Genomic DNA, 143,694 nt, shown 5'->3' with positions numbered 1-143,694 from the left:
CTAGCTGAGACTGAACCACCCCCAGACCAGCCCACCTTCAATTCCAACTCTGTTTACCAGTGGAAACAACAGCCCAGCAAAGGAGTCCCTGAAATTGCCCTACCAGCCCTGCTCCCAGCCTCAGGTCTTGCTTGTGCCAGCAGGTTCTGCAGCCCAGTTTGAGATGCCCACCCCCAGTCTTGCCATTTGTCAGCTAGAGCCCAGCTTAGCCTTGCCTGTCTCCAGTCCCAGCTCTCAACGAGTGGCTGAAGCCTGGCCCACCCTAGCCTTCATGTGAATTGGTGGGTGATACAGTCCAACCTGGTCTGGCCTGAACCCTGTCCTGACTCTAACTCACGTCAGTGTGTGCTTGACCTGATCTTGCCAAGCCTGCCTCCAGACTCAGCTCACACATATGCCAATGGGTGCTATAGCCCAGACTGGTCTAGCCTGCTCCCACCCCTGGTTCTTGTGCTCACTAGTGGGGAGTTCCCCAAGTTCCCCTACTAGGTCCACCCCAGTCCAGGAACTTGTGTGTGCTATTGGGTGCTGCTCCCCAGACTAACATGTTTGGCCCTCAATCCTGGCTCTCACTAGTAGCCTGATTGGCCCACAGTCATTCTAGCTCTCACTGAAAGGTGCTATAGCCTAGCCCAGCCTGGTCCACTCCCAGACATGGCTCTCATGTGACTCAGTGGATGCCATGGCCGACCCCAGCCTGTCCCATACCCATTCTGGCACTCACAAGCACCAGTAAGTTCTGGAGCCTAACCCAGTTTGGCCTGCCCCCAGGCCCAGCCCACACATGCTGATGGGTGCTGCGGCTTTACCCAGCCTGGTCTGCCCATTAGCTCTGGCTCTTGCACTCACCAGTGGGAGCTCAGCCCAGCAGGGGAATCCCTAGAGTTCCCTTACTAAACCTGTTCTCAGCCCAGGATCTTGCACTTGCTGGTGGGCATTGCAGCCTAATTCAGCTGGGTGTGGCCCACACTCCTTTCTGGCTCTCTTGCGTGTTAGCAGGAGCTAAAGCCTGGCCCAATCTGGCTTATCCTCAGACCCAGACCACACAAATGCTGAAGAATGCTGCAGCCTTGCCTGTCCTGGCTCACCCCAGTTCTGGCTCCTGTGCCCCGCAGGAGCCCTGGAGTTTCCCAACTTCTTCTACCAGGCCTGTTCCCAGTTCCGTATCTCATGCTTGCTAGCGGGGGCAGTGTCCCTGCTTGGCATAGTCTACTCTCAGTCCTGACCCCTGAATGTGCTGGTGGGTGCTGCAGTCTACCCCACCAGGCCTTCTCCCCAGCTCCACCTCCCATGAGTGTCAGGTGAGTTCCGCAGTCCAGCCTGGCTGGGCTGGTCACTATCCCCAGCTCTCCATATAAACTGGGGTTGCTGCAGTCCCACAGAGTGGAACCCATAATTCCCTTACAGAATCTGTCCCAGATGGCAGCAGGTACCTGTAGCCCAGCCTAACGTGGCCCACCATCTGCTCCAACACTCATGGGAAGGTACTGCAGCCTTGTCCAGCCAGGCATGCCCCCACACGCAGTTTTCACATGTGCCAGTGGGCACAGGCAATGCTACTTAGCCCAGTCCAGGTATCCTACATGGGCGGGTGCCTTGGCCTGAGATACGCCCTCACTTCCCCCCTCCAAATCACTATGCCTCAGTTCTCTCACCCATCTGTAAGTATAGTGGCCCAGTCTGTGGAAGACCCTAACAAGGCATCATTCACTGTCAAACATGCCCTCAGTTGCTCCCGTTCCAATATGTCCCTAGACCCCTTCCCAGGGCAGTCAGCAGTGCTATCCTCCAAATCCAGGGCCAGGGTGGCATATCCTGGGCTGGTGAACTCTTATTATTAAAATACTAGGATTTGGCACCATGGTGCTACTGCTTAGGCCACTCATCCCATATGGGTGCTGGTTCAAGTTCTAGCTGCTCCAATTCCTATTCAGCTTTCTACTGAAGCGCCCAGAAAAGCAACAGAGCATATCCCTGGAACCCAAGTGGGAGAACCGGTGGACTCTCAGGTTCCTGGCTGTGGCCTGGTCCAGTTCTGGCCATTGTAGCCATTTAGGGAGTGAATATGATGGAAGATATCTTTGCCACTTTGAAACAAATCTTTTTAATGAAAGGAGGAAAGGCAAGTATATTTGGTAGTTAAGATGCCAGTAATGACATCCATGTCCCACATCAGACTAGCTTAGCTTAATATCCATCTTTGGCTCCTGACTACAGATTTCTGGTGAAACAAACTCTGAAAGGCAGTAATGAGAGCTCAAGCGATTGGGTTTGCATTTCATGTAGTAGACAGATTGTTCCTGGTCCTGGCTTTGGCAACCTGATCCTGGCCATTGCAGAAATTTGAGGAGTGAACCAGTGGATGGGAGCTCTTGGATTTACAAATAATAATGAAAACTAAGAACATCTCAGCAGCCTGAAAGGTTTGTGAATGATCTCAGCCACAGCAGAGTATAATCTCATAACGCATACTTCCAAAGAGCTAGCAGGTTCAGAAAGCTGATCTTAAATGAGTTAAGATCATCTTAAATGATCTTAAGAGAATTACGTTAGCTACGTAATTAATGCCATCTTAATTGTCAAAACGGGTAATATTACTCAACAGACCCAATAGGAGACAATGCACATAAAACAGCTGTTCTTGTAATGTGAATTCACCTCAAAGCTTTGATGACTAAATGTGCAACTACCCTGAAATCCTCTTTTCAGAAATATTTTGCAGAGCAATGGATGCTCACAAATTGAGATATTGAGAGGACGGAAGCCAACATAATTCAGAGGGGAAACAGCTCTAAGGCCTGAATTCAAACCTAAGTGTGCTAATAGAATAAGAAAATTAGAACCAATTTAGTAAATAGTCACGTGTCTGAAAACAAAGTCTAGAATGAAAACGTAGTTAAAAGGTAAAGCTGAATGCAATAGTTCAAGATGCTGCTTGGGGGTCTGGTGCAGTAGCTAGCAGCCAAAGTCCTCGCCTTGTATGCACCAGGATCCCACATGGGTGCCAATTCTAATCCTGGCAGCTCCACTTCCCATCCAGCTCCCTGCTTGTGGCCTGGGAAAGCAGTCGAGGATGGCCCAAAGCCTCGGAACCCTGCACCCGTGTGGCAGACCTGAAAGAGGCGCCTGGCTCTTGACTTCGGATAGGCCCAGCACTGGCCCTTGTGGTCACTTGGGGAGTCAATCATTGTATGGACAGATCTTCCGCTGTCTCTCCTCCTCTCTGTATATCTAACTTTTCAACAAAAATAAATCTTAAAAAAAAAATGCTGCTTGTGATGAATTCAGCATGTTGGTTTTTGGGATACTCGACACCACTGTCTTCAAAATTTCTTACAGAGGACCAGGCAACTTGTCTTCCAATAGCTAAGCCCATGATGTTTGTGAAGATCCTCAAATGCCCACCAACCAGGCTGGGCTTGAAGCTAGACGTTAACTCCTCCACACCTCACACATGGAAATTGGTTCTATGTACTCAGAGCATCTGTTTTTCTAGTTATGTCAGCAGGAAGCTGGATTGGAAATGGGCAAGGACTCAAGCCAGCAACATCACAAGCAGTAACTGAACTCACTGTGCCACAAGGCAGGCTTCACAAGCTGTTTCCACTTGAATCACTTGGGATGTTGAAATGTCACTCATGTGCCTGCCTTTGACTAATTCTACTGACCTAAAGAAAGCAATTCAGCTTCAGAACAGCCAGAACCAGAAAAAACCCAAATGTGATATACTCGCTCATACGTGCAGTCCTCATGAGGACCTTCTTGAAGTAACTTTCTACACACATTGTGACAGTATTTCAAGGCTCACTTATTGCATGAATACCTGTAAGGCCCATTGCTTAACTTTAAGTGTATCTCCATTACTGCAGTGAGCTGAAAAGGTACTTCTTTCAAGACTTGAAATCATTTTTTTCTGTGTAATATTAGATTAAGTAAGCCTCAATTCTAATATTTCCAATGGACTATACTCATGGTCTTATTTCCTAATAGACTATGCACCCATTATGAAATGTGTTTTACGCCAATTCTTATGATGGGAGACTTTTCACTCTGAGCAATAATTTCCTTCCTCCATTCAAGGAGCCCCTGGGTCCCATAATTTACCCATAAGATCAAATATTTTCATGCTCTGCAGGTGGCCAACATCACCATCATGAACTAGTCTAGCCATTGCTTGAGCCTACACAGTGACGTCACTTGACAATTTCACCAACTGCCAATCAGAAATTAAATTCCCAGAGGACAACTCTTGGAGTAGGAAATTGTCTTCTAGATAAAAATAACATCTGTTGCCATTGAGGTGCTCTAAAGAACTTAGGCTTCTGGCCTACATCCTGCTCACCCCTAAAGACTGTGTATTTGAACTCAGCCTTTAGGAACCCTAGGGAGCACCAAAGTCCTTGGCCAGCTTAGGAGCCCCTTTGAAATGGTACACATATTATACGTTTTTATTTTTTCTAGACAAAATTTGTAGTTTTCAACCAACTCCTGAAAAGGGAGCCAGAACTCAAAGGTTTAAACTGTCTTAGGGGAACTAAGGCACAGACTACCAAAAATCAAGTAGCATTCAAATGGACATTTTATATTAACATCTTAAAAAAACGGACACACTAGCCCATCTGTAGAACTCAATTGCAAATTAAACATTAAAAAACAAGTGCAAAGGTTATCAATACATGGAAAGGTGAAATCATTTGAGTACAAAAACCACATGGAGGTTGCTGGTTACATTTTTATGAAAAGTTCTTCAAATGTTTCACATTGGAAAAACTAACCCTGAGTTATCTTTCACTGCCACTTTCTTTCCAGTCTTTTCAGGAAACCATTCTCCAAATAAAAACCATCCAGGTATTTGGCACTAATAAGCATTATTCTCATACCAACTGTAAGCAAACAAAATTAAAAATGTCTTCAACTCTATCTGAAATAATTTGTCTAAACATATCACTGTACTAACATTTCTAGTGGAATTATATCCAAAGGAATAACACCCCAATTTCAGTATGCTTTAGCACAAAGAAACAGGTTTTTCCTATTCCTAGGTATCTATAGACAATTTATTTGATGCTCTATTAAAGAAGGAAATCTACTCTTAAGAAAAACGTGTAGCATTTCTACAGATGAATTTCTGCATTTAATGGCATTTTTCTGAAGCGGGGTTAGGTACAAATAAACGCTAGGCCCATGTCTGAGACTCCTGACAGTGGTCTGATTTGATCTGCCTGGGCGTCTGCCATGTGGGTGCCCAGTACCATCCTCAGCTGGCATGTCTGTACACCAGGAAATCAATGCATCCATACAACCTGCCATGCTGTTCCTACCTTCTGTTTCAAGGAAAAAATGGATCAACCATTTTCTTTGGAGTCCAAAGTTTGTTAAGTATCAGTGTACACTCCAAGTGAAATTGTAAGCACCTTTGATGTGGAACAAATAAAGCACGCACTCACTACAGTGACACAACATTCACAAAAAACTATCAATAGGATCCTATTAAGAATCAGTTATCACACATTTCTTTAAAATTCATCTGTTGTCTAGCGTGCCAAGTTATCCCTCTACATAAAGTGCAGCTCTATTGACACTTTATCCTCATCTACAATAAAAATACATGTTAAAAATGTGAACAAATGGGGGAAAAGTCAACACCCAGGATAAAGGATTTAATCCAGTATTTATTCCACACTCATGATGGTTCTCAATAATCAGAATACAAGCCATAAGAACAATCTATCAAATAATCTGCTGATAGTCTTAAATAATGCACTGCAGCATTACTTTTAATACTCCTCTGTTCTAGATTAAATTTAAAAACGCAAACAGCAATCTTCATAATTAATAAAAAGTTTCAAATTTTAAAAAAGGACACTATATATCAAGCTGTTTCATAATTTAAGTATTTTCCATTTAAAAAATGCTCTGGAAGCTTGAGGCTTGGGTCTGTTTCTCTGTTCATGTGCCCCACTTTCTCCCAATCACATATTAGTAATGGGAAGCTGCAAGAATGCTAGGCTTTAGACATTAATTTTTTTCCTTTAATATAGTATCTTAAAAATCTGAGGAAGAATTCAAGGGGGAAAAAGAGCACATGTCATGTATTTCTTAAAATAAAAAAGGAAAATTAAGTGAATAACTTTAGGCATACTAACAGTGTCCCTTTGAGGTAGAATGCTAAAAGGACTTCTGATCAAATCACAGCCTAATTTAAACCTCTGCATCAGAAACTAACTACTCATAAATTCTCTCCAGGGTAACTGTGGAGAATATTAAGTATAACATATTAACAAGAGCCTTTCAAGATAATATACATTGGACAAGAATGTTAATCCTACAGCTGCTGCTTTCATGTACATTGAAAGCACTGAATTCTCCTATAATAGACAACCAAAATTTCCATTTTCAAAGTCTTTAGCATTCTATTATGAAAAGCACAGCCATGCTAAACTTCAGTACACAAACCATAATCCCACACCTAGAAAACAAAAATAGAGTTAGTGGCAGTTTATTGCCTTATACAAATTTAACCAACGTGGCAACCATGCCAATGGAATTAAAACATTTTCAGGACATATGTACAGACTGTACATTTTTAAAAACAAACAAAAATGGAAGAACAATCTGTGCATTATGTATCAAACTGAACAACTGGGTGGAGACATCAATGCAATAAATGGGATTACAAAGGCACTTCCCTACACAAAAGAGGAAATGAAAACGCAGCCTACAGGGAGCTTGAAAGAGTGCGTAACTACTGCACGATCTCAACATTCGGGAGGAAAAAAAGATTTAACCAAACATTTAAAGGATTCAATGTGATCCACTTCAAAAAGTTTTCACACAGTCTCATCTTTGTTCTTCTGTTGCTTTTCTTGGCTCTCCCGTTCTATACTTTGGCTCCTTCCACGATCCTGTTTGTCTGACTGGTCCTTACTATCACCGTAATCTCGTTTGTGGGAACGTTCTTTGCTTCTGCTACGCTTTCTAGATTTTTCTTTGCTGGGGCTATGTTCCCGTTTCTTTGATTTTTCAACACTGTCAGTTCTTCCTTGACTGCCGCTTCTACTTCGTTTATTCGATTTTTCTTTACTTTCATTTTTATGTTTACTTGATTTTTCCTTGCTCCTGCTTCTACTTCGTTTCCCTGCATTTCTACTTCTACTCCTGCTTCTGTGTTTCCTTTCCCTACTTCTACTTCTACTGTGCTTTTTCTCTTTCTTCGAATCTTTTTTGTCATCTCTGTGCCGCCTCTCATCTTTGTCTTCTTTATGTTTCTTCTCTTCTACCTCACCCCTGCTTCTCTGCTCCTTGGACCGTTCTCTCGACCGTTCCCTTTCCTTTTCTCGGTCGGCTCCTCTTTCCTTGTCATAGTCTCGATCTCGTCTTCTACCTCTCTCATTTTCTTTCTCTCTTTCCCGATCCCTGTCCCTTCTATCTCCTTTCCTATCACGACTTCGACTGCGGCTTCTATGTCTGTCTCTACTCCTGCTCCGTCTGCGGTCTAACCCCCGATCAATACTTCGGGATCTTCGCCTTTCTTTTTCCCTTTCTTTGGCTTCACGCTCTAGACGCTGCCGTTCTTTTTCTCTTTCTAATTCTCTATCAAAGCTAGAAGACCCATGGGCCTCTCGATGATGACTCCTACTTCTTGATCTTCTTGGAGACCTCCGTGGAGTCAGTGATCTCCTTGGAGACCTGTAACAGTAGAAGAGAAAAGGAACTTCAACGAATAAAGTCCAAGGTAAAAATCTCACGGTAAAAATTGATCAGTATTACTCAGGTCCCCAGCTTACGTACATGATTTTTCATTTACAGACGTATAATTTTGTCGAAAACACCATGAAAGAAAATGATCTTTTCAGGGTAAAGTTGGCAAACTAACAAAATCAACAGTATAAACAATATTTCCCAAGAACTTGCCATTAACTTCCAGTAACCACAAACTCTGTAAGAAAGCATATTAAAAAATAACATGAGCTACCTTGAACGTCTGCGTTCAACATGTCTGTCTATTTCCTCAGTCCCTTCCTTCCCATCTTTCTTGATTTTTCTAGGTCGAGTTTTAATCTGTTGATCAATATTTTTCTGAACTGGAACTGGAATTCTTGGAAACAAGGTAGAAAACCACTCCAGTTTTGTAAGAAAAGACCGCAGCATTTCTCCAATGGTCATTACACAGCCTCCACCAGCCTTCACATCTAGGTCCTACGAAACACAAATGATATCCTAGCCGTCAAAAAAAAAGTATTTTGGCATCTATATGAATATTATAAAAACATTACCATCTTTGGAATCTCAAGTACAAAAGAATTCTAACAGAATTCAAAATTCTGTATCCTAATCTGGTAATGAATGATACAGAGAAATATCTGGGCTTAGTGTGTGCATGCAGGTGTAGCCTTTTGGCCGTAAGGGAACTGATCCCACTCACTTAAGATATGAAAAGCCCCTTACATGACTAACTGTGTGGAATAACTGACTTTATTTACAATCCACATCATTAAGCATGTGTTCGTGAACATATCTGCACACATCATACCTAACACTATGACCTAGCTGCACATGAATGACTATAGATAATCTCCTGTCTAAAGGTTATCTGTTAACATCTAATATAAAATGAAGCCCTATTAAAATTGGAAGCAATAGCAAACCAACTGCCATGAAGCAGTGAGGTTTCTAATTTAGAGTTATGCAGAAAATAAATAAATGAACAAATAATTGGAAACGCATAATCCATGATGACCATTGTCTCTGAAAAGGGTCATTACCGCATGAAGGCCTTCTTGCTATGCCCTCTCACAGCTCAGGACATGTTAGTCAGCTATTGTCAGTCCCAAACCTATAGTGCAAGCACACAAGGAAAGTGAGATTTGTTATCTAAACAGGAAAACAACAGCTAAAGGTAAAACTGCTTGCACTCACACACATTTAAGTGTTCAGATAAACAGTATTTCCAAATATAATCGCTGCAGATATCTAAGGAAGAAAACAATAAGTTAGCTTATAAAGGATCTCAAGTTTGCAAACACAATTAAAAACATTAAATAGAATCATTCAGAAACAAACCTAATACAACACCAATTATGAAGAGGAACACTGCTTTTTAAGATGGGAGAAGGGATTTGGTACTAAAAATAAAACAAGTCTCTTCTGAAGAGAAAAAACTCTTTATAAAGTTTGTGATTATCTTCTCTAATACCCCTTGTTTCTCACATGTTACAACACCACTCACTAAACAGAATAAAATCAAAATTGTCCACTGCTAAGAGTTCCCAGATGTGTGTGCAGTAACACACCAGTTTCTATTAAAAACGTCCTTTAATTCAACAAATCTTTTAAACTGTTAGACTATCAAAATACAGTACTCAAAGTTGGCTTTATTAGTCTTAAAATATAAAGTGATGGTGAGACTTGACATATGAACTATACAGCTTGCTATCAAGCACATTTTGAAATCCCAGTCTTCCCTAAGCAAATTAGTACAAATAGGATGTAAAACTGACCCAGGCAAGTTTCCTGAAGCAATTCTTCTTTCTTAAACATACTTAACTAGAACAGGATGGCAAAATACACTTAGAATTTTTTAAAACATTTCAAAAATACGTATAGGGAACGGAGGGTCATAGAAATAGAACTAAAAAAAAGTACTTAATTTTGTCACTTAAAATAGATCACCTGGACTGGCTACTCAAGTCACACCAATGTTCAGTTCCACACTTCTGTTCACGTAGGAGTACATGTATCCACAGGTCAGTGTGAAGAACTGAAGAGATGCAGAAGGGAAAAAAAAGCTACAGCTAGTGTTCTATTTGTCTCTACCTCAACCTAAACAATGCCTCACCCCCAAAAGTCACCGTATATAAGTGGGGGCCTGCGTGATAGCTCAACTGGCTAAGCCTCTGCCTTGAAATATCAGCATCCCATATGGGCACCAGTTTGTGTCTCAGCTGCTCTACTTCCCACCCAGCTCCCTGCTTATGGCCTAGGAAAGCAGTGGGGGATGGCCCAAAGCTTTAGGACCCTGTACCCTCATGCAAGACTCAGAGGGGGCTCCTGGCTCCGGACTGGCTCAGCTTTGGCAGTTGTGGCCATCTGGGGAGTGAACCAGCAGATGGAAGATCCTTGTTTCTCCTCTATGTAACTCTTCAAAAAAAAATAATAAATCAGCCTTTAAAAAGTTACTATCAGCAGTATTAAGTCAGGATTAATACAACACTCAGAACATAATTAGGAAAACTTTCAACAGCTACTAGAATACATTTAAGCAGTTAAATGCGTGAGAAAATTTAACCTAACATCTATAAAATCCGCCACATCTTAGTAACAATAGCATTTCTAAAAGTATCTAACTGAAACTAACTCAACCACAGAAAAGTATGGAAGACACTGAATCTCTAATAAAGGTTATTAAAAATAAGAAGTAATCACAAGAAATGTATCATTACCCTTGCTGACATACCTCTTCATCATCAAGGAAGGATTCAAACCAGTCCCACAGATCTGTAGGTGGCTGTGTATACCTAGGATTACATAAGATTTGTTAAGTGTATATCAATTAAAATGAAATATTTATTAGACACAGATAAATGTATGCTTACCTTATATACATAAAGCCAAGGGCTCTAATATATGGTGAATCTGTGTGTGTTATTAGACCCATCACTTGCTTGCGAGTCAACTTCAATGTAAACAACTTGTATAAGAGACAAAATGCTGTAGAAACTATTCCTCCTGTTCCAACACCTCGAACCTTCAGGGGAACAGAATTAAGAACAAGCAGCAAAACAATGAATATATATTTAATACCAAGTAATCGGTTAATCCTGCTAGCTATCAATAACCAGCCATAATCCAGTACTAACTATGGAACATAATAAACCTTTTTTCCCAATCCTTCTCACTTTTCAAGTTTAAAATTTGCTAATAAATCATCTAAATGTCTAACCAATCATTTTCTAAATATAAACTTGTTTAAGAATCACAGAAAAACTGAAAAAAAATGCACGTACTTCTACTTACCCCTCCGCACATCCCAGTCTGGCCAGCTGTTTTCCTGCTTCCTTTCTCCCATGGTTCAACATGTGTGACCTGAAAATAGAAAAGAGGAGCACAACAAACATTCATGCTTCAGATTTTTTAAGGCTCTGATTAAAGTAAACCCAAGTCCACAACAGAGCAGCTCTTCCAATCTATGTTATGTTTACTCACATTGAATAAGTAAGTCATTTTTGGAAAAACTGCTTAGACATCTAAACAGTACCAAGAGAGACACTAGGGTTTAACAATCTGTAACAGATTAGCAGAGCGGAAATCTGATCACACCAGCTTACAAAGAGCTCACAGTTACCCAAGTCAGTCAGGCAATTTCTAGTCTCACACATCAATATGCAACAATATTTCAACTCTGCATCTTATAAGTTGCTTTAAAAATACAAATCCTCATTCTAAAATAATTTAATCTCCACCCGAACCTTAAAAGTACTGAGATAAGATTTTAGTTAGAAAGTTTTAAAAACAATCAAGTTTTCATCTAATTTTATGTCCCAAAATTTGCATTATAAAGGCAAATGACCCAGAAGGAAGTTTGCTAGAAAAAGTTATTTGATATAAAATTATGTGTCCTTTCACTTCAGCATCCTTTTCCCACAAGGATCAGGCTAATTTCTGATTAAAGGTGAAATTACAAAGGCCACACTACAAAGATCTTTCTTGCTGTAATTTATTTTCAACCTAATTATTTGAACTTACCTAGTTTTTACTCAGAATATCAATGTCAAAATAGTGTAAATAGTCATTAATATATACCAAGTCTAATCAGTGAAAAAAATCATCGTACTACGAGGAGCTCCTTATAAGAACAATTCCTTAACTAAAAATAGTATTTTGACTAACACAGAGCCCCAGTAGGGTCTTTTGTATTCACCTTTCATCAACTTGAAAATGACCGGTTCTTCCATTCATTTCACTCTACTACAGCTAAAACCGTATTTCCACCAACACATGGCAACACTTCGCAGTCCATTCAGTGGCTTTAGGCCAAAAAACACGCACTTAAATTTGAGTACTACAGTATTTGGCTCCAGGACTCTGGTAGTACTCTAATGTTTCCATTCTCTAGCTTTCCACATAAAATTCGCTTCAATTCCTTAGGGCTAGTCCAAGGAAGGAGTGGGTGCAAAACAAACTACAAAACCTGAAGCCTACAGATTTTAATGATTAACTGATCCAAACACAATAGTAATAACACCTGGGTTTTTAGTCTTACATCTGAATTTAACATAATTCCTGGCAGGATCAGACTGTTTCTAAACATTTGAAACTTGAAAACAAACCTTTCCCCTACTACATTAACATCTAACATTGTCATAAAACAGCTCGCTAAGAAGAGCAGGAAGCCCATTTTCAGGTGTTGCAAGTCTACTGCGGAAAGCTAAGGGTTAAATACTATCCACCAAACTGAACCATGCTAGAAGTCTTACCTTTTAAAAGCTTAAAAAGTAAAAACCACCCTGGCTCTTGGACTACAATTAGATTTCCTACAGATTCTGTAAGAGAATACCACACACATGTGCATGTATATGTATTTGTGTACTTCATATAATCCCAAAGTTAAGTTGTCTCCAAGATATTTTCTACAAGAACCTCGCCCCCAGAAAAGATAATCTCATCACTTAACTGGGGGTGAAGAGAACAGCCAAGAACTGTGCTTTTGTTCATATTTCTACGTATACAAAGAGATGACAGAAAATACCGGGAGGCAGTCTATCTCAAGTTTTTCCGTGTCAGTATAGACAAAACGGACTGTATCCTGGAATGCCCTAGCTGAAACAGTTGAAGAGGCTTAAAACTATTACTAATAATCTTCAAAACGTAAATTAACCTTCAGAGGCCTGGAAGATATCTTCAAAACAACAAAATTTGGTAGAAAACCTATCTAGTTGGTGAATAAAAGACCGAAACCAATGGCCAAAAACCGGGGGGAAAAACCCAAAAACAAAAACAAAAACCCCAAAAATCTCATTAGCCGTTCATTGTAACCAGGGAAATGCATTTATGGCGATTGAGCATGATTAATAGTGCATACCTCTACCTGCGACCCTGGGCTGCTCCGAGCCTCGCTGCAAGACTGAGTCAATCCTGCTAACGAAACAAGAACTGAGACAAGAGTGCAGTGAGGAGGCGCCAGGGGAGCTCCCCAGCACCGACCCTGCCGCAGAAGCCCAGGGCCCAGAGACGTCTAAGTCAGCCCAACGCACTGGTGGCTGAGACCTCTTCCTCCTAACTTCCTGCTGGGGACATTTCCAGGCCTTCTCTGCACCTCCTTGCACTGGCTCCTCTCCGCCCTCGGCCCTCCCCACCCAACCCCGACACGCACACGGCACTGACCATTTCCCAGTCTGCACATGAGGCCAACTCTCATGAGCACGCCCTGGCCCGGGGGGAGCGCGAGAATCAAGTACCAAGGCTGGCGCTCGGCAGATGCACGTCAAAAGGAATCATTCTCAAAAAAAAAAAAAGTTGTAAACTGCAGAGGCTTCGGTTACCCTCGTCTTCTCTCCCTCCCACCCCTCCCTACCCAACTCCCGGGAGGGGGGTGGGGGGTGGCGGGCTAGAGTTTGGAGAAGGATGAAGAGCAAACAGCAGTGGCCTCTCTGTGCCCTCCAAAAAAGAAAAGAAAAAAATCTGCAGAGGAAACGCAGCGGGCGACTCCGGTCCGACCCCCTCCCCGCCCTCCCACCCACAAACCCTCCGGTCTCGGGGGGCCGCCTCTGCCCGTGGCCTCCCGACCGCCCCCCAGTCGTCTGGCGAACTCTTCACCGCCCGCCCCACAAAGCCCAAGGCCTAAAACCGCTTCGTACCTTAAAGTAGATCTCGTCCACCACCTCGTGGTAGGTCTTGAGCTCGTACAGCTGTACTTTGAAGTAAGGCGACGACAGGATGTTGGTGAGGATCATGGGGTTGAGGTTCATGGTCTTCTCGTTGCCCCAGAGCGGCAGCACGTTGCCCTGCTTGCCCGAGATGGCCGGCTTGGTGCCGCCGCCGCCCTGCTGCTGTTGCTGCTGCTGGGCCGCGGCCGCCGCCGCCTGGTGCTGCGGCTGCGAATTGCCTGTCAGCGCGGGGCTGTTGTTAGCCATGTTGCGGCGGCAGGAAGGAGGGAGGGAGGCGGGAGGGGGAGGGGACCCAGCGCGGTCTCTCTCTTCGGGACAACGGTCCGGGACCCTACTCCATGGAGCGCCGCCGGGAGGGCGGGGGAAAGGGGAACCGACTCGCTGTGCCCCCGCCGGAGGAGGGAGGGCAGCCGGGACCCCGAAGAACGGACCTCGGGCGACAGCGGACGCCCCGAAACGGGCCGCGAAAACTCCAGCACAAGCCGAGCCGGCGGCCCGGGGAGCGCGATCTCTTCCGCCAACTGCCCCTGGGAACAAGATGGCGGCCAGGGCGGATGTGACGTCGCACGCCCCGGCGTGCCGAGCGGGGCTGGCGGCCAATCTGAGGTGCCCAAGTGGGCCGGAGCGACCGCCTTTCCGTCCCGCACGTTCCCGGCCTGCGGGAGTCGCTACGGTGGCCGTTCGTGCCTTGAAATCTCAAGGCTCCCCCTTGGGGCGTGAGGGACTCGGGGAGGGCAGCGCAGGCCCGTTCTGTACGCGTCCGTGTTTGGTTTCTCGAACAAGCAGAACAGTATTTTGCGCATTCGTAGCTCTTGGACTTCATTTCCCCGTTTTTAGATTCCCCAAAAGGGATGATGGTGTGGCTCGGATCGGGTCCCACTGCCCCGGCCGCCTTGGAGTGTCTGACTGGAAGTCTAAATGTTATTTGATCCCGAATTTAGGTAACTGTAAGATTAAGATAACATCTTAAGAGCTGTTGTAGGCAATGAAAGAACTGCACCGGTGTGACACCTAACAATGTCTCAGCAGCTGGTCAGGTGCTCTTTCCCCCTCCAGTTCTTCGGATCGATCTGAGTGGTAAACATTGGGTTAGGTGCAGTGAAGAGAGAGAAGGAGGGGTGGAAAATAGGTGTTTAAAAAATGAGTCAGCATCGACCTCAGCTCTCGAAAGCTGGCAGGAACGCTGCAGAGAAGCTGCATGGTATTGGGTCATGGAGAAAGCATTGCAGAGGACGCAAAAGTTTTCCCCAGGGGAGTGAGATTGGGTGGTTACGTGGCAGAAAACAGCCTGGACAGGGATAGAAGCAGCAAACACTAGTTTTATTAGAGGGTAAATGTGGCCCTGGACCAGAACTTGTAGATCTGCAGGTGAAAGAGTGTGGGCTGGGAAATGCCTGCCATGGGAAGATAAAAACCATTAACAGGCACATCCAAGTGTTAACAATTACTTTCTCCGCCGAGAAAGTACCCATCGTAAGGTCTGCTTTGAGATGCAAATATTTTCTGTCTCTATCCATTGTCAACCAAAAACGCTAGAGTCCTCCCCCAAACCGCTCCCTATCCTACTCGGGAACCTTGGATGACTCATCCCACAACATCCTCATTGCCCATACCCAGTGACCTTTTTCATTCATCTTATTTGATTTCTCTTGTAGCACTTGTAATGTACTTTTTTTCCAGAAACTTTCAGGTAAATGTGAAGGTGGCAATCTTTCTATCTTTAAAGATTATATTTATTTTTATTGGAAAGTCAGGAATACAGAGAGGTGGAGAGACAGAGAGGGAAGATCTTTGATCCAATGATTCACTCCCCAAGTCGATCTGAAGCCAGGAGGCAGGAGCCAGGAGCTTCTTCCAAATCTCCCACGTGGTGCAGGGTCCCAAAGCTTTAGGCTGCCTTCGACTGCTTTCCCAGGCCACAAGCAGGGAGTTGGATGGAAGCGGGGGGGCCCCCTGGATTAGAACTGGCGCCCATATAGGATCCTGGCACCTTCAAGGTGAGGACTTTAGCCAGTAGGCTAACGTGCCACCAGGCCTTCTAAGGTGGCGATCTCAATAGCAGTGGAAAGAGAATAGGATAGAAACCTTGGAGGAAATCCACAGCTGAGTGCCGATGAACCAGGAGAGAGAGAAGACCAGCAAAAAATTAGGAAATAATCCAGCAGGCAGTAGTGTACAACGTAGGATGAAAATAATGTGTAGAGCTAGGCAATCCATAAGTGATTGCCATGTCTAGTTCCTTTATTTTACATGGGAAGATAATTAATCCTTTTATAAAAGTGGCTTTCATTTTCTTTTTTTAGATCTGGCTTCTTTATGCAATAGTTAATACCAGATTCCTCTCCAAAGAAAACTTATGGTCCTAATGTCTGAATTAGTGAGTTAACATCCATTGGGGGAAAAAAAAAGTTCAACCTAGTTCTCTATGTGATTGCATTTTTCTCTCTTTTTTTTAATTGAAAAGCATGTTTATTTTGATGTAAAAATTTTGAAATCCATGCATAATTGTCCCATACTATGAATTTCCCTTATACTTTAAATTTTTTTTATTATTATCATTTTATTTTTTTTAAAGATTTATTTATCTTATTACAAAGTCAGATATACAGAGAAGAGGAGAGACAGAAAGGAAGATCTTCCATCCGATGATTCACTCCCCAAGTGAGCCGCAACGGGCTGGTGTGCGCCGATCCGAAGCCAGGAACCTGGAACCTCTTCTGGGTCTCCCACGCGGGTGCAGGGTCCCATTGCATTGGGTCGTCCTCAACTGCTTTCCCAGGCCACAAGCAGGGAGCTGGATGGGAAGTGGAGCTGCCGGGATTAGAACCGGCGCCCATATGGGATCCCGGGGCTTTCAAGGTGAGGACTCTAGCCGGTAGGCCACGCCGCCAGGCCCTATTATTATCATTTTAATATACAGTTCCATAGACCCTGGGATTCTCCTCCCCCAAAACCCTCATCACAAACACACACAAACACACACACACACTGAATTCTCCCATTTCATTACAACAGTATATTTCCTCATAAACAGTCATAAGACCATCATTGTGGGCATGGGCAATGGCAGAGAGTCCATCATCCCATTGTAAAGATACATCCAACAGTTTCACTGGGAGTCCATCTTCATTCCAGAAATAGAGATGCACACTGCAGCATATCCTCAAATCTGAACATTTGAGTTTTCACTACAAAATTGTGATAAATCCCCCAACTGAAAACCCACAAAACAAAAACAGGAAAAAAAACAAAAAAAAAACCCAGAAATTTACAATGGAATTAAGTTAAACAACATTTGCCTTTGGTTTTGGCGGGTACTATTCCTTTTCTCTGTCAAGAGAACATCTTCAAGTATCATTTATAGGGCAGGTCTGGAATAGGTGTATCCCTTGAGTTTTTTGTTTTTATTTATTTAATTATTTACTGTGGAAGAATTTTATTTCATTTTCAAAGATGAAGGAAAGCTTTGCTGGGTATGTTATTCTGGGCCGAAAATTTTTTGTTTTTAGAGTCTGGAATATGTCTCTCCATTCTCTTCTGGCCTGTAGAGTTTCCTGAGAGAGGTCTGCTGTGAATTTAATTGCCATTCCTCCATATGTCAATTGACATTTTTTTTCACGTGCACATTTAAGGATCTTTTGTTTGATTGAAGAGCTTGATTATCATGTGTTGTGATGAAGATCACTTTTTGTCAGACCTGTTGGGTGTTCTGTGTCCCTTCTGGATATTGTGTCCCAATTTTTTTGTCCAGATTAGGGACATTCTCTTATTATTCTCTTATATTTATTATTTAAACCCAGTTTCTCTTTCTGCACCTTCTGGAACTCACATAACATATTTGGCCTTTTAATAGTGTCTCTTAATTTTTTTTTTTACTTTCTTTACATAGTTAATTAGGGCATCTTAATTCTTGAATACTTTATTTAGCTTGACCCAGCTCTGCTTCTGACTTTTTGTTTGTTTCCCACTAGTGACAAGAAATGTCTTCCAACTCTTGAGATTCTGTCTTCTGCCTCATTCATTCTATTATGGAGACTTTCCAGATTTTTTTTTTCACTGAATTTCTTATTTGCTCTATTGTGTCCTTCATTTCCAATAATTTGGCTTGATTTTGTTTCAGTTTTGCTATTTTACATGTGGCATATTTGTTAAATTCCCTGCATGTGCTCCTCATTGTTGATAAGAAGTTTTATAACTGAGTTCTGAATTCTGTATTCCCCAATTTTCTCGATGTATTCCTTAGTTAACTCTGAGGTTGGCAAAAGCTTTTTACTCCTTTGCAGGGGATCTTCAGTAATATTGTGCCTTTGTCTCTTCTTTTGCTCTTGGTCATTGTGCTTCTGGTTAGCATATTCTTTTCCTTAGGGCAGGTTTCTAAGCTGTGTCACCCACAGGTCTGCAATTCGATTGTACTTTTTGTGTTGGTACCTGATTCTTTGTTTGCAGCCACTTGTACCACTTCCTCCAGTGAGTTTCAGTGCTGGGCTCTTAGGTTAGACTTCTACTATGGCCTCCGTAACCCAGCTCCTGGCTCAGCACTCTACCTCCTGTGATCCCGTGATGTTGTTGCACTGGTGTCTGTGCAATGTTTCTCCCCCTTCCCGTTGAGCAGTTCCCAGGATTAGGGAGACAGCAGGTGTCCTAAATAGCTAGGTTGTTGGTGGTGCTGATCTTGCCAGAATCTGTTGGCCATTAAGTCTGAGGACCACATGGACCTATTTTGCGTTGTAAGTGTCAAAGTCGGTATTATTTTTGATGTGGGACCAGTGCAGTGCACTAAGCTCAGTGAGTTTGCTCTCAGCTAAGCGCATGTGCAGCTCATTGTTGTCCTTGCAGTTTCAAATCCTTTGCCACGCTGCACAGAATGGCATCTGATATGCCACTGCTGGAGTTCTTGATCTGCTGGCTGTTATGTCTAGGAGCTACCCAGACCTATTTTGGGTTGTACCTAGGATGCCATGACATTGCAATTCACTGAGTCCAAAATGAGTTCGCTTTGCCTCTCTACACAAGATGGTGCCCAGTTCAGCTCTGCTGGGGGGCTGGGCTGTAACATCCACCCTGTTCCCTTACTGTGTGTTTGGGATCTGCTGCTGTGTCTCTGCTTCTGGTCAAATCAAACAAACAAGCAGGACAGGTAGTTTTTTGGATTCTTCTGAGTTCCTGGTAAACTTCCCTTCCCACCTGGTTGCTGGTTGCTATGGAGTTCTGGCCATTGGTATAGTTCAGATCGCCACTGGCTGAATGCTGCTGGGATGTCTGGTCACTGCAATACCACACCGTTGCTTCCACAGAGGGGCACTCCTGGTGCCCCTCTGCCATCAATCTGTCTTCTCCTATTTCCTGTATTGTACCCTCTCAGCTTCACCCTGGCTAATGTTTCTCTGTTTAAATGTGTCCTCACCCTATTCCACCATCTTGAGTCTCCTTTTTTGTGTTTTTCTTTAACAAAAAAGTTTTTATTTCTTTATTTGAAAAGCAAAGTGACAGAAAAGGGGAGTGACAGATCTTCCATCCAGTGGTTCACTCCTCAATGGCTGCAACAGCCAGAACTGGGCCCAGCCAAAGCCCAGGAGGCATGAACTCCTTCTGGGTCTCACATGTTGGGCATAGGGACCCAAATACTTGGGCCATCTGCCTCTGCTCTCCAGCAGGGATTCCAGTTAGCACTCAGATAGGGGATGCTGGTTTAGCAAGTGACAGCCTAACCAGGTGTGCTACTTCATCAGCCCATGAATATCTATATAATAGTTTACTGAGTTTGCATAGTGATATTTTACTTGCCACATGCTATGAACTTTATTTTTTATATCTCTCAAATTATAGGGGCGGAGCTTCTATCTGTTTTCCACTCTGCAAATGGCTCCATTGAGTGGGGTTGAGCTAGGCTGAAGCCAGGAACGTTGTCAAGTGTCCCTGTGAGTGGAGGGGTCCAAGCACTTGGGCTATGTTCTGTTGTTTTTCCAGGTGTTTTAGTGCAGGGGTCTGGATTGAAAGTGGTTTGGCTGGGACTTCAACCAGCACCCATATGGGATGCTGGCATAACAGGCAATGGCTTAGTTTGCTATACTACAAGGCCAGCCCAAATACATACTCTTATTATGTAGTCTTGAACAGTCTTTACCACTTGACTGTAAGTGGAGAACTCAGTGGAGACTGCGCTTTGGTATCTAGGTCTAGGATTATGAAACTCAGGGAACTGGGTATTATTTAATGTATTCAATGAGTCTCTAAAACAGCCTCAAGATACTACTATTGTCCTCAGTTAAAAAAAAAAAACTAGACAACAAAAACCACTTTATCCAAGCATAATGAAAACACTACATTGTACATATGTGAAGCCATAAACTTCAATTTGCTCAATTGTGACATACATAATTGCAACCATTAAGCTATCACCCCAATCAATACAACAAAATTGGCTCTGTTATAAATAAAGCTGTTGAGAACATTTGTGTGCTATTCTTTGTGTAAGTTTGTCTCTCCTGATTAAGTACCTAGAGTGAATGGGTCATATGGGTGGTACATGTTTCACTTTTGTTTAAAGACGTTTATATAGTTTATGAATCTTCTTGTAAAGCTGTTCAATCACTGAAGTTGTTTCAGGTCTTCAAAAACATGATGCTAGGGCCCGGTGCAGTGGCCTAGCGGCTAAAATCCTCACCTTGAATGTGCTGGGATCCCATATGGGTGCTGGTTCTAATCCTGGCAGCTCCACTTCCCATCCAGCTCCCTGCTTGTGGCCTGGGAAAGCAGTGGAGGATGGCCCAAAGCCTTGGGATGCTGTATTCGTGTAGGAGATCTGGAGGAACTTCCTGGATCCTGGCTTTGGATTGGCACAGCACTGGCCATTGCGGCCACTTGGGGAGTGAATCATTGGACGGGAGATCTTCCTCTCTGTTTCTCCTCCTCTCTGTATATCTGGCTTTACAATAAAAATAAATAAATCTTTTTAAGAATGATGCTAAAATCATATGGAAACATAAGAGACCCCAGATAGATAAAGCAATCTTAAACAACTACAGCAAAGCTGCAGGTGTCATAATACCAGGCTTCAAGACATGCTACAGAAATTTGTAATTAGAACAGCCTGGTATTGGTGTAAAACAAACATGGAGATTAATGAAACAGAATGGAAATACTAGGAATGAACTCCTAAAGCTATAGCCAACTGTGGTTTTTTTTATTAATTATTTTGCATTATGTGACAGCTTCATAGGCTCTGGGAATCTCCCCACCCCTCCCCACACCCCTCCCCCCTGGTGGATACCTCCACCTTGATGCAGTATTACAGTTCAAATTCAATCAAGATTCTTTCCTTGCAAACGTATACCAAGCATAGAGTCCAGCTACTTATTGTCCAGATGGGTTGAACAGTTTCTTGGGGAGACCATTTCTGGTCCGAAGTTAGAGCTGGTAGAATATCATCCCAGTCAATTACGAGTCCCAATATAACATCAACAGCAATTTGCAATATTATGGAATTGACATGGTTTTGAGTAACCAGTATGTTAAAAAAAAAAAAAAAAGCACAAGTTCTTAACCACAACCTATGATTAGCTCATTGACATTTCAATTTTAGTTTATATACAGGACCGGCTGCTATATACCTTAAAATGACTATAAGGTACCATTCAGCTGTCTCGTGTCTATTTCATTTTCGTATTTAGCCATTTGTTGTGTTGAAGTATAATTTTGCTGATCTTGGCAGATTTTAGGATAATCTAGACTGGCTTGTAACTCTAACAAGACATTTGTCGACAATTAAGGTGCAGAACATTTTTTTTTGGGGGGTGTGTGCAGGGAAATCCTCAACACCAAGGTGAGGAGTGACTAATCTTTGTGTCCCACCCAACGAGGCATGAGCCAATCCACGCCAGCTCTTTCCTGTCAGATTCCAAGCTCTACTTTTTGTTGTTTGTCTATTTATTTTAGGTTTTTTTTTAGTTTGTATGATTGTTTGTTTGCTATGAGGGGTTTTCAGAATGATCCCGATGGTCATTGCGAGGGAGAGTGGGGGTCCAGAGGTGGAGCCAGACTCGGACCAGAGAAAGCTCTCCTCCCTGGTCCCGAAGGATGTTTATTGTTCTTCTGTTTCTGTGGACCGCTCAGGGCTTCTGGTTGTCTTTCCGATGACGTTGGTTTCTGCACGGTAGTGTTTGGACTTCTTCCATCCCCTGTGGAAGCTCCAGTTGGGGGTGGGTGACCTCAGAGTACTCGGCCTCCGAGGGCATCCAATTTCCTGTGGCCTCCTTGGCAGGCCAACTGTGTTTTGACAAGTTAACCAAAATCAACCCAAGGAGAAAGAGCAGCCTTTTCAACAAATGGTCCTTGAGCAATTGGGTCTATGTACATTGAACAATCTTTAGTTCTGCTTTTTAGCCAGCACTGGTGTTGGCTAACTTCCTGTAGTCTGTTCTTGGCTTTCACTGTTTTCTTGAGGTCTTGCAGGCCATGTCGTGCAAGTGTAAATTGATTTTGTTTTTCTTGGATAATCCAAGGAATCATAAATGACACAAAAGCCAGTTATCTTTCCACCACAAAAGTTGGATCTGAATCCAAATACAACAATGATATCTAGTATGGTCTTGTACATTTTGGCTAATTTCTGTTTTAGGTGCTACTGCCGTCCAGGGTAAAAGACGTTGATAATCATTTGTTTCCTCTGAAGTAGCTAGTGGTCATTAACTTCATGGTGCAGATAGTCACTGTGATGTTTGTAATGGCTGTTAATCCTCTGACAGCCAGGGATCAAAAGAATATTGATAACTTCCTTTGACATGGCCAAATTTTCCCACATGGTTGTACCATTTCACATTCTATCAGTAGTGTTTGAGAGTCTTAATTGCTTCATCTTGTCACACCATCTATAAAGAGTTTTTGTTTAGCTTTAAGCCGTTCCAAATTGGTGTGAGATGTTGCTGTGATTTTAAGAAACACAATTATATGAGATTTTTTTTGGTTACATATAGAGGGAGAGATAGACATACATGGATCTTCATCTGTTGGTTTACTCTCCAAATGCCTACAATAGCCAGGGCTGGTTAGCGCTTAAGACCCAAACACTTGAGCCATCACCTGCAATCTCCTAGGGTTCAAATGCACAGGAAGCTGCAATCAAAACCAAGACATGTTGATAAGGGGTGAGGGCATCCCAACTAGCAGTTTACAATCTGTACTTAACAGCTGCCCTTTCTTGTAATTTTAACTTATATTTTTCTGCCACTAATGATGTTGAACACCTTTTCAAGCACTTTCAAGCTCCAGCTAGATTCTAGTTTTCTGTTAAAGTAGCCTCAGAAGCAGCAATGATGGCTCCAGTTCCTGATTGAGTTCCTGACACTCGTGGGAAGCTTGGATTGAGCTTCTGGCTCCAGCTTTAGCAGCCCAATCTCAGCCATTACAAGCTTGAGATTAGCCTATTTTTCTTCCTCTCAAACCAGTCATCTTTAAAATGTAAAAGAATTGTTGTACGTTAACCAGACAATTAAATGTAATGAATTTCCAAGGACTAGACCTATCTAGTTGGAGGCATGAAAGAACAGCTATGTTTGGATCAGGTTGTCACTATTACAGCGTGTAAGTTTTTTTCAGAGGTTATATTAGGGGCCAGTGTTCTGGCACAGTAGGTTTGGCTACCATTGTGACACCAACATCCCATATCAGAGTACTCATTCTGATTTGGCCCCTCTGAATGCATCTGTGAAAGCAGTGGGCTGCTTAATCCCTTTTTCTGTCTCTTCCTTTTTCTCCTTTTCACTCTGCCTGTCTAATAAATAAATAAATCTAAAAATACCAAACCAATACAGTTCTAGAAATGCATGCTGGCAGAATAATACAGCTAACTGTCCCATTTGTTTGTCAGCCACCAGAGTGGAGTAGGTGGAGTTGCCTTTCCATCCATCATCCCTAGCAACAGGCAAGCAGTAATTAACATGTCATAGGCAATAAGTAAATATTCTTTGTTGAATTAACAAATGAATGAGTTACTGGTTCTATTTGTCTGCACAATAAGATTGATTGAAGTCTTTAGCAAGGAGGCAAGTGTTTAGCCAGAGGTGAATTTGCCTGCCACCCACATTAGAGTACCTGTGTTCAATTTCTGGCTCCAGCTACTGGCTGCAGTTTCCCACCAAGGCAGACACTGGGAGGAAAGGGCGATGACTCAAGCAATTGAGTTTCTGCCACCCACTTGGAACACCTACATGAGTTGCTGCCTCCTGGCTCAACACAGCCATTGCAGGCATTTGAAGAGTGAACCATCAGTTGAGAGCTCTCTCTCTCCTTACCTCTCAAGTAAAGAGGATAAATAACATTAAAAAATATTGGCTCCAGGGGCCAACCTTGTGATTCAGTGGATACACTATTGCTTCGGACTCTGCATCCCATATTGGAGCAGTCATTTGAATCTTGGCTCCTCAGCTTCTCATCTAGCTTCCTGCTAATGGGTCTGGGAAGGTAGCATGTGATAACTCAAGTACTTGGGCCCCTGCTGCCCATTTGGAAGACCCAGGTAGAGTTCCCAACTCCTGACTTTGGCTTAAGCCAGTCCTGTCTCTTGTTGCAGGTGTTAGGGGACTAAATCAGTAGATGGAAGATCTTTCTTTCTCTTGTTCTTTCCTGAGCACTGGTGCCAGTGCAGTTTTTTAAAAAATGAAATTCTTCAACAAATATGAGAACAGACCAAGAAGTCCACTGATGCCATGACACAGAAAATAACGACAGGCTAGTATGGTGGCATAGCAAGTTAAGCTGCTGCTTGCATTGTTGGCGTTCATGTTAGATTGCCAGTTTGAGTTCTGGCTGCTTTGCTTCAGATCCAGCTTCTTGTCAATGTGTCTGAGCTGTGGAAGATGACTCAAATGCTTGCCACCCAAATGGGAAAGCCATAGAAGTTACAGATTCCTGGATTTGGCATAGTGCCAAACTGTCCTTTGTAACCATTTGGGGAGTAAATTGGCAAGTGGAAAATTTCTGTCTCTTTCCTCCTCTCTTTCTCTCTCACTGTCATTCTACCTTTCAAATAAATAAATAAATAAACCTGAAGAATTTAAATTCAGGTCATTTTATTATGCTACAGGATTATTTTAGAAAAATCTTACAAAAAAAATCACTAGAAGTTATCTGAGATTTAAAATGGATAGCTCTTAGTTATCTGAAAAAATCCACCCCCATTCATTTTACATAGCTGTGGTGGTAGGCAAAACTAAGGACCATAGGATAACACAATTTTTAAGGACTCCAACTCTTTAAAAAAAATTTTAAACTGTTTGTCTATTTTTATCTGAACGGCAGATGGAATGGGGCTTAACCTGCTGGGTCACAGCCACTGCCCCTGGCACAGACTTTTGAGTTCGTCTGAATTTTAACTCTATCCCACCTTCTTAATTTGAACACATGACTTCAGCTTTTCTCTGCTGTAGTGCTCTCCTCTGTTATGATGGGGATGGTAGCATTACCTGTGGCATAGGATTTTCTTGAAGATCCAATTACTTGACAGACCTGCATGTGTAAGCACTTAGAATAAGGCTTTGCACAAGGTGGGACATAAATGATTGCCATTACAGTTTTCTAAATAGCATTTGGCAATTTTATCACAGACTAAATTCACCTTGAAAATGTTATAGAACCTTGTTTTCTTTCTAACAGCTTGAATTCCCACAAGGAGTCTAAATTCCGACATGATGTTTAGCCGGCAGCGTTTTTTGTATGGTGGCCAACCAAGCAGCGTGGCCAGGGCTACAGATGGGAGTGATCTGCTCGACAGATGGGTCATCTATTTGTTGATACCAGATTCATTTCAAGCTGTTGACAAGGGACAAGGACTATTTAGGGATTGTAGCTGAAACCTTTGGGAGAATCACACAAGGGGTATAACTATTCTGGTCTTTTATAAAACAGTCCTTGGTGTCTCTGGTTAGAGGCAGAGTACTGTGCTGCCTGGGTGATTCTCACTTAATGTCCAGATGAGATTAGGCAATAGATCCCAAGTTACTTTCCTTCACTTGCTGGTCGCTTCTGCCGTAAGACAAAGTCCTCACAAGTGTGGCCTTTGCTCACCCACCCCCCTTCTGTGTGAAATGGCCTCACTTGGCCCTGGCCCCAGCCATTGTGGCCATCTGAAGTTATCCAGCAAAAGGAGGGTCTCTCCCTCTCTCTCCTCTCTCTCTCTGTAACTTTGCTTTTCAAGTATTTTTTATTTCTTTTTTTATTTTTAAGGAGAAACGGCCTTGTTCCTTCACAGTGATGTTGATAGAGCTACCCTATGTGGCCTTGATGTATACTCAGTGAGCCTGGATCTCTGGCCACACACAGTGAGACTATAGATGGCTCAGATCCACATGCTAGTCAGTATGACCTGTGGCATGGCTCCCTCGGAGTAGATGGGTAGACCTTCCAAATCCTCAACAGGAGTCTGGATGGGGAAATGTAGAATGAAACAGGTAAGAGCGGGCACTCAACAGGCTCATGCCCAAAGTGAGCAGGAACTATGAGGTGGTGAAAAGATTAGGTTCTCAAGTCAATACACTATAGAAAGAGTAATCAATCTTAAAGAGGGACTTGTTTAGATCTCACTTGCAATTCCGACATTCCATATCAGAGTGTGGGTTCCACTCCTGATTGTTCTACTTCAGATCCAGCTCCCTGCTAACATGCCAAGGATGGCAGTGGAGGAAGTCCAAGTCTCTGCCACCCCTGTGGGAGACCAGGACAGAGTTCCTGATTCCACTGTCGCCTGGTACAGAGCTGGCTGTTGTGGTCATTTGGAGGAGGGAACCAGTGGCTGGAAGGTTCTTTTCTCTCTGTTTCCCCACTATATATATGGCTTTGCCTTTAAAATTATAAGAAATAATTTTTTAAAAATAATTCCCTTATAGAACTCATAAATATGATACGATCATTTTGACAGGTTCACTTGGATATGTGGAAATTCAGACCACTTTAGGGGGGTCACTTTCCATTTTCCTGATTCTCAATTCTATGTTTATGTCCAATCCACTCTGCCTCCTTGAGCCTTAGAACCAGCTTCTTCAAAGCCTGTCAGCATGAGCGCCAAGTGAAAGAAGAAGTGAATGTTCAGGCCGAAGTACAAAGGGAGAAAGACAAAGCAGAGGGGTCTAAGTAAACTGCTAACTCATGCACTCACAGAGGCCAAAGGAGCAGAAGTAAGGAATGACAGAGACCCCATGGGCTGGGGAACACTGTTGGGTGCATGCTGCTGCTAGGGTTTGCCTCTCTGTGGCTCTAGAACTTTCATCACCAAGAGCACTTCCAAGACTCACCTCGTGTCTACCCGACAGGCTCTGTAGATCCTTTACCCTCCACCTGCCACATTCCAGACTAGTTCTGCCCTCAGTTGTGGGCAAGTGTTATACATGCGTTATAAATCACCTCTTCTGTTATGTTGCAACAAAAACAAAGGAATTGAATTCAAGAAATCAGTCATTACAACACAATTCAAAAATTTAAACAAATGAACAATAATAACAAATTAAATAAATAAATTCCAATGTATGTAAAATAGATGGGGTTACACTAGTTCTGTGTCCCTGCCACCTTCTCTCCTACAGTGGATCTTTTCTCCCATTGTGCAAAAGAAAGGTAGCCAATCTTATAATGATACATTGACCTAAAGCAAAAAAATAAAACAAAACAAAACAAAAAACAAAAACAAGCTAAAAAAAACTCTCAAAGTGACAAAGTGCTATTTTTAAATAATGGTTGGCATTGGTGTTCAGAAAGGGAATTTCTCCATGTACAAGGTGAAATTTGCTTAGCAGACCAGGAGATTTTCCATGTACTGTTTTCAACATACTAGGAGAAGACCCCAATCAAACTGTTCACTGAGAGATCATTAGACATTATTTGTTTCAAAGTATTTATGTATTTGACCGGCAGAGAATGAGTCAGAGAGAGAAATCTTCTGTCTGCTGGTTCATTCCCCAAATGTATACGGCAAGCAGGGTTGAGTCAAGCTGAAGCCAGAAGTAAAAATTTCCATTGTGGTCTCTCCCATGGGTAGTAGGAGCCCAAGTGCTTGAGCCATCATCTGCCAGGTGCATTGGCAGGAAGCTCAGGCAGAAACAGAGTAGGAGACTGACACCAGCATTCCAGTATGGGCAGTGATTTAACCTGCTGTGCTAGAATCCTAAAAACATTGTTATTGCGGTTGGCACTGTGGCTTAGAGATTAAGCGGCTGCCTTTGTTAAAAACCTGCCAGCATCCTGTAGGAGTGTGGTTTGAATCTAGCTGTGCCACTTCTGATCCAGCTCCCTGCCAATGTGTCTGGAAAAGCAGTGGGTGATGGCTGGATGCCTGGGCCCTGGCACCCACGTGGGTAAGTTCAAGGCTCTTAGCTTCAGCCTGGCCTAGCCCCAGCTGCTACAGTCATTTGGGTCTTGAACCATTAACTGAAAGATTCTCTTTTTAACTCTGCCTTTCAAATAAAGTAATCTTTAAAAACAGTTTGATGTATTTTAATACCAAATAACAGAACAGCATAGAAAACAGACAATTGCTTTTCAGTCTTTTGGTTAAGATCAAGTGTAGAAGAGAGATGACATTAACAATATGTAATTGCATTTAGGACTACTCAAAAAAGTGTGGCAAATAAGAGATCTACTAGTGTCTTAACATTGATTTAAAAATGCAATAAGCACCATTTAGTTGCTGTCAGTAAGAAATTTATTTGATGGGCCCAGCAACGTGGCCTAGTGGCTAAAGTCCTCGCCTTGAACATCCCGGGATCCCATATGGGCGCCGGTTCTAATCCCGGCAGCTTCACCTCCCATCCAGCTCCCTGCTTGTGGCCTGGGAAAGCAGTCGAGGACAGCCCAAGGACTTGGGACCTTGCACCCGTGTGGGAGACCCGGAGGAGGCTCCGGGCTCATGGCTTTGTATTGGCTCGGCTCATACCATTGTGGCTGCTTGGGGAGTGAATCATCGGACAGAAGATCTTCCTCTGTATCTCCTCCTCTCTGTATATCTGACTTTCCAATATAAATAAATAAATCTGTTAAAAAAAAAGTCCAAGTGTTGGCATTGTCCAGAAAAACTTAACAGGCTTATTTGAAATGGCTGTAAAATTGAACAACTGAAAATTGTTAACTGAAACATTTTGACTTGCCTTAATGCTTTGCATCCTTATGTTTCTGTTAAAAGTTCTCACACTAAGGAAAATGGAAAAAGCAACAATCCCTGACCTCTGTCCTCTATTTCAGCTGGCAATCACACAGTTATTTTTTGATTCCATGGGAAAACTATCTAATGTTGAGAACACTAACACGAAGAAGAGAAAAAAAATTTTTTTGAGACTGAAATGTTTCCTATCATAGTGGTTTCTTTTTAAAGCTTTATTTATTTGTTTCTTTTTATTTTGCCTTAAAAAAAAAAGGAGAGAAACAGATAGTTCTTCCGTCATTGGTTCACTACCCTATGCCAACAGCAGCCAGGGCTAAGCCACAGGAGCCCAGAACTCAATCCAGGCATCCCATGTGTGTAGCAGAGGGCATTTTTTTCTACTGATTCACTCCTCATTTTCCCCACGTGCCAGGGTTGAGCGAGGCCCAGCCATCCCCTACTGCTTTCCAGGTAAGATGGTCCTTTTTTTAAAAAAAGATTTATTTACATATTTATTTGAAAGTCAGGGAGAGAGGGGGGAGTGAAGGAGGAAGAGAGACAGACTCTTCCATCTATTCCATCTGCTGTGTTCACTCTCCAGATGGTCGCAACAAGTAGGGCTGTGCCAGGTTGAAGACAGGAGTTAGGGACTCCATGTAGGGTTCTCATGTGAATTGCAGGGACTCAAGTACTGGGACTATTACCTGCTGCTCTTGTGGGCAGATTTGCAGGGAGCTGGACTGAAAGCTGAGCAGCAGGACTCGAATCCTTGCTTTGCTGATGGGCTGCTAGCATAGCAAGGGGCAGCTAAACTCACTGTGCTACAACACCCAGTGGGTAGGCCTTCCGGGGGCTTAATTTGATATGATTCATACGTGTATGAATGGACGAAAAGCCCTTACAGAAGTAGGCCTTTGTGCCAGTGGTGAAGAGTGCTTAGGATGCCTGCAGGGTATGCTGGAAAGCCTGGTTTGAGTCATGGCTCTGCTCCCCATTCTAATTTGCTGTCTGGGTAGACCTCAGGAGGCAAACATGTCACAGCTTGAGTTGTTCATCCCTACCATCTGCATGGCCGGCCTGTGTTTCTGACTTTGACCTTGCTCGGCCCTGGCTGTTGGGGAAAATGGGAAATGAATCAGCAGAAAAAAAAGATTTCTGTTTGCTTTTCTTTTTTTTTTTAAAGATTTATTCATTTTATTACAGTCAGATATACAGAGAAGAGGAGAGACAGAGAGGAAGATCTTCCGTCTGATGATTCACTCCCCAAGTGAGCCGCAACGGGCCAGTGCGCGCCGATCCAAAGCCGGGAACCAGGAACCTCCTCCAGGTCTCCCACGTGGGTGCAGGGTCCCAAGGCTTTGGGCTGTCCTTGACTGCTTTCCCAGGCCCCAAGCAGGGAGCTGGATGGGAAGTGGAGCTGCCGGGATTAGAACCGGCACCCATATGGGATCCTGGGGCGTTCAAGGCGAGGACTTTAGCCACTAGGCCACGCCACCAGGCCCTGCTTTTCAATTAAAATGAAAATAAACCAATACAATTGAGAATGAGTTCAGTGGACTTGATAATATCTAATTTACCAAGATGCCTCAGTACAAGTCTGTAACCAGAAGGGCACACTCTGGTGAGAGCTTGGTAGCTAGTTGCCTCTAGGATGCTTTACCATGACTGGCTGCTGGGGTCCATGCAGTAGGTGTGGATGACAGGAATGTGTGAAGAGAACAGCTCCCCTGTGTGGCAAGGCCCGGAGGGAGTCTCCAGCTGTTAGGCAAGGCCCAGCGGAAGTCCCTCTGACCACCTGGACGCTGTTTCACCCCCTGGCTGCATGGACACTCAAGCACCCCACTAAGAATTCTGTAATCTACTGAGGCATTGTTGTTTGCCCCTGTGAGACGGTTTTTGCATCTGATGTGAGCTTGAGAATTAATGTCACTGATAACGTCTGGTGAGTGGGCCTTTGACAATTTACACACAGGAGCACAATTAAGCCCATGCCATTTTCGGACACCTTATTGGGTACTTAACCATTGCCTCAGAATTTGGCCCAGACATGTAGCACACCTTCTGGGAAGGGGCTTGATATATATACTAAATATTAATGCAAGTGATGGGAGTGAGAGCTGAAACATATAGTCATTGTTATCTCAAAGGCTAGCCTGTCTTTGCAATTTTTTGGAGCATAGAAAATGTAATTGTTTTAGCTGTTTTTATAATTTTTAGCTAGAGACAGTAAGGATGCTTTTATTAAAGAAAAATGCTTTTGATTATTGTTTCATTGTTTATGGGGTTGTAGAGTCTATAGTTGTAGGGGGATTTAACATTTGAAACTTTTGTTTTAGATTTTACATTTTTTCCCTTGTAACCTATTTTCCCATTAAATAATGGGTAAATTGTAGAAATAGAAAGGTGGTAGGAATGTATTACTGATTAGCAGGTAATCGCATGTGCCTTGGCCTTGGGATCCTGGCTGTTGCTCCATGGCTACTGTTGAAGAATGAATAATGGCTTGCTTTGAAGAATACGAATACAGTATTTTGCAGAATTATCTTTAGGGGCATCTGCTTAGCCCTGAAGTGAAGATGGAATGACCAAATGTCTGTACACACTCCCTTAGTCTTGAAGTAAAAAATAGAACAATTAGTTGCTTGTGTAGAAGTTTGTGAGGTGTCTGAGTAAATAAAAAGGACAACTTTTTCTTGAGCTGTTGTGAGAGTGCACCAAGTGACAGTGTCTGTGTCTTTCTTTATTGCCAACTCCACGCACCCTTCCCGAGCTCCGAACTCGGCTGGAGCTGGCCATGGATGACCTGCTTTGAAGGAGCTGTGCCAAGCAAACCTTTTTGTTTGCCGACTTCTGCTTCGGCTGTAACTTGGGGAGCTAGAGGCAGCAGCACACAGATTGGCCTTATTGGAAAGAATCAGGTTCCACTATGACAAATCTTTCAGATGCATATACATTTACAAGATGCTAAACCTGTGTCCTTTTAATTTTAAAAATTACTAATATTGATAAGAAATATGAGCTGATTGCCAAAGTTTGTCATCTTATGAAGTGTATAGTTCCAATGAAGTATTACTTCTTTTCAAAGATTTGTTTATTTATTGAAAGGCAGAGTGATAGGGAAAGAGTGACAATGCATGAGAGGGAGAGAGAGCACAACGGCGAGACATTTCATTGGCTGGTTCACTCACCAAATGATTTCAGTGGCCAGAGGGGTGGGCCAGGCTGAAGCTAGGAGCCTGGAGCTCCATCTGGGACTGCCAGCATTGCAAGCAGTCATCTTACTTGCTGTGCCATGATGCTGACCCATATGGGGATCGAGGCCCCCAAATTATGTTTTAGGGGTTGAGAGCCTTCGCTGGGCTCAGACTGACCTCAAAGAGACTTAGTTCAGGTTCTTGTGTTTTCATGTGTAAGAACACAGCTAGGAGATGTAGATGGAGGTGAACAGAAAAGCAGGTGTTACTGAAAGGTGAAGGGATGCTACACACTCAGCCACGAGGGTGGGAAGCTTCGTGGGGAGAGCTGCCACCACCAGGCTGAGGTTGCCTTTTTTATATCAAGAGAAAGTATTGCTTGAGGGACACCCCGATTGCAAAGTCAAAGGACTTGAGCTTTCAGGTGGGGCTGCAGGGAACGGGTGTGATGGGGAGTGAGGCTGAGCTGCGTGGTGGGGAGGGGGCACAGAGCCTCAGCCAGGTGGAGTTTGGCATGGACAGAGCACAGTGTTCTGTGGTGGATGGCCCAACCTGCTTACAGGCTGGTGTCTTTATGGGTAGTGGTTCACCTCTTTTGCTCCCGCTGCTTTCTTCTTTTTCCGGGATGTTGGTGGGCAGATTTTTGAACTGGAATCATGGAATCCCTCCTGGGCCATTATCAGAGCAGTGTTATTGGACCTAGTCCCTCTGCCATTTCATGTGACCAACAACCCCGGTGCAGGACTTCTGTTGTGTAAGCGCTGAACTGCTTCAAAGGCATGCTTCAGTATTTCTTACGTTTCTTCCCTCAATCAGCTGCACAAGCCTCTTGTTTCCTTTTGGCTCTTCTCACACACACAGGCTAATGTCTGCCTTCCCACCTAGCAGAGCTGTCTCTCCCTCCATGGGTGTACGTGTGTCTCTGTATTTCAAGTTATTAAATAAGTCTCAAAAGGGCAGGGGGAGGGGGAACAACACAGACTTGTGCAGAAAAGAGTTAACATGGCAAGTCTAAATTGACCAAGTGTCTGGGAATGTGAATTTCAGAAAGGGTAATAAGCTGTAAGAATGCCTCACAGGGTTGTTATTGTGACATGGTATGTTAAACCTCTGCCTGAGGGACCAGCATCTCATATAAGTATTAATTCTAGTCTTGGTTTTCCTCCACTTCTGATACAGCTTATGGCCTTGGAAAGCATCAGAGGATGACTCAAGTCCCTGGACCCATGCACCCCCATGGGGGTCCCAGAAGAAGCTCCTGACTCCAACCCTTGGATGGGCCAAGCTTCTGCAGTTGTGGGCATTTGGGGAGTGAACCAATGGATGAAAGACCTCTCTCTCTGTCTTTCCTCCCCCACCTCTTTCTAACTTTGCCTTTCAAATGAATAAACCTTAAAAAACAAAAAAAAAGGGAAACAAACTGAATGGCCCACTGCACTGTAGCAGTGATGCTGATTATCCCATGTTAACATAGACTTCATAGAGTAAAGGAAAAATCCTAAACAGGATTCAGAGTCACTCAGCAGCATGCATAAGATCCAGGGCTGAGAATGGGCCTGGTAGTGGAACTTGGGGAACTTCCCTGCTAGGCTGTAGCTCCCGCTGGTGAGTCTGAGAGTTAGAGATGGGAGCGAATCAGGCTAAGCAACGTGCAGCATCCATCATTATGTGTGAGGGGTGGGCCAGGCTGGGCTACCCCAGAGTACTTGCTGCCGCTTGCGACAGCCAGAATGGGTATGGGCTGGGCTGGGCTGGGCTAGAATGCAGTGCTTGCTGATTTACATGAGAGCCAGGTCTTGAATGGTCCATACTGGGCTATGCCTGAGTATCTGCTGGTGCATGCAAGAACCAGAATGGGTATGGGACAGGCTGTACTAGGCTGTGGCACCTGCTGGTTCACATGAAAGCTGGGTCTGAGGGTAGGACAGGCTGGGCTAGGCTGTAGCACTTGCCAGCAAGGGCCAAAATGGGTGCAGGCCAGTTGGACTAGGCTCTATACCCACTAGTACATTGGAGATCTGGGGCTGGGAGTAGGCCTGGTAGGAGAATCTGGAGGACTCCCCTGCTAGGCCATGATTCTTACTGCAGAGCACAAGAGCCAGGACTGGGAGAAAGCCAGGCAGGCAGAGCTGCAGCACCCATCAGCAAACACGTGAGCTAGGTCTAGGGACAGGCCAGGATGAGCCAGTCTGCAGTGGCATCTTAACTCACTGTACCACAATGCCAGCCCCAAAGATGATATGTTTATCTCTTTGTCTGAGTTGGAAGACATTTGTTGTGAATTCAGGCCCTGCCTAGTGCTTGAAATCTGGGATGATTAAAGTGGGCTTCAGGACCTGTTGTGTGGGGAAGGGCAGTTTCCTTCTCTGAGGTCAGAAATCGTGTGGCCCACAGCCACTATGGCCCAGGGCCCTGATACTGTCAGGCAGCATTACAGCCAAAGCCCATTGCAACTATACAATGGGACAAGCACAGCTTTCTGAGGGGCCAGAAATACTCTTTGGTTTATTTTCCAATCATTCTTGGTCTAAAGAGATTTATAAGTGGGGAGAACAGAGGTAAAATGAGCAGACGCGGGGCAGGTGTTGTGACATAGCAATTTGCCATTTGGGATACCCACCTCCCAAATCGGAGTGCCTGATGTGAGTCCTGGCTAAGCCTGCTTCAGATCCAGATTCCAGCTTGAGAGCCCATTTGGAGGCAGTAGATGGTGGACGAAGTGCTTTGTCCCTGTGCCCTGCATGGGAGATCTGAACTGAGTTCCAGGCTCCTGGCTAAAGCCTGGCATAGCCCTAAGAGTTGTAGTTGGTAGTCTGAAGACTCTGGCCTTAGGAAGCCATTTTCTCAGCAAGGGAGCATCCTCCAGGGCAGGGGTGAGCAAACTCATCAGGGCACTCCATCCACCTCTGCTGTACTCAGAACCCATGACTTGGAGTATCTGTAAATATCCAATTCCGTGTGCAAAATGGAATCAGTGATGCTCAGCTGGCAGGTTCTTTGGAAGATGAAATAACTATTATCTATAAAACATTTAACATTACAGCGTTGTTGTTTGACAATAATACCAATTATTCTATAATTATGGGATTTGGTTTTGAGACTTATTTTTATTTGAAAGACAGAGGTACAGGAAGAGAAGGAGGGACAGAGAAAGGAAGAGATGAAGCTGCTTTCCGCAATCCTCCTGAAAGATCTCAAGGTAAGGCAATGGAGGCCCAGCAGAAGACCATTGGAGAAAGGAGAGGACCAGAAGTCAACCAACTGGTCTGCCTACTGAGTCTAATAGTGAAGCTTATGTATGGGTGATTAACAGGAACCCAGAGCATTAGTAACAATAACTTTAATTCCCTCCTAGCCACCAATCAACCTAAAGATTAGTTTTAGATACAATTCTTGCTGAGGAGAGCAATCTGCAAGCCTGACCTGACCACAGGGGCCCCTAATTGGTTCCCTCATGAGACTACTGCAAAGTGGGGGCCTTCTAAGCAGAGAAAAACTGGATATGTATGTTGGTTCTTGGGCCATCTGTCTGCCATCAGGTCAAAATGGGGTCTCAGTTTGCCAAGCTCCTTGCTGGTTTCCTGGAGGTGCAGTGTGCTGTGCCCTCATGACCTCTTGCAGAGGCCTGGAAGACTGGGATCCATGGGACTACTGAGAGAGAGAGAGAAATTTTCAATTCACTGATTCACTCCCCACATGGCCTCAACAGCTGGAGCTGGGCTGATATGAAGCCAAGGCTTGGGCCCCCCTCCACTGTCTCCTATTAGCAGGGAGCTGGGTCTGAAGTGGAATCAGTGGGACTTGAACCAGTGCCCATATAGGATGCTGGCACCACAGACAGGGTTTATCCTGTTATGCTCTGGTGCTGGTCTTGACTATGGAATTTTTTGAAAAAGGGATTTAGTTACTTATTTGACAGGCAGAGCAACAGAGAGAAAAAGGGAGAGATCTACCCATTGGGTCACTACTCAAAAGGCTGGGATTGGATCAAGCAGAAGCCAGGAACCAGGAACTCCAGGTTTCCTATGTCTGTGATAGGGGCCCAAGGGCACAGCTCATTAGCTGGAAGGTGGATTGGAAGCAGGCCAGCTGGGACTGACATCACTGTAATATGTGATACTGGAGTTGCAAGTGGTGGTTTAACCAACTCTGCCACAATGTCAGCCTTAATTGTGGAATTTTTGACTGTAATCTAGTTCTTTTCGACTCTTCTAGGGGTTTTTGTGGCCTGGGGCATAACAGTATACTTTTTTGAGGTATAAAAAAAATCTTATCATTTGTAGTTTTGAATGCCCTCCCTGAAATGCCTAAGTTGAGTCCAAATTTAGAGAATCCGCAGTAAATGGAAGTTCAGCTCAAAGCAAGCTTTATTGGGAGTGCTCCCGGGCAAGATTTACAAGCCCAATGACAGCAGGCCAGAAAAGTTGCATCTGGGGCGGGTTTGAGTTCCTACTTTTATACCTAGGTCAAAACAGGTAGTGGGGTGGGGCCTAGCAGGGGGAAGAACTTTTCCTTATATGGTAATATAGGTACTGATAGGTTCCCTCTGGCCTGATCAGGGCCTTACATCACTTCTTGGTCATGCAGGGGCTTCTGGGCATTGTAGTCTACTGCCCTGATTGCGCCAGCCATTTCCCCCTCCCAAATGCCTTCTTTCTTCAGGATGCCACTCATCCACCCCGGCAGGGCCTTATACTCCCTATATGCTGGTGATTTCCTGTATGAGGCTATTTGCTCCCCTACAAAAGCCCCCCACCCCATACCCTAAAATATTTTACATCTAAAGACTCTGGAGGGTGGAAATAACGTAGTGGAAATAACCAGGGTCAAAGAATTTGATTCACAAGGAAACTATGTGTGAAAGTGGTCCCACAATCGGGAATTAACCTTTTGGCAGGCACAGCTATGGCTGAGCTCCTGCCATCAATTCTGAGCCTCAGCTGGGCCAAGAATCCCTTGAGTGACTGAATCTGTTTTGTGGCTTCCTGCAAGAGTAGAATTCCTTCACTTCTCAGGGAGAGAAGGCAAGAGTTCAATATCCTTTCTGCCTAAACCAACAAGGTAAAGTTTGTTGCTTGTCACAACTTCACTGAATACGTTTTTAAGTAAACAAACTCTGGAGAATGCCTCTTTATCTCAGTGTTCCAGAAGTCAGTGGTTGTCGTGATTATTTTTCTCTGCTGGGTTTATGTCTTGTGTCCACGAAAATAGGAGCACCGATTCCCAGGGGCAGTTGGCGGAAGAGATCGCGCTCCCCGGGCCGCCAGCTCGGCTTGTGCTGGCGTTTTCGCCGCCGCTGTCGCCCCAGGTCCTCCGTTCTTCGGGGTCCTGGCTGCCATCCCTCCTCCGGCGGGGGCACAGCGAGGCGGTTCCCCTCCCCCCCGCCCTCCCGGCGATGCTCCATGGAAGAAAATAGGAGCACCAAGGGTGGGTAGGGTGGGTCATTCAAAAGAATGCAGAGAAGTCAAAACAAAAACAAATGACTCTCTTAGCATTGCAAGAGAGGTCCATGAAGAACGCAGCAATTTTGTAGGCTGATTGGAGTTTTTTAGAATGTAAAAATGGGTGGTTCTTGTGATCTGGGAAACAAATGTTTTGATTGGTCAATTGAATGATCGTTCCAATCAAGACTCAACAGAAAACATGTAAAACTTTGGCTAAGCTGCACAGAATTCTCACTACCTAGATCAGCTACCACAGCACAGAAAAACCGTGATTACAAGGACTAGCAATGACACCACTTTCCTTCACAAAACCCATTTTCTCAGGTCCTTTGCAACTGTATCCCTGTATAGTGGGATGCAAGAGCTACTAAATATGAGGGCATTTCAACAAGTTCGTGGAAAATCCGAATTATCTTTTCTATTTTTTTCTTGAAAATTTTATTTGAAAGGCAGATCTTACAGAGAGGGACAGATGGTGATCTTCCATTCACTGGTTCACTCCCCAAGTGTTTCCAGCAGGCACAGCTGAGGTGATCCCCAGCTGGGAGCCAGAAGCCTCTTCCAGCCCCGCCCCCCCGTGTGGGTGCAGGGTCCCAAGGACTTGGGCCAATCTGCCCTCCCAGGTTACAAGCAGAGACCTGGACCAGAAGTGGTGCAGCTGGGACACAAACCACTGTCCATATGGGATGCCAGTACCACATGGTAGAGGATTAGAATGCTGCCCCACTGCACTGATCCCAGCACTGTCTTTTTGTAAAAAAAATTTGAATTATTTGAATACACACACACACACACACACACACACACACACACACATCTATCATTCCCAGGTTCATCCTGCAAATGGCCCCAGTGGCCAGGGCTGGGTCATGAGGAAGCCAGGAACCTGAAACTCCAGTTGGTATCCCGTGTGGGTGGCAGTCGATCAAGCACTTGGGCCATCTTCTGCTGCTTTCCCAGGTGCATTGGCAAGAAGCTGCACTGGAAATGGAGCAGCTGGGATGCAAATAGGTACCCATATGGTATGCCAGCATCATAGGAAGTGGCTTAATCCACTGTGCCAAGATGCTGACCCAAAGACTCTGTACATTTTAATTGGTCAAAATCTTCTTTTTGGCTAAATGAGCATCAGCTGGAGCCAGTGTCTGGGACAGCATTTGATTAAATCTTGAATAATGGATACCAACATCTGTGGGATGATGGAGGCCCACAAGAAATCCCTTATCTGTGTTTCCTTGATGCATAATAGCTGTTCTATATACAGTCTGCTCTCCATGTTTATAGGCTCTGCATTTGTACATATATGTGGAAAAAACTGCATGTGTACTAAGTATATCCAGACTTTCCTTCTTGCCATGATTCCCTGAATAATGCAAGATAACTGTGTATGTTGGATGAGGTATTATGAAATGCATGACAGGCTATAGGTAAGTTACATGCAGAGATTCTGTTATCTGAGGGGCATCCTAGAACCCATCCTCCCTTGATACTGAGGGACAACTATATTAACAAACTAGGCAATGCCACTTAATTTTCATTACTCAGATGAACAAAAACAAAATAAAACCCAACAATCAGAGATGTTGGGTCAATTCTCCAAAGTTAAGGAATGATAGGAAGATCAGTTAAGGTCTATTTGACGTCAAACCCATCCTGTGTGACACTGGGACCTCAAGCTAGTGGGAGATTTGTTGAGTTGTGATAACATGAGAAGACAAAAGCTGAGGCCAAGTCTGTGGGGGAGGAGCAGTTGCATCTAGCGGCCTGATGGGTTGGAGGGCGGCTGGGAGTGTCCAAATAGTGGGAGCAGACAGAGCAAGGGAGGACTTGCAGGCTCTGAGCAGAGGAGGCCAGGAGAAGGCTGAAGTGGACACATCTGGAAAGGAGGACTTTGGGTCAATAAAGGACTCAACTGGCAGGTAAGGCAAAAGCTCCTGATCTGAGAATTCAGAATAGATCTTTTGAGAATGTTGGACAGTCCCTTGACTAATTCTAAATTACGGTTGATACTCACAACCCTTACCATTGAAGCAATTTTTTAATGTCCTAGTCCATGGCACTAAGGACACCCACCGCATGGTCATTGAAGGGGATCTTTGTCAACACCCCATACTAAAATTCTGCCCCCAGAAACAATAACTCCCTATTTCCTCCTCCTCCCAGTTTTTAAAAGCCACCATCCTGCATCTTGTTTCTATGAATTTGACTGTTTTAGATACTTCCTATAAGCAGAATCATGTAATATTCTTCCTTTTGCTGCTTGTTATGTCGCTGAACATAATGTCACACAGATCCATCGATGTTGTACAAGTGTTAGACTTTTACTCCTTTTAGAGACTGAATCTTTTAGTGCATGTGTATGCCACTTAAAAATTGTTTGGAAGGTAGAACGGGAGAGAAAGAGGGAGTGCTCTTCCGTCCGCTGCATGTGAATGCCTGGGCGGGGTTGGCTACATCCAAGAGTCAGGAACTCCATCTGGGACTCCTAGCTGGCAGCAGGAAGCTGAGCATCCTGGACCTCATGTGCTGCCTCCCAGCAGGTGAGCAGAAACCTGGATGAGAAGCAGAGCAGCCAACATTTGAGCCACGCACTCGGATACAGGCTGCATAATGGAGAACTTACTTTAAAAAAAAATTCATAAAAAATCCATCTATTGCTGGGCATTTAAAGGGTTGTCCCACGTTTTGGCTATTGTGAACACTGTAACTGTGAACTCTGATGTAAAAAAAGATTTGTTTGGGTTCCTACTCTCCATTCTCTGAGTGATGACCAGCAGTGAATTGATTATTAAGGCTCTAATTCAAATCGGTATTTAAGCAGTCAAAACTGCAACTTCCCCAGGCGAAAAGAAATCTCTTAGACTGCGACGTGACATTAAAATCGAATCTATCAAGTTTATTGAGTTACACACCTTCCCCATGAGATTCCCACAGTGCTAAAAACAAACTGTAACTTATCCTTTGCACCCCTAAAACTGTTAGCAAATGTTCTCCCCAGGCGTTGCGTGCTTGTCAAATCCAGTTTTCCACCACATCTCTTCTATTAGTAGCCTGTTAACTCAGTCATCAATACCAGCTGATGACTTTTAAAGTCATGCTAATTTTGGCACCCTCTTCAGCTGCATATATACTAAAATGGTTACCATACAGAGATGATTAGCATGGCTCTGTGCTCAAAGATGACCAGCAAGTTCATGGAGCTTCTTGCACTAGTTTGTAAAAAAAAAAACAAACAGAAAAGTAACTTAGGGGACATATTAAGACAGACCCAACTCGGACACCGGCATCCCATATTCCAGTGCCTGGGTTTGACTCTCCCCTCCCACTACCGGCTTCAGCGGGCTTCAGCCAGCAGGTGTGAGAGCTCAAGCAGTTGGGTCGCTGTCACCCACGCGAAGTCTCGAGGACTGAGTTATGTGCTCCTGGCTTATGGAGCAGATGGAAGATCTCTTTTAAATAAAAAGAAAATTTAAAAATATATTAACCGCTCCCTCCCGTCAAAGCACCTTCCATTCTACTCTAACTCTTCTTACACTCTTCATCACACAAGAAAGCACCATTTATAAAGCGTGAGCTTCAATTTCTACTGGGCTGGGATGCGGTACAGCGGGTGTTCTAATCAGACAATTTCTTCTACAGGTTGTGGGTTAAAAAAAAAAAAGTACTTGGGGAGGTGGGCTGAACTTGCAGCCCGCGGCTCTTCCAGGCCCGCTAAGGCAGAGGTGGCTGGGTGAGCTGGCGACGCGCCCGGCGGCGGGCGCTCCTCGGGCCGCCGTCCACCCCGGCCCGGACCGTTCCCAGGCGTCAGCCCACCTCAGCGCGGCGCCACCTCCGCTCAACAGTCGCCGGGCCGAGCGGGTGGCCGAGCGGGTGGCCGAGCGGGTGGCGGCAGCGCGAGCCAGCCGAGCGGCGGTTCCTTATCCGTCGCGGATCCCGGGAAGACCTAGACAATAGCTTCGGCAGCATGCGCCGCGCTGGCCGTTAAGAGGCGCAAAACCGACGGCCTGTGGCCAGGGCGCCGGGGAGCCGCGGCGGGCGCATGGCGGGGCTGCAGGGGCCCCGTCGCCACAGCCAGCCCACGAGGCGCACGTGTGGCGGGCCCCGGCGGGGCGGCGGGCGCGTAACGCCAGCTTGTGAGTCTGCGCGCGGCCGCGGCGCCAGGGGCGGGGCCTGGAGTTCAACCCGGCGGTCCCTCGGGCTCCTCAGCGGCGTCCGCGGTGCCCGGCTTCGCAGCTCGGGCGTGCGGCTTCAGCTCCGGCGTCGGCGGTGAGAAGCCACCCTGTTGCTCGAGGAGGAGGGCGGGTGGGCTCGCGGGAGCGCGATTTCGTAGTAGGAGAGTTCCTTGAAAACTGTGCGATGGACCTGTCGGTCAAATTTCAGGTTAAGTTGTAGTTGATGGAGACAAATGTGCACTCAAGGACCAAAGTTGACCCTCAGGTCCGAGAGTGGATAGGGACGTTGTTGCAGCGTCGTGACATTACCAAATCGGAAGGGAACTTCCCCTCCCACCTCCCAGTTCCATTTTAACGATAGGTAACGATGGGGAACAGCCTAGCGGAGATTGAGACTCTAACGAAGGAAATAGGCAGAATTCCTAAGACTGTTTGTGTGAAATGGAACTGGTAGAAGGGAAGGGTGGGCATCGCGGTGCCGAGCGTGACGTGGTGAGGTAGGCCTCCTCAGCCTGTGTGCTGATGTCGGCTTCCTGAGTGGCAGGATGGGAAAGGAAGGGAGAGAGTGTCCCTCCCTGCGCCCCACCCCTGGTGGCTGCTTCTCCTGGCTCTGTTTAGAAATGGCCCTCTTGTATTTACAGTGGAATCTTTGCCTGCCCAGTCTGCGCAAAGGGTCCACTTGCGTTTTGGCCTCAAGAAAACTTGGAAAGAAGATGGAACAGGCAAATGTACAGGTAATGCGGTTCTTGTTAACTGCCGGCTGCTTTTCAGGAGTTAAGGCCACCTGCCCTGGGAATCGAGGGGCACAGACCAATGCTTCACATCTCAGCCCCTAATCTTCCCCGGGCTGTCAGCCAAAATGAGGATGAAATACCTGCACGTGGTAAAGTAAAAAGTATTTCATCAGTAGTTAAAGTAGCAATATTTTTTTTTTCCCATTCTTCATTAGCATTGTTATGATACAGTTCCATAGTTCCTGGGATTTCCCTGACCCCCTCCTAAAGTCCTCTCCCTCCTCCCCACTGATTTCCCCTGTATTATTACCATAGTGTAGTTCTTCATAAACAGTTATACGTCCATCATTGTGGGCATGGAAAATGGCAGACAGTCCAGCATCCTATTGTTAAAATATAGTTACCAGTTTCATTGGGAGTCCCCTTTGATCTGGAAGTAGAGATGCATACTGCATTGTATCCTCACATCTGGATATGATAGTCTCCTTTACACAGTTACTATACATCTCCTTAAATGAAAAGCCACAAAACAAAATCAACAGCAAGAAAAATAAAAACTTACAATGCCATGAAGTTAAATAACATATGACTGAATGAAATTGAAGAAATGAAAAAGAAAATCAAGAGCCTTCTTGAAGGAAATTATGCTACTCCTGTATGATCTATAAGTCAGTGAAGAATTTAATGAGGAAAGTGTTGCTGAAGAAATGAAACTAAAAACAAAAAAACATCAAAATCCATGAAATATAGTTTCTGCTAGTCTTTGTTGGTGAGATATATCTCCTGTAGGCAACAAATAGGTGCAATTTGTGTTTTTAATCCAGTGTACTAATCTGTGACATTTGATTGAGTTTAAGCCATTGACATTCAGGGTGAATATAAACAGGTGGTAATTTGGTCCTATCATTTTTAGCAAAGGGTTATTTAGTCTTCTGTTATTTAATTGGGATGTTCTTCACATTTGCCTTGTTTTGGTAGGTGCGATTCCTTTTCTCTGTCAAGAGAACATCTTTAAGTATCATTTGTAGGGCAGGTCTGGAAGAGGTGTATCCCTTGAGCTTTTTATTTCATTTTCAAAGATGAAGGAAAGCTTTGCTGGGTATGTTATTCTGAGCTGACAGTTTTTTGTTTTTAGAATCTGGAATGTGTCTTTCCATTCTCTTCTGGCCTATAGAGTTTCCTGAGAGAGGTCTGCTGTGAATTTAATTGCCATTCCTCCATATGTCAATTGATTTTTTTTCACGTGCACATTTAAGGATCTTTTGTTTGATTGAAGAGAGCTTGATTATCATGTGTAGTGATGAAGATCACTTTTTGTCAAACCTGTTGGGTGTTGTTCTGTGTCCCTTCTGGATATTGTGTCCCAATTTTTCTCCAGATTAGGGAAATTCTTATTTATTATTTCATCAAATACATTTTTAAAAGAGATCTATTTTTTATTGGAAAGTCAAATATACAGAGAGGAGGGGAGAAAGATTTTTGTGCAGTGATTCACTCCCCAAGTGGCCGCAATGGTGGGAGCTAAGACTTTCCAAAGCCAGGACCTGCCTTGCGGCTGAACTTCTCACCTTGCTTGCGCTGGGATCCCATGTGGGTGCCGGTTCATGTCCCAACTTTCCATCCAGCTCCTTGCTTGTGGCTTGGAAAAGCAGTGAGCATGGTCCAAAGCATTAAATAAACTTTTAAACCCAATTTCTCATTCTGCATCTTCTGGAACTCACAAAACTCTTAAATTTGGCCTTTAATAATGTCTCTTAATTTTTGAATACTTTAGTTATCTTGACCCAGCTCTGCTTCCAGCTTTTTGATTGTTTCACTATTGTAACAATAAATATCTTCCAATTCTGAGATTCTTTCTTCTGCTTCATTCATTCTATTATGGAGACTTGTCACTGAATTTCTAATTTGCTCTATTGTGTCCCTCATTTACAATAATTCTGCTTGATTTTGTTTCAGTGTTGCTATTCCACATGTGGCATATTTGTTAAATTGCTTGAACTCCTGCATGTGCTGTTCATTATTTGTAGGACGCTTTATAACTGAGTTCTGAATTCTGTATTCCCCCATTTCTCAGTGTCTTCCTTAAGTTAACTGTGGTTGGTAAAGGCTTTTGTTCCTTTGTCTATGTCCACAGTAATATTGTTCCTTGTCTATGTCCACAGTAATATTCATTGTGCCTCTGTCTCTTCTTTTACCCTTGTTTGTTGTGCTTCTGGTTAGTGGATTCTTCTCTTTTAGGTCACTTTTCTAAGCTATGTCACCCACAGATGTACAGTTTGATTTTACTTATTGCAGTTGGTACATGGCTCTTTGTTTGCAGTCGCTTGTGCTACTCCCTCCATTGAGTTTCAGGTCTGGGCTCTTACGTTACACTTCTACTATGGTCTCTGTAGTCCCAGCTCCTGGCTCAGCACTCTACCTCCTGTGATCCCGTGATGTTGTTGCACCGGTGTCTGTGCAATGTTTCTCCCCCTTCCCGTTGAGCAGTTCCCAGGATTAGGGAGACAGCAGGTGTCCTAAATAGCTAGGTTGTTGGTGGTGCTGATCTTGCCAGAACCTGTTGGCCATTAATTCTGAGGGCCGCATGGACCTATTTTGCGTTGTAAGATGCCAAAGTCAGTGTTATTTTCGATGTGGGACCAGTGCAGTGCACTAAGCTCAGTGAGTTTGCTCTCAGCTCAGCACATAAGCAGCTCACTGTTGTCCCTGCAGTTTCAAATCCTTTGCCACACCGCACAAAATGTTGCCAGTCATGCCGCTCATGGAATTTTTGATCTGCTGGCCTGGTAGCCCCAGACCTATTTTGGGTAGAACCCGTATGATGCCAGGTGAGTGCAATGCACTGAGCCAGAAACGAGTTCACTCCCAGCTTAGTGCATGTGCTGTCCTGTCCCATTGCTTTTGCCTCCCTACACAAGATGGCACTGAATTCGGCTCCGCTGGGGGCCTGGGCTGTAACATCCACCCTGTTCCCTTACTGTGTGTTTGGGATCTGCTGTTGTGTCTCTGCTTCTGGTCAAATCAAACAAACAAGCAGGACAGGCAGTTCTTTGGGTTTACCTCCTGAATTCCTGGTGAACTCCGCTTCCTACCTGGTTGCTGGTTGCTAGTGAAGTTCTGGCCACTGGTACTGTTCAGATCACTGTTCGTTGAAAGGGGTATCTGGTCACTGTCACATAACACTGTTGTCTCCGCTGCTTTCCCATTTCCATCAGTCTCCAGGTGCCCCATGCCATTTGTCTGTCCTTTCCTATTTCCTGTAATGTGTTCCCTCTCTACTTCACCCTGGCTAATGTTTCTCTGCCTGTTTAAATGTGTCCTCACCCTACTCTACCATCTTGAGTACCCCAAAGTAGCAATCTTTAAGGATTTTCCCAGTGTTCACGTAGGTATGGGTGTGCATCCTCTAGAAGTTTAATGATGAAATGCCACAATTCTGACTGAGCCAGTCTGGGATGACTTACCCAAGGAGAAGGTCATAAAGTTTAAGCCTCTGTTTTACAGATAGCAGTACCATTTTGGTTTCTGTGACATTTCCAGGTAAGGCTGTGGATTGTTTGGAGCCATACATAGAGCACCTAAGGCTAGGAGGCTCCTTCTAAGCAGGTGGGCCCTTGAAATGTGGCGAGTGCAACTAGGGGAGAACCTGAACCTGCACTTCATTACCTGAGGAAATAAAAATCCACCCCCTCTATCCCATGGAGTATCTGAAGTCATTATGATGTAGATTCCTAACTTGTTTTGGGGGGTTATGTTTTTCAGTGCACTGATGTGATTGATGGTAATTCTGGAGAGGTACCCCAGGAGAAGTTCATAAAGTTTAAGCCACCGTTGTACAGACAGCGGTACCAGTTCGTTAAAGATATAGTGGATCAGCATGAACCCAAGAAGGTAGGTGTTCCCAAGCACTGAGGTTTTAAGGTCGCCTTTTCTGAGTATTTTGTCAGTTTGGTACTTTTGTAGGAAGACACTTGTAGTAGAGGGATGTTGATGTGACAGCAAAATCCACAGGTGTCTTCAAAAGTTGAGAAAAAAATGTGCTTTTTTAATTTCTAGAAAGCACACTGAGAAGTAGGAGAGTAAAGGTTGGGAGAATTTACCCTGAAGGCCAGCCTAAGAAATATGCTCAAGAACATCTTGGTCTCATGGATCAGTGACAATGGAGAGTGGGTTTAAAGGCAGAGTTACAGAAATAGAATGAGAGCTTGATTTTCCATGGTTCACTCCACTAATGTCTGCTACGAGTTCCTGGTGAACCAGAACTGGGCTAATCTGAAGCTAGGATCCTAGAACTGCTTCTGGGCCTCTCACATGGTTGGGTGCACATGCCCAAGCACTTTAACCATCTTCTACTGCTTTCCCAGGCCATAAGCAGGGAGCTGGACGGACGTGGAGCAGCCGAGACTTGAACTTGTGTCCATATGGGATGCCAGGGCTGCAGGCAGCTGTTTAACATGTTTTGCCACAGCGCTGGTCCCTACTCTAACTCTTATAGGGGAGGGATTTTCTTCCAGTGATTCTGTTCCTGGCACCGAAAGCACAGGTGACTGACTTCTTGTGGCATTTGCCAGGAGTGCAGGGCTCAGGGAGCATTCTGTGGCACCAGGTGCAAATTCATAGTTAAATGTAGGCTTCACATTTCTAGAACAGTCAGAGCATCGGGCAGATGGGCATTGTGGTTCTTTGGATGTTAGATAATGGGCCTGTTGAGCTAACTTCAGTAGGAAGTCATCATTTCACATAAGAAATGTACCTTCCTGGTCACCATACAGGTGGATGTGATGCTCTGGTGTATCCTAGGTTCTGGTAAGGTGAATTTCTGTATTTTGAATTTTTGCTTGATGCAGAGGACTGCATTTCCTTTGAGAGTTTTCATTCTGTGTGAGGGTTTTGTACTTGCACCCAAGGGTACAGTTATTTACTTATTTAAAAAAAACATCTTTAGCCATCGGGATATGTGCATTTAGGGGAAGCATCTAGTATTGCCTTTTGGGCAGCTTGAAGTTCAGTATGGAATTTTGTACAGTTTGGTGGAATGGTTCCATCCTGTAAGCAGCGCTGGTCTTCTCTGTGTGGGAAATAAACAAAATGAAAGCAGAGTGTTAAAAAGCTTTGCTGAAGTCTGAAGATGACCATCTTGAAATGTTCAGCTTGTAATTCTGAATGAGAAACCTGGACTGTGTAGCTGGCTGTTTTTCTGAAGTGCACACGCAACAATGACTCTGGAACAAGGAGCAGCTCTTTCTGTTGGCCTGTATTACCTAGAAATACTTCTCTGCCCATAGGCCTGTGAAAGTGGAAATTTGCTGTCTGTTTAGATGATTCCACAAGAAAGCTAATTCCTTCTGGTGGCTCTGTTATTGCTATGTAATCCCTCCTGCCCCCAAGACAAAGCTTTTGATCCCACCTCTGTGGTTCCCAGTGCCTTTGAAAAAAGCACTGTGTCTCATCCTGCAGGTTGCAGACCTGGGCTGTGGTGATACTTCGCTCATAAGGCTGCTGAAAGTCTACCCGTGCATCGAGGAGCTCGTTGGCGTAGACATCGACGAGGATAAATTGCGGTGGAGAGGGTAAGGAGCAGGGCGGGGGCCTTGAGAGGCCTGTCTCCAGAGGTGCACATGTGGTGGAACGGGCTCCTGTGTGGCAGTGTTGACATGCAAGAAACGTCCAGGCCCTTCCCGCGTGCCAGCGGGATGGTAGTTAGGTTATGGGGCTATGTCCTTTTGAGCAGATCAGCACTCTTCGTCTCTCCTGGTGGAAGTCTCCTGGGATTTGTGCCCACGGGAGTGGGGGTAGGTCCATGGCAACCCATGGAGGGTGCCCTTTGTGCACATGGCCAGTTTCCATCGTTGCTCCTCATCACATTGTGATACAGCTGGGGATTGGGGACTTCATTTTAAGGAGAATGATGCCTTCATTTGAAACTACAGGCACCAATTCTACTTGGACAAAGTGCCAGTTTGGTAGAGCTTGTTAGAAGATAAAAGGACTGGGGCTAATGGCTCACTTGTTAATCCTCTACCTCCAAGTGCCAGCATCCCATATGAGGTATCAGTTTGTGTCTTGGCTGTTGCATACCTGCTTATGGCCTGGGAAAGCAGTGGAGGATGGCCCCAAGCCTTGCGACCCTGCACCCATGTGGGAGATCTGGAAGAGGCTCCTGGCTTCAGATTGGCTCAGCTGTGGCTGTTGTGATGATTTGAGGGGTGAACCAGTGGATGGAAGATTTTTTTTTGTCTTTCCTTCTCTCTGTGAATCTGCCTTACCAATTGAAAGAAAAAAAAAGAAAAGAAAAGAAAGAAAGAAAGATAGGAAGAAGGAAAGAAAGAGAAAGAAAGAAAGAAAAAGAAAGAGAAAGAAAAAGAAAGACAGACAGGCGGACTCCTGGGGAGGTTCCAGCTCACTGAATGAGTCTTGGCCATGACCATAATTGGGTGTATATGTTATGCAGGGCCTGTGTTTTATGCCTCTCTACTTATTCATGTAAAGTTCCAGAAAAATCATTCCAAGGCATTGAGAGTTCAGTTTTGGGGGGGTCAAGTCTTATGAATGCTAGGGAAAATGATTTAGAGCAGAAGATTTAGAAGGTTCAGAGCACTGGACAAAGGCTCTTGGCCTCTGGCATCTCAAACCAGGTGTTTCTCCTGTCATTCGCATATGTATATGTACTTATGTGTATGTGCCTGTTATGGAGATGGATGAAAAGCTAAAAAAAACAAGCAGGAAAAGCCGAAAGTATGTTGGGACTGGTGTTGTGGTGCTGTGGGTTAAGCAAGCAATATTGACATCTAGTGTTACAGTGCCAGGTTTGGGTTGTGGATGCTATGCTCCCTATTCAGCCTCCTGTTAATGTATTGGGAAGGCATGGAAGATGACCTTGGTACTTGGCCCTGGCCACTAATGAGGATCCAGAGGCATCTGTATTCCTGATTTTGGCCTGGTCCACCTTTGACTTTTGCAAATGCTTTTTGAATCTTAAAAAATTTTTTTTCATTAGAAAGGTAGATACACAGAGAGATCTTCTACTTGCTGGTTTATCCCACCAAATCACTACAACAGCCCGAGTTGGGCCAGGCCAGAGCCAGGAGCCTGGAGGCAGGAACTCCATTCTGGGCCAAAGAACTTGGGCCATCCTCTGCTACTTTCTCAGGCTTCTTAACGTGGGGCTGGATTAGAAATGGAGCAATCCAGGGGCCCAATGTCATGGCTCAGTTTGGTAATCCTTCCTTCGAAGCAGCAGATTCCCAAGTGGCCATGGGTTCTTGTCCCAGATGCTCCACTTCATATCCAGCTCTCTGCTGGTGGGCTGAGAAAGCAGTAGAGGATGGCCCAAAGCTTTGGGACCCTATGCCCGCCTGGGAAACCTGGATGGGGCTCCTGGCTCCTGGCTTTAGACTGGCTCAGCTCCAGCCATCTCCGTCATTTGGGGAGTAAACCAGCAAATGGAAGACTTTCTGTCTTTCCTCTCTGTAAATCTGCCTTTCCAATAAAAAGCAAAAAACAAAATGAACAACAACAACAAAAATAAGTGGAGCAGCCTGGACGGGAAGAGACACTCATATGGAATACCACTGTTCAGGTGGCAGCTTAACTGGCACCCTGATATTGGCCTTGTTGTTTTAAATATCTTTGAAACAAAGAACAATATCAAGCACTGCTTGGCAAGTAATGTCCCATTGTGAGAGGACACTGCCCCATGAAAGGCTGTTTGTTTTATTCAAGATTTACTTATTTATTTGAAAGACAGTGTCTTATTTTTTCCATCTACTGGGTCACTTTCCAAACAGCAGCAATGGCTGGGACTGAGCCAGGTTGAAACCAGGAGCCTGGAACTCCACCTGGGTCTCTTACATATGTGTCAGGGGCCCAAGTACTTGGCTGTCTTTCCTTGCCTTCCCTGTCTGAGCAGCGAGCTGAATGGAAAGTGGAGCAGCTTGGACTGGACACAGTGCTTGTATGGGATGCCAGTGTCATGGGTGGCAGCTTAACCCACTGGGCTATAGTGTTGACTTCAGGTAATTCAGATCAAAGAAAACAGGCCATGTCCAGCTTGCAGGCACGTAGGGAGAAGGGAGTCATCAGAAGAGCTGGGTCGACAGCAGGCATCGGGTTCACCTGGTCTCTCTTGCAGGGATCAGCTGTCTCCCTTTCTGGGTGACTTTCTAAAGCCACGGGATCTGGATTTGACCATCACGTTGTACCATGGCTCCGCAGTGGAGAGAGACTCTCGTTTGCTTGGCTTCGATTTGATAACGTGCATTGAGCTGTAAGTTTTAAATGGGCTCATACTATGTTACCTGGTAGGAAAAAAGCCATAAGTCCAAGCACCAGACATGGCGAGTCACACAGGAGGTCTTTATTTCAGCGAGAGAGGCGGCCACAGGGAAGGGTTTATTCTAGTATAAGAGGTGACTGTGGGGAAGCGAGAGATGGCAAGGTAGAGGAAGATGGCTATGGGAAGAGAGAGAAGGCAGAGACGTCTCCTACCATAGTGACAGGAGGGACTCCGAGAGGAGCCAGTGGGAGAACCGAGAACCAGGAATGGGGAGAACTGAGGACCAAGAGGGGAGAGCCAAGGACTGAGAGCCTAGTACTGGGATTTGGAAGAACCAAAAGCCAAGAGCTGGGAGAGTGGAGAGCTGGGAGAGAAAGGAAGGAAGGGAATGTGCTTTCACAGCATAGGGGTGGGTACTGGGGATACAGGGTCCATGGGGATTGGTAGTTGCAGCACTGGGGGGGGGGGAGGGATACACGGCAGTATGTGATTAGTGGATGGGGCTGTTGGAACAAAATTGGGTATGGAACTGAAGAGCCTGACGCCAAAACTGAAACATAAGGGGACTGAAAGCCTAAGGAAAACCAGAAGGGAAACTGGAGGGAGCTGAAGCCCACGGGAAACAAGTAACTGAAGTGGCGGTGGGGCTTAGATGGTGGGGGTCTCATCAATGTCCGAGGCTGTTTATTTGAAAGATCTGAAAGAACTAGGCTCAGTAATCTTGGAATTCTAGATAGTCAGGTCTTGGTTGGTACTTCAAGAACATCCATCATCCATTGGGAATACTTTTTTTAGGAACTTGAACTGCTGCCAAGGATGCCTGTTTTCCATTCATTCTGCTTCACCTTTTTGTTGATGTTCCTCTGACTTGATCGTTTGTGTACATGCAGTCTCCCCCCTTCCAAGGTTTCCTCTAGTTTTCCCCCCTCACCAGATCGGGTCAGGGTAGGCTGAGGTCTGGGGGTGCCTAACTGAGGCTGGCATGTGCCTCTCTTCTCACTTGGTTTGTCTTCCTCTCCCTGTCGGGGTATTTGTTCCACTATAGAGTTACTCTTAGTTTTCCTCCCAGCTGGTGAGTGTCCTGGGGAGTCATGCAGAGCTCACCCAGCCAGCTCCTGCCATCCATCTGTACTTGCTTAGCTTCCTAAGTGGTTCTTGTCTCAACCAGCCATCATTACAGTAGTGACATTTTTTTAGATTGCAGTGAATTTACCAGTCAGCCCTCAGCATTTTACCATAAGCAAGATCTCTCCTTCTTTAACCCTCCACCCCCTTTTAATTGACGTTACTATGAATTTAGGATTCCCTGTATTTTGTCTTTTTTTTTCTGCATATATTTTCTTACTTGGATGTCGCCGGGTTGACCAGCAGGGGGCGCCATCAAGCTGACTTTTGGGTCAGTCTTACCAGTATCAATTTTCTGAGCTCTTTTCTGGCAATTAGAAGTTCTAGGGTTCCTCTTCTACTGCGATCAATCATTTCTTAGAGAAAGTGTTTCCTGTGAAAGGGGGCAGTGTTGGCAAAGCCAGGCTGTGATTTTCTCAGTGACCTTTGGGTAGCTGGGTGGGGAGCAGGGAGCAGCTTGCTCAGGATCTGTTTGCCATGTATGTTCAGGCTGATTTGCATATTTTAATTGTGTGTGCTGTTTCTCTAGAGGAGGGAGTTTGCATTGTGTGTCTCTGCGTCATCTGTTGCCTGGTACATCATGGGTATCTCTACTGGGCAGAACCAACGAGAACCAACGAGCTGTGTTATGATGAAGCCAGAATAGGAGTTGGTAGTAAGAATTTGAGGCAGAGAGTTCTCCCACTGGTTTGCTCCTCAAATGTCTATTATGGTTAGGTTGGGGCCAGGCTGAAGCTGGAAACTTAATTCAGGTCCCCATTGTGGGTGCCAGGAGCCCAGCCACTGCCTCTTGAGGTACATGTTAGTAAGAACCTGAGGTCGGGAGCTGAGCCTGAGCTGGTGGGACACAGGCACTCCCAGGGGTGTCTTAACTGCTGAGCCAGAGGCCCACCACTTTATGTGTGCTTTCTATTGTTCTAAAATGCATGTGATGAAATTTGCTGTCAACCATTTTAAGTGGTATTGTTGTGCTGCCATCAAAACTGTCTGTGGGCCTGGCACAATGGCTCAGTGGGTAAATCCTTACCTTGCCAGTGCCAGGAGCCCATGTGGGTGTCAGTTCATGTCCCCGCTGCTCTACTTCCCATTCAGCTCCCTACTTGTGTCCTGGGAAAGCAGTGGAGGATGGCCCAAAGTCGTGGGACCCTGCACTCACATGGAAGACTCAGAGGAAGCTTCTGGCTCCTGGCTTTATATCCGCTCAGCTCTGGCCACTGCAACCGCTTGGGGAGTGAATCAATGGACAAATCTTCCCTGGTTCTGCCCCTTCATAGCCTACACTCCTTCCGTCTTTAAGTGGTAAGGCATTTTTTTCCCTTTTCTGACTGGCTTATTTAACTTTGTATAACACCTTCAGGCTTCCTGGCATGCGGTAAGGCAGTAGTTTCCCACATAGTCACGTGTCAGACTCTGACAGCTTACTTTGATAGGTAGTTTTGGCACAGAAGCCAGATGGAATGAGGCGACTCAAGACAGCCAGAGCTGGTAGCGTAGGGACCCTGGAAGATAGTGACAGTCATCAGGCTATCTGTGGTGCTCTCTCTGTCACCATCCTGTTGACCTAGAGGCCCTCTTGTGTGGTGGTCGGGTGTGTTGTTGCAGCTGGGATGGGGGGATTAATTCCCTCATCTCTTCAAGACCGCTGGTTTGCTTGTGAAGCTGTGCCAATGTCCGGTTTCCTTAGGGTGCACTGACACAGGTAGAATGTCAGTGAAACTTGGAGCTTTCGAGTAATGTTAGATTGTTGTACAGAAGTTGCAGGAATGGAACAGAGTGAGAGCAAGAGCACTTGCATCTGCTGCTTCATTCTCCACATGGCCCCAGCTTCCTCTGGGTCTCCCATGTGGGTGCAGGGTCCCAAGGCTTTGGGCCATCTTCTGTTGCTTTCCCAGGCCACAAGCAGGGAGTTTGATGAGAAGTGAAACTTCTGGTGCATGAACCGGCATCCATCTGGGATGCTGGTCCTGCAGGTGGTAAATTAGCTTGTTGTACCACTGTCTCAACCCCATGAGTATGTATATATATATTTTTTTCTTTAATATACATATTAAAGAAAAAAGATTTACACAGCCATAATAACTACATCATGAAATTAAAAAATAAACTGGGTTGGGGGGAGAAGCAAAGAGAGGTCTTGTAACTACTGTTTTGCTCTTCAAATGCCCACACGACTAAAGGTTGGACCAGGAGGAAACCAGGAGTCTGGAACTTAACCCAGGTCTTTCACATGGGCCACAGGAACCCAACTGCTTGAGCCATCATCTGCTTTTCAGGGTGTTACCAGCAGGAAGCTGGGCATGGAGTCAGGCCTTGAATCCCAGACTCCCATGTGTGATATGTGTCCCCGCTCCGCTCCAAGCCTTCACCACTAGGCCAGACCTCTGCCTGAGGAAATGTTAATTGATACAGTTCTGTCACATGTGGGCCATACTGAAAATGCATCAATTGTTCCAGTAATCTCTTTTTATAGCTCCTGTTACATTTGCCTGCAATCTCAGCTAGGCCAGGGTTACACAGCGCCCACTGGACAGTACCGGAGTCAGGTTGGTCTGCTCCCGTGCTCTTGGGAATTGGTCTGCTCAGCCTCTGAGGTCATATTTGCCCTTGATGTTTCTGAGGAATATGTGCCAGTTACTTCATAGAGAGCCCTCAAGGCTGGGCTTGTTTTTTCTCGTGGTTAGGCTCGTGGCATACATTTCCAGCAAGAATACTGGAGAAGTGACGTTCTGTCCTTATTGGTATGTTGCATTGGGAAGGGGCACACTCAAACCTGAAGAGCCTGCAGAGCAAGGCAAGCACCCTAGTTGGTTAGGTGAGCACCCTGGACAGAACTAGGGGGCTGAGGTGAGGTGACATGAGGGTGGGTAGGGGAGGATTGTAATGTTTGCATGCTTGTTTTTAGGTCCTCTAAGCTTTATTAACTTATCCAAAGAAGGAAGAAATTACCATTAAGAGGGTGGAGGGACATTGCTTTGCTAAGTCAGTTAGGAAAATAACTATAACTGGGGTTAAATGTAATGATATCTTCTTCACTACCCCTGGCAGGATAGAACATTTGGATTCTGGTGATTTGGCCAGATTTCCTGAAGTGGTGTTTGGCTACATGTCTCCGGCCATGGTTGTCATCAGCACCCCGAATTCGGAGTTCAACCCCCTGTTTCCAACAGAGACCCTAAGAGATTCAGACCATAAGTTTGAGTGGAATAGAATGCAGTTTCAGACCTGGTAAGTTCAGACATGTTTTGTTGATTCATTTTTTTTTTTTTTTTCCAGATGGTGGGGTGGATCCTTCTGAAACTCAAACTTTATAGAAGTAAATGTCTATAGGAATGGTGAATGTACCCAAGTTGTTTTTAAATGGTTTGTTCATTTATGCGAAAGGTAAACAGGGAGAGAAAGACAGAGAGAGATCTTCCATGTGCTGGTTCACTCCCCAGATGGCCACAATGTACAGGGTGGGTCAGGTCAAAGCCAGGAACCAGTAACTTTATCATCTGGGTCTGCCTTGCAGGTGGCACAGGTCCAGGCATTTGAGCCATCTTCCACTGCTTTCCCAAAAGCACTGTCAGGGAGGTGGATGGGAGCTAGAGCAGCTGGGACAGGAGTTGGCACCAAATGGGAAGTCCCAGAGTTCCAGGGGCACCTGTTGCCCGGCAACATCAGCATCCAGCCCCGCCCTCCCCTGCCCATTGATCTCAGCATTTGCTCTAGCCTGCTGTGTGGCACATGTGGAAGGGGTGTGTGTGGGCCCAGGGCCCTTCCAGGGCAGGGTGGCAACAGCCTTGGTTGATCTGAAAATGAAGAATTGACTGACTGGAGGGTGCCTGGCATTCATGTTCCCGCTCAGAGGGAGCTCCTGGGGGTCTGCATTTTTTGACACAGTTGCAAACTCATTGCAATTACTGATCTCTTTGTGTACCCCTGCACTCTGAGCCCCTAATTCTCCTTGTATCCTGTATCTTCCACAGTGGTTCCTACAGGCTGACACGCAGCAGCTGCTGCTATGTCACATGAAGAACATGTGAACCCCGGTGTTGTGACATCCGGTGGTGGTGTAGGAATTTGCAAGGTTGCCACGCTTGGGTTCGCTTTTCATCTTTTCTACAGTATTGACTGGCTGCTCTCTCCACCTGTTCTGGGTTTGCAGGGCTTTGTATGTGGCGAGTCGCTATGATTACTCCGTGGAGTTCACTGGCGTTGGGGAACCGCCTGCTGGAGCCGAGAGTGTGGGGTACTGTACCCAGATAGGCATCTTCCGGAAAAACGAAGGCAAGGTGACCGAGGCGAGTGTTTCAGAGCAGCGCCAGGAGCGGGCTTACAAAGCTGTGAGTGTTCTCCTCTGGGCAAGTGGCCCTCCCCCGCCCCCTCCACCGCCAGGGAGAAGCACCTATACCTGAGGCTTACCCCAGGGAATTCTTTGGGATCCCACCCACCCTACACACACTTCAGGTGGGCTTGTGACTGACCTGCAGCCACTCTCGCAGCCAGCAGGTGAACCAGAGGGCGGGAGGGCAGTCACATTCAGCCTGTGTAATGGGTTAGGATTACCCACGGCAGAGACCACAGGCAGCAGCTCTGCCCCAGCGTGGCTCTGGAAACAACTGTTAGAACTGAGTTCAGGGACCCTAATGCCTTAATGACATGGGATGAAGAAGCACAATTTCCCTGTTAAGTAAACCATCTTGCACCCGTCCTTTTCCTGTAATACCAAGTAGGAATTCTGAGTTGGTCTGATTTATTGGGAAACTGGTTGGAAGATCTTGAGCATTAGTATTAGAAAACAGATCAGATAATTGCTTTTATTTGCAGATGGATACTCATTTTTTTTTAAAGCTGTATTTATTTGAAAGGCAGAGTTAGAGAGAGAGAGCTTCCATTTGCTGGTTCAATCCCCACAGGGCCACAACATCTGGGTCTGAGCCAGCTTGGAACTCCTCCTGGGTCTCCTGCATGGATGCCAGGGAACCAAGCACTTGCACATCTGCTGCTACTTTCCCAAGTGCTTTTAGCAGGGAGCTGGTTTGAAAGGGGAGCAGCTGGGACTAAAACTCACACTCATTGCAGCTGAGCTTGCCACACCACAGTGCCAGGCCCTGATACTTGCGGTAGTTAAGGCATTTTTAGCTGGTATGATTTGACCTATCCATGTTATAATTCTAAAACATACTTTTTGTATGTTTAACTACTTGAAAAGCAGAACAACAGAGAGTGAGCGAGCAAGTGAGTGAGAGAGCACTTCCATTTGCTGGTTCACTCCCCAAACACCCACAAGCTCAGGGTGAAGTTGGGGGCAGGGAATTTCATCTGATTTTTCCTGTTTGAGTGATGGGGACCCAACTTCTTGTGCAATCACCTGCTGGCTTCCCCCGACCCCCCCACCCTCCCAGTATTGTATGAGCAGGTAGCTGGAAACAGGAGCTGAGCTGGTTCTTGTGAACTGGGATGTGGAAGGCATGGGTACTGAATGCAGTCCTAAGTGCTGTGCCAGGTGTCTGTCCCATACAGTTAGTTGTTACGTGGCAGCGTTATGGGAGGGTCTTATGATTTCCCCTCCATTCTCAGAGCCTTCCTCTCTTCAGGTTTTCACAGCTTCCTATCCAAGCCTGCAGCAGGAACGGTTCCTCAGACTCGTGCTCGTGAACGAGGTGTCCCGGCAGGTGGAGAGCTTGCGGCTGAAGCATCTGCGGAAGCTAAAGGAGGAGGAGGAGAGGATGTTGGGCGTCAAGCTCCCTGAGGTGGACAGTGACTTCCCATCCTTTGGGCCAGTCTTCACAGAGGCCGAAAAAGCCAGGATAGAGAATTCCCCCAAACCCTTTGTTATGGGAACAAAGTTTTTGGTGCCGCTGCAGAGACTCATGGCTTATCCCAAATTGCGCCGCATATGCCCCAGTGAGGACATGATGCGGTCGCTCATTGATGACTGCGTGTGTCTAAGCAGCGATGCATCTGCCGTGGTGGTTGACCTACACGATTGTTATGATTATCTGTTTGATTTTTGATCCATCCTTATTTCCTGAAATTCAGGGTTTTGGTGATAGTTAGGCTTGCTTAAATTTATGCTGTGTAGTCATAATTCAAGTGACTTTTTTTTTTCGTAAAAGTTGTACCCCCAAAGTCATGTCCTAAGCCAGTGGATGGTTAGTGTGACACAGAGCCAGGCTTCCCTTCACATAAGGAGGATATTAGGGTTTAGCTAAAGATGGTGGTAGGTTTTCCTTTGAATTCACAAATTTTGTTTTCTCAGGAATGAAGAAATTGGAAGTTGCAGTATGTTTTTTTTTTAACTTACCCATATATTTTTATGTTGGAATATGTTGTATGTGCCATTAAACTTTTTAAAAGAAAGATATATTCTCTTCAAAATTCTTTCCCCAGGAGTTAGAGTTGCTCCCAAGTCTTCCTAAGCCCCTCTATCCTTTGGATCACATTCTCATCTAAAAATACTTAGCATAAGACATCATACAGAAAAGGAATGCAGGTGTTTGAAAGACAAACACCGTCTCTCCCCTGTAATCACCCTGGACACCCTGTTTTCTAGCAGCGTTCTGGGTGGCATTGGGGTCATAGTGGTGCTGGGAGGAAGATAGTTTGGCAAATGGTGGAGAAAACAATGGTTTACTTATTTGAAAGGAAGAGGTAGGGAGAGAGACCTTTCATCCTTCAACCAGTGCTCTTACGGGATGCTGGCATGGTTGCTCATCGGAGACACGTCTGTGGTGATACTGGAAAAGGTGGCAAAGAGGGCTCTTGTTGAGCTCTAGCAAATACACTGGGAGGAACTGAAGTCCTGCAAAATGTGTACATGTTAACTATGGGCTTTTTCTTTTAGACTTATTTATTAGGGAGGGAGAGATGGGGGAGAGAGAGAGACAGCGAGTGCTCCAAATGCTGGTTCACTCCTCAAATGGCCACAGCAGCCTTATCTGGGCCTGGCTGAAGCAAGAGCCAGAATCTCCATCTGGAACTTCCACTCTGGTTGTGGAGTCAAGTTCTTGGGCCATCTTCTGCTGACTTCCCAGGCACATTAGCAGGTAGCTGGATCTGATGTGGGCCAGCTGAGCCTTGAGTCTGCACTCCAGTGTGGAGTGCTACTGTCTTAAGTGGTGGCTTGACTTGCTGTGACACTACTGGTTTCCTCGTACAGGTTTTTGAAGTAATTAACATCCCAGTTATAAACATTCTATCTTGGAAATGAACACTCCCTGCCTCTGGCCTATTCATCTATCGGGTTCTTCCTGTCCCTGGCAGGTGGCCTGCACACATATTTCACCCACATTGCTGTGATGATTTATTTATGACAGTTCAGCCTGCCTGCCGTGACTCAGGCTAGCATTGGCAAATCCAGCGGTCATCATTTTCTTTCTTGGAAACACTTCTCTGGGTCTGCACCTCACCCACACCCCACTGACTCATGGCTTTCATTCCATGGTCCTAGTTTCTCCCAGTCACATCTTCATCCAGCCTGTTTTGTCAAGTTGCCCATCCTGTGCTTTCCTCTGAAGAGTCTTATGGGAACATACGAGACCACACACAAGGAAACCATTTCACCATATTTAGGCAAAATAAGTAATGTTTTAAAATATTTAAGCATTTATTTCTTTTTTTAAAAAGATTTATTTATTTTTATTACAAAGTCAGATATACAGAGAGAAGAGAGACAGAGAGGAAGATCTTCCATCCGATGATTCACTCCCCAAGTGAGCCGCAACGGCCGGTGCTGTGTCGATCCGAAGCCGGGAACCAGGAACCTCTTCTGGGTTTCCCACGCGGGCGCAGGGTCCCAAGTCCTTGGGCCATCCTCGACTGCTTTCCCAGGCCACAAGCAGGGAGCTGGATGGGAAGTGGAGCTGCCGGGATTAGAACCGGCACCCATATGGGATCCCGGGGCGTTCAAGGCCAGGACTTTAGCCGCTAGGCCACGCCACCAGGCCCTAAGCATTTATTTCTAATAAATGTTTTCTTTGGTCTTATTTCCATGGGATAGATGTGGAAGAGGTGTAGACACAGGACTGCTTAGGAATAGATTGGAACTGAATCACTCAAGTGCAATGCCATAAGGTGGCACACTTGGATTGAAACAATTGGACACACTTGGTTTAAAGATCTAGCAGTGAAGTCAGCTTTTTAAATGGCTGAGGAGTCCTCTAAATGTAAGTGAGCTGTAATTGTACAAAAACTGAGCCTAAATCCGTACAAGAAGGCCTCTGGCAGCTCCTTAGTACATCCCTTGCATGGGTTGACACTGGGTGCAGCACGCTAAGCCAGGGCTCCAACTGGTGCCTACTGCACTGCAATACTCGCTCCTACAGCTATTTTTTTTTTTTTTTAAGATTTATCTATTGAAAGGCAGAGTTAGAGAAGGAAAGGGAGAGATCTTCCATTCATTAGTTTACTCCCCAAATAGTAGCAATAGCTGGAGCTGGGCTGGTCCAAAATCAGGAGCTTATGGGGTTCCCATGAGGGTGCAAGGGCCCGAACAGTTGGACTGTTCTTCGCTGCTTTCCCAGGCACATTACAGGAAGCTGGATTATAAGTGGAGCAGCTGGGACTTGAACTGGTGCTCATACGGGATGCAGGCATCGCAGGCAGTAGTTCAACTCACTACAGTACAGTCCTAGCCCATTCGGTGTTAATTTTAAGTATTTTATAATTTTTTTTTATTTGGAAGGTAGATGACAGATGATGAATAGAAAGATGATAGGCAGAGAGAATCTTTACCCCCCAACTGTCTTAACAGCCAGGTCTGGGCCAGGCTGAAGTGAGGAATCCATCCTAGCCTCTTACTTGGGTGGCACGGACCCATGCGCTGAGTCCCAGGCACGTTGGTAGGAAGTTGTATCAGAAGTATAGCAATCTGGATTTGAACTGGCACCCTGGTATGGAATGTGCGTGTCCCAAATGGTGTCTGATCCACTGCACTGATGCTGCTGGGCCAAATAGTTTTTTTTTTTTTTAATTAAAAACATTATTTGGAAGGCAGTGACACAGGACGTAGAGACAGATATCATCTGTCTGCTGGTTCACTCCCACAATGTCCACAGTAGCTAGGGCTGGTCCAACTACTAAGTCAGGAGACAGGAACTCAGTGTCTCCCATTGTGGAAGGACACAAGTATGTGGATCAGCACCTGCTGCTGCCTGGGGTATGCACTAGCAGGAAGCTGGGATTGACAATGGAGTGACGGCATTTGATAAGAGATGCGGGCACCTCAAGTGGCATCTTAACCACTCTGCCAGTTACCCCATAGCTTTTTTTTGAGAGCACACCTTTCTATGACCTTTTTGAAGACCCCATTGTATTTATGGACTTCAAATCTTTTTCATCAAAATAAAGTTATCTTTTATTTCCTTTCTGAAGCTCTCCTATATGTGTAGATGTTACACAAAGGCATATTTTGCCTTGATGAAATACTGAGTGCCTGCTCAGTGACACTCTAGCATTAGTCTGTGTTTTCTGTCACAACTCAATGGTGGTGGTGGTATAATCTCCATCCCAGAGTAGCAGACAGGTTCGGAGGGGAGTTTGTATGCAGACTCGAACTGGTCTCATTTCAGAGCCTGTGTCCACAAGGCTGCAGGGCTGCCCAGGGGCTCACAAAGTCGGCCTGCAGCCTTGTGACTGTACTTCATGACCTGGAACTTAATGAAATGAAAGCTTCAGGGAAAGTTCTGTTGGTCTCTTCACTTCTGCTTCCCTATCTTAACACAATTTTCTGACACAGATAGTTTTTAAAATTTCTTATTTGAAGCCTGAGAGAGAGTGTGTGTGTGTGTAAGGGAGGGAGGGAGGGAGAATGGAAAGACATCCCTGGTTCATCTCCACAAATGCCTGCAAGAGAAGCCAAGAGCTCAGAATCCAGTCTTGAGTCTGTCATGTGTGTGACAGGAACCCAAGTACTTACGTCACTGCCTGCCTGCTTCCTTCCAGGGTATCTTTAGCAGGGAGCTGGATTGGAAACAAGGAGCCGGGGCTCCAACCACGTCCTCTGATGTGGGAAACAGGGGTCCCAAGTGCTGACTTAACTGTGACACCAAAAGCCTACCTGTAATCGACAGTTTAAGAACATATCAGGAATAATCTTTTAACATACGCTTTTTATTGAACATATGTTAATTTATCTTTATTACAAACACTTTACAAATTAATTTTTTGTAAAAAAAATTCCAGGATTATTGTACATTTGAAACAGAAATACATAAATATGAAGGTCATTCTCCAAGTATTAACAATACTCATGGAATCACTTCAATAAAATCTTACATAAACATTTGCATAATTAACCACACATTGTATCAACTTCCAAAGGATCAAACAGACATACAATAGGAAGGTGATCCTTACAATAAGATGTGTTTAAAAAAAAACAATTGTAAATACCCTAAATATCTTTCCTGGATGGCTTTTGGTCAGGAGAAAGCTTTGTTATATGTACATAAGGTAAACATGAGTATCTGAAAATGGGAATATGTGATGTAAACTAAAGTTTGTCAACTTGGTGTAATGGGGAGTAACTACACAGACCATCCCTGGAACCAATTAGAATACAGTGTGTACACATCATGAGAATCACATACACGAGGGAATAAGGCTGTTGCTTTCCAGAGCAGTCTTAGACTGAGTTAATAGGTATATTTGATCCTGTACACTGTAGACTTCATGTTCTTGAGCATCTCAGCTATGAACATGATGCATAGTACCTAAGCCAACACATGAGCAGTGGCATAACACGAATCCGTCTACTACTTGGTTATATTCACAGGCTGTACCATCAGAGAGAACAAGAACACTGAGCAGGCACAATTCCTGAGCTGCTCAAGGTTAAGAATGATAAGAAAACAAAATACAACTTGCCATACCTAAGAGTCCTATCACTTGGAGCAGTGTGACATGACATAGGAAGCCTGATACTTCGGAGTGCTTTAATAAGATACTTAATAATGCGGTCAGCTTGAGCTTACGCAGTGTGGTTTAGTCAGCAGGAAATCAGAAAACCTAAAATTACTTCTGCATGCTTTATTAAAACTTACTGCTCTAGAATCTGAATGTTTGGTGGGCAGAGACCTTTTCCTTCCAGGAACAAATGGGCCACAAGTGGTTCAACTCTGTGGCCCACAGCTTTGTATAAAAAGGCAGATACAGAAGGTTCTGGTTTGGATATTCTGATTTTTAAAAATATTTTTTAATATGAAAGGGAATGAGATCTTCCATCTGCTGGTTCACTCCACAAAAGCCTACAACAGCCAGGGCTGGACAGGGCTGAAACCAGCAGCCCAGAGATCTACCTGTGTCTCCCATGTGGGTAGCAGGATACCAAGGACCTGCTGCCCTCCCAGGCCCCTTCAGCAGGAAGCTGGATGGGAAGCACAGTGAAAGGACGCGAACTAGTGTTCTAATACTGCATGAAACATTCTAAGCAGTGGCCTGGTCCACTGCACTGTTATGCCTGCCCCTGATCTGACAGTTTTAGTCCAGGACCGGAATGGTGAGTTTGGGATTCTTGGTCAAGACTTTCCCAAATCATAAGCATAAATCTTCATTGGTATACAGAAAACTTAAAAAAATCTCACCAAGGGGAATCAGTCATTAAGATGTAAACTCTTGGTCTGGGACCTTCTGTGCCATGCATGTCCACTTCACATCCCACCTGGTCGCAGCTGCCAGCTGAAGTCCCAGGGAGCAGGTCTCTCAGCTGGCCTGCGCCTCCTCCCCAGCAAGACATTTAAGGCTCAGTTTTTCTCATCAGATATAAAGCTCTGCAATACGATGAGCCTTTTTCAGTAGGACAGAACTAGAAAAGATCTGCACATCTGCAAATTCTCCTAGACTAGGTGATTGCAAACCTGACTTTAAAAGGCAAATGATTAAGAATCTCCTTTTTCAATCCAATTTTGTAAACTCAAAACTAACAAAATGGGCTTGGTATCTGATAGTTTCTTCAATAGCTATGTGGTTAAAATACTAGCAGTGTAGGCTCCATGAAGAGAAAAAGCAGAGAATAAGGCAGACCTGTGGGCAGCTCTCAGCACATACGTTTAAGGTGTGCTGAAATCTGAGGATCAAATAAGCTGATGGAGATGGGACAGGGTGAATCCCGGCTGCCACTGACCACAGACCATTGATTATTTTTTCCCCTCATCTATGTTTTCATATTTACCACTACATAAATCAGTTTAGCTAGTAGCTGCTAAATTGGTAGAGTCGTGATGTTTATGCTTTTCAGAGTCTCTACACATTTGCAGAATTCTGTACCATTCTGAATAATGAGAGTCAGTCTCCCACCAGGCCAAGGTTGGCCAAGGATGAGTAGACGAGCAGACAAACATCCTGTCTGGCCACAGCACCTTTTATATTTCAGACAATCCCCACCCCGCCAGTGAGCCCCAGTTATAACTGAGTTTTATCATTTTTAAAACAATAAGGGCATTTGTAGAAGTGCCAATGAAAAGAGCCTAGAACTAAAATTTTGAAAATAGAAAAATATGCCTTTAAAAAGTCAATAATAAATATCTCCTTTAAACATTATCTGCATTTCTCTATTAAAAACTTTCTTTGACTTTCCATAATATATAATAAATGGATAATATATAATGAAATTAATTTGAAAACAGCAAGTCTTTACTATTTTTCCTTGGTTAGACTAAAATGTTCAGGTCAATGTTTTTCTTCAAAATAAATCTTAAAACTAATTAGCATAACAACCCAGACTTGCTTTTAACATTCAAAATATTTCAAAACAGGGTGTATCACCTTTTCAGAAACTTCAGAATCTACTTGTAAAAATAGTATTTGATCAATGTGGAACATTCAATCCTTGAAATAGTTTTTAAAAAAGTCCTAACAGGAAGTATTCAAAAAATTCTAAACCTCTATATATTTGAATATTAAAAATAATATAATTTTTTCTTATCTTACCAACATGAAAATACCTTGACCAAAGGAATCCTACTCTGAATTAATATTGTTCCTGGGCTTGATTTTGGAAGTGAAGATTGCGAATTACTAGTTTTACAGCCTCTACGTTTCTTTAATGGCTGCGTGATTTCTAAGGAAATGTTAGGTCTTTCCACATGGAAATTGTTGTAAGATCAGAAAAACTCCTAAGGCCTATCTGCTGTCCAATTAAACGGAATCTGGACCACATGTTGATTTTAGAAGCTCTGTTGTATTTTGTTCTTGCCTAAAAAACATACCAGTTACACTATGCAAGAAGAAACATGCAAGTGATGTCTGGCCACAGGAACTTAAGTGGTCACTTCTGCCCTGTGCCAGGAGCGCCAAGCAGCCGTGGCCTGTCTTGTCCCCACTCCTGTGTCAGAATAATTTTCATTTTTCAGAAAGGGCTGAATTTAAAGAAAGCTGCTTAGTTTTAGATCATACCACAATTTCCCTCTTGTTCAGAATTCTGATGTTTGAAGCCTGCACATCTTAATGGTCAGTGATTTAAAATAGTTCTTCTGTTTGAATGCCTTATATGGTAGCCTAACATTGACTAGTAAACTTGTTTTGACTCTCTTACAAAAGCCATGCTGGTGGGGGGCTCTGCAGCTCGCCTAACATTAACAAGAAGCAATAGCATACACTGCATAGTAACTGCTTTACACTCACTAGCTTGTCTCCGACTTAAACTGTTTGTCATTTTGATGTATGACAGCTATATTTAGAATGATTATTAAGCATTTTGCATGTTTAGACTTTAGTATAACACTTCCCCAAAATATGAACACTGACATATTTATCAATTATTGCATCAAAATGAGTTAAAATAAACTTAGTACAATACTGTAGGTAGTATAATACAGAGGATTTGCTTAACAGGAGTATACAACTATCTCGACAAGAATTCATTGGGTTCAAATTACAATTTCTATTGCCCCTCAAATGTCAAACTGAAATAAAAACATGGAGCCCACATGTGTTGAGAACCTCTGTCACAGACAAGTGCTGATTTCCTCACTGCGTTCAGCTCAAAGAAAAAAAGCTTCCCAGCAGCACGTGCGGGACCACAGGAACCAGGCGCGCCTGCGCACCTTGCCTGCAGCCTCGCATCCCATGCTCCCTTCCCGCAGGCGGGGGAGCATGGCTGGTGGGTGCCTGGGAAGGAGAAATCAGCCTTGGCTTCACAAACACAGCTTCATTTTCTCTGAAGTGCTTGAAGAAAATGCCTGGACACAGCAACTGTCCACATCCAGTGGACAAATGGGAAGCTTCTGTTGATCAGGGTGGCTTCTAGCGTTTGATCACGACTTGTTCATAAGCACCAGATCCTACCCTGAAACAGCAGGAGGGAAAGACGTCACCACTTCGAGCTGCAGAGTTGGGAATGGTTCAAAGTAGCAACACACTGTTTTTTTCATAATACATGTTTTTTTTTTTCATAACATGCATTTTTCCCATGAACTATCTGAAGATTCCTCTTATGCACAAATTTCAAAAAAAACTGTTCACCAAAATAAATGTGCTGCTTTATTTTATTTTCTAGGAATGTTTTTTCCTCTTTGTCCTGAAGTTCCCTTGTACAGGTACTGGGAGTGCATGAGGCCTTGCACCAAGTATATGATAATATTCTTTAGTTCTGTTGTTGCCTTTTAAAAGATTATTTATTATTTAAAAGGCAGAGAAAAGAGAGAGAAGAAAGAGGATCTCCTATTCTGATACACTCCCCAAACAGTAGCCAGGGCTGTACCAGGAAGCAGGAACTTGACCAGGGTTTGGAAGAACCCAAATACCTGAAGCACCACCTGGTGCCTTACTGGATGTCATTAGCAGGAAGCTGGGAGCAGGGGTGAACTCAGGATTACAACTCAGGCACTCTGAAATGGGCCAAGGGCGTCCCAAGTGGCGCCTGTGATGCCTTCACATTGCCTTCAAGTGTCCATATGTGGTCAGCACTGTAAATTATTCCTGTGTAATGCAGGTTCAGAGAGAGCGTGGCCTGAAGGAGCTTTAATTCTTCACCAGTTTGGTGAGGCTAACCATCAGTTGTCCCTCTAAATCTGTTCTCTCCTTCATGGTTGTATATGGGTATACCTGTGCTGTTTGGCTAGAGCTGTATTTCCTAATCTCCCATACTTTGAAGATAATGGAAAATGGAATTAAAAGATAAATTGGGGCCCAGTGGCATGGCCTAACGGCTAAAGTCCTCGCCTTGAACGCCCCGAGATCCCATATGGGCGCTGGTTCTAATCCCGGCAGCTCCACTTCCCATCCAGCTCTCTGCTTGTGGCCTGGGAAAGCAGTCGAGGACGGCCCAAAGCTTTGGGACCCTGCACCCACATGGGAGACCCGGAAGAGGTTCCTGGTTCCCAGCATCGGATCAGCGCGCACCGGCCCGTTGTTGCTCACTTGGGGAGTGAAACATCGGACGGAAGATCTTCCTCTCTGTCTCTCCTCCTCTCTGTATATCCGGCTTTCCAATAATAATAAAATCTTAAAAAAAAAAAAAAAAGGTAAGTTGGTTTTGACGCAAAAAAAATTTTTTTGAAATACACAGTGTTTTCAAGTTACGTGTTTTTGACAAACTTTTTTAAGAGCCTCTATAGATGTGGCCAAACCTCTACTCTTTCTCCTATGACACATGAACAGAAGAGATGTGTCAACTTCTACCCCGCTTGCTTAAAGGGAAACTGCTTGGTGTGGACTGGGAGCAAACCAGCTTTGAGGGCATGGATTATCAGGATGTAAAGTAACCAAGTGGAGGGTCCCTGGGTCAGGGACTAGGCTTTGGGGACACAGCTTTCTCATCAGCCCGGCCCTTCTATTTCTGCTAAAGCAGTTTGGCCTTTACCCTAATATGCCTGAACCAACTGACTTCTATTAATGAATTCTGGAGTCTACTAATAGAATTAAGATTGCCAAGCATTGTGAGCAAATTCTCAGTGAGTGCCCAAATGATGCCAGGTTTTCAGAACTTTCCTTGGTATGTATGTTAAACTCTATGCAGCGGGGAAAGGAGAGTGCAAGACAGTTTGGCATCAGCTATCTTGCTGAGAGGTCGCCTAACTGCTAACAACAGGTACGTGATTCAAAATGTAACACTGTTTTGCTCTTCTAAAGACTAAGAACTTTGTTCTAAATGAAATTTTTATTTTGCAAATTAATGCTCCAACTGTCTCTTTACTGATATATCTGAAGAGTACATACAAGGAAATTAACAAATTAACTTGCAAAAATATAATGCAAAATGGACAGGTGTTTGGTCTAGAGACAAGATGCCTGCACCTCACCTCAAAGTGTCTGGGTTCAATGTTCACCTGTGGCTCCTGTCTGTCAGGGCAGATCCTGGGAGGCAGTGTGATGCCTCAAGTGACTGGGTGACTGTCACTCACAGAGGAGCCCTGGATTGGGTTTCCTGGTTTCAGGCTTTGGCCCTGGCTCAGGTCTGGCCATCACAGGAATCTGAGTCATGAACTGGGAGATGGGAGCTTGCTCTTTCTGTCTCTCTTTGCTTTTCTGCTTCATTTTTATTCATTGCTTATCAAAGAAGTTGATTACAATACTTTCAGGGGCAGGCAAAGCGGCAAAACAGGCTAATCCTGTCTGCAGTGCCAGAATCCCATGTGGATGCCAGTTTGTGATCTGGCTGCTCCAATTCTGATCCAACTCTCTGATAATGGCCTGGGAAAGCAACAGAGGATGGCTCAAGTCCTTGGATCCCCTGGCCTAATGTGGAAGATCCAGAAGAAGCTCTTGGCTCCTAGCTTTGGACTGGCCTGGCTCTGGCTGTTGCAGCCATTTGGGGAGTGAACCAGTGAATGGAAAGACCTCTAGCTCTAGCTCTACCTCTATCTTCTCTTTCTGTAATATCTGCCTCCCAAATAAAAATAAATAAATAAATAAAATGTAAAAAGATATATAGCCAGAATAAGGAAAACTGAGCTACAATTCTTCTCTAGTAACTTCTAGTGTTTGTACTTTCTAGCACCTGTCTACCGAAAACATTGCAACTGTCATTCGCAGGAGCATTTTTTTGAGAGTCAGTACATCTCTCCTTAAGATGATGAATGGATCACATACCTATTTGGAAGATGATGACTGCCAAAGGTTGTTCTTCCCCCGGGACCCACAAACAACCTCAGTCCTTCTTCTGCAACACACATTCAAAATGCCTGTTCTAAGTATCATTATCAGACTTTGGTAAAATAATATTCATTGTAATAATTCATTTTTTACATTTCAAGATTAAAATGCTATACATGTTTTAGAGCAGTTATTTCAACTCCCTGAAAGTGTATTTCTAATGCAATAATAAAGACAGCTCTTCCTACAAATTTCCAAAGCAAGTAAGGTTTAATTATTTCTCCTTATAACAAGTTACATAATGAGACAAAGCCCATTGTTTACTATGTTTACTTTAGAAAGAGTAATTACACTTTTCAAATGGATGGCATATAAATGTTCAGTTTTGGGGAAGAAGCTAAAGAGGGCACGTGAGGGGTTCTGTTTGTTACCATTGTCTCAAAACTACTACCCTTGCCTTCCAAATTATACCGATGGCTTACAGTGTTCACAACAGATGCGGATAAAACAGACAGTGAGCCACTGTTAAAGACCACTCAAAACCTCTTTACAATGCATCTTTTTAAACTAAAGCTTGCTGTTTTTCCAAGTGGAATATTTATTCCCAGAAATAAACAAGCTGTAAGTTCTCTGGAGATTTTTTTCCTTTTTTGGGGGGGTGGGGGCATGGAGGAGACCTGCAATGATTTTAGAAATCAGCAGTGAGTATCATGGTGCACTGCCTCTTTTTACTGCTGACCACCTGGACTGGTCACAGCTGCATTACAGTACTGTTTACTGAACAGTGAGCTACACACCTTCTGCACTGGAGTCCAGCGTGAAGTCTTGGCTTTGCAGTATTTTCTCTACAATATCATCAGCATCCACTCTGGTGTCATCAACTCGCTTCAGCTGAGATTCCACAGAATCTTGTTTCATTGGGCATCTTTGGGGGAGAATTAAATTTTTCCTCCTTTTTTATTACGTTATGTAAACAAAGGATGTGTGTAATTTAAATTTATCCTTTAAACTAAAAGAGTACCTTGAAAATTTTTCTGCAGCCACATCTTCTTTATCAGCTGTCTCAAGATCGGGTTCAGCTACTTTTTGCTCGATCTCATCACATGGCTCTAGAATACTTTCAATTCCTGTTGATGTACTTCCCACTGAGGTATTTCTTCTGTGGCACAGCTCAGAGAAACTGGATGACCGGGAGTGACATGAACTATACCCTGTAAGAGAAAACCACTTTGGGTATAAAAATAAAATCAAATTTCTGGCAAGTTAACATCTTTCTCCTATATCATAGCAATTTCTAGTCCCTTTGAAACAACTAAGAATTAAATTTCCCTGTTAGTCTCTACCTGATACTTTTGACTGCTGGCTTGCATAGCTTGATGTTCTAGAATGTCCACAGGCACCGAGTTCATCTGGAACAGAGGTACTCTTTGCTGAAAGATCTGTAATATGCCAGACCATGATGTTACAATTATTGCCAACAAGTTAATGGTCTTTCTGTATTCTGATCTGCAGACTTTGTGAACTGCGACATTCATTTTCAAGAAGAATGAGATACAAAGTAACAGCTCTTTAGTACAAGGGAAACAACTGTACTATAAAACATGCATAGTGCTTATAAACACTTTTGCTCACTGAGGAACTATACTTTCCTTAACATTAACACTGCTTTTCCCTTACAATCACTAGTTCCTGTGTTCAGTCTTTTTCTTTTTAATACAAATGAATCAGTCTTGCATAGATTATTTTTTAATTTAGTAATAAATTCATTATAGCAGTTGGCATCCCATAGGGACACTGGTTTAAGTCCCAACTGCTGCATTTCTTTCTTTTTTTTTTTTTTTTTAAAGATTTATTTTATTTTTATTACAAAGTCAGATATACTGAGAGGAGGAGAGATAGAGAGGAAGTGGAGCTGCCGGGACCAGAACCAGCAGCCATATGGGATCAAGGCAAGGACCTTAGCCACTAGGCCACGCTGCCGAGCCCAAATGCTGCATTTCTGATCCAGCTCCCCAATAGCTTCCTGAGAAGAGGCGTGGAAGACAGCCACAGTCCTTGTGCCCCTGCCCTTATGTGGGAGACATGGATGAAGCTCCTGGCTTTGGCCTGGCCCAGCCCTGGCTTTCACAGACATTTGGGGAGTGAACCAATGGGTTTGGTTCTCTGTTTGGCTCTCCCTCTCTCTGTAACTCCGTCTTTCAAATAAATGAAACACACTCTTAAAAATAATCATTTTGGGGCCTGGCACAGTAACCTAGCGGCTAAAGTCCTCGCCTTGCACGTGCTGGGGTCCCATGTGGGTGCAGGTTCTAATCCCGGCGGCCCCGCTTCCCATCCAGCTCCTGGTTTGTGGCCTGAGAAAGCAGTTAAGGACAGCCCAAAGACTTAGGACCCGCATGGGAGACCTGGAAGAGACTCTGGGATCCTGGCTTTGGGTTGGTGCAGCTCCGACCGTTGCGGCCACCCAGGGAGTGAATCATTGGATGGAAGATCTTTCTGTCTCTCCTCCTCTCTGTATATCTGATTTCCCAATAAAAATAAATAAATCCGTAAAAAAATCCATTTTTATGAAATAAAAAATCGTCAGATTTTAGTATGGTTCTTGAGTAATTCTTGCCTTCTTAAAAATGTATCACAAACAATAAACCAAAGAGTATTTCTTTTTACTTTAATTTTTTAAAAATATTTATTTTTATTGGGCCCCGCGGCGTGGCCTAGCGGCTAAAGTCCTCTCCTTGAAAGCCCCGGGATCCCATATGGGTGCCGGTTCTAATCCCGGCGGCTCCACTTCCCATCCAGCTCCCTGCTTGTGGCCTGGGAAAGCAGTTGAGGACGGCCCAATGCATTGGGACCCTGCACCCGTGTGGGAGACCTGGAAGAGGTTCCAGGTTCCCGGCTTCTGATTGGCGCGCACTGACCGTTGCGGCTCACTTGGGGAGTGAATCATCGGATGGAAGATCTTCCTCTCTGTCTCTCCTCCTCTGTGTATATCTGGCTGTAATAAAATGAATAAATCTTTTAAAAAAATTTATTTATTTGGAAGACAGTTCACAAAGATGGAGGGAGAGACAGGTGTCTTCCACTTTCTGTTTGACTCCCCCAATGGCCTCAATAATGGTTAGACCAGGCTGAATTGGGAGCATGGAACCCCATTATTTCTCCTACATAGGGAGGCAGGGGTCCAAGCACTTGGGCCATCTCCCACTGCTTGTCCAGGAGAATGAACAGGGAGCTGGATCTGAAGTGGAGCAATCAGGACTGGAACTGGAGCTCCTATGGGATGCTGCTGTTGCAGGCAGCAGCTTAAAGCACTGTGTCACAGTGCCAGCCCTTTTTATTTAATGTTAGTATTACGAATAGCACTCTATAATTTGGGCAATATCTGTGGCCTAAATCAACCCAGCCTGGAATACAGCTCAGAGAATAAAAGTTTTTAAGAAAATGACTACTATTCCATTTCAAAGTATATGAACCAAAAATTAGTGTCAAAGGCATTTCTAGTAGTTCCCTGATCTACTGCATGGTTTAGTTGTAGTCACATGTGAATACAGAACTGTGACCAGTGAAATATCTTGAAACTAAAACCTCTGTAAACACAGAAGCAAACAGAAAGCAATTGAGTAATGCAGCTATTACAGCATCAGTTCCAGAAAAAATAATGATTGCAGCTGAACAACAAATCATGCCAAACAAGTAAGGTATTGGGGCAACTTGGTCCTTCTGCAAGGTTCCTCATTTTTGGAAAGACCCTAAGTATTCCAAGCATCTGGCCTTAAATCCAAAGGTTAGCACCCCCCAAAAAGTCAAAGAATTGGTTCATATCAAGAAATATGCAGACTTAACTCTTTACTCCTGGGTTTGGTTCAAATCTTAACTCATTCCTCTATCTTTCATTTTCAAAGTTTATTCATTCAATAAATATTTATTAAACTTTCACACCAATTGCCTAACACAGCACAAGTATAAGGGGTACAAAATAAATAAGAAAACACATATGCTTAGAGTTCATGGGTAAATAGACAGAATACAGTATAGCAAGTACTAAAATACAAGCATTGGGTGGCAGGGGCATTGTGACACATTTGGGTAAACATAGCTTGGTATGCCCACATCCCGGACTGCAGTGTTTGAGATTGAGGGCTGCCTCTTCCTCTGATCCAGCTTCCTGCCAGTGCACCTGAGAGGCAGATATCACCTGAACCATCCACTCGGATTAAGTTCCCGGCTCTGGTGTTGGCCAGGTCCAGTCTCTGCTGCTGCAGGCATTTGCAGAATGAACAAGAAAGTGAAGATTTTTTTTTCCTATCTTTTGTCTCTTTCTCTCTGTGTTGCTCTGCCTTTCAAATAATTAAATAAAAAACCTTGAGATGAGCAGATGACTGCTGACAAAGAAACTTCTGTAAGTCTAAGGAAGGAAGTGTTCAGTGGGTTCATGTAAGGGTGTGACACATCACACTTACTTTTTGGAAAGATCACTTTAGCAATAGGCTACCCAGGGGGTGAAGGAAGGTTTCTGTAAAAATCCAGCAGTGTGAGAGAGGTGTTACAGGCACAAGTGACAGCACTCAATTACTGACCAGTTTGTGGCAGGAAAACTAAGACAGAAATTGTGGTAGGCATCAACAATGCCCAACCAGTCACAATGTGTAACTTTAAATTTTCTAGTAATCACATGACAGAAAATAAAGAGGTGGAACTGTAATCATATAATTTATATTATAAATATGTTTCAATATGTGATCAACCAAAAATATTGATGGAAAAATGGGAGGAAGAGTCAGGAGGTCTTGAGCTAAAGATGTGGAATTTGACATATGAGATGTCCATCTAACATTCACTGGATTTCAGTTTGAGGAAGGTGTCTGGGCATCCTGTTTGAATTTGGATGACACAGCTAGGAAATCCACCACCCGTTGTGCCTCTGCAGATCTGAGGCTCTGCTTCACCAACTTTCACCCAGTTTTCATCCTGTTAGCCAGGCCTACAAAATGTTCCAGGCTCCTAGCTCCCACAGTTTGCTTGAGCCAATTCTTATAAAATTTATTGAAAATCCAGACCAGAATACATCCTGACATGAGAAACTGGTAGGATCATGGGGCCCTTGAGCAAGCCACAAAATACTTAAGACTTAAACAGAACAGGAAAAACTTGACAGGGTGAAGGGGGAATCTGAATGGTTTCCTCAGAGGGAATTAAACTGGCATTTCTTCTTAATTGGTAAACTCTCACACAGAGTGGATTTGGGCTTGGGACATTCTCCTACTTGGAAACATTCCTACCAATCCTAGCTCCAAGGGACAAAGGAAATCTCAGGCCTCTGACAAGGTTTAAGTGCTCCCATGTTCCTACAAGTATTCTAAAGGTTTGTTTCCACTCAACTACCCAAAGTGGCCACCTAACACCTTGAGATCAGCAAGAGGCTCTGACAAAATCTACTTTTGAAAGACATTTGGAAAAAAAAAAAGATTCTGAAAGGAGGGGGAATCTTCTACCTTCAACAAGGAGAGTTCTTCACTTACGGAGTCACACAGCCTGAACCAGGAGCTCCGGAAATCCACCAGACCTCTTAATTTATGGGTAAACACCAACCAGGACGCTAGCTGGGATGCCTGTGTCCATCCTGTATCAGAGGGCCTGGACTTGGTGCCCAGTTCCTCATGCCAGCTTCCTGCTGATGGTGCAAGTGGGTAGACTGAGCTCTTGACTCAGGGCTTCGGCCAACATGAGTCCCGGCCTTGATGCGTATTTGTGGATTAGGCCAGAGAACAGAAATTCTCTTATTTCAAACAAGCAGATAGAAATGGTACCAACTACATGTTTAGTGGCATTTTTGTGATGAATTTTCCCCCTCCACCTCAGTGCCCATACTCCTTTGGACAAACTTGGTTATCTCCTTTAAGAAACTCATACTTTGGGCTTGGCAGCGTGGCCTAGTGGCTAAGGTCCTCGCCTTGATCCCATATGGCCGCTGGTTCTAATCCCGGCAGCTCCACTTCCTCTCTGTCTCTCCTCCTCTCAGTATATCTGACTTTGTAATAAAAATAAAATAAATCTAAAAAAAAAAAAAAGAAACTCCTACTTTAAAAAAAAAAAAGTAAAAAGGAGTCAGAATTTACTGAATTTCATTATGCTGGGGGTACAAAGACAAATGAGATTTGATAATAAAGAACTTAATGTGGAGGGGAAGAAAGCAAAACAAATTTCCATGTAACATGTGGCATGGATTTTGCAAAAAGCCTTCACAGATAAGTACCTACAATTCAGTGGGGAGGAACTGAGGCAACACAAACTTGTGAATTTGCATTCACTGGCAGTTAAATCCAAGGGTGCAGATGACACTGCCCAGGAAACTGAGTAGATGGGACCAAATCCTGTGTTCCGAAGAGATGGAGCTAGAAAAGGAAAGGTTAGACAGGTGGGAGCCTAGGGAAGAAAAAGTATCCAAGTCAGATGAGGACAGGAAAATGTTCCCAGGACTGGATGATCATGAGACATCACCACGGTGGGGGTGGGGGAGGAGAGGACAGAAACCAGATGGAAAAGGCGTTTAAGTGCAACTGGACTGTATATTCTTCTCAGAAGTTCAGCAGGAACCAGAATGGATTGAAGAGCGGAGCTGGCCGAAGGACTTGCTGGAATGTGTGAAGCCCGACACCAGGAAGGAGTCGGAGGGAGGAACCTGAACAGTTCCTCTGACAGGACACTGACTCTACAAATAAACGCAAGAAGCATGGAGGTAAATAACCCAGAAGAGGCTTTGGAATGTGACCCACTGGAATACACTTGGCTCGGGTTGGGGCAGACCAGGCTGAGTCGGTTCACGTCATCCACTGGCAAGCCCAAGTGCTGAAACTGTGTGGGGGCCTGGCCGGGTTTGGTTGCGATAAAAAAAAAAAAAAAAAAAAAAAACAAAAAAAACAAAAAAACAGTACAAAACACAGAATGCCAAGGTGAAATGGCCTGTGCCAGTAGGGAATGCAACACCCGACCAGCACTCCTCCCACTGGTTTAGGTGAGGGACGAGAGTGTGATGGGCAGAGCCGGGGAGAGATGCGATACTCATTGGTTCCAATAGAGGTCGGGGCTCAGAAGAGAGCCAACCCAGGGGTTAAAACCATCAGCTGATCGGAGTGATGGACGGTGGCGAGCACTGTGCTTGCTAGTAGTACATGTAGGAGCCTGGACTGGGAATGCCTCAAAGTTTTTTTTAGGGGGATTCCCCTGAACAAAATGGAGGAATCAAAGCATTAATCAAAAAAAGATGGAAAATGGAGTAGATGAATCAACCACCTCAGCTTTATGCTTGCAGCGGAAAACTGGACAAGGGGAAACCCTAAGACGGACTATGTCAATCAGTGGACTCTGCACCAGCCTCATCATACCTGGACTGTTGCTGATGATATGTTGGAGCTTCTAATTGATCGAGGTGACGCTCTGCTGGCTCTGCCTTCAAACCTGAGAGGGCCTCCCTAAGAGGCCGTTGAACTTGAACTGGACAAGTGGGATGCTGGACTCTGTATGGTGTAAACTTTTAATTAGGGAATCTCAACGGAACTTGAGCTGTGGTTATGCATCAAGGTGAAGGAATTCATGATGGGGGAAGGGTTTGGGGTGAAGGGGGGGAATCCCAGTACCTATGAAATTGTGTCATGTAATGCAATGTAATTAATGAATAAATGAATATTAAAGGAAAAAAACAAAAAACAAAAATAAATAAATAAATAAAATGATTTATAGGTTTTGATTTAAGTTTCTTTAAAAAAAAAAAAAAAAAGAAGTTTGGTCATAAAAAATGTGTGATACATGTAACATCTTGTGATCTCTCTCTCTCCCTCCATCAGATACATATGCAGAGGGAGAGGTGGGAGAGAGAGAGAGCATACGAGCCTACTGGAGCCTAGGGAAGAACATAAAGATGGGGAAGCTAATAAGCTTTTGCTTTTATTTATTTTTTCAATACTAGAAAAAAATTCAGAATAGTTCAATGTTGAAAGGATGGAGAGAACAGAAAGGTTGAAAGTACAAAAGATTCACTGATACTAAATCAGGAAACTTCAGTCACTGCTAAGGTGATGAAATTTTCACCACGTTACATCACCTTTCTTTCCATTCTGTCAAATACATCCTGTTCACGTAACGTGAGTCTCTAAGTGTTTTGCCTCAGTCAACTTGACATTTTCTCTATTCTGCTTTTAAAAACATTCAATATTATTTTTATTGTAAAGGCGAAGAGCTAAAGAGACAGAGAGCGATTTCATCTTTTGCTTTACTCACCAAATGTCTGCAACAGCTGAGTTGAAGTCAGGAGCCCAGAACTCAACCACGGTCTCCCAGGGTGGCAGGGGCCCAAATACTTGAGCCATCACCTGTTGCCTCCCACGTGTGTATTAGTGGATTGAAAGTAGAGCTGGGATTCAAACCTGGGCACTCTGGTACGAGATGCAGGTTACCCAGGTGGGATCCTAATCTTGTGCCAAGTGCCTGCCCCTTGTGTCCTATTTTTGACTCCTGGAGCAGATTTTGACTGTTGCTGGAAGCTTGTCTACAGAAGTGGATCTCAAGGTGTGATCTAGTGACCAACAGTACCAGTATCACCTGGGAACCGTTGGTGATGCAAAATGTCAGGCCCCCAACTCGGACCCACCGAATCAAACCTCTTGGCTGTTGTCACCAGAGTCTGTGTTTTAAATAACATTCCAGGTGATTCTCTGATAGACACAGGTCTGAGGACCACTGACAGGGAAATGAGATTCCTGGGAGAGAAGTAACACCTGAGAGGTGACTGCTGCAAGCTGTTGGACCTGCGGAATGGGGAAAATCCTGCAGGATTTGGTTGTATTTCTGGAGACTAAATGTATGTAATTAGGCAGGGTATCACTGCAACATTTAGCTTTCAATGTGTCAGAACACAACACTTGAATTTTTAAAAAAGAATTATTTGAAAGTCAGAGTTGTAGAGAAAGAGGGAGAAATGGAGAGGAGGAGAGGCAGTGTGGGTGAGCAACAGAGGTATCTTGCATGTGTTGGTTTACTTCCCAAATGGCTGCAACAGCCAGGGCTGAGCCAGGCTGAAACCAGGAGCCAGGAGCTTTATCCAAGTTTTCCATGTGTGTGCAGGGAGGGGCTCAAGGGGCTATCTTATATTGCTTTTCCATTTCTCCAGCAGGGAGCTGGATCAGAAGTGAAGCAGCTAGGATATGAATCAGCACCCGCATAGAGTATCAGTGTCAGAGATGGTGGCTTTACTTACTATGCCACAATACCAGTTCTTAAGCACGACACTTCAGACAAAATGAATCATTGCCTAAACCAAGAATTGCATGATTAAAACTCCACTGGATTTTTACTGGCCCATGTGAAGTCATATGACTGGAATAGTTCTGGGAATCTTCTAGGACAGCAAGTAGTACTGTTTCTGATAAGATAAACAAACAAAACAAAACACAGTGAGTTGCATAGCCATACCTGCAATTCCAAGATGGACTTTCAGGGTCTCTCCACCTTTCCTATCTTCTTGCAGAAACTCAGGCTCACCAGCAATTGGTATAGATGTTGATGTAGATGGAGGTCTGTAAATACACATTGCTGAAGATCAAAACTTTAGTGATAGTTGAGTTTGAAAAGTTTAAAATACTGTTGCAGATCAGTTGTACAGCCAGGACACAATCTCATCACAATGCTGCCTGAGAATGTTATCCTTTTGAAGGTGAAAGTTATAAAAGTCAAATACTTGCATCCCTGACACCCACATGGGAGCCCCAGATTGAGGTCTGGGCTCCTGGCTTTAGGCTGGCTCAGCTATTGCTAACGCAGGCATCAAGGAGTGAAATAGCACGTGGAAGCTCTCTCTCCAAATGTCTCCATCTTCCTCTCAAATAAAAGTAATAAAATCAACAAATAATACATAAGAATCTTTTCAGAACTTGTAACAGTGCAGAACAGGCAGGAGGCCTCCCTGGAGTGGGGAAGTGAGCTTCACAACCTTTGTCTCTGAGCATGGGAGAACAGCATGCCTCATGCTCCAGAGACTAAGCTCGCTTGTTGGCTCCACTAAATATATGGTTTTACCTTATACCTTCTCTGTAAGGAGCTCACCTCCCGTTGGGAAAATCTCCAGTTTTATTTATTTAGCTTTGCTTTTTTGGCTGGATTCTGTGGGAGTAGGTGATAGATCTGTTTTTCACTGGTCAACCCAAAGCTGCTATTCCATGTGGAAGCTGGGAAGCCAGGAGGGGCAAATCTGTCATCTTCCTGTTTGCCTCCTCCTACTTACAAATTTCAAATCTCATTGGTTTTCTTTTAAAATTTTTTTCCTACTTATCATGCTCTCCACACTCACTAACTCCTTAAGCTGTCCTCTACATTTCTCCTGTGATCTTCCCAAGTCATAGCATGCTACAGATACTTTTAAACTGTGATGTAATGACATCTCGCTTATAAAATATTTTATTTATTTGAAAGTCAGAGAAAGAAAGAGCAAGAATTAGAGAGAAAGAGAGCACGAGAGATTTTGTCCATTCACTAGTTCACTCTCCTTAAGCAGCAACTATAGTCAGGGCTGGGTCAGGCAGGAGCCAGGAGAATGTGGGTCTCCAACAGGTGTGGCAGGGGCCCAAGCAGCTGGACCATGTTCTGCTGCTTTTCCAGTGAATTAGCAGGGAGCTGGATGAGAAGCAAGGTGGCCAGGCTTGAACTGGTACATCAACATGGCATGGGAGCAGTATAAGCTGTGCCACAGCATGGTCCCATCACTGTCTCTCTGAAGTATGCTTCAGTGCCTGTCACTTTATGTAAAACCCTTCCGTCATTCCTTGAATGTAAAAATACACACACTTAAGTGGGCAAGGTAAGTGGTGGTTTAACAGGCTGTGCCACAACACTAACTCCAATCCTTATCTTTTTAATGCCAGTTCATTTGCCTGGTCACAGTGCCTCCATCCTTCCACCTCTTAGGTCCACTCTCCAGTCTTCCAGAACTCCCGACCTAGGCTCCCCTCTTCTCCCTGTTGCTCTTCGCTAGCCATTACCACCTTCCATTTGACAGCCTTGTTCACCATCAAGTGGAAGGTGGTAATGGCCAGAGCTTGTCCAAGCTAAAGTAAGGGCCAGGAACTCAATACGGGTGGCAGGGATTCAAGTGCTCAAGTCACATCTGTTGCCTCTTCCTGGTGCGCATTAGCAGTAAGCTGGGACTCCAATATGGGATACAGGAGTCCAAAGTGGCACTTTTTGGGGGGGAGGCAGGGGTTAAAGATCTACCTACCTACGTACCTGTTTATTTGAAAGTCAGATTGTAAGAGAGAGAGACACACACAGAAAAAGAGATCTTCCATCTGCTGGCCCACTCCTCAGATGGTTGCAACAGCCAAGGCTGGCTCACGCAGAAACCTGGAACTCCATGTGGGTCTCCATTAAAATGGACTACAGCTGTTCTACTTCTGATTCAGTTCCCTGTGACTGTCTGTTTTCCGCAGCACTTCAATATAGAATGCCAATACTGCTCCAATATGGGATGGGAGCAGCTTACCCTGTTGTGCTTCAATGCTAGCTTCCCCAGGTGGCATATTAAAGACTGTGCCAAACATTTGTCTCTACACCAATAGTTTTAAAACTGGCTTCATCAAGATCCCTTAGGTATGGTTTAGTACTCATCAGAAAAAAAAAGTTTACAGACTGGAATTCTTAATACTTTTCAACCTAGGATTTTGTGACTAAATATTCTCTCTCTGGGGCCAGTGTTGTAGGGTGACGAGGGTAAAGCCACTTCTTGAGAGGCTAACATTCCACAGTGACACCAGTTCATATTCAGCCTTTGATCCAGCTCCCGGCTAATGGTCTGGGAAAAGTAGTCGATGATGACCAAATACTGGGGCCCTTGCTGCCCACAGAGGAGACCTGGAAGAAGCTCCTGGTTTGGGCCTGGTCTAGTCCTGACTGCTTCAGCCAGCTGGGGAGTGAGCTAGTAGACAGTCAATCTTTGTCTCTCCTCTCTCTGTAGCTCTTTAAAAGCAATAACTTAAAAAATTTGCTCTCCTTTATAATTCAAAAAGCAGAAACAGAAGATAGAGAGAACATCTAAGAGGGGGGAGAGATTGAGAGCAAATGCGAGAGTGAGCAAGACAGCATTGCCATCCCTCAAATGCCCACAGGGCTAGAACCCGGCTGCTCTGAAACTGTGAGTTCGAATCCAGTATCTGTACTGCACGTAGGTAGCAGAAACCACTCTACAAGTCATGGCACTTGCTACTTCCCAGGGTCTATACTGGCAAATAGCTGGAATTGAGAACCAGACCCAGGCACTCTGACAGAGTACGTTGGCATCCAAACAAGGGCCCTCACCAGAGCCACTACTGGCAAAATAAAGGAGAGCAATTATCCCTGCTTTCCTTTTGCCCTTCAGTAAACAAATATGATAGTCTCTGTCCCATCTTAACAATAAACTAAACCTGCCCTACTCAATATCATTTCTTTACTGAAGACCCCATATTTACACTCATTTTATTAGATTATTTTTATTGGAAAGGCAGATATACAGAGGAGATAACAGACAGAAATCTTTTCCATCCGCTTGTTTAATCCTCCCCAAGTTGAGCTGATCCAAAGCTGGGAACTAACAGCTTCTTCCAGGTCTCCCATGTGGGCGCAGAGTCCCAAGGCTTCAGGTCACCCTCTACTGCTTTCCCAGGACACAAGTAGGGAGTTGGATGGGAAGTAGAGCACCTGAAAAATGAACGGGCAGATGCAGGGTGAGGATTTAGCCACTAGGCTATCATGCCAGGCCCTTTTATTCCTTTTAATACATATTTAGCACAGTTCTTTTTTTTTTTTTTAAAGATTTATTTATTTTATTACAGTCAGATATACAGAGAGGAGGAGAGACAGAGAGGAAGATCTTCCGTTTGATGATTCACTCCCCAAGTGAGCTGCAACGGCTGGTATGCACCGATCCGAAGCCAGGAACCAGGAACCTCCTGCAGGTCTCCCACACGGGTGCAGGGTCCCAATGCACTGGGCCGTCCTTGACTGCTTTCCCAGGCCACAAGCAGGGAGCTGGATGGGAAGTGGAGCCGCTGGGATCAGAAACAGCGCCCATATGGGATCCCGGGGCTTTCAAGGCGAGGACTTTAGCCGCTAGGCCACGCCGCAGGGCCCAGCAAAGTTCTTTATATGAATTGTTTATACTCAAAGTTGCTAATATTTTCCAAAATTCCCTAAGCCTACTTGGTAACACCCAGCTGGGTGTTAACTGGGGTCTCAAATGCCACATGTTTGCGACCCAAGCTCTCAGCTTGTTCCTCTTGTAATCTGTCTCATGTAAGACAAACACCATTCTCCTAGTTCCCCAGGCCCACACCTTGGGTTTCTGAAAGTCTCACCTACCTATTTCTGTCCTCGTTCCCTTTGTTGACCTCAGATCATCTACTTCCTACCTCGCAGCCCTAAGCTGGGTAATTTTATTCCTCTGTTGAAAACCTCCATTAACTCTTGTCTCATTGGGACTTTAAGTGGAAGTTATTATAACAATGGTTTACAAGACTTTCTGGCCTCATCTTGTACTATCCTCCTCTTCACTCATTCTGCTCTAAACACGCTGATCTGGCAGTTAACTTGAACATACCACGAACACTCCCCTCTTATTCTTTTCCCGTTTACTTTTTTTTTAAAGATTTATTTATTTTATTACAAAGTCAGATATACAGAGAGGAGCAGAGACAGAGAGGAAGATCTTCCACCCGATGATTCACTCCCGAAGTGGCCGCAACGGCTGGTGCTGTGCCGATCCAAAGCCAGGATCCAGGAACCTCTTCCAGTTCTCCCACACGGGTGCAGAGTCCCAAGGCTTTGGGCCGTCCTCAACTGCTTTCCCAGGCCACAAGCAGGGAGCTGGATGTCTTTTCCGCTTTACTTTGAATGCTCTTTCCCCATATAACTGTACGGCCTGCTTCCTACCTCCTTGGTTCTCTACCCAAATGTCATCTTGTCATGGTCATCCCTGACTACTGGACACAAAGCAGCAATGTTTCTCTCCATCACGGCCCTGCTACCATCTCTTATTTTTTTTTCTACAGCATTTATCACTATCTTTAGATTTATTTATTTGAAAGGTAGAGTTGGAGACTGAGAGAGGGAGAGACATAAAAGGAGAAGGAATAAAAGAGAGAAGTCTTTCATCCAGTGGTTCACTCTGCAAATGGCCACAACAGTTAGGGCTGGGTTAGGCTAAAGCCAGTAGCCTGGGACTCCATTAGGGTCTCTCATGTGAGTAGCAGGGGCCCAAATACTTCAGCCACCTTCTGTTACTTTCCCAGGCATTTCAGCAGGGAGCAGGATCAGAAGAACAGCAGTCAGAACTCAAATTAGTGCTCATATGAGATGCTAACTTCACAAGCAGCAGTTTAAGTGACTGTGGCACAAAGCTAGCACCATCAGTACCACATAAATATTATTATATATTCACTTGCTTATTTTCCTCTTACATTTTCTTAGGATACAAGCTCCCAGATGGCAAGGATGTATTTTGTACACTGCTATTTCTCTAGTAACTAAAATAGAACCCTAATAGGTATTTGTTAAAGAAATGAATACATTCACAGAAGTCAAATACAAGTTTTTGGTTTGTACGATTTCACCCAAACCTGAAGATGGCTTAAATAATTTATAGTGTGGAGAACTCATTTTAGTAAAAGGTAAAAGTAACTTAAATGTAGGACAGGTCGATCTTCCAGGAAAGAAACTAACCCCTCAGTGGTATTCACCCACAAACATCATGAAATAGTACTGTAAAACATTTAAAAAACAAATCTACATTATAGTTTCAGATAAATAATCCAATTCCTGGGCATCAACTTACGTTTTAAAACATGGATCACCAGACATCAGCTGCATACTTATTAAAACCTAAACACAAAAATAAGAAATATGATTATACAAGATTTTTTAAAAGCAGAAGCCATGTTCTGCTGATCTATGCTTACATAATACTTATTGTGATATTTCTATTTAGAAAGCATTAAATAAAATGATTGCTGAATTGGATTATGTGCCAATGTTAAAGAATTCCTTCCTTTAGTTAGACAGTCTTGTGCTATATAATTCTGTCTCTGTTAGTGACAGACTGCATACAGGATGGTGCTCCCACAAGACAACTGTCTGGTGACTCTATAGCCATCTCAATTTGTGTCACAATGACAAAAGCACTCAACAGCGTGTTTTCAGGAATGTTTTCTCAAGGAAGCATCATAGCACGGTGGGCAAAGCTGCCACCTGCAATCCCTATATCCTACATGGGTGCTGGTTTGAGTCCCAGCTGCTTCACTTCCAATCTAGCTCCCCACAAATGGCCTGGGAAAGCAGTGGGCGATGATCCATGTTTGGGACCCTGTTACTCAAATAGGAATCTTGGATGTTGCCCCTGGCTCCATCCTGGCACTGCCCTGGCCACTGGGTCATCAAGCAGTGAACCAGCAGATGGAAGATTTCTCCCTTTCTTTCTGTAACTCTTTGAGATAAGTAAATAGATAACTAAATTATATATATATATATATTTTAAAAAGAATGCATCCTCAAGAATCTTGATGGAATTTGAACTGTAATACTGCATCAAGGTGGAGGAATCCACCAGGGGGGAGGGGTGTGGGGAGGGGTGGGGGGATTCCCAGAGCATATGAAACTGTCACATAATGCATAATAATTAATAAAAAAAATTAAAAAAAAAAAAAAAAAAAAAAAGAATGCATCCTCATTGTTAAATTATGCATAAGTATATGGTAAAATAATTTCTGAAAGTAAAAACCTTACAGTTGTGAAAGCCAGAATGGAAAAGAGAATCAGTGAGTGAGTGATTCACCTCATCTGCCTGTGGGTAGGTAACTGTGCTAATTCAGTTCATCTGCCTTTACTCCCAAGCATGAGTGCCTGAATGTCTCCCTATGACCTACCACATGCATGTTTCAAGGGGCGCCTGTTGGTGGCTTCTAAGAGCAGAAAGCTTCTAGCCTCTGTTTAAAACCTCTCAAACGCTTTTTGAAATGCACTCCTTACTTGTTGACCACTAATTAATAAGCAACTGTAAGACCTTCTTTCCCCTTTGAATGCCAGCATAGCCTGCTAGCTTCCTTATCTCTTCTTTCACAGATCCCTACATTTGGCTTCCAATATGTTAGAAAGCAGATGGAGAGAGAACGCAAAGCTTTTAAGAAACTGTGTAAGGAAGTAGAATAAAGAAATGGGATATTTATTTATGAACCTTTTTTGGATTACTAAGAATCATGGTTTGGGGGGATTTGCATTTAGCAAACATGCCCCATATCACATGACCCAGGTTTAATGCCCACCTCTGGCTCTCAATTCCAGCTTCCTACCAACATAGTGCCTGGGAGACAGCAAGCAGTTGGGTCCTGTCACTTGAAACCTAGATTGAGTGCCTGGCTCCTGCTTTTGGCTTAGCCCAGTTCTGGCCAGTGTAGGCATTTGGGGCGTGAACCAGAGTACTGGAGTGCTGTCTGTCTCAAAAATTAAAATTGATCGTTTTAGATCTCATTAGTTTTTAACCTAATTTTTAACCTTTATTTACTTGTAAAAGACTTATTTACTCATTTGAGATGCTGTTACAAAAGAGACAGAGAGACGCAGAAAGAGGGAGAGAGTGAGGGAGGGAGAAAATGAAAGAGGTAGAGAAAGACAGAGGGAGAGAATGAATCACTCTTTTATCTACTGGTTTATCCCTGAAATGGCTGCTATGGCCAGCACTAGGCCAAGCCAAATCCAGGAACCAGGAACCTTAGGTCTTTTCATTGACGGCAGGGGCCCCAGTACTTGGGCCATCTTCTGTTGCTTTCCTAGGCACTTTAGCCGGGAGTTGGATCAGAAGTGGAGTAGTCAGGACCAGAACCAGTGCTATGCTATGGAATGTCAGAATCGCAGGCAGCAGCTTAACCCAATATGCCAGAACAATGTATCAACCCCTATTTCTAATTTTTTTAAAGGGCTATTTATTTATTTTAAAGAGTGACAGAGAAGGAGAGGAACAGAGAGAGAGAAGAGTTCTTCCATCCGCTGGTTCGCTCCTCAACTGGTTGCAATAGCTGGGGCTGGACCAGGCTGATGCCAGGAGCCAGGAGCTCAGTCCAGGCCTCCCAGCAGAAACCCAATCATTTGACCCATCATGGCTGCTTTCTCTGTGTATGCATTAGTAGAAACCTGGAGTCAAGAGTTGTAGCCAAGAATCAACTCCAGGCACTCCAATATAGTATACAGGTGTCTTACCTGTAGCGCTAAATGTCTACCTCATCCACGCTTATTTAAGGCAGCGACTCTCATTTGTTGCAAAGCAGATCTTGAAATGTGCTTACTTTAAGAATGGAGTTATCCTGTCTTGTATTTTTGGTATCATAGCCTTCCAGTAAACAGCGACGGGTGGTATTTCCTGATCCAGCAAACTCTGCCAGGTTTAGATCTGCAAAGCCCAGCTATGAAAAGAAAGAGAATTATATTAATAGATTATCTAGCAGGTGTCTATCAGATTCTCCTTAAAATAAACATTCAAACTATGCCTTAGACAAGTTCAATTGTATGGAGTTTTTGCCATTTTAATACCAGTCTATTTCATCTGCTTTATATGTCTTTTATATTGGTTCAATTTTCACATAAATATAATACAAATTCTATTCTTAAGCAAGCAGATTTTTATGTCACAGATTTGATGTGCCACACTTTCTATATATATTAAAATAAATATATTACTGCTAAAATAAAAATAATATGATTCAATTCAAAATCATTATAAGTACCAGTAGTACCTACCCCACAACATGGAAACATTGGCAAATCCATCACTATCATTTGTACAAATAAAAGGAAAAATGTCAGATTCTGTCTATTTCAGTTCATGTTCTATGTTGAACTAACCACTGGGAACTGCAGAGAACTTCAGGGAGTTTCAGGTTCTTGAGTTCCCACTCTCCGTGTAAGAACCAGAATGATCTAAGTGACTCACATACTTTCTTTACTATAAGCCTCTTTGCTAGCACTGCCTTCTACACATTTGCCTTGCTGGTCATTCTTGAGCTGAATCTCCCTTTACGCAACCCACTTCCTCCCTTTCTCACAGCCCTTTCCCATACTGACCCCTTCTGCAGTTACCCAGCAGTTCAGCTCAAACCTATTGCTCCACATTACTATTTGGTTCTCATTTTCTGTAGTTACCAAAAGTTACCCTACCATTTGCCTTTGATGTTTCAATGTTTACTTTGATGTTCTCAATTGTTTCCCATTTCCAAGTGGCACAACAAATCAACCTCATTACAACATGTTTTGGGGATGAACTAAGTCTACTCCACTAAGTAAGCATGCATAGTTTTTTATTGATGACAATAACAAATGAAGAGTGTGAAATTAATTAAGTACATCTCTGTGAATATATAATAGAAGTATTACACATTTCAACACTGCTATGATTTTTAGGTTGCTTGATTTAAGGTTTAAAACGCATAGTAGACACAAATAAATGACATTAAAAGGGTTGGGTGTGTGGAACAGTGGGTCAAGCTGCCTCTTGAGAAGTCAGCATCCTTTAAAGGTACTGCTTTGAGTCCTAGCTGCTCCACTTCCCATCTAGTTCCTTGCTAATATACCTGGGGAAGCAGCGAAAGAGGGCCCAAGTGTCTGGATTCGTGCTGTCCACATGGGAGACCAGGATGGAGTTCAGGCTCCTGGTTTGGCCTGCCAGAGTCCCAGCTGTTGAGGAGTGAACCAGCAGATGAAGGTTTGTCTCTCTCTGACTAGATACTTTTCATATACATAAAATCGGTTGTTGCGAAAAAAAAAAAAAAAAACAAATAATGGCATCGAAGATGAGGATTTTAACTACAGGCTGATGCAAGATTCTAACAGCTCTTAACTGGTACAAAAAGGTACGAAGAATAAGAACTTAGGAGTAGTGGAAGCCCCAAATTCAGGTAAGGCAGACACACACAACCTCAAGCTACAATTAACATCTCAATTTCCACACAGATACTCTGGGTTATCGCCTCTTTCAAGGGCCAAGGTGGGTCCTGAATGCACCAGGCATTGTTCTAGACAAGAACAGTGAGAGCAAGACAATGGTTTCCTTTGAGGTTTTGTTTAGATTCCCAGCGAGGTACCTGAGAGCCATGTTTCCTTATGAATCTGTCACTGGCATTTACTGACATAACTGACTCAGAAAAATGGCATGTATACATACATACTGGCTGTATCTGTGGCACTTATTAATTCATTCAAAAAATAATCTTCAGCACCTACATTCCAGGTGATCTTAGGCACTGAAAATGAAGATCCATTCTTACTCTCAAGGTTTAATAAGGAAAGACAGAAAAAAGAAATTCCTATGATACAGTGTGATAACTGCTGTAACAGAAAAGTCATCAATCTAGGAGAAATGAACAGCTCTCAGAAATAACTAACCTGAGACTAATGATACATGAGCTGATGGGACAAGAGGAGGCAGAAATACATGCATGGCAGGGAAAACAAGTCACATGGCAAAGAGGCCAAAACAGCACCAGTTACTTCAGGAAGTTCATGCAGGCAGTGGGCCTGTAGTGTAAGGATGAGAGCCAGAGAGCAAGCAAGGGACACAAAAGATGACATAGCATAGATGATCTACAAACCGAAGTGGGTCTTGACTGCTAGGATATGAGACTTTCATTTTCCTTTAAAGGCAATGAATAGCTTCTGGAGAATGAAAACCAGGGAAATGATATGGTCATATCTTAATTTCAGAAAGGTTACTTTGGTAGTAATACAGAGGATAGGAGAAGATAAGAAATGATTCTAAATAGAAGGCTACAGCTGTCCATAAGAAATAATGAGGGCATGAAATAGGGGCCCTGGGGAAGGGAGAGAGGCATAGTTTTAAGAAATTTTTACGAGAATTTATCACCCAAAGCAGACCCTCATCTGCTGAACATTCAATCTTCTGTTCTCTGTTAGCAAAGCCCTGACTTCATCCAGCTGTTTAGTCTCCTTTGTCCTTTCAAGGTGTTCAAGGAAGGCAGCCCAATCCCCAACTCATACTTAAACTGTGTTCTGTCTGTGCTAACCATGGCAAGCCGTTCGGATTGTCCACAACTAAGGTAGGAGTAGGCAAAGGTTTTTTTTTCTCACTAAATTTTTTGAAAAAGTAGTATATGGAGCATGGAGAGGCAGCTAGGGTTTGTCATTTGTGAACATGTTGATGAAAAAAGTGAGCACCTTGTTGTTAATGAGCGGAACAAGTCAAGGACAAAGTTACCACAGAGAATGGAAGAATAGTAAAAGAGAAGTATATGGATTCTTTTGTGGTGGTTGTTTTGTTCTATACATTAGTTCATTAATTATGGGCAAATATCTCAAATGGTAAAGCTTCTATAGGTCTTTCAACTCCAAAGGCTGACTGCACTGTGAAAGCGGTGAGGCGTTACAGGTTCAGGCACCTTGACCCACTGCTTTGACGCAGGAATTCCAGCGACAGAGGCCACAGCTTGTCTCTTTGTCTAGGTTTGGCCGCAGGCAAAGCATGACTTTCAGTTTTTTCTTTTTTCAGCATTGTGCAGGGAGAGGCAGTAGGGAAGGTTCTTTTAGCCATATTGCCACCCAAAGGATTAATATGGGATTTGATGTTCTTCAATGAGTTACTAATCTCGTTGTAGTTCTATCTTACATCCATTTATTTTGTGAGACTAAAGAAAAATCTGTTTGAGGAAAACTTTTTGTAACTTGTGACCAAGAATATCCTGACATTGCAATCAACTAGATTTAAGGGAGATAGGTAGATCTAGGGGTTAAAATTACTGTCCAGGCTCTCAGCTCAAGTAACCTGACTGATGGAGACACAATTCACAGAAACTGGAAATAAGAGTATACGGGTTTCCGGTAGCACAGGCTGAATACCCCTTATCAAAATGCTTAAGACTAGAAACATTTTGATATTTTGGAATATTTGCACACACACACAGTTACATTAGGGGTTGGATCCAAATTTAAATAAGAAATTTGCTTCTTGTGTACCTTATATTCATGACCCGAGGGTTATTTAATAAATTTGAAATAATTTGCATATGAAACAAGATTTATGTGCATTGAGCCACCAGAAAGTAAAGGAGTCTATACCTCAGGCAATCATATGGACCATCAGTGGTTGTTTCGAATCACTATCATTCCTGACCTTGAACTTACTTCTACTGATAAACAATCACTTTTTAAAATATTGATTTATTTGAAAGGCAGAGTTACAGAGAAAGAGCAAGACAGAGAGCAAGAGACAGAGATATATAGAGACAGACAGGGAGAGACACAGCGGGGGAGAGACGGAATCTTCCATCTGCTAACTCCCATGTGAATGACAAGAGAGTACTTGGGCTACATTCCACTTTTTCCTGGGCGCTTCAGAATGCAGCTGGATCAGAAGCGGAATAACCAGGACTTACAATGGCACAAATGGGATGCTGGTTTCATAGAAGGTAGTTTAACACTGGGCCCCAAAAATCATTCCCTTATCTTTCTTTATGAATAAATATTTAAGAGTGAAAATATGATATTCCATTAATATAGAGAAAATAATAATTTATTCAGGATAATGGAGTAGCACAGCAGCATCCCTAGCAACAAGTAGGCTTTCAGTACCCACCTACGATGCTGTGTTTTGATCAACCAGTTGTTATGGACTGTATGAATATTTACTTTTCTGTATGTGAGAAGAAACATCAGAACAGCTGAGGAATTGGAAAGTGGGTTCTCTAGGAATGACTCACTCTGCTGGAGGGAGTCTGAATTTATAAACCAACATAATTTCTGGCTCTGCAAATGCTTGTAGCTCCAGTTCTTCAAAAAGCCTGGCACCACTTTCACTATATTGCCTATAGGCATTGGTTCTGCTATTATCATCACCTTCAACAATACCTTGATTCAGAACCATTTAGGCTACGTCATTATTGGCTAATAATGAACAATGCAGATTAATTACCAGTGTATCAGTGCTAAAAACGTTCATAGCCACTTGTTTTAGCTTACTAACAGACTATGAAGATGCATATTTTGTGTATGTAAGGAGGTCAGGCACCATTTTATCCTCACTTGTCACAGAGAATCCCTCAAAACCATCACCCTGTTCATCACCATCACTGTGCATAACTGCAGGCCAGAGGTTATACTAGGCACGCACAACTGTGTCATTAGCTACAAGGACTGACAACAGCATATGGCATCCTTAACGCTAAGCTCCCTTTAAAAGCCTTCCACATCTACATTTCTGTTTAATATTTCTAGTACACTATTCTAGAAAGTGTCTATATATATGAATACATATATTTAAATGTTGTAAATTGGAGTCATCCCTATTTTTAAAATTTATTTAATTTGAAAAGTGTAGAGAGAGAGAGAGAGAATGAATCTCTCATCTATCAGTTTACTCTCCAGATAACTACAACAGCTAGGGATGGGCTAGGACTGAAGTGACAGCCTGGAGCCCAATCCATGTTTCCCACATGGGTATCAGGCACCCAGCTACAGGTTGTGCATTAATGGGAAGCTGGAGCTGGAATCAGAGCCAGGACTCCAGATCAGGCAGTCCTCAATAAGCTGTTGGTATCCCAAGAGCAATCTTAACATTGTGTCAATATTTGCCCTTAATATTATTTTTGATGACAATTTCAGTTGGAAGATGAGCAGAACAGTTGCAAAGGTATGACTAAATCTTACAGGATCATCCAGTTTAGCTTCCCTGCAATGAACACAAGACACTGATACAAAACGCTTGTGAAACCTAGCAGAAAGGGCATTCCTCAGGATCCATTCTTTAAAAACCACAATCATGCATTAGTAAGAAATTCATTCTTTTAAAGAGAGGAAGCAAACTTTTGCCTATGGCAGCAAGTTTACACTTATGCCTGCTGCATTTGCACATCCCAGCATAGTTACTTAGTCCTTTGCATTCTGAATTCCTGTAGAGGTTGTGACATCAGCTGTTAGTCAGTGTTGTTCTGGGGCAATAATACAAAAAGTGCTTCATCAGTATTACGGACTTGTCCTGGTGTCAGATTTTCATCAGTGATGATCTCAGCAAACTGCTCAATGAACCTTTCTGTTACTCCACTACCAGCAGACACTTATCACCAATACTTTGAAATGTCATGCCTTGTCCTTTCTTAAATTTCTGTAACCTGCCTGTTGAACATGCTCCCTTCAGTACAGTGACAGATCTTTGTCTGTTTCATGATCAGCATACTGTCAAGTAGGTATTCATTATAACACTGACAAATCCATTTTTTAATAATGATCAAGATCTTAATTTGTAGCTTTATAGTTATTTAAAAAAATCTACTCCTACTCATCAACTTCAGCATAAAACTTCATCAGCAGTTTTTCCTGCTTCTTTTGATCATATATGGTAGTGATTTCCACACCATACTCTTCTATAAGATGTTTCATTCTTCTTTTTAAAAAGATTTATCTATTTTATTGGAAAGGCAGAGTTACACAGAAGGAGAGGAGGAGGGGAGGGAGAGGGAAAGGAGACGGAAAGGAGAGGGGAGGGAGAGGGAGAAAAAAATCTTTCATTCACTGGTTCACTCTCCAAATGGTTGCAATAACAAAAGCTGAGCTGATTTGAAGGCAGGAGCCAGGAGCTTCTTCCTCATCTCCCACATGGGTGCAGGACCCCCAACCCCCGGCTGCTTTCTCAGGCCATCAGCAGGGAGTTAGACTGGAATGGAGCAGTTGGGATTTGAACCTGGACTCATACAAGTTTCTGGCGCTGTAAGTAGAGGAATGGCTTTCAGCCACAAGATGTTTCACTGTTACATCACTATATAGTTTCCCCAACAGCTTGATTTGTGCTACAGATAAACTCTCTCTCTCTCTTTTTTAACCAGTGTTTTTTTTACACGTAGGGATATCAACAGGTCCTTTTGATATTTTCAGTAATATGTTTGGATCACAGAACAGAGAATAAGCAACAAATAAACAAACAAAACACAGTGAGTAAATCATGTAGGCCTGGGTCTCATGCAAGGCACAAGGGGGCATCTGTCACTGCCAGCCTGTACATGTGCCATTTTATTACTCTTCTCTGAATACCTGCATGGGGGCACTTGGGCAGCAGTGAAAAGTTATATTATAGTCGAAGGAGGCTAAAAGGGGTGCTGAGTACACAGCATTGTATAATTGTGGTTTTAAACAATTTTTTATTTACTTATTTTTCATTGTACTTTAAAAGCAATGAGACAAAGAGAGAAACAGAGAGAAGCAGTTCCTCTGTTCATAAGATGACCTCCCAAATGTCTACAACAGCCAGGTTTCAGCCAGTCTGGAACTAGGAGTCTGGAACCCCATCCTGGTCTTCTACACTGGTGAGAGGGGCCCAAGCACTGAGGCCATTTTTTGCTGTTTTCCCTGACACATTAACAGGGAGCCGGAGGAGAAATGGAGCTGCTAGGACTACAACTGGTGCTCACAATGAATTTCAGAGTTAACCCTCAGTGCCACAATGCTGGCTCCCTATTTTAATTAAAAAAAAAATGTATTTGAGAGGTTGGGAGAGAATGAAAATAAAATGACAGAAAAGGTGAAATGGAGGGAGGGAAGGTTAAGGTTAAGAGGAAGACAGCAAATGAGCATGTGCATGTACATTGCATGTTCTGTCTGCCAGCTTCTCCTGCAATGCATGCAATGATTGGGACTGGGCTGGTCTGAAGCTGTGAACAAGGAACTCCATCCAGCTCTCCCAAACAGTCAACTATACACGCCACACCTGCTGTTTGCCCCCATTTTTCTCCCTGGGGTCCACACCAGGAGGAAGATGGCATCAGGTGTTGAGTCTATGAACTAAATGCAGGCATGCCAATAGGGGGTGTGGGCATTCCAACGAGCATATTAACTGGAAGGCCAAGTGCCCCATTTTTATGCCTGTAATTTGAATGAAACCCATAATGAGAATTTTCTGTTTGTGATATACTCTCAGCACTCAAACAGTTTCGGATTTTGGTCCACAGCTATAACAGCCTGAATGTGCCTGAGCTCATCTGTTCTCAGAAGGCAAGAAATTACTCAAGTTTTTCACATCCAATTTAACCAAGGATATAAAAGATCATTACAACGGAAATTACAAAATACAGAAAGAAAACACAAAAAAGTAGAAAAATTGTCCATGTCTGTGGATTAGTAGAATTCATAAAATCAAATATTCTTACTACTTGGAGCAATTTACAAACCTAACGCAATCCCAATCAACATTTCAAGGACATTTTCAGATCTAGAAAAAATGATGAGACTTGGTTTGCTAAAACAATTTTTAAATTTTTTTTTAAGATTTATTTGATATTTATTGGAAAGTCAGATATAGAGAGAGGAGACACAGAGAGCAAAATTTGTCCATTGATTCACTCCCCAAGTGGTTGCAATGGCTGTAGCTGAGCTGATCTGAAGCCAGGAGCCTGGAGCCTCTTCTGGGTCTCCCATGCAGGTGCAGGGTCCCAAGGCTTTGGACCATCCTCGACTGCTTTCCCAGGCCACAAGCAGGGAGCTGAATGGGAAGTAGGGCCGCTGGTATTAGAATTGGCACCCATATGGGATCCCGGCAAATTCAAAGTGAGGACCCCAGTCACTAGGCTATTGTGTGGGGTCGTATTTGTTTTTTTACTGGAAAGTCAGATATATACAGAGGAGGAGAGACAGAGAGAAAGATCTTTTGTCGGATGATTCACTCCCCAAGTGGTTGCAACGGCCAGAGCTGAAATGTTTCGGAGTCAGGAGCTTCTTCTGGGTCTCCCAAGCAAGTGCAGGGTCCCAAGGCTTTGGGCTGTGCTTGACTGCTTTCCCAGGCCACAAGCAGGAAGCTGGATGGGAAGGAGGGCCGTTGGGACAGGAACCCATTTGGGACCATGATGCATGTAAGGCGAGGATGTTAGCCTCTAGGCTACTGTGCCGGGTCCAACATTAAAAAAAAAAAAAAAGACATACATATATATATTTTTTTAATTAGAAAGGCAGACACACAGACAGGAGACACAGAAAGATCCAAGTGGCCGCAAGAGCTGGAGATGAGTCTATCCGAAGCCAGCAGCCTCCCCCAGGGTCTCCAATGCAGGCGCATGGCCCAAGTCCCTGGGTGCATCCTCCACTGCGCCCCCTCAACCCCAGGCCACAAGCAGGGAGCCAGATGGGAAGTATAGCCACAGGACATGAACTGGCGCCCACACAGGATCCTGGCAGATGCAAGGGGAGGATCCACCTGCTAGGCCACTGTGTCAGACCCTGTTAAAGCAATGTTACACAACAAAAGCAATGCTGGAGGCATCACAGTATCATATTTCAAGACATACTACAGGACAGTTATAATCAAAATAGCCTGATACTGGCATAAAAATAGACATGCATACACTATAGAAAAAGAATTGAAAGCCCAGAAATAACCTGCCTCTATAACTAACTAATCTTTTACAAGGTAAAAATCAGCCCTTAGAAAAAAGTTTCTTCAACAAATATTGTTGGGAAAATTGGATCTATGCATGTAGAAGTATGAAACAAGACCTCTACCTTACACCACATTCAACAATCCACTCACAGTGGAGCAAGGATTTAAATTTACGACCTGATACTATCAAGTTACTAGAGGAAAACATTGGGGATACTCTGCAAGACACTGGCATCAGAAAAGAGTTATTGGAAAAGAAGCACAGCTAATAAAAGCAAAAACGAACAAGTGGGATTACATCAAGCAAAGAAGCTTCTGCATTCCAAAAGAAATACTCAACAAATTGATGAGGCAACCAACAGAGTGGAGAAAACATTTGCAAACGTGCAAGTGATAAAGGATAACAATCAGGATCTAATGAGCTCCAGAAACTCAACAACAGAACAGCCCAGATAGGTAATAAACAAAGGATATGAATAGGCAATTTTCAAAGGAGGGAATACAAATGACCAACAGACATAAAGAAATAATCAGGTTCACTAAACAACAGGGAAATGCAAATAAAAACCACAGTGAGGTTTTACCTCACCACAGGTAGAATAACCAACATACGAAATCAGAAAATAATAGATACCCTCATCCTTTGTTGGCGAGAATGAAAACTAGTATAATCACTATGGAAGACAGCATGAAGATTTCTCAGAGATCTGAAAATAGATCTACCATATGACCCAACCATCCCACTCCTGGGAATATCCAAATGAATTAAAATCAGCATATGAGAGAATTATCTGTACTCCCACATTTACCGTGGCTCAAATCCCAATATCTAAGATATGGGATCAACTCAGATGCCTACCAACAGAAAACTGGATAAGGAAAATTTTGTACACATACACCGTGGAATACTAATCAGTGATAAGGATGAAATTCTGTCTTTTCCAATAAAACCATTATGCTTCCAACTGGAAACCATTATGCTTAGTGAAATAAGCGTCTCAGACAAATGCCATATGTCTTCTCTAGTATGTGACAGTTAATGTAGAATACCAAAAAATGTACAGGAATGACTTGGATATCTTGTGATAGGATTGTCAATTTTAGCCCTTGTTTATATTCCTGTGGAACTGTGGTCTTCCTACTTTCCACTTGTTGAATATTATGGTTAGTGGTGAATTAAGCCTGTGATTATGGAGTGGATTAAAAATATGTCCTCCTAAGAATTAAATTTTTAAAAAAAGGAAAGAAGGAGAGGGACTGACGGAGGTAAAAACAGTTATCTTCTTAGAACTGTATCATACATTAAATCTGTTCTGTTTATATTAAAAAGTAAAACAAACAAGTCAAAGCTTAAAAAAGAAAATGCAAAGCAGGGTTGGGCTTGGCTGCTAACTGCATGAGACACTGCCTGGACACAACGGGCTATATGCTTTTTAACATACATGAATTTTTGGACATTTTGGATTTTTGCTTTTCAGGTCAAGAATCCCCATTCTGTACTCTAATGAATTCCTTCTCTTCAAAGATGAGAACATCTATTACTAAGAAAACATAGCTAGTAAAAGTAACAGAAGATAACACAGTACTAAGAGAGCAGAGAAGGGTCCTTCTAGACCAGGGAGAGGCAGACTGGGATTCTCCCCAAGTGGGACTGTTTAAACGATCAGTGCCCGTCAACTGATGCAAATCAGAGCTCAGCTTCTCTAGGGTATTACTATGACGACACCTATCATCTACTGGATTCAAAATGTTCAGGTTCCACGTTGTCGTATTTAAAAGATTTAACAACAACTAGAAGTGTAAATTATTCTATTTTTAAGTCTATAAATAACAGTGATACAAGTTCCAAAAGAATCAGGATACTTACCTTTGCATATGCTTTTCCACCTTTTAATTCCTGCCAAAGAAAGAAAAACTGTAAGGATATCATGTAAAGGTTTAAAATTAAATGTATCAAATAATTCTGAGGCTGACATAAACACATTGGCATATTTCAAAGCCAGTAAAATTCTGATGATCCTAAATCCCTCTATTTGGACTTCCCAATATCCTCCAAATAACCAGAAATTCTTGTGATGTGTAATTTAAATCTAACAGAAGCAGTGAGAAGACAAGCTAGTACCTTATCTATTTTCTGAAGAAGAAATCACTAAAAAGTATCTTGGGATTATTGCAATGACCTAAGTCACCAGATTTCTTCCTTGCTCGGTAAAGTGCACTAACACACTAGAGAAGGGTTTTGGCAACAGCTGAAACATCTCCCACTGTTATCAGTTCTTAGGCATTATCCCCAAAATGTCCTACGCATATACAGGCATTCAAGGAGTATAGTATAAACTCTCATATCCATTGTGCACAAGACTGACAACAGTGAAAAATAGTGCAGATGACTTTAATGTTGAATTAAATTTTGCATAACTGTGCATTAGTTGGCCAGTTCTGGATTTAGAACTTCTCAGACAACAAAGTAGAAAATACTCAGATTGCCCAGCACAGGCATTCGGTGTGTGTTTGGCCTTATTATTAGAGTCAAATTTCCTTCCCTGCGCCAACTTTGCAAAAAGTCTATTTATTTATTTTGTTCATTTGAAAGTCAGGGCAAGAGAGGCAGACAGAGACAGATCTTCCATCTACTGGTTTTCTCTCCAAATGGCTGCAACAGCCAGGGTTGGATCTTGTTGACACTAGAAGCCAGGAGTCCACTCAGTTCCCCACTGGAGTAGAAGTTCAGGTACTTGTGTCATATTTGCTGCTTCCAGGCAAATTAGCAGTAACATGATGGGAAACGGAGGCATGACTTGATCCTAAGTACTCAGATATGGGATATGGGCATCCCAAACCACGACTTAATGTCCTGAATTACAATCTCCTACTCTACTCACTTTTTAAAATATGCTTGGAGTTGTCTTTTTTGCATAATCAGATACATAACGTTTTACTTATAACTTCCATCTTTAGAATAGTGAATTTATGGCTCAGCCCAGTAGCCTAGTGGCTAAAGTCCTTGCCTTGCACGTGCCAGGATCGCATGTGGGTGCCTGTTTGTGTCATGGTAACTTCACTTCCCATCCAACTCCCTGATTGTGGCCTAGGAAATCAGTGGAGGACAGCCCAAAGACTGGGGACCCTGCAACCACGTGGGAGACCCGGAAGAAGCTCCTAGCTCCTGGCTTCAGATTGGCTCAGCTCCGGCTGTTGCAGCCACTTGGGAAGTGAACCATTGGATGTCTCTCCTTTTCTCAGTAAATCTGACTTTCCAATTAAAAAAAAAGTAAACCTTAAAAAAGGAATAGTGAATTTAGCCAGTATGGTAACATAGCAGGCTAACCCTAAGCCTGTGTGGCACCATAACATATGGACAGAGGATGGTGTTTTGGCTGTTCCACTTCTGTCAAATGCTACTGAGAAGTCAGTAGGAAGGAGACAGCCTTTGACTTTAAGAAAAGGAAGATATTACTTCATTCTCTAACCTTCTGGGGCCACAACTGCCTGCTTTTATTTCTACCTAACAAGCTGCTCAGCTTACTCAGCTCCCTCCTTTGCTGGGTTTACTCCTTTATTCAACATCTGGAGACATGAATGCTAGTTGAATTCTAATTACTCATTTTGCTCTGTCTACAGAAACAGCCTCCTCTGGGCAACGGACCGTCCAAAACAATGCCCCTTTGTGTGTTCGAATTCTATGCCAAAACATAAGAATTTCTCCTCCTGAACTGTAACCACGCAAGTGGTTGTCCTCCACAGTTCTTTGTACAATGGACTCTCATTTACACTTAGAATAAATATGAACTCTTCACCAAGGCTTTCAAAACCTGACTGGATCTGGGATGTCCACCCTCATCACCAACAGCTTCTATTTTGTGTGTTTCCCATGCTGTAGTTGGGCTGGTCATTGGTCATTTAAACATCACAGTACTTCTGAACTTCATCCTTTATTAGGCTTGAAAGACTCTCAGCCACAATCTCTTTTCTCCTTCTGTGGTCCCCAATTACATAGTTAGATTTTTATACTGTTTTCCACATATCTTACACTTCTTTTCTGTACATTCCATTCTTTTTCTCCATGATTTAATCTTAGTATTTTCTCCCATCTTATTTTTCAAATTATCAAAGTTCTTTCAGTTGTGGTAAGCCTGCTAGTAAATTCATGTGTTGAGGTTTTTCACCCACTTGCCATTTTAAATTTCAGGAAATGTATTTTTTTTTTCAGTTCTAGAACTTAATTTGCTTTTTTTTTCCTTCAGATTCTAGTTCTTTGATGAAATTTGCCTCCAGCTCATTAATCTAACTGGGTTATTGTGAAATTTTATCTTTGATCTTTCTAAAATCTGTTCCACAAGTCTGGTTTTATTATCTATTTTTCTTTTTGATTTTTGATCATGTGATCATGTCTTGTAGGAATTGTGTATGAAAACTGGAGCCAAAACTTGAGGTTCACAGTGATGTTTCTGACAGAGAAGATATATATTTATTTGTATCTGGCAGGTAGTGAGGTTCAGGGAGGTAAGTCTCACTCAAGAAGCGACTGAGCTGACAGGAAGCTAGAGTTCAGTCTAGGTATACGTCGCTGTATATGAACCACACTCCTCCTAGACACTCCTATGGAGCCCAAAGTAAAAGCTTGGGCCATGTGCTACCAACCCCTTTTCCTTGGTGGGCCCTGGCCTCCACATTTATATCTTTAATTCAGTAATTTCAATTTAGCTTCTTTGCCACTCAGCCATTCCTTACAAGCCAACAATTGTTTTGAGGAAAAAGGCAATTCCAAATACCAGGCTCATCTCTTTATGCACACCTTTATGGATTCTAAGTCCCTCAGGTCCTTATGACCTTGGTAGTTTCTGCATTCAAGTAGCTTTCCTGATACTTTGTCTTTTTGAACTATTCTTAGAGAGGTGGGTGGTCTGCAATAAGCTAGCCCTTCAATCACAGAAGAATATAAATATGTAGGTTTTATTATACTCTTAGGGCTTGTTATGGATTGAATTGTATCTTCCTCCCCCTCAAATGATATGCTGAAGTCCTAACTTTCAGTGTATAGGTCTTTAGAGGTTCAATAAGATTCTAATCCAATACAACTGGTGTCCTTATGAAAAGGGGAAATCTGGACAGAGACAAAGGTGAACAGAGGAAAGATGATGTGACAATGCAAAAAGAGAAGACAGCTGTGTAACTGGAGTGGATGCCTGAGGCTACTGGAAGCTAGGAGAGGTGCATATTTCTCTTGAGTGCCTTCAACTAGGCCTTTAAGTCCTTAAGGGCAGAAACTCATTCCAGCTACCTTCTGTCCGCCCAAGCCTGACTAGTGTCTGGCATATTACACCACAGGCACTCACATATTTACTGATTGGTTGACTATTTCCCTGTGTCTTTAGTAACAGAATATTACATCAAACCATTTGATCTTTGTCAAACTTCTAAGTAAAAGAAATTGCTATCTTCTGTAGTTTTAATGTATAATCATGAAATTATTTTATATGCTTAAAAGCTATTTCTGCTTTTGTTTAAAAAATGACTTATTTATTTTTTTGAAATTAAGAGTTATGGGGGGTAGGAAGGAGGGGGACAGACAGAGCAAAATTGTCCTTATGCTGATTTACTCCCCAAATGGTTCAACAGTCATAGCTGGGTTGGTCTGAAGCTAGGTGCCAGGAGCTTCCTTGGGGTCTCCCATGTGGGTGCAGGGCCCCAAGGACTTGGGCTATCCTCCACTACTTACTTCCCCAGCCCATCATCAAGGAACAAGGAATTGGAAGTGGAGTAGCTGGGACTTGAACCAGTGCCCATATGGAATGCCAGTGCTACAGACTGACAATTAGCTGCTAGGCCACTATGCCAGACCCTACTTATACTTTCTTTTTTGTGTAATATTCTGTGTTCCTTGTCTATTGTTTCTTTATTTTTTTTTCAGAGTAAAAAATTTATTATGTACAGGGAACTCAAAATAGCATTTACTCCAGCTTTGTGGCAAGTTCTTTAGCCTTGGCTTTTTCTAGCTTGCAATAAGAATCATAGATTTGGGACCCAGACTGTTGCCTCCCCAGTGGTGGTGAATCCATATTTGTTGTTGTAGTTGGTCCTGATTGCTTCCATCAGCTTAACCAGGGTCCTTCTGTCTTCCGAATTCACCTACATGAAGGTGAGTGTGGTGAAGGTTTTCCTGTAGACCAGGCGTCTCCCCTCATGCTACTTGTAAGGGACCCCCATCTTTTGATACAGGGTGGGCAAAAAGAAAACCGAATTGACAGGATCCCCATCAACTACAATCATTGTTAGCTGAGCCTTTCTATTCTCCACCAAAGCAGCAACAGTGCTGAGTGCTCAGAGGAAAAGCAGTCTCCTGAGGGGCAGTCCCTTTGGCTAGCAGCCTTCTTCTTGGCCAGGGGCAATAAGCCTCTGGTTCTGCTCTTGTTTCATCTCTGGCCTTTATCTGTAGGTCAGTTTCAGCAGCTGAGCAGCTGTCTGGCGATCCAGGGCCAGGATAAACTGGGTCATCTTCATCCGCTTGTGCAAGCGGACCCTCTGCAGTGAGAAGCAATAGGATCATCTGACAAAATGGATAAGGTCCCTCTTGGTTTGGATGTCCTGTCCAATTCCAAAGTTCTTAGGCCTTTTCTCAAACAGGATTTGTCACCTTCTAGGCTCCTTGCTTCTTTCCCTTGGCCTGGTCCAATGCCTCCATGCCAGGCATGGCAAGGTTCTCCCAGAACAGGAACTGGAAGTCCTGTTGTGCACCAGTGTGTCCAAAAGAGAGTGGCAGAAAACACAGCCCAGAAAACAGACCTTGCCTATTTTTTAAAAGGGTTGTTTATGTTCGTATTGCTTTCTTTTAAGACATTCTTTTTATACAACAGAAATTAGTCCTTTGGTGTTATTTTGGTATTATTTGTGGGTATTTTCCCTAAGCACATGATTTTGCTTAGAAAAAAATATATATACATATATATATATTTTGATGCTGAAAATGTATAGTTGAGCTTGCTAATTTATAAAAAAAAAAAACAGCTTCTCATGTTTAACGTGCATTAGAAAGGATGAAGCAGGGTAAAATCTGTAAACATTCTCCTTTGGTCAAGCACAGTAGAAACCACTATTGGGTCACCACTACTCATTTTCCCTTTCTTTAAAGTTAGGACCTGTTAGTCATCCAGCAAAGACGGCATTCACTATCTTCTTTCCAGCGTGGTGTGGCCATGCGGCTAAGTTCTAACTAATGACATATGTGCAAAACTGTTGCATACCGTTTCTGACTCATTAAAAGGAATGCATTTGCTCTTATGTGGCTATTTCTCCACTCTGAATGGTTGGGAGACAGACTGGAGCAGGTCCTTTGAATAATGGCTACCATATCCATGGCAGAAGAAGAAGGTGGTGAAGCTATTCAACAGTCCTGGATCATTTTGCTGTTACTCTAGAGAGACATTAACATGTATATTGCTTTAGTCATTGTCCATTTGGATCTCTGTTTTAGCAGCTATCATATATGCCCTAACTAATAATATACAAAGCCATTTAATTTGAGAAACTGGTTTATTTCAAATGAATACATTTCATCTTGAATAAAACTATTAGTTCTTGTTTGTTATGATCAGAACGAGATTTTTTTACTTTCTTTAATTTGCAGTTATGCTTTCCTCTGAACCAGTAATACAATTTATTATTATTATTTTTGAAATACAAAGATTGACTTTGAAAATGATAATTAGAATTCCATTTAGCATTGTTTCAAGGGAAGCAGCAATGGCCAAGATAGAGAGGGAGGAACACAGCATACTTTGGGCCCAGCGAGGTAGCCTAGTGGCTAAAGTCCTTACCTTGAATGTGCTGGGATCCCATATGGGCACCGGTTCTAATTCCAGCAGCTCCACTTCCCATCCAGCTCCCTGCTAGTGGCCTGAGAAAGCAGTAAAGAACGGTCTAAAACCTTGGGACCCTGCACCCATGTGGGAGACCCGGAAGAGGCTTCTGGCTCCTGGCTTCGGATAAGTGCAGCTTGGGCTGTTGCAGCCACTTGGGGAGTGAATCAGTGGATTGAAGATCTTCCTCTCTGTCTGTCTTTATATATATCTGACTTCCCAATAAAAATAAAATAAATCTTTAAAAAAAACAGGGACTTGCAATCGAAAGATTTGTATTTGAGTCCCAACCTCACTATTTATTTGTGTTTTCTGTTGTTGTTTTTTTCTAAGTAGCACCTAAAGTTAGGGTTGTTATTAGACATAATATACATGGATTCAGAACTGTGTCTAACCAAAAGTAGAAATTTAATTCATGAAAGGATACAGTCATAAAGTTCCCAAACAGATACAAATGAAGTTAATATGTTTAAGTTCAGTGATAGTGAGATGAAGTTCCTTGAGTAATACATATATATGTATACATAATACATATATATATATATACATATTTACATTAATATATATTTAAAGATTTATTTATTTTTCTTGGAAAGGCATATTCACAGAGAAAAGGAGATGTATACTGAAAGATTTTACATATGCTGGTTTACTGCCCAAGTAGCCACAAAGGCCAGAGCTGAGCTGGTCCAAAGCCAGGAGCTTGTTCCAGGTCCCCATGCAGTTGCTGGTCCCAAGGCTTAGGACCATCTTCTACTGTTTTCCCAGGCTACAAGCAGGAGGCTGGATGGGAAGTAGAGCAGCCAGGACATGAACTGGTGCCTCACAGGATCCTGGCACATGCTAGGCGAGGATTTAGCCACTGAGCCATTGCACTGGATCCCTTGAATAATATTTTAATTTCTATTTTTAGCATATCTGCCATGATTATTTTAATTATTGTTGTAAGTGTGAAGTTAAATTTTATATAACAGTTCTAAAAATAAAGATAAGGCAGAACTAAATAAAGTGGTGATTTCTGGAAGAGAAGAAGTCATAAGCTATTTTCATACCTTCCTCACAGACACTCTGTAGACACAAGGATCTAGGATGCCCGTGGTGGCACTTGCACTCATTTTGCACATAAATGAGAATTTCTTTCGCCAGCGAACACAGTTTGCTTGTACCACTTCCCTAAAGAGGAGAAAAAAGAGTTAATTAATTATATATAACAATGATATGTTAAAAGCAAACATACATTTCCAGTAACTTAAAATGTAAAAATGGCATTAAAAGCTGACATATATAATTAAGAAAAGGAAATAAACAAATTCCTAACATCTGTCATCTGAAAAATCTCTGAAAGGTTTTAACTGTTAGGAATTTTTGTCACAAATCAAAAATGGTAGATGCCACGAGTCTTACGGGAGGTCTTTATTTGGCGCAGAGGAAGGTGGCTGTGGGAAGAGAGGGTACAGAGAGCATGTATGCTGGAGTACGCTTTTGTGGCAAGGGGGTGGGTACTGACAATATGGGGCTGGGAGGGACTGGCGGGTAGGTACCAGGGATATGGGCTGTGAGGGGTTTGGTGGATAGGGACGTCACGTACAGTGCCATGAGGTTACAGCGGATTGATGGAGAGCAGGGTTAGAAGGTTACAGCAGATTGGTGCAGGCCCCGGTCTCCCAAGGATTAACTCCACAGCTTAGCTTGTTTCTCAGAGCATAACAGGACTGGCAATTTTGGCCTGATACATCTAGCCACTGGCTTAACCGCAAGTTCCTGCTTCCTATTTGTCAAGTTATCTGCCAAGGGATTGGATAAAACTCAGGGATTTAGGGTGGCCACTAGAGGATTGGATAAACACTGGGAGGAACTCAAGGGATTTAGGGTGGCCACTACTGGGAGGAACTCGAGGATTTAGGGTGGCCCCTTGAGGACTGGATAAACACTGGGAGGAGCTAGGGAGAGTATGAAAGAAAGCCTGGAGTTGCAATAAAGATCAATCTGTCATCGATCGGCATTCGGTGTACTGCGTGTTGCCTTGTCTTGTCTCTGTGCGTTGTCTGTGTTGTAACCCTAGTCCCTCCACTCAGCTCGGATTACGTGGCGACACGGGCATTGCCAACATCTGGAGGTCTCACCGAGATTGAGAAAGAGAGGATACGATGAAGGGTCGTCCCGGGAGGCTGGCCAGCTGATTCAGGTAAGTGGGACGTATTGTGAGTCTCTCCTAAACTGGTAGGAGAGGGAGTTTCATTTTGAAATAGAGTCAGGTTTTAGTTTTATTTTGAAATACAGTTAGGTTTTAGACTTATTTTGAAATATAACTAGGTTTTAGATTTACTTTGTATGTTTTCGATTTATTTAGATTTATTTTGAAGTATAGTTAGGTCTTGGTGTTTAATTTATCCGGTGAAAAGGACGATAAAATGGGTTCTGCCTTCTCGCGGGATAAATTGGCCACCGAGCTTGAAGAACTTCTATGTCAACTGGGGATGCCAGTTAAATTTAAAATGATTAGAAATTTTGTTAAAACCATTCAATCTAGCAGTCCTTGGTTTATTGTTTCAGGCAACTTGAGTATTCCCGATTGGGAACAGGTTAAGGCCAATTTACAATCTTGTTTACAAAAAGACCCAGATAATTTCCCCATTGTTAACTTTTCTTTGTGGCGCTTAGTCCGTGATTCATTATTTACTGATAAAGTGAAAGTTGAGAGACAGTTAAGAGAAGTACAGACTACTTTTGAAGGAATCCAGAGGTGGGAAGTTCTACGGTCCTTGGAAGCCTGGAACGAGGCGGCCTCGAGTGAAACCACCCCGAGTGAGACCTCTTCTTTAGAGGAGAGTGAGGTCTCTTCTTTAGAGGAGAGTGAAGCCTCTTCTTCAGATGAGAACGAGGCCTCTTCTTCGGAAGAGAGTGAGGACAAACGAGATGAGGAGGTTTTCTTAAAGCAGAAAATTAAGGATAAGGAGAAGGTTTTCTTAAAGCGTGAAATTAGGGACATTAAAAGAAAGTTAAAGAAGGCAGGAATAGGTGCACGTTCCTCTGGCAAATTGTCCAGTTCAAGACCACCACCATATGCCCCTAATTTTGTGACCCCTACCGCTCCTCCTGAGGAGGAAGCCACAGGCCATTTACCCAATAATTACCCCACACGGCCATGGAGTGACGGCCTCACTGATCAGCCGGTGGGTGGGGTTCGATGCTTCCCTGTAATAGAGGTCCCAGTTCGAGGAAGTCCCCCTCGCCGGGAGCATCAGCCCCTTCAATTTAAAGACCTCAAAAATGTAAAGCAGGCTGTTAAAGATTATGGTACCCAGGCACCCTTTACTCTTGCACTCATAGAATCCTTTTCGAGTTTGAATCTTACTCCTAGTGATTGGATGCGATTGTGCTGCTCTGCTCTCGATGGTGGCGACTTTCTCCTATGGAGAGGGGACTTTCAAGATAGGTGCAGATTTTTTGCTGAGCAGAACGCGGCTGGGGGACATGCAGATCGAAGCCTTGAAATGCTTACTGGCACTGGACCTTTTGAGGGCATCCAACAACAGGTTAATTATGACCTAGGAGTTTATGCACAGATAGCAAATGCAGCCCTTGGAGCCTGGAAGGCCTTGCCTAATGCTAATACAGGAGACCAGCTTTCCAAGGTCTTGCAAGGCCCTACAGAACCTTTTCAAGAATTCGTGGACCGTATTATGCAGGTTGCTACTAAGATCTTTGGTAACGTGGAACCAGCAATGCCAGTAATTAAGCATATAGCCTTTGAGAATGCTAATAAATATTGCCAGGATGCTCTCAGGTCCCACAGAGATAAGTCCCTGCATGATTATCTGAAAATTTGCAGACATATTGACTCCACCCATGCCCTTGGGCAAGTGATAGCAGCCGCTGTTCAACACCCTCAGCCCCACCCTAGGGTGCCTCCCAAAACCTGTTTCAGATGTGGACAGCCTGGACATTTTAAAAAACAGTGCCCCAAAATTCCGCGACAAGGAAGATCACCCCCACAATCCTTGCAGGCCCCAGATCTTTGTCCAAGATGCCATAAAGGCTATCATTGGAGCAGTGATTGTAGGTCCAGATATGATGCCCAAGGCAATCCCCTATCGGGAAACGGGGTGAGGGGCCCGCTCCGGGCCCCCCAACCTCAGGTGTACGGAGCCCAGCAGACACCTGTAACTTCCGGAACAGCGCAGACTCCTTCCAGAGTCCCTCTCCCATGGCGAGGAACACCGACATTTCAACCCTCCTCAGAGCAACACCAGGTAGCGCAGGACTGGACCTCTGTGCCACCTCTGGAGAGGTATTGACCCCGCTCCTGGGACCCCAACGGATAAAAACAGGAGTCAGGGGCCCCTTGCCTAAGAATACTTTAGGTCTGATCCTAGGAAGAAGTAGTACTACTATGCATGGAATCAGGGTACTCCCAGGAGTGATAGATGAGGATACCCCTGCAGAAATAGAAGTCATGGCAGAATCAGCCAAAGGCACTATAATCATTCCACCAGGAGCTAGATTTGCCCAGCTGATCTTGATCCCCAAGGTTCCAACTGACAACCCCATTCTTAAGAGAGATAGACAAGGAGGATTTGGACATTCTGGCCCCTTGGCATGTTGGGTCTCCGACATGCAAACCCGACCCACCTTACAGTTAGAGATAGAAGGGAGAAAATTCACAGGTTTACTTGATACCAGGGCTGATAGTACAGTTATATCCCAGGCACAGTGGCCAAATTCCTGGCCATTAGAGGCCACCCCAACCGTTCTCCAAGGGATAGGAACTTCTCAGCCACAGAAAAGCGCCAGGTTGTTAAGGTGGAAGGATCAAGAGGGGCATTCAGGAGTTTTCCAGCCGTATGTCTTACCACATATTCCTATCAATCTGTGGGGACGAGATTTGTTGAGTGCCATGAATGTTGTATTGACCTCTCAGCCTGTGCCAAATATGCTTAATAGACAGGGATACTTTCCTGGAAAAGGTTTGGGCAGACATCTTCAAGGTAACCTCCAACCAGTCTGTGACAGGGTTAAAAATTAGAGGCTGCAATTGAATTGGTAAAGGAACAGCTTGAGAGAAATTAAAAGAAGCCCATTGTTTACAGGACTTTGCCTATATTTTAATATAACTCACAAAACAGGCATCCCTTATAATCCTCAGCGTCAAGCCATTGTTGAACGTGCTAACCACACCCTTAAAGTTTATCTAGAAAAAATAAAGAAGGGGGATGTGGCAGAGCATTGCAGCTCACCCCATTCCTTACTGGCATCTGCAATCTATGTGCTAAATTTTTTAACTGTCACTAATGATGTAGCTCCTGCAGAGCGCCATTGGCTTCACCCTGCTAATGAGAATAAAGGCCAAGTAAAATGGAAAGATCTGGCCACAAATAAATGGCGAGGACCAGATCCAGTACTAACGTGGGGGCAAGGCTCTGTTTGTGTTTTTCCCCAGGATGAAGAAACACCTAGATGGGTTCCCGAGAGACTTACACGGCAAATCTCCTTGGCTCCAACTCAGCGTGATCCCACTCCTAATGATGTTCTTGCAGGATAGGAGACCCTCCTGGTATCCTGCCCATGGGAAACGCAGATCTCCAGCTGCTCCCCAATTTACCATCATATATGTGTTACCCCTGTGAAATGGCATTTAACTGGCAGCATGGATGTTTTAGGAACAAAGCGGAATCTTGGCCATGGGGCTGATGGTTATAGCCATGATTGCAGTACTGTTTACTGTTCTTTGCCGCCTACGCAGGCAACAAGCCTGGGACCAGGTCATTATTTGACAAACCATGATGGATTTAGCTGTGGAAAATCCTAGCGCTCAAGTTTGGTTGAACATGGTGTGATGGGCAGCCAGAGACGGGTAAGATCTGGCAGCGCTGATGACCAACCTAAGACAGGGATCCCCCAGGTGGGGCTCCCCATGACGGGTAAGGCATCAACTGACTGCTGGACAACCTAAGACAGGCGTCCATTAAAAAAAACAAAAAAAGGGGGACATGCAGGCCCCGGTCTCCCAAGGATTAACTCCACAGCTTAGCTTATTTCTCAGAGCATAACAGGATTGGCAATTTTGGCCTGATACATCTAGCCACTGGCTTAACCGCAAGTTCCTGCTTCCTATTTGTCATGTTATCTGCCAAGGGATTGGATAAAACTCAGGGATTTAGGGTGGCCACTAGAGGATTGGATAAACACTGGGAGGAACTCAAGGGATTTAGGGTGGCCACTACTGGGAGGAACTCGAGGATTTAGGGTGGCCCCTTGAGGACTGGATAAACACTGGGAGGAGCTAGGGAGAGTATGAAAGAAAGCCTGGAGTTGCAATAAAGATCAATCTGTCATCGATCGGCATTCGGTGTACTGCGTGTTGCCTTGTCTTGTCTCTGTGCGTTGTCTGTGTTGTAACCCTAGTCCCTCCACTCAGCTCGGATTACGTGGTGACGCTGGCGTTGCCAACAGATTGGCAGAGAACAAAATTTGTGTCTACAGAAAGCTAAACTTACAAAAGCAAACCTTAAGGAAATTAAGACCTAACGGAAGCAGGTATTTAAAACGGTGCTGGGTCTAAAATGGCAGGTGTGTCTTATCAATCTTTGGGACTGATGTTTGAGTCACTCCTCACATTAATCATGCACTAGGTGGATACAAATATGAAAAAAATAATTGACTTTATGAATTCAACGAATAAAACTGATGTTCCACTATTTATGTAGTTGAGGCCTTGCTTGTTACACAATGTATATAGTATACACAATACATAATGCACATAGATGTACATAATGTACATCTATCTTACATATGTTGGCCATGTGCTGGATATTTAAAATAGGAAGAAAAGGACACAATTCCTAATCTTGCACATGTTATGATCATTGTCAGCACAAGGAACAGAAATATAAATACTTATTTAAGTATAAACAAACATTTACTGTTAGGTGAGCTACTGTAATTTTACTTCAGTGATAACGGTATAAGAAACTACTATTTACTGAGAGTTTTTATGTGCTTCTTCATCTCAGCCCCGCCCTGGGAGGTAGCTGGCACCTTCCTCCCTTTATAGAGAAGCAAAAGAACTCCAAGGAGGGAAGTTAAATAAATCCTAACATACATTATTTAAAAGTCAAGTGTGTGCTTACATATACTCAAAAGCAAGCTTTTTTTAAAAAAATTACAAAAGCTAATGAGACAATAAGCAAGAAAAAAATCAGGATTATTTTTATAGATGCTTCCCTGCCAACATCTTTTGGTCTGGAGATTTACTGAAGACATTAGTCACAGCTTAGGGAACTCTCTGAAAACTCATGTAATGCAGATGTACTTCAGGTATATTCTGAGTTTCAAGGCACTGATTGTTTCTGTCACCAGAGCGCCTGACATACTATCAGAAAAGCAAAATAACACTTCAAAAACTGCTATTTTATGTTTCTTATAAAATCACATGAGAACTTCTAGTTAGAGGTGACAAGGTTTGATCACATGTAATGTTCTCTGTCCCCCGCCTCCCACCAAAATTCATTGCATTAAGAAAACAAAAGTCATTATCTCATTAGACAGAACCAGAGAATAGAAAGAAAAGAGGTCAGAACCAGAAAAATGGAAAGTGATTTAGCATATTGAAGAAATCCACATCTTAGACTGGCAATGCTGAAAGCCGGGAGGAGCAATCCTAAAATGCTCTTGAAATAGAATAAAGTGGGGACAATTGCAGGGGGACTGCTCCATTAACCTGACAGCATTCAGGTCCTCCCTACGACTCGGTCAGAGGACTGAGGAAATATTCTGACACAGGGACTTCTGACTGTGCAATTTGAGGGCACAGATTAAAAACAACAGCTTGAAGGCATAACAATGGGAGGAGTGTAAGATGAATGCTGTGTCTTCAGCCTCCTTCCCCTCTCCTGGCTCCTCACACTCCTACAATCAGCATCATGTTTATGAACATGTGAGTACAATGTTCTCTTGGGAAAATCCAACCAGCTTCAAAGGAAAGATCTGATGAGATGGATGTTGGTAATTCCCAATGAAAAATTTCTACCAGTTCAACCTACCGCAAAAACCTAAGACGACAAGTAGCCTCTGCAGGCACAAAGCTCCTCCTCAACTGCTAATGCCTCAGGAGACCTCACAGCAAATGCAGAGGCTAGGATGAATACAGTAACCAAGACTTTAACGAAAGTCTGTGCTTGAGGGTGAAAATAATTCCGAGAGAGATAAAATAACTACACGGAAATGACATCTACCATACAAGAACATACGTGGAACCAAACAGCACTCTCAGAAGTCAGAATATCAGGCTTGATGTTTGTCATTCTATACCAACTCCACCCTCCTTCCTGGCCCGGGAAGCCAGCCTTTAGGGACAGCATCATCCACCTCTTGTTCTCTACCCCAAAGGGCTACAAGTTCAAACACTAGGAGGAGAGAGGACAGGACAGTGAAGCCGATGTATCTGCTCTCCAGCTCCTTTCTGTGAGGGCCTGTGAAAAATGGGTGGGTGACTGGAGACTGCAGTTTTCCACACCATTGTGAGTGCAGTTACAGCTCTGTTATAATAAAAATCAAATTAAATAAACTGAAAACATTATCAAGTATTGAAATAATCTACAAATGGAAAAAAAGATTCAACACTGCAAGTCCTACTTTCTAATTGCTTTAAAAAAACACTAAGAACCTTTCTATTATGTAAAAATTAGATGGTACCTTAAAATGTTTTCAAGGCAATTATTCTACAAATAATGTCATAAATATCAAATTTATTCTTTAATATTCTCTGCAGAGTCATAAAATCTTGCTTTCTTTTCAGAATAATGGTAAATACTTGATAATACTAATTACTGGGCCTGGCGTGGTGGCCTAGCGGCTAAAGTCCTCGCCTTGAAAGCCCCGGGATCCCATATGGGCGCTGGTTCTAATCCCGGCACCTCCACTTCCCATCCAGCTCCCTGCTCGTGTCTGGGGAAAGCAGTCAAGGATGGCCCAAAGCCTTGGAACCCTGCACCCACGTGGGAGACCTGGAGGAAGTACCTGGCTCCTGGCTTTGGACTGATGCAGCACCGGCCATTGCAGTCACTTGGGGAGTGAATCACTGGATGGAAGATCTTCCTCTCTGTCTCTCCTCCTCTCTGTATATCTGACTTTGCAATACAAATAAATAAATCTTTAAAAAATACTAATTATGAATACTAATTTTAATGAGGTCTCAAATACTCTTATAATATAGCAGCTTTTACACACCAAAGAGGATATGCTATCATCTGTACAATGACATGCTTCTGACTCCAGCTTTCTGCTGATGCATATCTTGTGAGGCAGAAGGTGACGGTTCAGGTGGCTGGATCCAGCCCACCCCGGTCTGAGACTGGCCAGGTTCTACATGATGTTGGTACCTGGGGAGTGAGCCAGTAAACAGAAACTCTCTCTCTCTCTCTCTCTCTCTCTCTCTGTCTCTCCTTCCTTCCTTTCCTCCCTCCCTCCCTCTTGTGGGTGTGTGTGTGTGTGTGTAGGTGTATGTCTACCCATCTGTCTCTCTCAAAAAAATGCATAAGCTTTTAAAATTGCTGATTATACACATTCTCAATAAGAACTAATATTTTTGAGATTTTTGTAACATCAAATTAATGGTCCTGAATTACTGAGTAATCTCTAAACAAAAATCCTTTGTTTATGTGCTTAAGGCAATTAATTCAGAATTTTTCATGTCACTCTAATGTGCATACACACACACACACACACACACACACACCTGTGAGAAAACTGTCCAAACTAAACATGAAAAAAGTGAATTAATTTATGACAGTTTTGCTATACTTATGAGTTACCATGGAAACAAACTCAGACTACTTGGCAACTGGGACAAAAGTCACATTAGTAAATGCTTTCCGATATATGAGTCATTAATTTCCTATGAATTTTATCCAGTTGCTCAAGCACTTTTAAGAAACAGCAACAGAATATGATTTGTGTTGATATTGTAGAAAGCCAAGTATTTTTAAGACAAAAGGATAAAGCTACAGATGTGACATAAAATAAGCAGAGGGCTCACAAGGCGATGATGTTGCTATGGCCACTGTTTATGCTTCGAAAGAGTCAAAGAAAATCTAGATCGCTTTTTAAAATAGAAATAGAAATTATGACTCCATTTTTGTGATTTATTCTCAGAAGAAAACACATTTGTATACTCAAGGCACATATTTAAAACTACATCATGTGTTGGTAATTCAAAGCATTTTTAACTTTTTAAAAATAGTGAAAGAAACCTATTATGAGGAACATAAGCTATTTGTCAGACAGTACTGCAGTACTGTCTGTTTGGGTTCAAAGCCTGCTTAGCACCTGCTAATGGTCATCTTTCTCTCTTTCTCCTCAACCTCTCTGTATTTTCATTTCCTCCTCTGTGGTGAGGGCAGAGGAACATGGTCACAGCACCTACAACTCATGCGATTTTGGGGAAAAATAAAGTATCACTCTCAGTGTTCAGAACAGCGCCTGATTACCAATTATCTCAAAGTTGTTATTTCAGTAGCTAAAGTTCTCACTTTGCATGTGTTGGAACCCCACCTGGGTGCCGGTCTGTGTCCAGGCTGCCCCACTTCCCACCCAGCTCCCTGCTTATGGCCTGGGAAAACAGAAGATTATTCAATTCCTTGGGCTTCTGTACCTAGCTGGGAGACCTAGGAGAAGCTCCTGGCTCCTAGCTTCGGATTGGCCCAGCTCAGGCCATTGTCGTCATTTGGGGAGCGAACAAGTGGATGGATGATCTCTCTCTCTGTAACTCTGCCTTTCATATAATGTTTTTTCAAGACTCTGAGAATAAATTAATTAGATCTATAAAGTTGTGGCTTTCTAGCTATAACACTAAGGATAATGACTCAGTCTGGAGGTATTTCTTGCTGGAATAAATGGATGGATACTAATTCACTGAGAAAAGCTGAGCACAAGAAGACTATTTTACTCATTCTTTCATTTTGCTAAGGTGTTAAGATGTGAGGAAAATGAAAGCCCAACCTGGGGCATTTTGAGGCTGAGGATCCTAAGAGTCATTAATTTACAAATGTGCAGTAAGCAGACACAGACCGAAATTGTGAAGGAAGCGTAAGGACATGTATATAATCAGGGAAGCCTCAGGAGTAGATAAAGTCATTCCTGGGAAGTTAGTGGAGGAGGAAGGGAAGAGAGTGGGGTCTGGAACTCCAGGACACACTAACACTCAGGAGTATCAGAGAAGAAAGGGGGTTGGCAAGAGACTAAAATGTCAACAGAGGGAAAAACAATGTTATCATGGAAACCAAGGGGACAGACTTAAGAATTGTTCAGCAATATCAAACACGGCAGAGGTCAGATAAGATAAAGACTGCCAAGAATCTACTGGATTTAGCAACAAAGAAGTCAGGGATAATACCAGCAAGTGTAGTGTTGGTGGAAAGATGGGATGGAAGCTGAATTACAATGGGAAATGGAAATACAGAACCCAGACCACCCGCTCAAGGGTTTTAGCAATTAACTGGAGAATACTGGGTGGCAGTTAGAGGGGCATGTTGGGTAAATGGAGGGTTTCATTTTTAACACCCGAGACTCAAGCATGCTTTAGTGCTGACAGGAAAAAAACAGTGAAAAGTGGGGTGGAGAGGGAGAAGCTGAAGATCTGAGAGGTGCCAAAGGAAATCTGTCCCAGAAAATGTCAGACAGGAAGGGGTCCAGACTAAGGTGTGTGTAGGAGGGAAAGGGAGGCAGGGACTGGCCTGGCCACAAAAACAGGTGCTTCTTTCATCATGACAGAAAAAGACAAAAATGAGCTATCATGCAAGCAGATGTGTCTGTAAATGTCCACTGTTGAGAAGCGCTGTCATAGCACAGCCCAAGTTCCAACAACAGATGATGGGCCTAATGAAACATGGTGTATACCCACAAAAACCAGAAGCTGCCATTTGCAACAACACAGATGACCTAGACGGCAATACAGCAAATTAACTAAGCCAGGTACAGAGACACAAATACCTGTAGCCTTACTTACACCGAGAATAAAAAGAGGGTGCTCTAGTGGGGAGAACTGTCTAGGAACAGGGGAGACATTGGCAATAGGTTCAAAGTTACACAGCTACAGATTGGAATAACTTGTGGTGCTCTACTGCACAGCACAGAACCATAATACATAATTAATGTATTCTTTGAAATAGCTAAGATATTCTGTAATATTATTTTAAAGATACAGAGAGAAAGAGAGAGAGAGACAGCTGTTAACAACTGAATTACTCGGGGCCCAGCGGCGTGGCCTAGCGGCTAAAGTCCTCGCCTTGAACACCCCGGGATCCCATATGAGCGCCGGTTCTAATCCTGACAGCTCCACTTCCCATCCAGCTCCCTGCTTGTGGCCTGGGAAAGCAGTTGAGGACGGCCCAATGCATTGGGACCCTGCACCCGCATGGGAGACCCGGAAGAGGTTCCTGGTTCCCGGCTTCGGATTGGCGCACCGGCCGTTGCGGCTCACTTGGGGAGTGAATCATTGGACGGAAGATCTTCCTCTCTGTCTCTCCTCTTCTCTGTATATCTGACTTTGTAAAATAAAAAAAAAAAATCTTTAAAAAAAAAAAAACAACTGAATCATTCCCCAAAAGCCAGCACCAAGTGGGATTAGGCCAGGCTTAAGCCAGGAACCCAGAACTCAATCTGGGCCTTGCAGAGCTGGAACACAAACCCAGACATCCTGATACAGGATACAGGGTCCCAAGAGATGTTGTATGCTCACCTTTAAAAAGAACTGTGTTTTCAATACAAAGAAATAAACATTTGAGAGGATGTGTATGCTGGTTATTCTGATTTTATAATTGTACTATACATACATCTATTGAAACAAATTCTACAGATATGTACAATTATTTGGCAATTAGAAATAAAACTGGGGCAGGTACTATGATACAAAGATTAAGATGTTGCTTAGGACATTTGCATCCTATCCTGGAGCACCTTGGTTTGAGTCTCTGCTCTGCTCACAATCCAATTTCTTACAATGAAAATTCTGGGGAGCAGTAGGTGATGGCTGAAGTACTTGGGTTTCTTCTACCCATCTGGTTTCTGGCTCTGGATTGACCTAGCCTTGGCTGTTGCAGGTGTTCAGGGAGTGAACCAGGAGATGGAGGACCCATCACTTTTCTCTCCCTCTCTGTTGCTCTCCCAAATTAAAAACAAAAACAAAAACTGTTAGGCCTGGAGCAATGGGTCAATTGGCCAATCCTCCCCTTACAAGCATCAGGATCTCATACAGGCGCTAAGTTCATATCCTGGCTGCTATACTTCCGATCTAGTTTCCTGCTTGTGACCTGGGAAAATAGCAGAGGATCGCTCAAGGCCTTGAACCCCTCTACCCATGTAGAAGACCAAGAAGAAGCTTCCAGGTCCTGGCTTTAAGATTGGCTCAGCTTGGGCCTGGTGGCGTGGCCTAGTGGCTAAAGTCCTCGCCTTGAACGTGCCAGGATCCCATATGGTCGCCGGTTCTAATCCCGGCAGCTCCACTTCCTCTCTGTCTCTCCTCCTCTCTGTATATCTGACTTTGTAATAAAAATAAAATAAATCTAAAAAAAAAAAAAAAAAGATTGGCTCAGCTTTGGCTGCTGTGGCCATTTAGGAAGTGAACAAGTGGACGGAAGCTCTTTCTCTGTCTCTCCTTCTCTGTGTAAATCTGTCTTTTCAATCAAACAAGAATAATTTTTGAAATTAGAACCTAAAAAAATTAACCAGTATGATATATATTTTATAATATACATACACAAAGTACTGAACCACAAAATTACATAATTCAAGACTTCACTCAAAAGTGGTTTCTAAATTCCTAGATAAAATGGTTGTCTTGTTCCTATAAACTCCTGAGATCTTACACACGCATGTCTAGTATAACTGCCCTGAAAATAAAAGATACTGAGAGCAAGGGAAATAGAAGTTTAATGAAATTTTGCTACATATTATAAAAGCACTACTCCTCTATTTTTTTTTAAAGACCTATTTATTCGCACTGACAAAGAGAGGAAAACAGACAGAGAAAGAAATCATGTATCCCCGGTTTACTCCCCCTTTGGCTACAACAGCCAGGGCTGGACCATGCTGACAGCAGGAGCCAGGAACCCAGCCAGGAACCCAGCCAGGCCTGAGCCAGGAGTCCAGCCAGGCCCCCCCCCCCGCCCCCGCCCCCGCGAGGGTGCAGCAGAAGCTCAGATACTTTTGTTATCATCCGCTGCCTCCGGGCAAATCAGTGGAAAGCTAGACAGGATGTGGACGTAGGACTTGATCCCAAGAACGCTGCTGCTGATGTGAGCTTCACCCAGGTTTCCACATGCGGGACAGGAGTCCAGACACCTGAGCCATCAGCACAGAACTGGATTTGAGGTGGGGCTGCTGGGACAGGATGCCAGCATGGGATGCCAGCATGACAGGTGGCAGCCAAAATGGTAACCCCTCCACTGATAGTCTTACAATTAACCAAACGGAAAACTGTTTTTCTGGTACAAGGATAACACTTCGTACAATCAAAAGAACATGCACATCCCAATAAGATAAAGATAAGGAAAATATCATGGGATCTTTACATTCTTGAGATCAGAAGTAAAATGAGCCAATGACCCTGTTAATTGAGACAAGAGTACCTAAGTATTACAAGCTACTGTGAAAATTTGGCTCTAGCTATCTTGGTCATTCTTTCAATAATGATATAACAATGCCACACAAATTCATGCAGATTGAGTGAATTCTACTCAAAGGCACACCAAGACTAGCCAGTTCCACTTGGAAGGACTATCTGAGGATGAGACTGGAAGGAGTCCACGCAGCAGCAAAAGAATGAGTTTGCACAGGAGACTATATATACAAGGATTATACTAAGCCTTCTTGCTGAGATATTTCTTCAGCAGCATAGGACTGCTACGGTATTTCCTGCTGATACGGACCACAATCAGCATAAATAAACTTTGTGTTTATGCATCACATTGTTTATTTTGCCTGTATGACATCAGTCCTCCCAGAGGCAGTAGGGTAGCTGAGCTGGAAATCTTGCAATCAATATATTTTAAATTGTTTTACATTTATTATTTGTTTTCATTTTGCTCGAAAGGCAAAGAGTCAATAGAGCCAGGCTTGAGCCAGGTTGAAGCCAGGAGCTTGGAACTCCAGCAGGGCCTTCCACTCAGAAGGCAGTGATCTAAGTTCTTGAGCCATCGCCTGCTGCTTCCCAGGGCTTGGGAATAACAGGAAGTTAGAATTGGGGGTGGAACCAAGACTTGAACTCACATACACAGATACAGGGTGTGGGCATCCCAGGGGGTATCTGAACTGCTGCACCAAACATTCACCCCACAATACACACTTAAAATGGTTTCTTAATTCTTCTGAATGCTGCAGTGGCATTTCTTTTAAGGCAATGTAGTGCCAGTAGACATGTGGCAGCTCTAGCAAATAGTTACCTTACGAAAAACAGTTCTCAAATTAATTTAATTTTCAAAATATGTTTAAGTTAGAGGCTGAGATAGTTTACCAAGATGCCCACAATGGCCACGGATGAGACTGGGAACTGGAAACCCAGAAATGGGAGTCATCACTGCTTGCGTCTCAAGGTCTACACTGGCAGAAAGTTGAGTCAGGGGCTGGAATCAAGAATTGAATTTAGGCATTCTGATACGGAATGTGGACATCTTAACTGATGGGCCAAACACCTGCTTTTCAGTTTGAAATCACAACTGTTTATCAGATGAGGAAAAGTCAAATGTTAATATTACAATTGTTGCTGAGTCCCTGCTTGCTTTGGAAAGGCTGGCACTTTATTGGTATAAGAAAGTTTATAGTTTTCAATTGTATATAATTAAGAAGCACATTATTTGTTTACAAAATTGATGATTAATTTATCTTTTTATTAATAGGTAATTTATAGTTGCTAATAAAAAGGTAATTTATTTAGCCTAAAGCAAAATTTTGGAACCAATTACCTTCTTTTGTAAGAACTAAATAATCTTTCTCAACTGCTTTCCTGGGGCTGTTACTTCTAAAACTGTTTCTGCTTTGTTCATAAAAGCAATGAAATCCACAGCAATCCAAGTAAGACACTTGCACGTTTTCTGCAAGTCACAACCTGATCATAAGAAATGGCCACTTTCCAGAAGGGGTACCAGAGGTGATATATGCTTTTAAAGATTTATTTTATTTTTATTGGAAAGTTAGATATACAGAGAGAAGGGGAGACAGAGAGAAAGATCTTCTGTCCGTTGATTCACTCCCCAAGTGGCTGCAACAACCAAAGCTGCGCCAATCCGAAGCCAGGAGCCCAGAACCTCTTCTGGGTCTCCCATGCAGGTGCAGGGTCCCGTGGCTTTGGGCCGTCCTCGACTGCCACAGCAGGGAGCTAGATGAGAAGCGGGGCCACTGGGATTAGAACCACTGCCCATATGGGATTCCGGTGTGTGCAAGCCAAGGACCTTAGCCACTAGGTTACTGCACCAGGCCCCAAAGGTAATATTTTAAAAAAACAAAACTTGTCACAGGACCCTAAAACCTCAAAGAGGTAAAGTCTTAGTAACTGCATGTTTAGACATCAACACTATAGATATCCCAGGAAATGCGTTTGAAACGTGGTTGCGGTCTATGTAGAAGCAAACATAAAATTTTAACTAGAAGGAAAACGTCACTAAGTGAGTTCATTCTAATGGTATGCTAGTGATGACTCACTCACATGAGTCAAAGCAAACACACAAAGACCAAAATCAATATTATGGGTAGTTCCTCATTTCATTAGGATAAAACAAATCTTGAGTGTAAGCCAGTTTCTAATCCACAATGCTGAAAAACAGCATTTGATTAGCAGAAAGTTTGAGAATTGGGCCCGGCAGCGTGGCCTAGCGGCTGAAAGTCCTCGCCTTGAAAGTCCCAGGATCCCATATGGGCGCCGGTTCTAATCCCAGCAGCTCCACTTCCCATCCAGCTCCCTGCTTGTGGCTTGGGAGAGCAGTCGAGGACGGCCCAAAGCTTTGGGACCCTGCACCCACGTGGGAGACCTGGAAGAGATTCCTGGTCCCGGCTTCAGATCGGCGCACACCGGCCGTTGCGGCTCACTTGGGGAGTGAAACATCGGACGGAAGATCTTCCTCTCTGTCTCTCCTCCTCTTTGTATATCCGGCTTTCCAATAAAAAAAAAAAAAAAGTTTGAGAATCTCTATTGAAACCAGTAAACAGGTGTTTCCCCCCCACCTTTGATACGCAGAAAGTGAGCCACAGGTGACTTAACTTTATGAATGTTTGCAACAGGGCCTGGACCAGGCTGAAGCCAGAAGCCTGGAACTAATTACGGGTGGCAGGAATCCAAATATTTGAGCCATCACCTACTGCCTCCAGGGTGCACATAGGCAGAAAGCTTCAAGCAGAGTAGAGATGGGATTCTAACCTAGTCATTCTTCTATGGGACTTGACTGTCTCTAGAAGTGTTTAACCTCTATGCTGAACATCTACCCCACAATCAGGTTTTTAAGGTAGAAATAAAATTTTCAGGGGGAGTGGGCATCTACTTCAGTGACTAACGCCCCCCACATCCCATACTGGAGGGCAGAGGTTGGATTCCCAGCTCCAGCCCCTGCCAATGCAGACCTGCCTGGGAGGCAGCAGTGGTGACTTCAGTACTTGGATTCCTGCTCTCCATATACAAAGCCGGTATCGAGTTCTTGGCTTGCATTTGGGGTCCTGGCCCAAGTCTGTCTATTGCAGACATTTGAGAGTGAACCAGCAGATGGGGACACTTTTGGTCTATTTCTCAAATTAATTAATTACTGTTTAAAAAGACAGCAGGTAACGTTTTCATTCATCAATTTGTTTTAAATGTTTGCACCCCTATTCTATGCTATTCCTTTGCCCCAACTTATAATCACGTTCACGTTTGTATCCTAACAATACAGGAGATAAACTTGTGTGCTATGTTCTTCTTTTTAGTTACACTTTCCTTTTTTAACATATCTCCCAAAGAACAATTATGGTTGATGCCTCATCACCTGCTCATATTCTCATTTCCTCAAATCTAGTTTCTATTCCTACAATTCTGACAGAATTCCTAGCAGCCCCCCACCTGTCTACACTATGGCAGAGCTGAACAACTTCTCCCCCAGATCTTTCCTTGGTTATCTTCTGTGACATGCATTTCTCTCCAAAATTTTAGTCTAATTACTCTTAAATAAGTCTATTTCTGTCAAGGTTTTGTTTTCTGGTCTTTGTATTTTGTTCTATATACTATGCTGGACTTCATTTTCCAGGGCATGTGGATTGCTTTAAAAATCGTGGTCTTCAATCCTGAGTTTCTACTCTGCTTCAGACGCAACCTCTCAGTCACCTGTGACACATCATTGCATCCCTTGCTTGTCACTTCTACATTCCAATGTTCAAGCTAAGGAACTCACTATCAGAAATAAAAGGAATACACAGAAAACAACAGAAATAGCCAAAACAGAATTGTTATTTAGTTGATGAAAGAACATTCCCTATATGGAATTTAATATGAATACACAGCTTTTTAATAACATGGAAATTGCTATTATCACAATGTTCATGGTAGAAAGAGAAAAAAATGTGTATGTAATATGGTTTCAATTGTACACAAAAACAAAATGGAAAACCATATCCCAAAACACTAACAGTAGTTATCTTTCATGGGTAACATCTTCTTTTTAATTTTTTGTTATGTTTTAAATTTTCTGAGGTGATCTGGTGTTAATTTAGCTAATTAACTAATTAATTTGATAGGCAGAGCAACAGAGAGACCAAGAACATTACATCTGCAGGTGCGTTCCCCAAATGGCCACAACAACCTGGTCTATAGAATAAAATGCAATGTTCATACTGCAGCATCCAAGGTCTGCCAAAGTTTGGTCCTCAGTGGACACTTCCGGCGTGGCTTCAACACAGCCCTTCAAAATGTGTGCTCCCTCCCTGGCCAACACTGTCTATGCTGCATACTTTTATGATGCTGTCTGGGTACTGGTCAAGTCTGTTTCCCTTTTACCTCGGAGCAGAACAACTCACTCCTGTAGATCTTTGCTCCCTAAGCCTTAGAGGGAAAGGCTCAAAATCCTCTCTTGGATGAGCTAAGAAAGACAGGAACTGTGTAAGTTTTTCTTAGAACCATAATGAACATTACTGACAATAACTGGCTAAAATGACACTGGATAATGTTTGATCTTGGCTATAAATTGCCTTGTAAATTAAGAATTTTTAACAGAATTTAGGTATGTAAAATCTGATCCTGAAAATTGGACTTAATCTAAGTAGGCACCACACAGATTATAGTAGGTGAATAAAATTTAGGTCACATAACTAAAATTTGCACCCACTATACGGCCACAAAAATGAATATCAACAAAAACAATATCCTAATGTGAAAAACTGAATTTAAAAAGATAACAGAAATAATTAATGCCTGAAATAGTATGTACAATACAGTATGACTCCCAACAAGTATTTTTAAATGGAAATGTCTAAAAAATTAGATTGGCCAGGGCCCAGCGGCGTGGCCTAGCGGCTAAAGTCTTCGCCTTGAAAGCACCGGGATACCATTTGGGCGCTGGTTCTAATCCCAGCAGCTCCACTTCCCATCCAGCTCCCTGCTTGTGGCCTGGGAAAGCAGTCGAGGACGGCCCAATGCCTTGGGACCCTGCACCCGTGTGGGAGACCCGGAAGAGGTTCCTGGTTCCCGGCTTTGGATCGGCGCGCATTGGCCTGTTGCGGCTCTCTTGGGGAGTGAATCATCGGAGGGAAGATCTTCCTCTCTGTCTCTCCTCCTCTGTGTATATCTGGCTGTAATAAAATGAATAAATCTTTAAAAAAAAATTAGATTGGCTTAATAGATTCTTTTTTCACAGAAGATACTTGAATAAAATTTATCGAGATGTAATTTGCATATCATACAATTCACCCAATTAAAGTCTCTAATTCAATCCATTTGTTTCCCACATTATGTTCAGGGTGTGAAACATCTACTACAATCAATTTTAGAATATTTCCATTATCTCTGAAAGAAACTCCATAACCATTAGCAGACATTCTAGTAAAAGCCAACCTACTTTCTAGATTTTGCTTATCAAACATTTTATATAAATTGTTCTATACAACACATGATCTTCTGTGTCTTGCTTCTTAGCATGACGTTTCCAGGTGCCATCAATGCATAAGAACTTCATTTTTTTTTTAGATTTATTTATTTTTATTTGTAAGTCAAATATACAGAGAGGAGGAGAGACAGAAAAGAAGATCTTCCGTCCGATGAGTCACTCTCCAAGCGGCCGCAGCAACTGGAGCTGAGCCAATCCGAAGCCAGGAGCCTGGAGCTTCTTCCTGGTCTCCCATGTGGGTGCAGGGTCCCAAGGACTTGGGGCATCCTCAACTGCTTTCCCAGGCCACAAGCAGGGAGCTGGAAGGGAAGCTGGGCTGCCGGGATTAGAACCAGCGCCCATATGGGATTCTGGTGCGTTCAAGGCGAAGACCTTAACCACTATGCTATTGCACCGGGCCGAATTTCGTTTCTTTTCATTGCCAAACAACACTCCATTCTAGACACGAATCACATTATTTATTGACTCATCAGTTCATGAAAATTGGAGTTGTTTCAATTTTTTGGCTACCATAAATGATGAATGTTGCTATTAAAATCTGTGTGCAGGTTTTTGTGTGAACACTGTATTTTTTTTATTGTGGATACATACCTAGGAAGGGAACTGCTAAGTAATGTGGTAACCAAACCCCCTTTATGACTCAATCTTATTAATCTCTTCAAGTTCAAAGGCAGAAGGGAGCTATTAATTCTGGCTGAGAAACTAGGGAACATTCCTCAGGAGCTGTGGCATGTGGAGCTGGTGCCACAGCTCAACAGGATAATCCTTAACTCGCAAGTGCCAGCCTTCCAATGGGTGTCAGCTTGTGTCCTGGCTGCTCCACTTCCCATCCAGCTCCTTGCTTGTGGCCTGGGAAAGCAGCGGCGGATTGTCCAAGTCCTTGGGACCCTGCACCAACATGGGAGACTCGGAAGAGGCTCTTGACTTCAGATCCGCTCAGTTCCCAGCCAGTGTTGCCATTTGTGGGGATTGAACCACTACTGAAAGATCTTTTCCTCTCTGTCTGTCCTTTTTCCCGTTAATCAGCTTTTCCAATAAAAAAAAAAATGTTGTGGCATATGAGCAGGACTTACCCAGTAAGTGACAGAATGTTATATATTTTAATTCTAACAACATTTGCTTTGTGTTTAATGTTAAAAACAATTTTAAAGAGTGTTGCAGCAACAGTGAACCTTCAACCAGGCATCCATTTTCCAGTGCAGCCTCTTTGAAACAGTTTGGTCATTCCTTCTAATGAATGAGTTGCTGAAGAGTTGTCATATAACAAAGGGGCTTTAACTAAACTTACATAAAATAATTACTGTATAAATTTGTAAGTCTATATTTTACTAAGTTGTATTAGCAATAGAATAACTTAATAGGTTCAGCACTGCTGTTATAGCAAACTCACGGGGCTGGCGTTGCAGTGTAGTCGGCAAAGCCAACATCTGTGATGCCAGCACATCGTATGTGTGTTATTTTGTGAACTGGCTGTGCCACTTCTAATCCAGCTCTCTGGCAATGGTTTGAGAAACAGCAGAAGATGGCTACCTGGGGAGCAAACCAGCAGGTGGAACATTGTTGTACCTCTTTCCTTCTCTTTGTAACTCTTACAAAAACAAGTGTTTTTTTAAAGCATTTTTTTAAAGATTCATGGTATAATGTTTCCAAGTCAGGAAATTTAACAAGGAGAAATCTTTCTTTTACTATGACTAATTTACTTGAATATGTTACCATATTAAAATATTTAAAATAATTGATTTAACCTAATAAAAACTTTGTGGGAGGCAGAAATATTTAGTCATATTTTTTAAATGATGGCAAAATACACAACAGGAAATCTTTATATTTAAATATTGGTTTTTTTTTTTTTTAAAGATTTTATTATTATTGGAAAGCCGGATATACACAGAGGAGGAGAGACAGAGAGGAAGATCTTCCATCCGATGATTCACTCCCCAAGTGAGCTGCAACGGGCTGGTGCGCGCCAATCCGATGCCGGGAACCAGGAACCTCTTCCAGGTCTCCCACGCGGGTGCAGGGTGCCAGTGCATTGGGCCGTCCTCGACTGCTTTCCCAGGCCACAAGCAGGGAGCTGGATGGGAAGTGGAGCTGCCGGGATTAGAACCGGCGTCCATATGGGATCCCGGTGCTTTCAAGGCGAGGACTTTAGCCGCTAGGCCACGCCGCCGGGCCCTAAATATTGTTTTTTAATGTTAACTTGCAGTATTTTCACTTTATCTGGGGGAGAGCGGGAAAGGAAAGGGGGAGAGAGATGGAAAATGAATGAGAAAGCTGGGCAAGACTGAAGCAGGAGCCACACCTCCATCCAGGCTCCCTCAGTGAGTACAGCCATTATCTGTTGCCTTTCAGAAGGCATGTTTGCAGGAAGCTGGGTCAAAAGCAAAGCAGGACCAGCACTCCACCATGTGGTGCCAGTGTTCCAAGCGGCTGTGCCCGATGCCCACCACCTGGATTTCAGAGGGGATGAAATCAAAGATTTAGGGAAACAGAAAGAACAGGAGGAGGGCTGTTTCATGCTCTCAAATGCAAGTTAAACAGAGCATGAATTTTAAGATTGTAGGTAAAGGGCCCGCTGTGGTGGCCTAGCAGCTAAAGTCCTCGCCTTTGGGATCCCATTTGGGCGCCAGTTCTAATCCCAGCAGCTCCACTTCCCATCCAGCTCCCTGCTTGTGGCCCAGGAAAGCAGTCAAGGATGGCCCAAAGCCTTGGGACCCTGCACCCGTGTGGGAGACCCAGATGAAGCTCCTGGCTCTTGACTCCAGATTGGCACAGCACCGGCTGTTGTGCTCAGTTGGGGAGTGAATCATCCGACGGAAGATCTTCCTCTCTGTATATCTGACTTTGTAATAAAAATAAACAAGTCTTTGAGACAAAAAAAAAGATTGTAGGTAGAGTGTAAGACCAGAGACAGAGGTCAAAGAAGGCGGCAACACCTTACACAAAGTGAATGGTAAGAACTGACATAACTTCATTGTTACACTACTTTAAGTAGTAACTGGACAACAAGGCCTGTATTACTCAGGTCTTGGATACAACATCCGTGAGGGTCCTTTTAAGGCTTGCCAGCCCTAGCACCACCTTTCATTCCTATAACGGACAGGAAAAGAGTAAAATGCAAGTTCTGGTCACCTATTCTCTCTAATCCAGTCTACTCTGTCCTGTGCTTCTATTCTTCCTGACTCTGATTCATTCTCCTGGGGGGTGTTCTCTTTTACAACCCAATCCATAATACTACCTGAAACCTCTGTTCCAGGATTACACAAACTCTCACACTTTCTCCACCTCATGGTGGAACAGTGCACTAACTGAAAACCAGCTCTTCCGTGAGGATGCTGCTTGGATTGCATCAATTGATAGTGGGTGATATTTATTCAGCACACCTCTTTTCACAGCTCCAGCACTTTCCTAACACAGTCAGCGCTGCTTAAATGCTGTAACTCCTCTACTTCAAAGCTTACAGCTTCAAGGCTTGAATCATGTGATATCTGCCTGTCCCCTAGTTGATGTCACAATGAAGTACCTGTTTTGTAAACTTTTCTCGCTTCACGCCAACACCTGCAATCATACTGGCTATTTTAATACTGTGCAAATAACTTAGCACTCTTTGTCCTATCTATGTCTTCACACCATTGCAGCAGCCCTCATTCTCTGGCTCTTGTCAACTCTAGATTGCTATAGTAATTTTAAGCAAGCTGTGAGCACAACTCCCACCCCTATCCAAGTTCCTCACAGCTCCATTTCTTCTATACATATCTTCTTCTGCCATCACTGTGGCCTGCATCCTCCAGCTATTCTATATTTTCCTGAGTGACCTTTCTGGCCAGGTTTCCTTCCTTACAAAAGCTGGATTCCTTAAATTCCTTTCTTATCAACTCTCTTGGTTCCTTTGTCTCCATGGCCTTTCTACCCACCTATAAACTTCTAAACCTGAAGCAATTACTATCACCCATTTTCTCATATATCTGACTTATAAGTACTCTGGGAGAAAGATACATGAATATGCATATTACAATCACTAACTCTCATGATTTAAAAGTTTGGCTGGGAGAGCAGCAATTTTGCTAGTGCCTCAGACCTAGCTGGGCTGCCCATGTCCCTGTGGGAGTCCCCAGCTCCATTCCTGACACAGCTTCAGGCTACCCCGACTCTGAGAAGCAGAGGTAATAGCTCAGGCACTCGATTTCCTGGCTTTTGGATTTGTCCCTACCTGGACAGCTGCAGGCCATTTGAACCAGCGGAAGGGAGTTATTTTCTTTTCTACTTCACCAATGAATAAGTAAATTTCAGTCTAAATTTCAGTCTAAAAGACTTGTCCTTGGTCAGCTTCCCCTCCATTTCCTTATGGAAGCTTTTTGGACCTTTTGATCTTCCTGCCCTTTCTCCATCTTTCATGGTTGCTATTGAGAATGTTAAGGTCATGTGTCAGAGGAGATTGCACTTCCAGCCCTAAGCCAGCCTTCACACTTTGCATGTTATTTCCCCATTCCCAGACTACAGTGTGGAAGCAAGTCTGGACTCTACAAGACACAGCAGCAGTAATACCCCACGACACCCACAGCGTCCTCAATCACCATGCTGTTTTACGCCACTGTATACACCTTTCCCTCCATCATTCAGTTTCCTCTCCTAGGTAGACTTCAAAAAACCTTACCAAGGAATCCTCTTCCAGGGCACTTTCCTGACCCCTCTCAGGAAAGCAAACCAAGTTTATTAAACATTTTCTTCTCTCTAATTTTCCTTGTGCAGCATTTATTTTTATTATTGCAGAATATACTACATGGTAATGTTTCATCAAAGATCATTAAAAGAACAAATTTGATGTAAAATGATTAGAAACAAGAATTCTGAGGGGAATGGTAAGGTAAGTTTTCATTTACTCAACACACAGCAAACATTCTTAAGGACACCGGGGCATCACAACATTGGAGAAAAGAGGCAGGTGGATTTTGATTTGCAACAGGAACCGGTATAAAGCTGACAATATATGTGATTTAGATCTTGAAGCATGGTTAGGATTTGGACTCAAGAAAGGATGAAGAAGAGGAGACAAAGGATAGGATGCCAAGGAGACAGAAATGCATACCTATTTAGTGATGTAAACTTACTAGTCCTGACCAATGCTTTAGAAAGAGTGGTATGAAGAAGGAAAACTGAAAACTTAATTAGAGAAACTTCACTGAAAAGTCATAATTCAGGACCAGCACTGTGTGGCACAGTGGGTAAAGCCTCTACCTGTCCCACCAGCATCTCATATGGCTGCTATACTTTCAATCCAGCTCCCTGCTAGTGTGCCTGGGAAAGCAGTGGAAGATGGTCCAAATGCTTGGTCCCCTGAACCCAAGTGGGAGACCCATAAGACCTTCCTGGTTCCTGGCTTAGGACTGGCCCAGTTCTGGTTACTGTGGCTATTTGGGGAGTGGGCTAGTGGATACAAGACTTCTTTGTCTCTTTCCCTCTATCTAATTCTGCCTTTTAAGTAAATAAATAAATCTTTTTTAAAAATTTTATTTTATTTTTATTGAAAAGCAGATGCACAGAAAGGAGGAGAGACAGAGAGAAAGATCTTCCGTCTGATGATTCACTCCCCAAGCAGCTGCAACAGCTGGAGCTGAGCCCATCCGAAGCCAGGAGCCTCTTCCGGGTCTCCCACATGGGTGCAGGAATCCAAGACTTTGGGCCGTCCTCAACTGCTTTCTCAGGCCACAAGCAGGGAGCTGGATGAGAAGTGCACTGCCAGGATTAGAACTGGTGCCTATAAGGGATCACAGAGCATGCAAGGCAAGGACTTTAGCTACTAGGATACTGTGCCAGGCCCTTGTAAATACACAAATCTTTAAAAATGTAAAAAATATTCATAACCATCATCTGATGAAGTACAACATTTCTTAAAAAAGAAAAAAGTTACTCAGCTGTTAGTATTACTGAGGTAGTGCATTCATGATTGAACTCTTCTAAATATTAGAAATTACTTGTTAAAATATGATACTGGAAAGAGGCATATCTTCTTTTCATATTTACCACTGGTCCTAGTTCTTCTCTTGATGAACCAAGCATAAATATATTCAACCTTAATGGTCCAATCTTCCAGATAACTTTATTTAACTGATATGCTACCCCGAACAAATTATTTTCTGAGCATTAACTTTCTTGTCGCTGAAAGTGAAGCATGGAGGGTGGGTGGTGCAATGATCAGGTCTCCACTTGGGACATCCTCATCCCATACTGAGGTGCTTGGTTCCAAGTCCTAACTATTCCAATTGTAATCCAGCTTCCAGTTAATGTGTACCCTGGGAAGTAGCAGATGATATGGGACATGATGCAGGAGTACCAAACACAACTTAACCACTACGCCAAACACTGATGCATGTCTCTTCTCTTAGATTAACCCTAGACTCTCTTTGCCAACGTAACTCAAAACTTCCTCAGAACCTCCAAATCTTCTTTGGATACTATCCCTCAAAAACCAGTAATAAGACTGAAGTTTCGGGCTGAATACTGTAAAGGTATATTTTTGGAGAGGAGTGGTAGTATTTTCACAAAGACCGACTTTCTTATCTTTCAGGTGAAACTACCTTGAGACAAAGCTAAAAGGGTTAGTTTTAATATATCTAGTGGTGTTAAAAACTACAACTGGTTTTTCCAAGACTGATATTCAAAAAAAGTAATACTTGTATACATATAATTATTTAACATAATTTTGTAGTGCATAAAAATGAGAAATCATACTATATAAAATCTGAGTTTAGTGATTAAAAATGGTCTTCGGAGGCAGGCATTTAACTTAATGGTTAAGATGTCCACATACCAGGGTCTCGTGCTGTGGTATGGTAAGTTAAACTTCCAACTGTGATCCCAGCATTCCATGTGGATGCCCAATCAAATCCCAGGGCTCCACTTCTGAAGATCCAACTTCCTGTTAACCCACTGGAAAAGCAGCAGGGACAATGCAAGTGCTTGTGCCCTTACACCTGTGTGGGAGACTAGGCAGAGCTCCTGCCTCTTGGCTTCAGCCAGGCCCAGCCCTAGTCACTGCAGCCTTTTGGGTATTGAGCCAGTTAATGGAAGATCTCTGTCTCTTCCTCTCTTTAATTCTACCCTTCAAATAAATAAAGTAAATCTTCTAAAATAAAATAAAAGATGCCCATATCTCACATCCAAGTGCCTGGGTCTGATTCCTGGCTCAGGTTCCCAACCCCAGCTTCCCGCCGATGCAGATCCTGGGAAGCACTGTGAAGGCTCAAGTGGTTGGGTTCCTAGCAGTGACAGGACAGCCTTGAACTAGCTCCAGGTTCCTGGCTGGGGCCCTGACCTAACCTCAGTTGTTGTAGGCATTTGGGAAGAAAATAGCAGATGAGAGTTCTCTCTATCTCCTTGTGTCTTGAGAGAAGAAACACTCTTAAAAATTTAAAAAGGTCCTTAAAGCCAGTATGCCTCCAGCACTGCCACTTAGTAGCCAAGTAATCTTCAGTATTGCTTTGAGCTTGTTTCCTCAGGTATAAAATAAACAGTATTAGTAATCATTGTAAAGGTAATGATCACAATCTAGTAATAGTATTTTCCCCAGAGGATTCTGTTGGAGATTAATTGTAAAGGCTTAGGAAATCTCCTGGTGCATTGGGAAAGTGCTCAGCCAATGTCAGCTATTATTATTACCACTATTAGAATAATGTGAACTGATGACATCATTTCTAGTTAGGGCATAAAGAATTATTTTCATATACATTATTTACAGTGTAGTTGGCATTTGCAGTATACAAATGTGATATTTTGATATATATGCATGCTGTGAAATGCTATATTCATCAACTCAAAATGCTTATCATTTTTCTCAGAGTATTTATAACCTACTCACTTAGCAAAGTCCAGGTAAATGCTATATTAACTATGGCACTATACTAGACAACAGGTCTCTGGAACTTATTTATCCTGTTAACCAACACTTTGAACAACAGTAGCCTATCTCCCAACCCTGTCTGTACCTCTGACAACCATCATTCTGCTCTCCACATGTATGAAGTCACATATACATGTAGCATTATGCAGTACTTTTTTCTGTGCCTGGCTTACTTCATTTAGCACAATGTCCTCTACGGGCTCATCCAAGTTGCAGCAAAAGTCAAACAGAAGTAGGACATTCTTTTTAAAAGCTGGGCAGGATTACATTGGATAGATCACATTTTCTTTACCCATTCGTCTTTTAAACACACATTTTGGCTCTTGTGAATAATCCTGCAATAAAACATGAGAGTTCAGGCACCTCTTCAACATACTGGTATCAGCCCTTTAGACATACACCCAGACATGGATTGCTAGATTCAGCCAATTACTAGTTGGGCGCCACACGTTCAGACAGCATTTTGTAAATTCTGGCTACTTCTGATATTTGCTGTTACCACTAACTTATCTTATAAATTCAGCTTAATGCAGAGAAGGACAAGTTGTTAAAACACAGCAAAAGCATTGTGACTCAATAAATCCATTTCTAAATGTCAACTCTAAATACTAGATGAGCCCCATTTTGGCTATAAAGATGCTTACTGTACCTTATAAAAATATTTACAAAAAGGCAAGACTAGTTAAAAAGAGATTTGGTTCAATAAATCATGGAATTTCATAGTAGGATAATAGAATCCTACTAAATAATATAATTGAATATTTAATAATATGGTAAAATACACTAAATTTACAAAGCATCGTATACGGTATGGTCTCATTTTGGTTAAAAAGAGATGTGATAACAGTGTGAAGGAGAATCGGAGTGAGTGGATCTGTAAAGGTTCCTACACTAAAATACATCAACATGTTAGTGAGATCCATTAACTCTCGTTAATGCTCAAATTCTACTTTTTTGTTGTTTGTTTGTTCTTGTTTTTCTAGGTTTTCCCCCATGGAACTATGTTACCTTTGCTGTAAGGAAAAAATGACTAAAAAGATTACACAATGAAAACATGAACCGAAATCTTGAAAACATAAAGATGAACTATAGCCAAAAATGAGAAAAAAAATCCTCCCAGCTAGTTTACAAAGAGATCTGATATACGGATGTGCTGAAGCTTCCCGGACACTCCTTGAATTCACATGTGTTTTTGCTACAAGCTCATGTGAAACTTGCAGAAATATTTAGCTATCAGTACAAAAAAAGAGAGAGAGAGAAAGATGAACCAAATAAGGCAAACTGGAATTCTAAAAACGTAGAAAAAATCTTATGAATTCTTTAAGTAAACCAGAACTGCACTTGTTCTGACACTCTCAATAAACTTTTTTTTTTTAAAGATTTATTTATTTTTTATTACAAAGTCAGATATACAGAGAGGAGGAAAGATAGAGAGGAAGCTCTTCCGTCCGATGATTCACTCTCCAAGTGACGGCAACGGCCGGTGCTGCGCTAATCTGAAGCCGGGAACCAGGAACCTCCTCCAGGTCTCCCACACAGGTACAGGGTCCCATGGCTTTGGGCCGTCCTCGACTGCTTTCCCAGGGCACAAGCAGGGAGCTGGAGCTGCTGGCCGCAGAGAACTTGCTGGCTGTGGGAGGGCAGGAGGAGCTGAGCCCCTGTGGTGTGGGCGGCCCGCTGCCCCAGGCCGGCCTTTTCCTGGGGGTTTCCCTGGACCGTCCTTCCCGCCTGAGGCACTGCCCTCCAAGGTTAGGGAGGGCATTTTGTTTTGTAGTGAGAGCTGCAGGAACACAGAGGCCGAGCTCGGGCCACCCCGGGAAGTCACCAGGTGCCTGTGTGGGCCACCACTCTGTCTTGTCCTCCAAGGAGGGACACAGCGAGACTGGCTCCGAGGGGCTGGCCCCGGCAGCGTGATCCAGCACTGGGAGGACGCGTGTGGCCTGCAGGACCTGGTTAGCTGGAGGAGTGGCCCTGGGGCTACCCGTGGGCGCCGTGTTCATGTCAGTTCTAAGTTTAGCCGCACGGCCCTCGAACCGGGACAGTCCACCAGTGGATTCTGTCCCCCCTGACAACCAGCAGGTGCTGGGCCAGAGGAGGAGTGGACGGGCCTGATTTTTGTTGTTGTTGTTGTTGTTGACAATCTTTTCATAGTTAATTACAGTTAAAGAAAGAAAAAGAAAAAAAAAAAGGTTCAGGGGGATAGGGAAGTGGGCAATACTATTATGTCCATATTGTTTCCATCTTGTATCTGAGGTAAAGGAGGATATTGAGGGAGAGGCCCCACCCGGTTTCCCGCCCACCCCGAGTCCCGGATGTGGGGCATGCTCTGAGATATGTGCTCGAGTGGTGTTAATAGTTCTCCAGTTATGAATCGCTGCCAGTTTCGCTCGATGAGGTCGTCCACTGATTGATATGGTCCATCATAAAGTCTCCGTTTGCCCCATTTTTCGCTGCTAACATATAGCTGAGATGAATGATTGATCTGCTCTGTCTTCTGTCTTTTCTTGATTAGAGTTCTGAGTCCAGCAGTTCGATTGGGGAGATCTCCAAAGAAACTTTGAGGTATCCCCAGACTAGTTTCTTGCATGTTCTAGCAAGCACAGGGCCCGGCACAGTCCATCACCACGATCAGCTGGTGGTTTCAATTGCTGGGTTGGTTCTGTTTTCAGTCCCGAGTTGCACTGGAACCAATGGGTGTTGCAGTCCAGTCTGGTTCTGCCCAGCACGTACTCGGCCCTCACACTAACCAGTGGGAGCTGCAGCCTAGTTGGGGCGACCCACGATAACCCTCACCCGGCCCGCCCCTGGTTTGTCAGTATGTGTAGCAGAAGACCAGTCTGTCCCCCATCCCATTTGGCTCTGGCACTTGTCAATGGGTATTAAAGCTTAGTTCTATCTAACCAACTCAACCATCCAGCCCTCACGGGTGTTGTTGAGTGCCTCTCTATCTAGCCATCCCAGCCCCCGTCCTAGTTTTCATGCCCTCCCGCGGGAGTAGTGACCCAAGAAGGGGGAACCCAGTTTTTCCCTCCCAGGTCTCTCTGTCCCGGTTTATGCACTCTTTAGGTGGTTCTGTGATTTGACTTGACAGAATTAGTCCCCAGTGCCAGCTTCTGCGGCTATGCCCAAACATCCCTCACCCACTCTAATTTATGCTTGCACCAGCAGGAATAATCAGCCCAGCCTGGCTTTTCCCTGATCTAGTCCACATGCAGCGCACAGGTGTTGTAGCCTTGCATAGTCTAGTCTGTCTCTATCCCAGCCCACGCTCTCCGGTGGGAGTAGCTGTCCGGCGAGGGAACCAGCCCCTTAATCCCCCCGCCAGTTCTGCCCCTCCCTTCCTTCCTGGATCTCACGTGTGCTGGATGGGTGCTGCATTCATATCCAGTACAGGCAACCACGCCCTGGCATTCCATAATGTGTACTGGTTTTGTCGCGACCAAACCCGGCTCATCCCACACTCTGATCTGGTGATCGGATTTGCCAGTGGGTGATATGGACTGACTGAGCCTGGTCTGCTCCTGACCCATGCTGAATGTGTTCCAGTGGGAAACTTTCCATGGCCTATTCTGGACTGTTTCCTATCATGCTTCTTGCGCTTACCTGGAGGGACTGTGTCCTGCCAGAGGAGTTGCCCAGACTCCTCCATCAGAACCCCTCCCAATGGCAGGTTTTGCGCATGCCAGGGGGTCCTTGAGCCACCCCAACTCAGTTCACGTCCTGTCCTAGCAGGGACAGTGGCTTTTCCTGGCTGGCTTTCACCCCATTCTGGTTCTTGTTGTTGGATGTTTCAGCCCGGCCATGGCTCGTCCATACCCACATACAGCTCACGTATGGCTCAGTAGGGGTTGACACCCAGCCCAGTCAGTCCCACATCTACCCCCTGGTTCTCCATGACACCAGATGGTGTTGGGGTCTGAACTGGCCTGGTGCATCCAATCCCAGCCCACACTAGTGCCTCGGGTGACTGCAACTGTTTCCTAGATAGAACGCAGCCCCAATTCTAGCACATACGCCCCTTGGTGGGATCCTCAACCTAGTTAGGGTGTCCCGTTACCTCCCCGGTTGGGCTTGTTCCTAGCTGTAAATCATGCACCTGCCCGTGGTTGCTCTGAGGACCAGTAGGTGCAAGAGCCTAGCTCGGTATGACCTGTGTTCCATGCTGGTTTCTAGTTTTGCTTGTAAACAAAGGTTTGCTCAGTCCTGCCCAGTACATTACGTTCCATTACCAATTTACACATTTTGGAGCTACTATGCCCTGCTAGTCCGACCCCCAGATCTGGACGGCGTGTTCACCAGTAAGAGCTATGACTCGCCAGGGGAGCTTCCCAAGTACCTCCACTTGATCCACTACCAAACCCAGTTTACATACATGCCATTGGTTTTTAGGCCAGTGCCCGGTGTACTCTGGCCTCCCATTTGGCCTTGTATGAGCTGGTGAATGTTGCAGCCCGGCCCACCCCACAACCTATTCAGGATGCACATTTGGGTGCTGCTGCCTTGCCCAGTCCAGTCTATGGCGGATCCCTTTACCTGTGATTGATGGCAGGCTCCTTGGTCACACCTAGCTTAGTCCATAACCACCTAAAATTTAGGTTTACCAGTGGGGCCAAACTTTCTACAGGGTGTGGCCCACATATCCTGCACAGAGTCCACCCCAGGATAAGGTTCTAGAGTGCTAGTTAAAATTATGGACCTGCCTAATGTGACCAGTCTCCTGAACCAACATCATGTCAGGCAAAAAAATATCCTGCTAGACAATCTGGGGGTTATCTTCTGCATTATAGGTGTTCAAAGCTCAGCATTATTGAGTGATTAGAAGTTCTCCAAAAGAAGAGCCACTGGCGTTGGGAATCTTAGGATTGACTCAGAACCCAGAAACAGTGGGGTCACCCTAGAGCTATCTAAGCAGCAATTCAGACATCCATTACCCCAGAGCTTCCCGGCCGGGCGGCCAGCAGGCAAAGCCTGGCACCACATGGTGCACTGGCCGCCCTGGATGAGGCAGAGGACTCGTTCACTGCCTTGCGGCAGTGTCTTTGGCGTGAGCCCCCAGCATTGGGTCCGACCCGGCAGGGGCACCCCCCACAGCCGCCACACTGTGAGGAGCGGCAGTTGCCCCCGAATCCCAAGGCCCGAACCACTCTCAATAAACTTTAAAGTAATTTAAATACTATTGACAAAGGAAGAACCCTAAAAAGAAATAATGCAATATCCTGTCTTTTTGAAAGATCTCCAAAAATATCTGATTAGCCAGAAAATTGTCTTCAGTTGATTAGACCACTATAATTGTACAATATATTTTCCAAATATTTTAACTACATATGTAAAAATCTGACTACTTATCCTGACTACTTTAATAACATTTATTACAGATAAAAACTTAGTTTTAATATTTTTCTAAATTTTTCCTGAACAAATCTTCCAAGGGAAAACTGGATACTTTCGACACCAATCATCTTTAAAAGCACAAAATAGTATAAAGCAATTCTAACGGTGTAGTTGAGTATGCAACCTTGCAAGGTTCCAATACACTTGAATGTAAAACATCCCCAAAATGCACTGAATAATTTTTCATTAGGCTCACTGTCACCTCAACTGTAGTGTGTTATGTGCAAAATGTTATATGTTATATATCCCCTCCATTAGCATATATAATATCCCCCCACAAATAAAACAAAAGTGATTTTTTTTTATTCTTCTACTTCTGTTATGGAATCAAAGCCATCTGTCATGGCATTACCATTTTTCAACCACTTGCATTACAGGTTCTCTTCAGCTCCTGTCTTGGTTATCTTAATAACCTTCTATTTTGCTTCCCTAGCTCTAATCTTTCCCCCACTTGAGTCCCAACAGCATCAGCCTGCCAGCTAGCTTAAATACCACTTCAATCACATTACAACTCTGCTCATGAACTTGGATGGAATTTTTTCCTACATGCAGCAGAAAGCAAACTCTTCCTAACGGCATTCAAAATCTGGTTCTAATCTCAGCCTCTGCAATGGGCCGGCCTAGCACCCGTTTTGTTAACAAGGACTTACTGAAGTCTGTCCTCCCAGCCCTCCTTGCCAAGGCAAGGCCTTCCTCCAGCACACTCAACTGAAATGCTGTTATGGTTTTAACAACCGATACAGATGCAAATAAACTGTTAAGAATATCACCAACACTCATAGTCTGACCCACTGAGTAAGCATTAAGTCATACTGTCCAGAAGTTAGATGAGTGTATCTCAAATCTAATTTCATTAAGTAGGGTTAATTTCCTTGTAGACACTTGTATTTGTGGTCCTTCTCACAGTTCAACAGGCAGGTGGGAATCTGATAAATGTTCAACTAATATCTGGTGAACATGAAATGACTGCATGTTTAGGTTTTATACAACCCAACATAAACGTGTGTGCATACCTCTTCAAATATTCATGAAAAATGGACATTATCTCTTCATTACATTTCCCACAGACTTCTTCAAAGTCTTCTCAAATATATACATACATGTGTTTACAAAACATATTTGGCTTTATATGTGCATGTATATATAATAATTATTATAATAATTATATATGTTCATACATTTGTAAGTTTCTATGTACCTCAAGGACTCCTAGCGAAATGAATATTTTTACATAGATTCAAGCATGTGGTCCCTAAGACCACACCTCTGTGTTTGGTAATTCATTAGGAGAATGCTGAAGACTCAACATACCCATGCCTTAATCATGGCTTAGATTTATTAGAGCAAAAGGACACAAAACAGAACCAGCACACACAATTTCCCTAATACTAAATTACAAAAATTTGTGCTGATTACAGGGGAACTCATTAAAGACTTGGTGCTCAGGGTTCCTTATTAGAGTTGCTCATTGAGGTATCCCTTGTCTACCATGGACTAAAACTCTAGCCTCCTAGGTGTTTAGCATAAGAAACATTATATAGAACAGGCACAGTGAGCCACTCTTACCATTTAGGTAGTTTTAGGCCATGTAGGGAATTATTTCAAGTTCCCAAACCAACCAAGCATACCCTTGTTAGCAGGCCTTTCTAAGGATATCAGTCATGGGTTCGCCTCATGAATTCTTTTCTATGCAATTCACTGCTGATTTTTATGGGCGAAATGGCAGAGTGAACTATAGGTGTACTATAAAGTTCACACATGATTTTTTAAAAAGAAAATCTCGCATTTAATTAGGCACGCTCTGCCTGGAATGGCAACTACTAATCAAAAGTTATGCAATTCTGAAATGATTTACTTGTTTTAGATGTTTTGGGTTTTCTTGTCTTCCTTGCAAAATAAAGTTATCGTTCTCCAACCAGCCCTTCTGCAGTCGTCAGGCTAAAGAAATTAACGTAACATCTAAAGGAAACAGAATTTCTGGGATGAGTTGCTTGTCTGTGAATGCTGGGTGCCAGAGCGCTGACAGGTGTTTAAAGCCCAGCATGTGACCAAATCGTCACAGCAGTTTTCATTTTACAGAGGGGGTTCCCTTGGGCCTGGGATTTAGGCTTCAACTGCTTTGTTCCAAACCCTCACTCTCAGCTTTACACTAACAATCTCCACCTACATGAGAGGTACAGGCCCCTTGCTATAAAGCATTTCCCTCTAACAGTATGGCTTCTTCAATTGTTTGGTTAGGAGAGAACTATTCTTAACCCTAATTATATGGATTAAAATCAGATTTTGGTTGGAAGACAAAGGGGTAGGATTTAACCTAGCATACTTGATTTTTTTTTTTCATTTCCAACTCTTGCAAAGTACATATCACACTCCTTGCTCATTAAAACTATCAGGATGCTTTCCGCTCAGAAATTCTTTTTCAAAACACGCATATTCCCCCCTTTTCCTGACATCCCCCTTTCTGAGTTTGGACAAACCTGTTCCAGAATCTTGGCATTGCACTTAGCAGCTACATGAACCTTTGAAAGTTAGGTATGCTAAATGGGAATCCTCTATCCACCGACTTGCAGTGAGGATGAAATCACATAGTATTTTTTAACAGCCAAGACACATGTGTTTGGTGACAAATGATTGTATCTAGGACAAACTGATTTGTGAGAAATAATGCTAAATTAGTAAATCAGTTTTGGGCAGGAGGAAAAAGGAGGTATTGGAGGAGTGTCCCAACCACCAGGTGTCAGCACTGGCCCGGGAGGACTGGTGCTAACTGTCCAAGGGGCTGCAGGGAGATCACCTCAGGACCCAGGAGGAGGTTGTCACCTGTCCCTACAACACACTGGTCGATTGCCTCAGGCTTTCCAACAGCGTTAAGCACTGACATCCTTCTAGCTTACATTAACAAATGCCTGTAGTATAATTAATTAGCCGAAGAGGCATAAATTTGTCATCATAGTTCAATGACAAAAGCTATCCTCGGAGGACTACTGCTTAATTCTGACGATCAATAGTGTTTCATCTCTCCTTTGGTTTGGCGAACCAGCTATTTTCTGGCATCTGCAGGCTTCAATATTGCTACAGTCGACAATTTTCTGGCCCCAATTCCACAGCTTATTGACATTATTTCCTGTACATTATTAATAAGATGACAAATAAAGGCAGAAATCTTTCAGGGTAAAAAACAGACCAGTATATTTGAAGGCTGGACAACCACTATTAATTCTCCTTGACCTCGGGAACTCTAAAGGTCATGTAAAAAAAAAAGTCAAGATTTGCTTGCAAAGAAAAACTTGAAGAAAATCCGTCAACCCGCGTCTAACCCTCAAGTTACTCAATGGACGCGGCCACACAGACTCTTTCTGTCCCCTGTTCATGGTGCCCACCTGGAGTGGCCAGGGCTCTGGACTGCCCTTTGGGAACCACACTAGTGGCCAACTGCTAAGACGGCTAACTCCAGGAGGATGCACAGTTCTGGGATGAAGCAAAGACTTGCCTCGCCTGCCAGGAACACTTGACTCAAGTCAAGCCCGGCCTCGAAAGGGGCGCCCACGTCCCCGCCTAATGGACAAGGGAGAAGCAGGCAGTCAGGCTCAGCCCAGGCTCCGGCAGCCAGAGTTATTTTTTGTTGTTGTTTGTAAAAGCAGTTCAGCCCGGTCGTTGCATTTCTCCAACGTCTTTAGAGAACACAGAAGCCTCCTCTTCCCTTTGGCCATCGCTCCCATTCCTAGAGAACTTGGGAGGGCACGGCGGCCGCTAGAAGCCATCCGCAGCGAGGCGCCCAGGCCGTCGGGAGGCATCTCTGCACAGCACCGATCAATAACTCCTGGCCGAGTCCAGGCGCGTCCTGGAGACAGGGGCAGCCCTGCCGGAGCACGCGCGGCCACCGCACGACACGCTGCCCCCTCGGACGCGCGGCGCAGGGGGCGCCTTACCTGGAGGACTCGGCCGTGAAGCTGCCGCCGTCCAGCAGCCGCATCTTGCAGAAGAGGACCCCATTGACGAAGGGCACCGAGGAGAGTTCCTCGAGCTCGAAGTCCACCTTAAACTTAAACTTCTTCTTCTTCATCATCATGAGAGCCAGGCGCCGGCGAGCCGGGTGCGGCGGTGGCCCCAAGGGGCGCGCAGGCAGGCGCCGCCGCCTCAGCTCGGCCGAGCCCCGGATCCGCCCAGCCCCATGGCCGGGGCCGCGAGCTGCGCGCGGAGGCGCGGCCGGGGGGCGCAGCGGACCGGCCGGGGCCGGGCCGGAGGCCGCCGCCGCCGCCGCCGCCTCTCGCGGCAGTCCTGGCCCGAGGGAGGCGGCGGCTGCGGCGCGGACGCCGGCCGCCCGTGGGGGCCGGTCGTGCTGCAGTTCGCCCGGAGAGGTGAGCGCCTTGTCGGTGCTCCGCTCGCCGCCGCCGCTGCCGCCGTTCGTCTGAGAGCCGGAGAGAAGCTCAGAGAACGGCCGCCGCCTCAGCGCCTCAGCACCGCGGAGCCCCGGGCGCCCCCAGCGGCCGCGGCCTGCAGTGCGTCGCCGGGCGGAAGCGGCAGCGAGGGCGGGGAGATTCGGGGCGGGCAGCCGCTTGGCCGGGGAAACTACCCCCGCAACGGCAGTTAGCGCGTCACGCCTGTGGGGGCGTTAAAAAAAGACAAACTCAACCAAAAAAAGCCTTCTTCTACTGCTTCCTCTCAGCCTTTCCTTTCAGTTTTTGCACCGCTTCTTTTCTTTCTCTCCCCTCCAGTGATTCCTTTCCCTTGAGAATCGTAGGTGGAGACGAGCTATCAAACTTCAGGACACTGTTTTGGTAGAAATCCTAAAATTCAGATTTACTTGAAATTAAGTAACCGTCAAATATTAAAATTGGGGGCTTGCGCCATGGCCCAAGTGGCTGATCATTCCCCCTTGCAAGAGCTGGCATCTCTTATGGTCACTATTTGTGTCCCAGCTGCTCCCCTGCCCATGCTGTCTATGGCCTGGGAAAGCAATTGAGTTCTTGGGACCCTGCACCCGCATGGTGGGGGGCCGGAGGAGCTCCTGGCTCCTGGATTTCAATCAGCTCAGTTCCAGCCTTTGTAGCCATTTGGGGAGTAAACCAGCAGATGGGAGATCTTTCTGTCTCTCCTTCTCTCTGTAAAATCTGTGTTTCCAATAAAAATAAGTAAATCTCTAAAAAGTCTTAAAACGAAAGATGAGGTCAGGAAAAGAAATGGGTTCAAAATATGTTGAGCTCCTACTACATGCCCAGGAACTGAGCTGGTACAGCAGTTTTCTCTTGTTTTAACCCGCATCCCAGAATAAAACATAGAACGTACAAAAGGAGTTACATCTCTTTTACAATTTAGTTGGCCATGCTTATAACTGAGAGGTCTAGAATCAAGGTATGCAGGGCAGGCGTTAAAAAAAAAAAAAAAAAAAAACCTCCCAGAGGTCTGCTCCATCGCTCAATTGGCTAATACTCCACCTGCAAGCACCAGCATCCCATGTGTGCATGAGTTCATGTCCTGGTTGCTTTACTTCCTATCCAGCTCCTTGCTTATAGCCCGGGAAAGCTGAGGAAGATGGCCCAAAGCTTTGGGACTCTGTATTGATGTGGGAGACCTGGAAGCAGCTCCTGCCTCCTAGCTTCAGATCAGCTCAACTTGGGCAGTTGTGGCCTTTTGGGGAGTGAATCAGTGGATGGAAAATCTATCTCTCCTTCTCTTTGTAAATTCTGCCTTCCCAATTTAAGAGAAAGAAAAAAAAACTTCCTAGAAGTAGATGTTGTAGTCTTGTGGTCCACTTGATTTTTAGAATGTGTGGTTTTTAGGCTGAATTCTTGCCTTTTTAATTCTAAGTTGGTCTGGTGGTCATTTTTATTCATCTAGAAATACTTTTAATTGCTTAAAATGACAGTCCATTGGTAAGACCCAATGACCAAAAAATAACAACTTCCCTAAAGAATTTTCCAACCTTTGTATTCCAAGTTCTTGCCCCCACAGAGGTAAATGGAGGCACACACACATTACAGAATGAGAACAGGTTTGGCTTAACAGAGAGATGAAAGTGAATAAACATCTGTGCATAAGTGAGGGCCACCAATGGGGGAACGCTACTGTCAAGAGAGGACTGGAGAACTGCCTATGAGAAGAGATGGGGAGGAGGCCAGAGAAGGATCCATTTTCACGGCCCAGAAGGTACTACCCAAGAACCGCTACAGCAAATCTGGTAAGATGAGTCCAGGTAAGTGACCTGGTGGCCATGACAATTTATGAGACCAGAATCAGCAGTGAGAGTAGAAGAGAAGTTTGGTTTACCTAAGAAGAAGAGTAGCTCTGAATAATACAATCAGAGCGGCTGCAGAAACTCAGCAAGCCACTCAAGTCTTGCAGTCTAGTGGTATCTATGTCTTTACCACGTTATCATTATCGGCAAGGAACAAAGGCAGTTGTTACACATTAGTTACTGGGAAGGCTGGGGGCCATCTGAATGGAACCGTTTTACTTTGTTTTTACCCTGTCATTGAAACCTACGCTCTGGCATCACTGCTAAGTATGTTATAAGGGGCTTCCGTCTGGTTGTATTCCGTGTGTCCATGCCACCAAGGAGCTGTGGGATGGCGTGAGTTTGATTTGCTTTTAGTCCCTGGCTCCCTCTGAACTGCTCCCAGTCCTGGACCTGGGGCCTCTTGGAAAACACAGACAAGTGAGCAGGTGATCCTGTACAGTGCAGCCTTGACTGTGAGGCCTATGGGATAGTGATAGAGTCTACTGTGAGAGAGCCAGATAACATCTAACCAGGATCAGCAGGAGAATGGGAGGCCTTCCGGGGTGAGTGATATTTGAGCTAAGGCCTGAAGGCTGAGAGTGGGGGTAGGGAGCGTTTCCAGGAAGAAGCCAGTGCCTGTGTTGCAAAGGGAACTGAAATTAGTTCTGTCTGGCTGCAGTTTAGAGTGGGGTGTGGTGACAAGGGGAGAGCCTTGACGTTCTAAGGCAGAAGAGTGATCCAGTCGGCTTTGCAGTTTATAGAACTGTCCAGCTGGACGTTGGGAGACAGTCTGTTACTCTTTCTCAGAGTCATGGCTTGATGTTTAA

At 43.8% G+C, this 143,694-nt stretch overlaps 3 protein-coding genes, 1 non-coding gene and 1 pseudogene across 10 annotated transcripts; 2 read left to right on the top strand and 3 right to left on the bottom strand.

The window, feature by feature from the left end:
• Nucleotides 1-5,652: 5,652 nt before the first annotated feature.
• PRPF38B (pre-mRNA processing factor 38B) lies at nucleotides 5,653-14,452 on the bottom strand. 2 transcript variants are annotated; one of them, XM_058659855.1, is made up of 9 exons: nucleotides 14,318-14,452; nucleotides 13,857-14,104; nucleotides 13,384-13,498; nucleotides 13,082-13,134; nucleotides 11,017-11,085; nucleotides 10,596-10,747; nucleotides 10,457-10,517; nucleotides 7,976-8,199; nucleotides 5,653-7,689 (listed from the first exon to the last, which is right to left on the bottom strand). In XM_058659855.1, the coding sequence occupies exons 3-9, from the start codon at nucleotides 13,415-13,417 to the stop codon at nucleotides 6,831-6,833; spliced, it is 1,452 nt and encodes a 483-aa protein (XP_058515838.1). In that variant the 5' UTR covers nucleotides 13,418-13,498; nucleotides 13,857-14,104; nucleotides 14,318-14,452; the 3' UTR covers nucleotides 5,653-6,830. The 2 variants fall into 2 exon arrangements, with proteins under 2 accessions (XP_058515838.1, XP_004582044.1); XM_004581987.4 differs by lacking the exons at nucleotides 13,082-13,134; nucleotides 13,384-13,498 and having other exon boundaries at nucleotides 13,857-14,430.
• Nucleotides 14,453-40,751: 26,299 nt separating this feature from the next.
• On the top strand, nucleotides 40,752-40,860 carry LOC118758722 (U6 spliceosomal RNA). The gene has a single exon (XR_004995806.1). It is a non-coding gene; the product is annotated as a U6 spliceosomal RNA (small nuclear RNA).
• Nucleotides 40,861-41,905: 1,045 nt separating this feature from the next.
• HENMT1 (HEN methyltransferase 1) lies at nucleotides 41,906-58,298 on the top strand. 5 transcript variants are annotated; one of them, XM_058659798.1, is made up of 8 exons: nucleotides 41,906-41,911; nucleotides 42,459-42,551; nucleotides 46,314-46,442; nucleotides 48,009-48,121; nucleotides 50,683-50,817; nucleotides 54,997-55,176; nucleotides 56,099-56,276; nucleotides 57,531-58,298. In XM_058659798.1, the coding sequence occupies exons 2-8, from the start codon at nucleotides 42,531-42,533 to the stop codon at nucleotides 57,948-57,950; spliced, it is 1,176 nt and encodes a 391-aa protein (XP_058515781.1). In that variant the 5' UTR covers nucleotides 41,906-41,911; nucleotides 42,459-42,530; the 3' UTR covers nucleotides 57,951-58,298. The 5 variants fall into 5 exon arrangements, with proteins under 5 accessions (XP_058515781.1, XP_004582045.2, XP_058515792.1 ...); XM_004581988.3 differs by lacking the exon at nucleotides 41,906-41,911 and adding an exon at nucleotides 42,100-42,178; XM_058659809.1 differs by lacking the exon at nucleotides 41,906-41,911 and adding an exon at nucleotides 42,115-42,178 and having other exon boundaries at nucleotides 42,459-42,539.
• Nucleotides 58,299-64,093: 5,795 nt separating this feature from the next.
• EEIG2 (EEIG family member 2) lies at nucleotides 64,094-141,051 on the bottom strand. 2 transcript variants are annotated; one of them, XM_004581989.2, is made up of 11 exons: nucleotides 140,580-141,045; nucleotides 104,304-104,424; nucleotides 97,263-97,292; nucleotides 86,319-86,435; nucleotides 83,819-83,865; nucleotides 78,433-78,536; nucleotides 70,311-70,406; nucleotides 69,989-70,178; nucleotides 69,765-69,892; nucleotides 68,965-69,034; nucleotides 64,094-66,220 (listed from the first exon to the last, which is right to left on the bottom strand). In XM_004581989.2, exons 1-11 carry the CDS (start codon nucleotides 140,717-140,719, stop codon nucleotides 66,178-66,180), a joined length of 1,086 nt encoding a protein of 361 aa, XP_004582046.1. In that variant the 5' UTR covers nucleotides 140,720-141,045; the 3' UTR covers nucleotides 64,094-66,177. The 2 variants fall into 2 exon arrangements, with proteins under 2 accessions (XP_004582046.1, XP_058515774.1); XM_058659791.1 differs by lacking the exon at nucleotides 70,311-70,406 and having other exon boundaries at nucleotides 140,580-141,051.
• LOC105941630 (large ribosomal subunit protein eL8-like) lies at nucleotides 101,060-102,194 on the bottom strand (annotated as a pseudogene).
• Nucleotides 141,052-143,694: the final 2,643 nt, after the last annotated feature.

This window comes from Ochotona princeps, chromosome 2 (genome assembly GCF_030435755.1).
Source record: "Ochotona princeps isolate mOchPri1 chromosome 2, mOchPri1.hap1, whole genome shotgun sequence".
In the NCBI taxonomy this organism is placed as follows: domain Eukaryota; kingdom Metazoa; phylum Chordata; class Mammalia; order Lagomorpha; family Ochotonidae; genus Ochotona; species Ochotona princeps.
Note: the sequence above shows the minus strand (reverse complement) of the source record. Positions and strands in the feature narration are given on the sequence as shown.

Coding starts and splice junctions, on each gene's coding strand:
- PRPF38B (XM_004581987.4), bottom strand. CDS start 14,132: ATGGCTAACAACAGCCCCGCGCTGACAGGCAATTCGCAGCCGCAGCAC. Junction 11,086..13,856: donor TGGACGAGATCTACTTTAAG/GTACGAAGCGGT, acceptor TTCTATTTTCAG/GTCACACATGTTGAACCATG. Junction 10,748..11,016: donor AGACTGGGATGTGCGGAGGG/GTAAGTAGAAGT, acceptor GTTCCCCTGAAG/GTTCGAGGTGTTGGAACAGG.
- HENMT1 (XM_058659798.1), top strand. CDS start 42,531: ATGGAACAGGCAAATGTACAG. Junction 42,552..46,313: donor TGGAACAGGCAAATGTACAG/GTAATGCGGTTC, acceptor TATGTTTTTCAG/TGCACTGATGTGATTGATGG. Junction 50,818..54,996: donor TTGATAACGTGCATTGAGCT/GTAAGTTTTAAA, acceptor TACCCCTGGCAG/GATAGAACATTTGGATTCTG.
- EEIG2 (XM_004581989.2), bottom strand. CDS start 140,719: ATGATGATGAAGAAGAAGAAGTTTAAGTTTAAGGTGGACTTCGAGCTC. Junction 97,293..104,303: donor ACAGAGTGTCTGTGAGGAAG/GTATGAAAATAG, acceptor TTTCTTTGGCAG/GAATTAAAAGGTGGAAAAGC. Junction 69,035..69,764: donor GCTGGACTCCAGTGCAGAAG/GTGTGTAGCTCA, acceptor TGTGTGTTGCAG/AAGAAGGACTGAGGTTGTTT.